We start from the raw sequence: 144179 nt of genomic DNA, 5'->3' as shown, positions 1-144179 counted from the left end.
TTTAATAGAATTATGGAAGTTGGACAAATGCCAGACGAATGGAGAAGCAGTATACTGGTACCTGTTTACAAAAACAAGGGAGATATACAACAATGTACAAACTACAGGGCTATAAAACTGCTTAGCCACACCATGAAAATATGGGAAAGAGTAATTGATAGACGGATACGTGAAGAGACCGAAATATCCGAGAATCAATTTGGCTTTATGCAGGGTAGATCAACAACAGATGCAATTTTCACTATAAGGCAGTTGATGGAAAAATACAGGAGTAAAGAAACAAACGCTCATATGGTATTCATTGATCTTGAGAAAGCATATGATAGAGTTCCTCGAGAGATTCTGTGGTGGGCACTCAATAAGAAAGGAGTCCCTGGTGAATATGTAAAGATTGTGAGGGATATGTATGAGGGAGTAACGACTAGTGTTAGGACAGGTGTGGGAGAGACTGATAAATTTCATGTGAAAGTAGGATTGCATCAAGGTTCTGTGCTTAGTCCGTATTTATTCTCATTAGTTTTGGACCAGATAACAGCGAAAATACAGGGTAACATTCCATGGTGCTTAATGTATGCTGATGATGTCGTGTTAGTAGGAAATAGTGAAAGAGACTTAGAACAAAAACTGGAACAGTGGTAACAAGCTCTGGAGGAAAAAGGTTTAAAACTTAGTAGGACAAAAACAGAGTATTTGGAATGTTCATTTAAAGATGGAGCTACTACAAATAAAATGGTATCTTTGGATGGTGAAATGATTGTAAAAAGCAATAGTTTTAAGTACCTAGGATCGGTATTACAGAGTAATGGAGAAATAGATGGAGATGCATGCAGTAGAATTAGGGCTGGATGGATGAAGTGGAAAGAAGCGAGTGGTGTCTTGTGTGACAGAAAAATTCCAATGAAGCTGAAGGGAAAATTCTATAAAACAGCCATAAGACCAGCTATGATGTACGGAACTGAATGTTGGGCAGTGAAAAAGAAAGAGGAACAGCGAATGCATGTGGCGGAAATGAGAATGCTTAGATGGATGAGTGGAGTGACAAAGAAGGATAAAATTAGAAATGAGTATATTAGGGGAAGTCTAGGTGTGGCACCAATTGATGCCAAAATGAGAGAGCATAGGTTAAGATGGTTTGGTCATGTTCAACGTCGAGACGTTAACCACCCAATACGAAGAATAGCTGAAGTGCAGATTCCTGGAAGGAGTAGGAGAGGAAGACCAAAGAAGACCTGGGGGGAGACGATAAGGCAGGACATGTTGGTAAAGGGGATTAACATTGATATGGCCCAAGATAGAATTGTGTGGAGAAATGCAATTAGGGAAGCCGACCCCGCATAGGGATAAGGCAAAGAGAATGATGATGAACAGTTATTTTATAGCATAACTTTTTTGTCTTGAATTTTTGAGCATTCTTGACAATAGATTATTAAATTATGAGGTATTCGAGTACTAAAAGTTACTCTTACTTTATGTTGGTAAAATACTTCGTTTTTTGTAGAAAAGTTCTTTCAATTTTTTTTCAAATTCCAAAAACGAAAAACTTTCAAATCGATTTTTCTAGAAAACGGTGTGTCCTACCGACTTAAAAGAAGAGTACCTTTTAGTACTAGAATACCTCACAATTTAATAATCCGGTGTCAAAAATGCATAAAAGTTAAGGACAAAAAAGTTATGCGATAAAATACCCGTTGCTCTACCCAAAGCGGACGCCTATGACCGGTACTAGAAATTTGCAATGGATGGAATCGATTCATCTCTGAAAAGTAAATAAGCATACCAATTTTCGTTTTTCTACATAAAAGCGTTCTAGAGGTATTTAAGAAAAACTAATTTCATGGCGCCATCTTCAAGGAGCTCTAGCTCCCTTAAGAAGCATTTTCGGACTAGGTGAATTGGGTTAAATTGTCTTAAAATTATCTGAGGAATCTCCTGTCTTCGTTTGTCGGTAGAGTTTCTGGACACCCTGTATATAGGGTGAGGCAGATAACTGGCCTATTAGAAATATCTCGAGAACTAAAGGCAACAGAATCATGAAAATTGGAATGAAGGGGTTTTGAAGGATGATCTATTAAATGAAAATATTTTTATCTCTTTGCAACTTCCGGTTATACCGGAAGTTGCTTATAACTTCGTTTTTTTAAATGGGACACCCTGTATATTTTTACCTTTTTGGATTCTCCTCAATATCTTCTTTCTTAAAATATGAGGTTTTGTAATATTATACAGGGTATTTTAAAAGATATTTACGTTTTTTTATTAATTTCGTAGCAATATTCACACCCTGTAGAATTTTAATAGTTTGGCATTAAAAACTCTGCTTACATTCAAGTGATTTTTAATATAGTCTACTATTGTTAATAATCAATAGTATAGCTAATTTTGAAATTTTAGTATACAGGGTTGGTCGAAACTCGGAATGAATATTTTCTGAGTTTGCTTAAATGGAACACCCTGTATTTTAGTATTGTAATGAAATGATATTTTATGGTACTTTTTTATTTTATAAGTATTCCCTATACCCTGTATTTTAGTATTGTAATGAAATGATATTTCATGGTACTTTTTTATTTTATAAGTATTCCCTATACCTAATTGCTTTAATTTGTGAGTTATTGGTGATTCAAACTAAACATTAATTGCAACAAAAAATACGTAAATTTTATTAGGTTGGCCGTGAAAAAATTCAATAACAAATAATTTTTCAGAAATAAATACATATTAATCCAAACTGATCCCTAAAATTACCAATAATGGTTTAGCTATCAAAATACCTACGTAGTTAAGATTGTTGGTGCGATTAACAATTAAGCACAAATTAAAGCAGTTAGGTATAGGGAATGCTTAAGAAATAAAAAAGTACCATAAAATATCATTTCATTACAATACTAAAATACAGGGTGTTCCGTTTAAGAAAACTCAGAAAATACTCATTCCTAGTTTCGACCAACCCTGTATACTAAAATTAAAAATTTAGCTATACTAATGATTCTTAACAATAGTAGACTATATTAAAAATCATTTGAACGTAAGTAGAGTTTTAGATGTCAAACTACTACAATTCTACAGGGTGTGAATTTTGCTACGAAATTAATAAATAAACGTAATTATCTTTTAAAATACCCTGTATAACACTACAAAACCTCATATTTTAAGAAAGAAGACATCGAAGAGAATCCAAAAATGTAAAAATATACAGGGTGTCCCATTAAAAAAAAACGAAGTTATATGCAACTTCCGGTATAACCGGAAGTAGCAAATAGATGAAAATATTTTCATTAAATAGATGACTCTTCAAAACCCCTTAATTAAAATTTTCATGATTCTGTTGCCTTTAGTTCTCGAGATATTTCTAATAGGCCCTTTATCTGCCTCACCCTGTATATTAAACTGAAAGATATTTAAATACTTTAAAACCACCTGGTTACGCCTATGGTAGCTCCTATAAAACAGTCAGTTGGTTCGTTTACAAAAAGGTTCTGTTGAACCTGAATGGTTCGTCTGAGTTGGAACTCAGATCGAATGACATTAAGCAAAGACGGATGACATCCGGTCTGTCTTCGATTGTTCTTGAACGAGGTCGGATTGCAAGGGGTGAAACTTTGCCAATCCCTTTCCATCGGCGAAAATAATACAGCCCAAGTTTATGGAAACATCGTCTCGAGGAGCTTGTGCCAGTGACGGATTTGGGGCTGTATATTTTGTTATGCCGATGGACATTTATTTGGTTACGGGACATAACCTCTTGTGACTTGTGAGGAAAGACACCGTGACAATTCTCTTGTGCCAACCTAACACCAACAGGTAAATATCTTTAAAGATATTATTTAGCGTCTCTTATTTCTACTGTCTCGTATAGTCCCTACTGACAGTTGTATTTTCTCTCCTTGGTAGGCCAATTTCGTGAGGACACACCTTGGAGACTAGTGGCTGTCCGTTGTCCAACGCCTAGTTAACCAGAATCACCACCACCGGAACACCCACCTGCAAGACCCGTAAGCAAAAAGAGGAGGTCAGTATTAACCGTATCACCTCTATTTTTATATATTCCATATACCCTATACTGTGTCTATACCTACCATTTTGTTCAGATCTAAGTCATTCCTGTTACCCTCATTGTACACCTGAATTTAGCGCTATACGAGGGTATTAACTTTAACAGAGTAATTACAGGGTAGTATATATTTATTGTACTTAGTTAACTCCACAGGTAGACTTGCAAGAGGTAGGTATTTGACACTTCATGGTGTTAATTAATTATTAACAATATCTGATTCTTGCTTAACGTAGGTACGTTTTATTCATCAGGGTGTAGTGAATATTTATATTTTCCATATTAAAGGTATTAAGTTGTATATGTAGGTGATATGCTTCTTTTCATGAGCATTTTTCAGTGCGTCACAAATGATAGAAAAAAAGGTAAGTCCGTGATAATATACATTTTAGTGACATGACATTTTAGTTAAATCTGAAAGTTGTCACATTTTATTTGCAATTTGGGGAAAAAAATAAATCAATTGTGTTTATTGCATTTATAAAATGGTATTTTCTTTGATTTGTATAGTCTTATAAATTGTTCAGAGTATATTCATAGATTATTCGCAAATTATTTTATTTTCTATTATGGCGCCATCTATTGACAACTAGAATAAATGTTATAAATATCATTGACGAAATGTAATCACCGACGTGCGTTTTTTTCTGTCACATACAATTTAATGCGTTAGAAAGAAATCGAAAAACTGTGACGCACTGAAAGATCCTTATGAGAAAAAGCATAAGTTAGGGCCTTTTTAAGACTTGACAGTACTTTACATTTTATAGTTAATAGTTTCAATAGTCAATACATTTTCCTTATATTTTGTTCCAATTCCCCTATTTTCTTTTATTTTATGTTTTTAGTTTATGTTTAAATAAATGTTGATAGCTATGGGTTGTTTTAATGCTCAGAAATAACCGGGTCACCTTCTGCTGAACTCACCAATAAATCCCTGAGATGAGTGTCATCATGAGAGATCCCAGTGTCATCTCTCGATCTTTATTTTGCCGTAACAAGCCTCGCAAATAGGGAACTTGTACATTTTTGTTTTGGCTCACTGCGACGTGTACTGCAAAATTCCACTTTAGCGACGCAATTTTTTCGAAAGCGTTTATTGTTTTTTGTGAGTGTTAATGTTACCGCTCCATAAGTGAGTACAGGCAACACACACTGGTCAAAGATTTTCCTTTTCAGGCATATGGCATATGGGTAAGTCCGATTTAAATATATAGTTTAGTTTACCAAACGCTGTCTAGGCTAATCCTATGCGACGTGAGGAGCTCGCACGTCTGGTTATCTCTTCCCAGCCGAATTTCATGTCCCAAGTACTTATAAGATGCAGTCTGCTCAATATCCACTCCATCAACAATATTACGATTTAGCAGCAGATTAGCCATTATTTGCGTATTATTAGCCATCCATATGATCGGCTATAACAGGGGTGGCCAAACTGTGGCTCGCGAACCACATGTGGCTCTTTGTAGGATTATTTGTGGCTCTCAATAAATGTGCCTGGATTACTTTTAATTTTTGTGTTAAATGTCTTAAATTACTCACAACAAATATAAAAGACTAAGTGTAACATCAGTACTTAGACAAGAAGACCCGTATCAACGTTGCTATTCAATTTGGCCTTAGAATATGTAATAATTAAAATATCATCTGAGCTGACAGGAGGATTTGCGAATCAATGATCAAAACTATTGTTGGCCTTTGCTGATGATCTAGGTGCAGTCGCTCATTCTACAAACGATGCAAGAGAGGTGTTTTTACAACTCAAGGAACAAACAGGTAGTCTGGGCCTTCGAATAAATGAAGAGAAACGAAATACATGCTAGTAACCCAAAATCACAGACCAAGAGTTAGGCAGAACATAACTATTAATGACCACAACTTCGAAGTAGAAAAAGAGTTTAAATATCTAAGGGCGGTAATCACAGATGACAACCACATATAAATAGAGGTCTCAGAAAGGATAGCTGCATGGAATAGACCATTATACTCCTTGTCATTATTGGCAGGAGAGTGGAGAAGGTGCCGCACAGCTGAATTGGTGACTGTGTATAATACTGCAAACATCGTCAGGCATATAAAAGCTATCCGGATAGGTCATCTGGTAGGTCAGAGGAAAATCAGAGGAACACAGAGTGTTACAGACAGTGTTTATTGATAGACCTGACGGTAGAAGATCACTTGTCTGTCCCAGATAAAGATGGAAGAATGATGAAGAATCGAAGTATCCTGACATATAAAGGCTGCTTGTAGGAAACAACAATGTGAACCATTTTATTTCACTTTAAAACTCTTGAAATCCAAACACTGAGAGACAAATTTAATACGTTTTTTACATTTTTAAATAATTGTTTAATTGCGGCTTGCGAAAAATTTCAAATTTTGAAAAATGGCTCGGGCTATCAATGAGCTTGGCCACCCCTGGGCTATAAGGACGATGTCATCTGCGAAGCTCAAATGAGTGAGCTTCTGTCCATTTATGATGATACCATATTCGTTCAGATCTGCCTTCTTAAAAGTGTGTTCTAAAGGGGTTGAGAATAGCTTTGGTGAGATGGTGTCTCCATGACGTACTCCTCGCTGTATACAGAATTTATTTGTTTGTTGTTCAGATAGTATTACGCTAGCCATTGCCTTTTGGTAGATAAGTTGATCATGTTAGTGTAGCGATGGTCTATTCGGCATTCTGTCAATGCTTTCAACATTTTCTGCTGGCTTACGGTATCGAATGTTTTCTCGTAGTCCACAAATATCAGTGCCCATGGTTTGTTGTATTCTGCAGACTTCTCTATCAGGTTTTTTATTACCAGTAAATGGTCGTTAGTGCTATATCCGGATCTAAATCCAGCTTGTTCTCTAGGCTGATAGAAGTCTAACTCCAGTCTTTTTTTGATAATTTTTGTGAAAAGTTTATACATGTGTGATAGCAAACTGATAGGGCGGTAGTTTTTTAGATCTGTTATGTCACTTTTCTTGTGTAATAAAACAATGACTGCATTGTTCCATTGAGAAGGGGTTTTTCCTTGGTAAATGCATTCGGTGAAAAGTTTGGCCAAAGCCTGGATAATTTTATTTCCACCTTGTTTGATTGCCTCGATCACTACTCCGTCATCGCCAGAGGATTTATTATTTTTCATTTCTGAAATTGTCTTTTTAACTTCGAATGGTGTTACTTCTGGCATCAATTCTGATCACTGGTGTGTGATTTTGGACGTATTAAGATTAAAACTAAGGTTTTTGATTAGTATATTGACTATATTACAGTCGAACCCGCTTATTAGAGTACTGGTTATAGGAATATCCCGGTTTATGGAATGTAAATTCGAGGTCCTGAAACGTTTCCATTTGCCCTTTAATAAATTTATCCGCTTATTGGAATATGATTTAGTAACATAATACCGCTTTTTAGAATAATTTTTTCAGGTCAACAAATAAATTTTTACGTACAATTTCCTAAAAATTTTAAATTTGCTTGATCTAATGGTTTGTCGGTAAGAGCTTCGAAAGCCTGCTGTTTTGTATATTATTACAGTTTGTCAGGTACCTAATAAACACTTTATTACTGTGTTATGAGTAAACGCTCCTTTCCCACAGAAAATTCAATCGTCTGCCGACAAGGTCATAAAATAATTTCATTTGTCTACAAATTTCTATAGGTACATTGCCACACACTTGGCTGTTTTTAGAAACAGCATTTTTCTATACGATTATTTATTACTAATAGTTGATCGTTTGCTCGGAAGCATTTTTTAAAACCCAATTCCAATTTATTGTCTAATCGTTTCGTAATTATTTTTGTAAATAGATTATAATTTTTATTGATATAAAAAGACCTAAAACCATATGCATATATACATATTGACATAGTATGTACTATTATAACGTATATTCGGTACACTTATTTCAGCTAGCCACCAATGATCGGTTATTAGAATATCCCGCTTATAAGAATATTTTTGCTTGGCACGAAGGCTATTCTAATAAACGGGTTCGACTGTATTATATAATCACTGTTTCGGTCGTAGATATTATAAATATGGTAGATTGATTGATTTACGAAATGAACTCAACAAGCAATCGGAAATGAATAAAAATGATATTTAAAATACTACTTACCAGTGGGTAACCTCACCAACAGGCTAAGCACCGCGGCTCTATTTCCGTAGCACGGTTCCAGAGCAATCGGACTGGGTGCGTCCCTCTTCTTGCGTTTGGCGTCGCCCACTACGCCATTGTTCTTAAAGTCTACGGTCTCTTTCAATTCTAGCTCTACGAGAACTTGGGAGAAGGGACGCGACGCCATCTGCTCCATCTCGACGAAGAGCCGCTGTCGACGGCGGTACATGTCGTACCGTTGCTTTATCTTCCATAGGATGGCCGCCACCAAAAGCAGCAGAAGGAAACATCTAAGGAATAGAAGGATTAATAGAGAAATCATCTCAACAAACTGATCGATGGTCCACGAGTTTATATAAGTGAAACTCGTGAACAATTTGTGATCCCATGTCTGCACCAGTGGAGCCCTATTTCCAGACAGATCATGAAATAGACTTTGAAAATTCCACACTTGGTTTCTTCAAATTAAAAATCATCAAGCCACTGACATGGACATCGACAAACGCCTCAATTGTTGCAAAAAAAACTTCGGCACCTGATTATAAGAAGATTGCTTCCAAGTCATATTCTTCTTCTTTTTAGCCTTCTAATATCGATTTTTGGACATGGGTCTTTCAAAACTCCTTTTTTTAATGGGATGGACTGTATTATGTCAATCAGCCAGTCACAACATGACTACTATATTAAGAAGAATATACATTTAAAAACCGTTAAGTCCATAAAATATCCATAACGAAGCAAAGTTAGTTCAGTTGAGATGTAATTAAAGTACTGAAAGTAAAAAGATGGTACTAAGCTGAGGTAAGCTAATTATAGCTTCCTTTCAACATTATAGGTGTGTTCAAAAACGATCTACAAAAATTTAACAACAATAACAATAAGATAAGAATAATAAACAAGACGGTGAGGTCCTCAAAGTTCCATAGCAAGTTTTTTCTTTGTAAAACTCCTTCTATCTATATCTATCCTGAGCAACTTACTTCCGATTTTTTCCAGCTATTTTTTTATTGTCATCTACCAATCTCAACTGGGGTTTCCTTCTTGATGGTCTACGTTTGTATGGCCTCCAATGTTGTATTGTGGCATTCCAAAGTTGGTCTTTGTTGTCTAGCAGTGTGGCCTGCGAAACTCCCTTTGAGTTTGGCAATTTTTTTGTGATATCCTCGATTTTTGTTTTTAATGTTACCCAGTCGCTCTTCTTTCTGTCTTACAGTCGTATACCTAAAATTGCCCTTTCTATTGCCTTTTCTGTTGTAGCTGGTTTATTGATATTTAAAATAAGAAAATCTACGGTTTCGATTTGATTTAAATCTGTCTCCCTCCATCCTCCGATAGTACTATTTCTAGGTCTACCTGTTGTCAAGGAGGTTCTGAGGAACACAAATTTACACCAACACGACCGTAGTTTCTCGATATAAATTAAAACTATTTATATCGAAGTATGGTTAGAACGCCCTCTAACGGGGAATAAGTGAAATGAATTTCGACTAGATTCAAGTTCTCTGTTTAACCCAGGTATGACAATACCAAAAGGAACCGCTAGGAAAATATTCCAATTTGCGGTTCAGAGAATCTGTATGAAACGAGTCTGTGTACTGGGTTAAACAGAGAACTTGAATCGAGTCGAAATTCATTTCACTTATTCCCCGTTAGAGGGCGTTCTAACCATACTTCGATATAAATAGTTTTAATTTCTAGTACACAGACTCGTTTCATACAGATTCTCTGAACCGCAAATTGGAATATTTTCCTAGCGGTGCCTTTTGGTATTGTCATACCTGGGTTAAACAGAGAACTTGAATCGAGTCGACATTCATTTCACTTATTCCCCGTTAGAGGGCGTTCTAACCATACTTCGGTATAAATAGTTTTAATTTATATCAAGAAACTACGGTTGTGTTGGTGTAAATTTGTCTTCCTCAAAGCCTCCTTGACAACAGGTAGACCTAGAAATAGTACTATCGGAGGATGGAGGGAGACAGATTTAAATCAAAACGAATCCGTATAGTCCTGTCGCCAGGGGGGGTACAACGGCCTCGTTAATTCAGATGGACTTACTCAAGTTTTTTTTATGTATTTTGACCCGTAGAACACGAATTTTTTGGGTAACAGTTGATCCGGATGTCGATAAGATTGTTATAGACCAAGAACTTGAGGAATCAAATAACAGCGATTTTTGGCAAAACAAAACAATATTTTGTATTTTTTGGGCCATTTTAAGTAAAAAATATTTCTACAAGTTTTTTCGTAGGATGCACAGTTTTCGAGATAAACGCGGTTGAACTTTAAAAAAATCGAAAAATTGCAATTTCTGAACCCGAATAACTTTTGATTAAAAAATAAAATAGCAAGTCTGCTTACCGCATTTGAAAGTTTAAGTCAAATTATATCGGTTTTGATTATTTGCATTGGTAAAAATTTATTTTTTTATTGTTTAACAAAGCTATAAACACGTAGGGTTTCCCGTGCTTTTACATGCGTTTTACCGCATGTAACGTAGAAATAGTCTTGATTGCACTAGTACCTATTCTACCTACTCGTTCGATTTTAAATGAGAAATCATAGAAACATCACTCACGCACTAGTTGTTTGTAGCTTTGTTTAACAATAACACAATAAATTTTTAGCAATGCAAATAATCAAAACCGACATAATTTGACTTGAACTTTCAAAGGCGCTAAGCAGAATTGCTATTTTATTTTTTAATCAAAAGTTATTCGGGTTTAAAAATTGCAGTTTTTCGATTTTTTGAAAGTTCAACCGCGTTTATCTCGAAAACTGTGCATCCTACTAAAAAACTTGTAGAAATATTTTTTGCTTAAAATGACCCAAAAAATACAAAATATTGTTTTGTTTTGCCAAAAATCGCTGTTATTTGATTCCTCAAGTTCTTGGTCTATAACAATCTTATCGACATCCGGATCAACTGTTACCCAAAAAATTCGTGTTCTACGGGTCAAAATACATAAAAAAAACTTGGGTAAGTCCATCTGAATTAACGAGGCCGTTGTACCCCCCCTGGCGACAGGACTAGTAGATTTTCTTATTTTACTAATGCCATACTCTGTATTTAGAGTACACAGACTCGTTTCATACAGATTCTTTGAACCGCAAATTGGAATATTTTCCCAGCGGTGCCTTTTGGTATTGTCATACCTGGGTTAAACAGAGAACTTGAATCGAGTCGAAATTCATTTCACTTATTGATATTTGCCTTGGTTGGGGTCCACACTTGACATCTACATTTCATGGTAGGAAGAATGTACTGGTAGAACACTTTGCTCCTCAAGTATTGAAGTATTTTTCGCTTATTAAATGTCTAACTCAGTTTTCAAAATCCAGCCTATGTCAATCTTCGTCTTCTAGTATTTCCGCACTGTGGTTATCTTTATGAAGTTCCACAATTTTGCCTAAGTAGATATATTTCTAGACTTGTTCTATCTCATTACCATTTATAGTTATTCGTCTGGGGTAGTCTGTATTTGTCAATGTTTTTGTTGTTGTCACATTAATTTTTAGGCCGATGTATTGGGAGCTGTCTGTGATATCGTACATCATGGTTTGTAGTGCCTGGGATGTGTTTCGCTATAATAAGATATCGTCAGCTAATCTGAGGTAGTTATAACTTGATGCCATGTGTAGACCAATTTGTAGTTTTGAGGACGTCTTCTAGGTATAGATTAAACAGCTTTGGCAATATTACGTCACCTTGTCTAACTCACCTCTTAATGGAAATAGAACTTGTATTTTCATCTAGTTGACTATCATAGTTACGGTTTCATATAAATTATGTATTAGTTTCCTATATCTCCAATCTATTCTATAATTATTAATAGCTTGTTCTATGGCCCACATCTCGATACTGTCAAATGCCTTTTCACAGTCTACATCTTTCCTATATATGTAATCGAGCAAAAAAAACTATTTATCTTTGATGGTGGAAATACTAATTTCAGGACCGTCTTATGCAGTTTTTATTATGTAGTTTTTAGTTTAAAATTTTGTTTACTCTTTTTTCATTGTACCCATTGTTTACTGCTATTTGCTTCCACTTGTAACAATTTTATTAGTAAGTTAGACGATGCATTGCGCTTTCGCTTTCTTCGACTGAAAATCATCCAAGAAGTCAGTGAGATTGAAAAACGTCCGGATTGTCCCAACAAAAGAAATGACAGCATCCGAGTACACGCAGATCCTTTCAAATCATCCTAAAGCTCGTCTGTTATTTCTGTCCGACTTCTTAGCGCCACACCACTATATTATAGACAATATTTATAAAAGTACTACTTTGTCAGAAAGAAAACCGTAGAGCTGAAACGGTTCAAAAGAACGCAATCAATTGTGATGTAAAAAAGAATTACATTGTATAATGTAATAGCCTTTGGCGGCGCGGTTTTTGGAGTTTATATACAATACGTGCTCATATCATTATCAGAAAGCGCAGGTGTAGGAGTGCGCACTCAGCAATATCTTTCCTGAGAACTGTAGAACGAAGTGAGTTTTGCTGACTTTGCAAACTAATTTTGGATGGTTCCCTACTATGTAGCTGGGGCTTAAAATATGTTTTGTTTTTACCTATTGGTTGATAAAAAGTGTAGGAAGCTTACGATATTTTTTTATTAGTCAATGATGAAATAAGGAAGGATTAAACTTTTTTCTTATTGGTTGATTTGATGACTAGGGTAGAATGAGAAATGTAGTGGGTTTTTGGAAGGAAGGTTTTGGTTTGGGAGACCGATTCAAGTTAGGTGAGAGCCGTCAAGAGTTGAAGTTCCTAGAGCCTTGGAGGGCCGCTAAAAGCGGTTCTCATTGAGTTTAAGTATAGTGAAGTTCTTGTTCAATTTGAATGCAGAAGTCTTTGTGTTAGTAGTCGAGTTAAGCGTTCTTCAACGGTCTGAATACTAGACCATCATGGTATAATCAAGTCGTGGACCACCGCGTTTTTCGCCGCTTTTAGGCAAACGCGATATTTCGTACCAGTCGGTATATCCAGAAGTTATTTAGAGGTTGTTTTGTTAGCAGTTTCTAACATTGCCGTAAAATCCTGAAACCTTTTTGCCTTTTTTTGATCCAGTTTAATATACTGAAGAAATAATAAGTTTCTTCAATATTTTGTTCGAGTAGTGCTAATTTGTTTTTGAGAAATACAATCAATGCTGAATTTTTCTATGAACTATGGAATTTTTTTATGAACTATGGGAAGTAACCTGATGTACTTTTATTGTATCAATTCATTTGTAAAATGACTATAGTGAGTGAATTTGTGTCTTGGACTTAGAACAATCAAGAAGATTTAGGACTGATAAACAAGGTATTATTTTTTCTATGTTCAAACTTTTTATTTTCTTTTTTTGGTAATAACGATCTCTATTTGTACACCGTAAGAGATCACAAATTTAATTTCTTTTTGTCTTAATAAATAATGTTTTATTTGCTAAACACAATCTTATTATTTCTCTTTTCCTTCTCTCTTGTTTCCAATCAAAATGATGGACTTGTCTCAAGTCCATCAAAAATTTAGCTGAGTAAAGTACAACAAGGTAAGTCACGCTATATTTGCTTTTACACCATATTTGCTTTCATATAAAAGTATTTATTCAGGGTGTCCAGAAACTCTACCGACAAACGAAGACAGGAGATTCCTCAGATAATTTTAAGACAATTTAACGCAATTCATCTAGTCCGAAAATGCTTCCTAAAGGAGCTAGAGCTATTTTAAGATGGCGTCTGGTAATTAGTTTTTCTTAAATATCCCCAGACCCCTTTTATTTAGAAAAACAGAAATTGGTACACATATTTATCTTCCAGAGATAAATCGATTCCATCCATTGCAAATTTCTAGTACCGCTCATAGGCATACGTTTTGGGCAGGGCAACAGTTATATTATCGCATAACTTTTTTGTTTTTAATTATTAAGCATTTTTTAGTCTGGATTATAAAAACGTAAGGTATTATAGTACTAAAAGTTACTCTTACTTTAAGTGGATAGGAGTCACCGTTTTCTAGAAAAATCGATTTGAAAATTTTTCGTTTTTTGGATATCAAAAAAAAATTTCAAAAAACGAAAACTGGTATGTTTATTTATATTTCAGAGATAAGTCGATTTCATTAATTGCGAATTTCTAGTACCGGTTATATGCGTCCGTTTTGGGTAGGTCAATGGTTATTTTATCGCATAACTTGTTTGTCTTTAATTGTTAAGAATTTTTGACACTAGATTACTAAATTATGAGGTATTCTAGTACTAAAAGTTACTCTTGCCTTAAGTTGGTAAAATACACCGTTTTTTTTTTATTATTTTTTCACCTGTCAAATTCTGACGTTTTTGCTTTTTCAGCCAATCACCACGCGTCGTTCTAGCCAATCATTGAGTGTAATACTGATAAAACAGCCTCTTCCTTGATAAAACAGTCTCTTCCCTGATAAAACTTAAGGTACCCTAAATTTCACATAATACGTACATACCTGTGTTTACTAACTTAATTTATGAACAGAATTTATGTATTAACAATATAATAAATAAATTGGTTCATTTTTAAATCATAAAATAATTTATCTATAACCTACTTAAGACATTGATCCTAGTTGTCTTAAAAATATTTCACAGATGCCCATATTTACTAATAATACATATTGGTTCACAAAATAATCTTTTCAAATACCACTCGTCCTCTAAATTTTGCTTGATAATTTTTTTCGTTCTTCTTTATTTAGGGTAAAATCACTCAAACAAACCGAAATGGATAAAATCACTCGTCCTTCGGACTCGTGATTTTATCATTCGGTTTGTTTTCGTAATTTTACCAAATAAAGAAGTTTTCGTGAAAACAAAAAAATTTATCGATAAAATTTAGAGGACTCGTGGTATTACCTTTGAAAATATTTTTCAATTTTTTTCGAATTCGGGAAACGAAAAATTTTCAAATCAATTTTTCTAGAAAACGGTGTGTCCTACCGACTTAAAGCAAGAGTACCTTTTAGTACTAGAATACCTCACAATTTAATAATCCAGTATCAAAAATGCTTAAAAGTTAAAGACAAAAAAGTTATGCGATAAAATAACCGTAGCCCCACCCAGAACGGACGCCTATGACTGGTACTAGAAATTCACAATCAATGGAATCGATTTATCTCTGGAACATAAATATGTGTACCAATTTTTGTTTAACTAGAGGCGTTCTGGAGGTATTTAAGATAAACTAATTACAAGACGCCATCTTCAAAGAGCTCTAGCTCCCGTAGGAAGCATTTTCGGACTAGGTGAATTAGGTTAAATTGTCTTAAAATTATCTGAGGAATCTCCTGTCTTCGTTTGTAGGTAGAGTTTCTGGACACCCTGTATATATATTTTATATTGACTATGTTTTTGTTGTTGTTTAATTTTTGATCTAGTTATCTTTCTTTTATTATCTATCTATCTATCTATCTATCTATCTATCTATCTATCTATCTATCTATCTATCTATCTATCTATCTATCCCCTGACTTAGTGATAAGTTATACAATTACGTGGCTAAAGGTTCTAGTTCTAAACCAAAGCCAGAATCAGAGAAAAAAAATCTTTCTTTTAATATTTCCATTTTTTGTATATTTTTGGTTCCCATAAGGTAACCAGTGGCGCCCAATATTTTATTACTTTTTATATGACATTATTACTTTGATTTTCCTATTATTTTTATTTCTAAGCTAATAAGAGTATATTAATAACATCCCTTAAAGAACCATCCCATATCTCTTCCGATTCTGAGCAACCGAGGACTTGTTCTCCAAATTGTGTAAGCACGTCACATCTTCTTATGACATATCAACATCTTGTCAAATTTTATTTTCCCTTCATGTTTCACTGGCATTTGACGTGTTAATGTTACAGGGCTACATTAGTTAAATGAAATGAGCACTAAGGCGACGGAGGTCCGAATACCAATTCCTGAGGATGACTCCAAAGAGGAAGTCGAAAGCTAAGCACGGTCCAAAACGAAAACAGTAAAGATATGAATTTATAATAATTAATAAATAATAATTGGTCCAAATTATACGAATTGTCTATTTAATAAGTAAGAGAGGACATCTAGTATCAAATTAGCTTTAGAAAGGAAACAATGGTATCAAAATTAAATAAATCTATACTTACGAAGAAAATGTGATGAAAAATTGTTGCAAGTTCAACTTCGGGTACTGACTAAACGAAATCTGTATCCATAGCGGCGTCTGGAAGTCGTAAACATAGACATAAAACGTCGTGACGTTGGCGCCGTTTTCCACTCCGAATTTGTACAGGGACTTCGAAAACTTCGACCTAAACGTCGTGCAATTGTGGTTCTCGAAGATGGCTTTTTCTTCCGAGTTCTCTGTTCTCACTGTTATGTTCATTTTGGCCATCACCGAACAGGTTATCAGAAAATCGGCGTCTATGTCCGGTTTGGCCGGAGAGTTCCTGAAGTTTATTTCCGTGTAGTGTCTGTCTTCTTTCTTGGATAGGTTGAAAGTGAATTGGTAGTCGATGGTTAAGTCATCTGAAATGTGGAATAAAATAAATTTTATGTAGAAAAACATGTGATAATTACAGACAAATTGTATAAGGTAATAATCAGTCCAATTATGTAACTTTTAACAAATCAAATAGAAATGACCAAGTCGAATCGTAATTACCCGAAATCGGAATGTTTGATATCTATCGCATAATTTGCGTTTTTGGATTGGCATTCTGTAACTCACATTAACTTCAGAAAGGTAAGAAATATATATATATACTGTAAAAATTTCAGAAAAAAAATATTAAAATGGAACAGAGTTGTAGCGAGTTAAACGCAAAAAAACGTGATAGGTATATATATTTTTATTTTTAGGGCAAAATTGCGATTTTGACAATGCTCCCCTACATAAAATTCAAAATAAATCTAATTTTCGTTTTCAGCTGCATCAAAAACATAAAGTAAGATCAAAATTAGCCATTCATCACACCGTGGACCGTGGTCAGTATCTTGAGAAATAAGCGTTTTTTGGGGTGTGCCGCTCGTCTATAAAGGTAAATAACTTTTTTATTATTGCATATTTTGGCTTAAAATTTTCGAAAAAACTTCTTCGTGAATTATATTTTATTGCTGTATTGGTTAAAATTATAAACTAAAAAGTTTGTCACTTAACTTTTTTAAGTAAACATGAAACTAAGGAAATCTGACGACAAAATGTTTAAAAATTAACAACTCCTGTTTTAATTTATTTAAACATTTCGGACAAATATCATTGTTATCTAAATACTTCAAAGATGACAGTAAAATTTTCAAAAGGAAATGTTTACAGCGACCAAAGATACAGCGAGGTAAATTTGAAAAATCATCAAAATTGATTTTTCGCATTTTTGAATATGTTCCACCAGTTCCTGATAAAAATAAACTTCATATTCAGATTTAGCGACTTCGAAAACATAAATAATGACCAAAATTGGTCATTCAGCTGAAAGTTGATTTTCGTGGTCGGTATAACGTGTCTAGGTGGACTTGTCTAGGTAAAAAACCCAACGAATTTTTACTTCCTACTAAAAATGTGTGTAGAGCTAAGATAACGAGAGGCAGCTTACGATTTCATATGTTTCAGAGGCCACCACCAACCGTTGACGTACGTTTCTTCAAACTTTAAAAAGGGGTAAACCCTGTAGTTAGCTGTGTACCTTCGATATAACAACGTGGAATGAAGTAAACACTTCTGTTGTATGTAGGCATATGAATTTATTAAATTCTTAAAATTTATCCACAAGGGAGTAGAAGTACAAAACGTTTTCGGTCAAACTGACCATCATCAGTGTAAACGTCCAGTGTACAAGTAATTGTAACTAGCCACTTCAATAGGTGTAAAAATCTCTAAATTACATTATTGTTACATTATACAGCGTGTCTACTTAAGTTGGAAACATATGGGAACTTTTTTGTTATTGATTTTACGAAAAAAAGTTATTCTTTATAAAAAGTTCTGCATGCTCTTAAACCTAAGATTCAATCACCAGATATCAAATTTTGTCAATATTATACGAGGTATGTCAAAAAATATAAACTTCGTTCAAGAGTAAAGTACCTTTATTTCTCTCAATATCGAAAATTATTATTATGAAAAGTTGTTTGGAAATAAAAACTAAGATCAAATATGCAATCACATGCTTCTAATTGGAAAAAAATATTTTCCAAATTTTTCTCAAATTTATTGATACTAACTTCGTTTTTATTTATTACACATACGATAACTCTTTTATTATTACTTTTACGAAAAAAAGGTATTCTTTATAAAAAGCTCTGTATGTCCTAAGACCGAAGATGCAACCATCAGATATCACATTTTATTAATTTTGTACGAGGTATGTCAAAAAATATGAATTTCACTCAAGAGTAAAGTACCTTTATTTTTTACAATATTGAAAAACGTTATTAAAAAAGTTGTTTGGAATTAAAAACTATGTTTCAATATGCAATTACATCCTTCTAATTGAAATATTGTGAAATATAAAGGTACTATAATCTTGAGAGAATTTCATATTTTTTGACACACCTCGTATAAAATTAATAAAAGTTGATATATCATGGTTGTGTCTTAGGTTTTAGACCATGCAAAGCTTTTTATGAAGAATAACTTTTTTTCGTAAAATGAATAATAAACGAGTTATCATATTTGTAATATTTAACAACGATGTTGGGTATCCATAAATTTGAGAAAAAATTTTTATTTCAATTAGAAGCATGTAATTGCATATTTGATATTAGTTTTTAATTCCAAACAACTTTTTATCATAAGAATTTTCGATATTGAGAGAAATAAAGGTACTTTACCCTTGACCGAAATTCATATTTTTTGACATACCTCGTATAATATTAAGAAAACTTGATATCTGATTATTGAATCTTAGGTTTTGGGACATGCAGAACTTTTTATAAAGAATAACTTTTTTTCGTAAAATTAATAATAAAAAAGTTTCCCATATGTTTCCAACTTAAGTAGACACGAAAATTCCTGGAAGATCCCTGCTCGAAAATTGCACAAAGTACTTGTGTTCTAGTGAGAGGTTAACGACCAACTCAGTACCTTGTGCAATTTTCGAGCAGGGATGAAATATATACACATGTGATCTTTAAAATCTTAAGACATCGACTTAATGTCGACTACTTTTTAATATATAATGTAACAATAATGTAATTTAGAGGTTTTTAGACCTATTGAAGTGGCTAGTCACAATTACTTGTACACTGGACGTTTACACTGATGATGGTCAGTTTGACCGAAAACGTTTTGTACTTCCACTCCCTTGTGGATAAATTTTAAGAATTTTAATAAATTTATATGCCTACATACAACAGAAGTGTGTACTTCATTCCACGTTGGTACGTTTCTTCCTTTTGGAGTTCTCAGAACAGTCGGTGGTGTACTCTGAGGACTCCAAAAGGAAGAAACGTACGTCAACGGTTGGTGGTGGCCTCTGAAACATATGAAATCTTAAGCTGTCTCTCATTACACTAAATAAAAGCACTAAAATAATACTCACAGTAGCAAGATTTGTTGTTCGGGTCCGGATGATAATGGTTCCCGATGTCGCACTTCTCGCACTGATCCCCGATGATCCCTTTGGTCGTACAGTAGCACTTCCCCGTCTCTCTGTGGCAATCGTCGGCTTGCTTGTTGCACTGGCAAGGCGAGCATTTTCCCCCGTTCACCGGGTTGCCCCAGTAGCCTTTGATGCAGTACTCGCAATGCTTGCCGGTGGTTAGATTGCTGCAGTTGAGGCAGCTACTGGTGTTCTCTTTGCAGCTGGCGTGGCCGTTGCACTGGCATTGCGGACAGTGGGTGAAGTGCCAGCGCTCCGGAGGACAGGTGGAAGATGGTAGAGATTGAGTGTGCAGAGTTGGACCTAAAATGTTATTAACGGGTTTTTAAGAGATTTATTTCAAAATGAAATTTATTACGAGATTAAATACTGCACAGTTTATTTATACAGTGTTTCGCATTTAAGATGAACACACCCCTATCGACACTCTCGACTGGTGATATCCCTGAAGTTAAAGTCCGAAGTCATAACCCTACCAAAAAACAACGTCCGAAAAACTGTAGCGGTTATAGAATGATAAGACTTATGAGCGACACTTTGAAAATTCTTCTGCATATCATCCACAGTAGAATCAGAGATAAATGTGAAGAAGACCAGGATGAAACACAATTTAGCTTCAGAAATGGACTGGGAACCCGGGACGCACTCTTTGCACTAAATGTATTATTGAAGACATGCCGAGATCAATGGAAAGACGTCTTTGCTGTATTTATTGACTATGAGAAGGCCTTTGATCGAGTACAATATCACAAATTAATTAAAATATTGAAGGATAAAGGAGTTGATAGTCAAGATGTACGAATCATAGAAAAATTATACTGGCGTCAAACAGCGACAGCTTGCATAAATGGAAAATCTACAGAAATATGTAAAATACAAAGAGGTGTCAGACAGGGTTGTATACTGTCCCCACTGTTATTCAATTTATATTCAGATAGAATATTTAAGGAATTCTGATAAATACAATCAGATATGCAGATGACATAAATATTTTAAGTGATGATATGAATGGATAACAATACTTTTTAAATGCCATTGACACAGTGGGAAGAGAGTGAGGCCTAAACATAAACTGTTCAAAAACAAAATACATGGTATTTAGCCGTTTGGCCCATTAAGATTCACGGTTATATGTTGATGGTAATATAATTCAAAGAGTACCCAGTTTTAAATCTCTTGGTTACCATATTACTGAACAACTAGATCCAGATAAAGAGATAAAATTGTAGAATAGAGATAGCCAGCATTATTCTGTAATGATAACTTGCAACTTCAACTTCGAAAACTCATGATTAAATGTTACATTTGGTCAGTCCTCTTATATGGTGTCGAAGCATGGACATTAAAAATATCCACCATTAATCGTTTGGAGGCCTTTGAAATATAGCTGCACAGACGTACACTGAAAATACCATGGATGGCTATGATGACAAATGTGGCAGTCCTTAAGCGAGCAAATGCTGCCCGCGAGCTGCTTGGTAACATCACATAATATAGAAAGATGGCCTATTTTGGACACGTAGTAAAGGAAGACCGATATATTATTCTTCAACGTATTATGATGGGTAAAATCAAAGGACGCAGAGGAATTGGTAGGAAGCAGGCATCTTGGTTGAAGAATATTAGGGAGTGGACGAGAATAAAGAAAGCAGAACAACTATTTAGAATAGCTCGAGACAGAGACAGTTTCACCATGTTAATCGCCAACGTCGAGGGGACTTAATAGGGCACATTAAGAAGAAGACATCCCTATATTTCGGCTATCAAAATAAATACAGATTTGAAATTTTGCACAGTCATACAGGTTGATGGTTCACATTTTTTAAGATAGTCAACTGAAATTTAAATTTTAAACGCGGCCTACTACGAATCCACAAACAGGCTGAATTTTCGATATTTTGCTTCGCGTTAGAGATATCGGAAAATTATTTGGAAAAGTTGTTCAAAATATTATTATAACCCCACATACCAAATTTCATGACAAAATTCGCACTTTTATTTTTTTCAGCATTTCTAGTCAAGATCCTAAAACATAAAATTATTGGCTCTCCTGAGATGCATCTCGAGACAGCTAATTGTAGGTTTTAGAATCCTGACTACAAATACTAAAAAGTACAATTATGTAGTACATTCTTTAAAGGTAAAATATTGCAAAACCTCTAAATTTTAAAGAACCGCTTGGATTGACATGAAATTTGGCATAAACATAGCTAACAAGTCAAAGAAAAAAAGTGATATTGTGCCGATGTGTGCTTTTGCCCTAGGGGTGACTTTCACCCCCTTTTGGGGGTGAAAAATATATGTTCGAAATAAGTCCGGAAATGGATAAAATGACTAATTCCAAGCAACTTTTATTCTATAAAGTTTTTTCGCCAAGTTAATACTTTTCGAGTTATTTGCTAGTGAATATGTTAATTTTTCTACAAAATAACCACGTTTTCAGACGGTTTTTCGCAAATAACTCAAAAAATAAGTATTTGGTCGAAAAAAAATTCATAACACGTAAAAAAGTGAAAAACATGGTGTATATATTAGGTCACTATACCTAGTAGAAGCAGAGTTATAGCTAATGAAAAATAGGTTCATATTCGTCAAATTCCAAATCAAATATTTTAACGTGCCATAACCAAAAAACGAAGCACTTTTTTGGGGAAAACTCATTTTAACTTTTTTAAAAGTGTTTAAAAAATGTTTATTTTTGTTTTTTAAAAAAGTTTTTTAGCATCAAAAGTAAACAAGTTACGCTCAAAATAAAGTTGGTCCCTTTTTTTGGTAAGAAATCGGGAAAATCGCCCCCTAATTAGCATTTCAAGTTTTTTACTCGCGTATGTATTGATCATATGATCTGTAAGTTTCATCATGTAAGTCCTTATTTTTTAAAGAGCTGTAGTTAAAAGGGCTTGAACGAGTCACTGACCACGAATGTATGCAAATTTAGAAACACCGAATCTTAACCAACTTTTGTCTTACAGAAAAAGAAAAAAATAAAAAATATTCAGAAAAGTAAAGCCGACTTTTTTATTGTATAAGATTTTTGGTATCTCTAACAATTTTTAAGTTATTTTGAAAAAAAAGCATTTTTTCAAAATTAAAATTTTTAAAAGTTTTACTTTAAAGCCAATTTTTTTCAAAAATAAGCACTTTGAATCGATGAAACTTACAGATCATATAAACACAACATAAGCAAAGTAACTTGTGAAGCGGTAACGATTAATTTCATTTAAGTTGCTGATTTGGGGGTGATCTTCCTGATTTTTTTTGCCAAAACAAAAGGGACCATCTTTATTTTGAGCGTAACTTGCTTACATTTGATGCTACAATTTTTTTTATAAAACAGAAATAAAGCTTTTTTTAAACACTTTGAAAAAGTTAATGTGTTTTCCCCAAGAATGCTTCATAATTTGGATATTTCACATTGAATTATTCTATTTGGAATTTTTCGAATATGAACCTATTTTTCATTAGCTATAACTCTGCTTTTGCTAGGTATAGAGACCTAATATATACACCGTTTTTTTTTCACTTTTTTATAGGCTATAGTTTTACTAAGAATAGTTACTTCGACAAAATGCTTACGTTTTGAGTTATTTGCGAAAAACCGTCTAAAAACGTGGTTATTTTGTTGAAAAATGAACATATTCACTTGCAAATAACTCGAAAAGTATTGATTTGGTGAAAAAACTCTATAGAACAAAAGTTGCTTAAAATTAGTCAGTTTATCCATTTCGGGACTTATCTTGGACATATATTTTTTCACTCCCGAGAGGGAAACTCACCCCTAGGGCAAAAGCACACATCAGCACCATTATCACTTTTTTTCTTTGACATGTTAGCTATGCGTATGTCAAAGGACATCGCACACATCTTATGGAAAATATAATGTCACTCAAATTCAATAAAATTTATACGATTAGATTCGTTTTAATATAACGATCAATTCTTATCATTGCGCCAACTCTTAATTATGATTAATTACGGCGCAAATTGCAATTAAAGTTTATCGAAATCACATTTTTGGAGTCCATAAAATGTTAGTTTACAATCATTATTGCTCTGAGTGCTATTCATAACAGCTTAAATCCCGCTGGGCCTAAGCGGATTAGTGAAACTAATCCGCTGATTTATGGAGTACCGGAAATCTGGGTATTTCAAAATATTTTTTCTCTCTCTAACTTATGTACCTACCCATTTGATTTCAGATTTATTTATATCAATTTCTGCTCTTATTTTTGAAAATAGAGAGTTGGCGCAATGATAAGATTTGATCGTTAATTTAAAACGAATCTATTGGTATAAATTTTATTGAATTTGAGTGACATTATATTTTCCATAAGATGTGTGCGATGTCCTTTCATGTCAATCCAAGCGGTTCTTTAAAATCTAGAGCAAAAACCGTGAAACAATGTACTGAATAGGTTACTATGACTATAAATAAACAACAAAATTCATAACTTACCGGTATATCCCCCAGGCATACACGTCCCGAGTCCCGTCCTGGATCCGTCGTCGCACCAACCACAAGCCGGGTCGTCCTGACATTTCGAACAAGTCTTATAAAACTCGCATTGCGAGTTCTCGTCACTTCCTCTCGATCTACACTTCGTGTGGACGGTCGTCCATTCCCGGCATTGTCCGTACGGGAAACTTGACGTGTAAGCGTTCTTATCGACACATCTCCCTTCGTTCTGACACCAAATACACTCTTCTTGGGTACAGTTGTAGCAAGCGTTGTATTCCGAACAGACGTTCTGACATTGGTTCTGCTCAGTTGCTTCGGCGGAACTAGTGCTGTTGGAGTAAGCATGCGGGACGCATTTTGCATGTTCAAAACGCCAGATGCACGAAGGCTGATACGTGCAAGCTTTGCAAGTGTGTAGCTGCTTGCAAATCGGAGCTGGATCAGGTGAAGGGCACATGGCTGATTTGACAATCGGTTGTAACTCTGAAGAGTTCGTACTCCCGTTGGTACTTCCCTTGGTGCACTTCTTACTTGACGGGATGCACGCAGAACCACACCACACGCAATCACTGGTAGTATGGACGCAACTCAAACAGTCGTTCATCTCCTCGCATTTTCTTTCTTTCCTGATCGTTATCGAAGTACCAGCAGATCTGTTGAGTTTCGGGCATTTGATTATGTGGCTCTCTTCTTTTTTGAGCACCAAATCTTTGGGCACCTGTCGAACCGGAGCGCAAGAACCGGATTTTGAATCCCAAACGCACTTTAACCCGGATTTGCTCTTTAGACACGAGGTTTCGTTGATGTATCTGCAATCCCCAGGAGTGTACCTCAACATATCTGATAACATTCGACCATCAAATCCTCCATAAATGTACAAAGATCCTTCGAAGACTACCGCGGAGTGTCCGAATCTTGCTAAATCGGTACGTAAATCATTTGGTACTTTCATGGTGTGCCAAGTGTCGCACAATACGTCATAAGCTAGCAATTCGCTACTGTAACATTTGGCACCAAAGCTGTGTGATGTATCGTTATGAGTATTTCCAGCAAAAACTAACATTAAACTATCGGAAACAAACGTGGCTGTATGGAGAAATCTCGCAGATGGAGCGTCTGCAAGAAGAGTCCATATCCTCTGGTTGGGCTCGTAGGAATAGAGACTCTTGCTTAAATATTGAGAAGACTCGCTTTCTGAGACAACACCGCCATATACGTAGATCTTTGCCGTCAAAGGATCCCAACTAGCTGTGTGTCCATAACCTCCTTTCACTGGGTAGCCCTGGGTGTTCACTATATGCCATTCTCTAGTACCGAAGTAGTACTCTTGGACAGTATTGAGGTACCCTAAACGTGGAGAATGACCGAATATCACTATCATTCTATCTACTTTTTTGTTATAGTTGTTTATCACTACAGTGGCCGTATGACCAGCGGATTTAAGAGGACCGCACATTATATAACTGTCATTACACGAATCAGCCTTAACTGTTATATTCTCCCAGGTTTTGGCACTAATATCGAAAGCCCATAGTTCGGATGTGGGACCTCTGTTGCCCTCTACTCCGCCATAAAGAAAAATTTTATCCCCGTAAAGGACGGTTGAGTGGCCATACCTAAGGGACGGGCTCTCTGCTATATGTAAGGTTTCCCAAACGTTACCTAAAAAACAACATCATTAACACGTTAAACTACTTCATAAATTTCAATTACACTTTGTCTGCAACTGGCACCTTGGCAACAAACAAAAAGACTTAAGCTTACCATTAAAGTCGTACACAGACAGCAAACTTCCCCTGTTGTAGCTTTCTCCAGCAATTATATACATAGAATCCCTCCAAACGGCAGCACCGTGAGAAGCAGACCCATTGGGAGTGAATGTCTGGACTGTGACGGTTTCCCAATAGCCTTCGCTGGCCAGCTGGCTGCAATCGTCTCCCTTGTAGTTGCCGATGCAGGCACATCCCTTTTCCGGTTCACAGATGCCCCTATCTTCGGAAGCTCCACAATTGTTGGGGCATTTTTCGAGATGACACGCGGCCCCGTCCCAATGGCCGTCACAAGTGCATTCTCCGTCTATGCAGATACCATGGTCCGAACAGTTGTATCCAGACACCTGTATAACATTAAGATACAATAAATATATGCCAAAGACAATCCAGATCGTAGAATGTTAGATACATTTTACATTAATCCTAATTTTTACTACCAAAACATTACTTATTGGGCCTTATTTTTGGGATATATAATAGGTGAAGAAAACTGGACATTTCTAGAATTGGAGTTAATTCCAGACTTAGCCAGACTCTTTGTTGATGATATAAGTCCTCATCTCGTGAATAGATCAATTTGGTTTCACCAACATGGAGCAACTCATAATCATAATCATAACATCTTATTAGGAAAATTAAATGCTTTTGGCTTCAGTCATCAATCCTTACAATGGTTCAATAGCTTTTTAAGAGACCGCACACAGCAGGTGAGAATAGGTTGTTTTAATTCAAATATAATTCATGTGACATCAGGAGTACCCCAAGGAGCTCACTGTTCACCTTTGTTATTTAATATATTTGTGAACGATATATCAGAATGTTTTATATATTGCGATTTCCTGATGTTTGCAGATGATTTGAAATTATTTAAATCGGTAGATTTAAATGTTGATGTAACATTAATTCAAGAAGATTTAGACCGGTTGAGTATTTGGCGTGAGAATAATATTTTGCATTTAAATGTTGTTAAATGCTGCTATATAAGCTTTTTTAGAGGTAATACAAATATGATACTTCTTACACAATTAACGAAAATGAATTGTCTTATGTTAAAACAATAAAAGACTTAGGAGTCACATTTGATGAGTAGTTGCGTTTTGTGCAACATATAAATAATGTAACAGTAAATGCAATAAAATCTTTGGGCTTTATCATTCGCAACTGTCTGAGACTATCTGTATGGGCTTTAAGAACGGTATATTATGCTTTGGTTGTATCTAAAGTGGAATATACATCTAATGTATGGTCTCCACAATACCAAGCTCATTCTACTACGTTGGAGAGATTGCAGAATAAATTTTTGAGATATTGTGCATACAAATTAAACATACGCATTACTAATCATGATTATACTTATATTTTAAAAACACTCAACATGAATTTATTAAAAACTCGACGAGATAACTCTGATTTGGTATTTGTGTTTAAATTAATAAATGTTTTAATGTGTTGTTCTGAACTTCTCCAATCTATTAATTTATATGTTCCCTCCAGAAGTCTCAGACATGTTGATTTGTTTTATATACCTTTTCATCGAATAAACTATGGTATGCATTCGCCCATTGAGCGAACACTAAAAATTATAAACGAGGATAACTTGGAAATGTTTGGTGTCTCCTTGGCTGCATTTAAGAATCGGATTAAAAGAGCTTGAAAGGTACTTTTTTGTTTATTTTAACTGATTTGTGTAATAGATGTAATATGTGTAATGGATAACTATTAATATTTCGTTTTTGTTTAATGTGTAATTAAGATTTATTTTACTCCAGTTTAGTAGAAATTACAGATATTGATTTTATACTGTATGTTTTGTAATGGGGGTAATCCCGTTTATAAATAAATAAATAAATAAATAAATAAACTCATGACCGTTGGACTGGTAGAAGAGGAGTTATCGAATGGCCCGCAAGACCCCGGATTTGACACCTTAAGATTATTTTTTATGGGGTTATATAAGAAGAAAAGTGTATGTAAATAGGCCACATACTATTCAAGAACTAAAAGACAGAATTACAGAAGAAGCACTAACTTCTGAGGAAACAATTAAAAAAGTTAATTATTTATATGGGAAATAAGCCACAATTAAAATGAAAAAAAATTTTTATTAACGTTTCGACGCCCAAATCGGGTGCCGTTGTCAAAATACAAAATATTACTAAATAAACAAAAATGTTGTTGCTAAGCAAAAAAATTCTTCTAATAATTTATTTAATCTGACTCAGCTATATTGTTGAGAATTTTACTGTCGTTGCATTTGGTTGTCTTTTTAAAGACAGATCACATGCTATAATTTTTTTGTGACGGATATTCTTGAGTTGGAGTTGATTTCATGTAATCGAATGAACTATCTTTTAGTAAGTCGTCCCAGGAACGCAACTCATAAATATTGGCAATATCATTTTAAAGTCTTCTACTTTAAAATGTATAAGATATGTCTAAATTGCCAATATAGCTGAGTCAGATTAAATAAATTATTAGAAGAATTTTTTTGCTTAGCAACAACATTTTTGTTTATTTAGTAATATTTTGTATTTTGACAACGGCACCCGATTTGGGCGTCGAAACGTTAATAAAATTATTTTTTTCATTTTAATTGTGGCTTATTTCCCATATAAATAATTAATCATAAAAATGCCACAAGGAAATAGCTTCAGAACAAAATTAAAAAAGTATTAGATAAATTTTCATTCAGAATGGATTTCCGTTTAATTACAAAATAAAAATGTTTTTCCTAATTTGTACATATTAATGGTCAATATTGGCAATTAAAAGATTACATCTTGCATCAGCAATAAAAAATGTAACAAAAGATTGTAAAATATATGGGTGGTCCCATTTAAAATACAAATATTATCTGTATATCTCAGAAGCTGTACATTTGACATTGTTGAAAATATAAAAAATTTAATAGCTGGTACATCTAATATCCATAACCAACATTTTGTTACTACATAAATATCATACACAACTGTATAAATGAAATCAGTGTACTCACTGTAGACGGACAAGAATTCAGCCTGTACGTGACATTAAACCCAGACATGTTGTAGGCATCGTCGCTAAAGAAGTGTATCAACGCAGCCCCCGATTCTGCTACCACCTCCGGTATCCTTCTAATACTATAGGACTCTTTGTACATGAGCCCGCTAAATACTGCTAGCAGAGGTGAATTTACGCTGTCGCCATCGTACACGTAGAGGTGGTCCCAGCCGCATTCGGTGGCGAATTCTTCAATGTGAAGAGTGATGGTCGAGTTGGGGGCATCTATCAGCCAGCTACATTTACTGGTGAGGGAGTAATTGCCTAAACCGTCGTGTATTGTACCTGTCGGTCCACTAAGTCTGAAAGGCATAAAAATCGTCAATGTAATTTATTATTTACATTATACTTTATTTTATAATAGGAGAGATTTAAAACTACCATTACACAAGTCAAAAAGTCTGACACCCAGAAAACATAATACTTTTCCACAGGTTTTTAGTCTGGTGAATACGAATTTGTGCTACAAATTGCAGAATTGGTTCTGATTTTTGAGATATCCTAACCTACAAGTGCAAAAATAGTTGTTTTTGGCATATATACGTATCACTATAATACCTAGACTGAGCGCTGTAAGCTAAAACTGTTCCCCAGTGTAACAGAGAGAAATGTTTGTAAACAGAGTAGGCATCTCTTTCTAATTGACAAATCGACTAAGGTTTAGACCAGGGGTGGGCAAAGTGCGGCCCTTTAGACATTTTTTTTCGGCCCGCGAAAAAAAGTGAATTATTTTCATTTAAAGATTTTTTTAATTATTGCTTAATAATTAAATATAGATAATACGGCTATTAACACTTTCGCAACGGGTGATTTTTGCGCAAATTTTCAAAATAACGCGGGCAATTATTTGGGTTTCCGGCACAGTTTTGTCGGCCCTCTCAATGAAATCCATGAAATTTCAACAAATGGAAACGATATTTTTGAAGTAGTCAGAAACTGTTTGGAAATTTTTAAACTAACTCGTAACCACCTAGTAAGTGTAACACCTGATGGAACACCAAAAAGAGGAGCAAATATTGTAAACTTAAAGATTACGTTCATGTACAATCTCCAGAACATGATTTATTATTTTGTCACTGCATAATCCATCAGCAGGTATTGTGCAAAAATGTTTTGCAAGTAGACATCGTCATTTCAATTATAGCTAATACTTTTGGTTTTATTCGTTCAAGAGAAATAAATCATCGTGCATTCATAGCATTTTTGGAAGAGTTATAGAAACAGAACATACTGATGTCTTATACCACAATCATATTTGATGGTTAAGTTTAGAAAAGGTTCTTAAAATCTGCTGTGAATTAGGGGAGGAAATTGCTTTATTTTTAGAAATGAAAAACTGGGACAAATTTGCCAAATTTATAAGTTTTGAACGCAAAATGAAACTTTTAAAATGAAACTCAAACTATTCATTGATCATACAAAAAAGCAAGAATTTGTTCAATTATTTCCCTCATTATAATCATTAAATAATGTACCATAAAATAGGTTTAAAATTTATGAAAAAAAATTGTTTCAAAGATTTTGAAGATATATTTTTCATTACCACTTCTAAGAAATCATTTTTCAGTTCAAATTGATTCGGTACCAGTCTACATTCAACCAGAAAATAAACCACAATTTAAGTTTGAAATTAAATTTATTTGACGTTTCTATTTCCACTTCAGAAATCGTTATAAAAATAAAAGCATACAAAACGATTCAAAAACATATTTAGGTGTTCATCACTTTACGATTTAACAGACAAAAAAGAAATTGAAAATAAAAGTTATCAAAACTTTAAACGCGTTTTCCTTAAAACTGCTTTTTTCAAAAGCGGTGGACATTGCAACTCAAAAGCTACTTGATAGATCCACCTGAATTTTTTTATAGATTTTTTAGACATTTCGTGAGATAATGCTGTCGAGATATTTTTTCTTTAACAATAATAGATAAGTTTGTTTTGCAAACCCCCTTTTTTACAAAACATTTTGTTATTTTGATTTGAGTGATTTTGAGTGATATCAAAAACTCAAAAATCATTAAAACTAAAAAAAGTTGACAGCGTTACCTCGATAAACTCATAAACTAATAAAATATTTTTGAATTTTTATTGATGTCTACTGCAAAATTCTTATTTTTTGGAGGTGTCGGTAAAAATTGGCCACTGTTAACTTACTTCTCAATATTTGGTCTTGAATTTTTTTTTTTGAATATTCTTTGAATTGTACCGAGTATGTTAAATATTATAATTTAATTAAAAAATAAAATAATTCTACCATAGTTTCAAACAAAATTCACAAAAATGTGCTTGAAATGTTGATTTTAAACCATATCCTCCCCCCCCCCCCACCCTTTAAACAAAATTAGTAAAGAGTTAAAAATTCGAACATGTAACAAATATTGCGACCCTCGGTAATAAACCAAAAACATTTTGTGGCCCTTATTAAAAAAAGAATGTGTGTGTACTTTGTACGCATGTAAGAAGTTATACTTCTATTATAATATAATTTCAACGAAATAAATATACCTACTTAACAGTTACAATACAAAAAATTAACAATAATTACCAAAAATGAACCAAAACTTAACAATGCCAAATATTAAAAAAAAAAAAAAAGAAAAAAATATGAATCGTCCGGGATTTGAACCCGCAATCTCGCGAATTTTTGATCTCTGGTCCAATGCTCTACCAACAAGGCCATCAAGCCGCATGCTAGTTACCTTTCAGATATACATAATTATACATCACGGTTTCAAGTGAAATATAAAAATAGATGTTTTATTATTTTACGCCCAAGGAAGACAAATCCAAAGACACAAAATTATAATAAAAAACCTTTTAAACCACCTTTTTCAAATTGCGCAAGTTGTATTATTAATATTAATGTTAATAAATGAAATATAAATATTTTGACGTTTCACAATTTGACAATTCACTTTTAACTGCAGTGCCTTAAAAATTTTAAAGCACTAGTGCCTTAACGTAGCATTTTTAACGCTCCTATGGAGTCCTAAAAATTGCATTTTTAACACGTTTGTAGAAAAATATATTTAAAAACACTAATATATTCTTTCCGCACCTTTTCTGGACTGATACATACATAAATTAAAACATTTTGAAGTATAACTTCAAAAATATAATATGAAAACTATTTAAAAAGGCAGTATAACTATTAACTAACCTTTGTTGTTTCTCTTTCCACAAATTTTTAAACGCAACAACCATACATAACCAACCCGTCAACCGTCCAAACCACAGCTGCGCTACAGCTGCCATATTGGATAATTTTTGACTTGTCATTTGAACATCCAATCAGAACAAAGTGATAATGCGCATGCGCCGGGATCGTAGGTTTTAACATATAAAAATTCACCCTCATATAGCGCGTAAAGAAGTATAACTTCAAAAAAGTTTGCCCACCCCTGGTTTAGACAGTTTTAGATTGGAGCACACTGTCTAGGTATTAGTCTTTTTTTTTTTTTTTTTTCTTCTTGTGCCGTCTTCTAACGAAGGTTGGCGATCACTTCTTTGAACACTTCTCTATCTTTTGCAACGTGAAATATATGTTCAACACTGAGGTTAGTCCAATTTCTGATATTCCTCAACCAAGACTTCTTCTTTCATCCCAAGCCTTTTCCCCCCCTACTTTTCCTTGCATGATGACGTGTCGCAGAGAGTATTTATCATTACGAAGTATGTCGCCCAGATACGATGTTTTTCTTATTTCTATTGTGTTCATCAGCTTTCTGCCATGTCCAATTTGTCTTAACACTTCTTCATTTGAGACTTTTGCAGTACAAGGAATTTTCAGAATACACCTGTACCTATAGCCACATTTCGAATGTCTCCAATTTTTTTACATATTGGACTTTTTAGTCCAAACTTACCCCATATAGTAGTTACGACCAAATATAACAATTGACGAACCTCAATCTGATGGCCATACTAAATTTCTTATTTGTAAACATTGACTTGTATTTTATAAAACCTTTTCAAGCTATTTCTATTCTGGCCTTTATCTCCTCATCTTGATCTACTTAATTGTGAGTTTATAATTGCTCTGAGGTATTTATACTTGTCAACCCTCTCCTGCGGTTTACCCTCCAATGTCAGATGTATGTTGTCAACAGGGATTTTTGAGATCACTATGTATTTGGTTTTGGTTTTATTTATATTTAACACAATTACTGTATGCGATTTTAGATTTTCTGTAATACTTATACAATCATATGAAGAGTACAGGGGAAAAACAAGGAATGCCACTTTTTCATGAATTTTGGCTTTTCTCGCCATGTGGTAGGCAAAACTGAGTACTATCGACTGGACTATCGATTCAGAACAATAACTAGAAAGATCAGTCTATATAAATTTTTTAAGAATTTGTATCCAGGCGAAGGATCAGGACTGTCCGCACGCCACTGGACAAAAATAAGGAATGTTAGCATTTTTTTGGTGCATTATTAAATTAATACCTTAATGTAGATTAATATTATATTAAGATTATAGACCAATAATTGCTAGAATTCTGCTAAGAATCTCCTAAGTAGTTTTTAGATATCATAAGAATTAAACCTTTATTGGTGTATCTCAATCAGTGGCGTGCGGTGACATTTTCGGAAGAGGAAGCGATTCAATAAGGGTTTAACAAATATTTTCTTACGAGGGTCGAGATCAAAACATATACCTACTTAATAGGTGTATACCTTATGTATTACCTGTTAACTTATATCGACTAAAAACAAGAACTACAAAAAATTAGGTATAGTGTTTAACCCAGTCTGAGAGACATGCACACGCTTTGAGAATGAGATTTGGGTGATACAAATTCATTGAAGCAAGGTCTTATAAGCGGGCGTCACTCCATCCCGCCCCAATGCTTCATACTATCCACTTCCCCTCCGATAGCACTCTGATGCGCTATATGGGCTCTCTATCAGCAAAGTGCTTATTATGTGGGAGTCCTGGATACAAGGACTCACAAACGAAATCCTACCCCGATCAATGCAGGTTAGTGACTCTAGTGACTTAGTATATCGTATCTCTAGTGACTTATCATCGATCTGTACTGCTTGCTCAGGGTCGAGTCCCTGCTCCAGGCTTGGTTTCTTTAAACTTAAAAAGAAGAGTTCTATTCAAAATTGTTTTTATATTCCGATTTCGAATCACCTTCCATAACACACAACTTTCAACAATATGACACTTATTTACTTATACTTGAGTCCTATTCTCTTATCAACCAATGCAAATTTTTTGTCGATAAAATCGTCGTAAAATTTTGGATTTTCTGATAATTGTTTAATAAATGCACTCTTTTTCAATGGATAATAGGGCTAACTTGGAAAGTCTGTCTTCACTTGTAAAATTTATTGTAAAACTTTTGATGCGTTTTAATACTGAAAAACTTCGTTCAACTGATGCACATGTAGCTGGGATAGTTAGTACCTACCACTTAATTCACACAACTTGCCCACTTCACACAGAGACTGATTTAAACCAGTAGTATTCAAAAAATTCAACCGATTCCTAAGTATTTCTTTATCACTAATTTCAGATGTTTTATAAATGACATTTAACTGAGAATGCAAAGCTAGATTATCAAAAAAATCATAATTTAATCGTACTGAATTAAATAGGTACATACCTCTGTGGGAGATTTTAATGAATTATAATTAGACATATTAAAATTACATAATTCTTCATATTTTATTTCTTTAAAATTTTCAAAGTGATAATTCATTTGTTGTAGAATATTATCAAAAATTTCGATGTATAATCGTCGATAGGTCTCTCTTTCGCCGACAATATCAATCATCATTATTTTTCTTTTAGCTTCGAAGCCCATATTTTCAGCTTTATCCCAAATATTTTTAAACAGCTCATTTTTTTTTAATCATCATAAGTCATCAAATTGTCTTATACAAAATGCAATCTCACTTGACTTCGTCTGTAAAATGTCGTAGGTACTATAAAATATCAGTAAAAGGAAAAATCTCAAAATGTCAAATAAAATATTAGTAAAAATATTAAGCAAAAAATCGAAATCGAGCCATTTGTACCTAAATACCTACCCCTTATAGCAGCAGTAACAGACTCCGCATCTCGTTTTCGAATCGGAAGCGGTCGGACGAGCGCTTCCAGGCGTATCAAAATTCGCGTGAAAGGAACATGACTAGCGAGTGAGGTTATTAAACCCTGACCAATTTTTGAACGGGACAAATGCATGACAAGCAGCGATTTTGAGATGCGCTTCCGTCAGGACCGGACTGAATCGTTGAATTGTGTGCTTATTTGAGACCGTTCGTATGCGATCAAATTTTAATAATGTTTCAATGCCTATTAGTTACATAATAGATTACTTAGATTAGGGAAACATTGTTGATAATTAAATACTAATTAATAATATATGTATTTTCTTATATGGAAGTATAGGGAAGCGGTGCTTCCCCCGCTTCCATCGACCGCACGCCTCTGATCTCAATATGTATAAAATGTGACATTCCTTGTTTTTCCCCAGTACCCTTCATATGGTTTGTAGGTTTTTTAAAACGACTAAACTTGTTAATGCAATATCTCAGGGGAAAACGAAGACATCTGTGCAAACTCCAAGTCACTTAAAAGACTGAAACTCATACTTTAAGATAGTTAAAATAGTTTCTTCGAAAAAAATTAGCTTCCCCAAGAAGCAATATTAAAAAAAAACTTGAGAGTAACATCTCATTCCCCTGTAGAAGTAAAAATACAAAAACTATCTTTAAAAAAGGTATGTCTTATAAATAAGATATACTTGTTAACACAATTACAACTATTTATTACTATTTATGCTGTAAAGATATAGACTGAAAATAAAATCCCTTACAAAATAACTGATTTAAAATATTATCTAATATGATACAAATATTTGAACAAGAAATGTATTGAATTAGTTTTTGATACAGAAGTATAATAAAATTCAATTGTTATGTACAAAGTATAAAAAATATGGATTTAATTATTTTTTATTGTTTAGATTTTCAACGAAAACTTTTCGTTTATAAATTTGCAAAAGTCTGTGTGTTATTGCGTCGCCGCTCCTGCAATACTTAGAGCAGATGTATCGATGGATTCTTATGTAGTTTTGTCTTCTGAATCCAAATCTGAAAACGGCATTTCGATATCTCAAACCGTCTTCGAGATAATCGACCTCAAAATCTAAAATGTGACGTCACAATCCGGTTATCTCCTATCAGGCACTAAACGTCAGCTGAAATCTTTGATTAGGAAGTAGGCTACTTTTTTAATCTAAATTTGTTAAGCAAAGCAAATGTTATTATTTATATTTGAGTTTGAAACTTCGTTAATGTCAAACTAAATTTTAAATTATTTAGCTATTAATAAAATATAAATGACATTTTATACTGAATTTAATTATTATAATAATATGTGTAATAAATGTGTAAAAATACAATTTGAGTATATTTTGAAAGCAATAATACATATTATACTATATTAATAATGAATCAGTACAAACGATTATATTTAAATTTGGTAAATTCTCCACTTGACCAGCGACCAGCGCACACAACTCAAAACACAAGTAAGCAAATACGGTTGCGTGAAGCGTGGCGCAAAGCCGTGTAATTTACGAGACTCGCTAGGTCTGTAGATCCAAGTAAAGTTCATCAGTAAAAAGTATCTTTATCATGTATGTATTATTTATTTTACAATATTGGAAAATTGTTATTTAAAATGTAGTTTGGAATAAAAAAGTATGTTCTGATATATGAAATTACATCCTTCTAATAAAAAAAAATATTTGACGAATTTTCTCAAATTATGGATACCAACATCATTTTCACTTATAACTCTTGTATTTTTAATTTGACGAAGAAAAGTTATTCTTCATAAAAATCTCTTCTTGGTCTAAGATTTATGATACAACCATCATGAATCAAATTTTATTAATTTTATACGAGGTATGTAAAAAAATATGAATTTCGAGTAAAGTATCTTTATAGTTCACAACATTTAAATTAGAATGATGTACTTGCACATTAAAACATAATTTTTAATTCTAAACAGTTTTTCGTAATAGCAATTTTCTATATTATGAATTTAAATAGGTATATAAACAAAGTTTTCGTTATGATAATGCTCGCAATTTCAGCTTGTTTTAAATAAAATGAATAGAATAGAATAGAATAGAATAATTTTTATTTGCATAAAATTTTTACATATTTGAGCAAATAACGTCAAGTATGATGTGAAATGAAATGAACCCTCTAATTGAAATTTATTCAAAGATTTCATACACAAATTGTAAAAAAATAACTACAGAAAAAGTTACATTTCTTTTTAATGACTTTTATTGAACCAACAAACAATATTACAATATTTGATAACAACTTTAACTGAATGGCAGAACTATTTAAGAACTCAATAACTACCGAACTAAGTTCTTCTTCTTTTGGCAATATAACCCTGGATGGGTCTTTGGGTATAATCCCGCCGTTAATTCCAGACATATTGGCAAAACGAGGCTCTAGAAAAACCTTTCAAGGTCCAGAACCTTTCTCTAGCATCACTAAAGATGATATGAATAATGAGGTTCAGAAAGTGTAGAAATGGCTGCAAAGGAATCATCAAAAGAAATTGAGATAAAAAAAGCACTTGAATAATTTGATGAACCTCAATGAACAAGAGATCAAAACGGTCACCGAAATGATGACTGGACATTGCCATTTAAAAAGCCTCCTATAAAAACTAGGTAAGGTGCCCTAGCTAGGGTGCAGAAATTGTAAAATAGAAGAGGAGACAGCCATATACATATTATGCCATTGCAATGTGCTAAGCGTAAGGCAGGAATTCACTGGTCAACTGAGGTTTGAACCAAAAGAGATCCTAAAACTACCAATAAGAAAACTGTTAGCTGTTGAGGCCACAGAACTTATTAATATAAGAGTTTCAGGGAAAAACCAAGGTGTGGTACAAAGGCCTTACAACCAGGTTTGATCGAAGTGAAGATCGGTGGGATATGTGCATTTTATCAATGAAATTCAATATTTTTAAAACATTCTTCTGTTAAAAATTAGTATTTTTGCACCTACTCGATCAACAAGACAAACCCAAACTTTTCACATAAGCTTCCATAGATATAACTATACTTACAACAATTTTTTACCACAAACACTTAGACTTGCGAATTCTCTAAATGACTTAAATATATTCTGCAATTCCTTGGATAGATTTAAAAACCATTTGTTGAACATACAATGTTAACGATATAATTCTATCAGCAATTTTTAATCTCAAGCTTTGTTTGTTTTTTTATATCATAATGTTCTTTTTTTTTCCTTTAACTTATTAGCTTTGTTATCCAATAGATATTGTAATATTTGTTCTTTGTGTTGACACTGTTTATGTTTTTGCTTCTGTCTTTGTAATATTTTTATTTGTAATAATATTTTCTGAATTGAGCTTGCCCGTAAATAAATAAATAAATAAATAAATTCCAGAAGCCGCTACAGATAAAATGTTTTAACAACCCATTAATCATTCAGAATTAGCTGACGGATATTAATACAGTTAAAATAATTAAGATGATAATGATTTAATGAGTGAAATTTAAAGTTTTTTCTACTTTAATGACAAAAAAAAACAAGCTCATTATCAGAACCCAATTAAAAATTATGTTGCACATCATATTTGAAACATTAGGCATTTGGTTGAAAAATCTCATTTTTGTTGGCAAAAAATATATTAATTTGTCTGGACTAAATTACAGTTCTGTTTATCTTAAAAGGGATATGTTACTATCAACATTCACAGTGTTGCCAAACTGAATTTTGTTAAAAATGTATAAACATTTTCAATTTCTTTGCAACACGAAAATGCAGCAGCTACATAATACTCTGGTTAAATCGGAGAGTGCAGGAAGAGTCTATACCGGCTTTGGTCTATACTTTGGGCCTTTCCGAATTGCAAAGAAAGAAATGTCATGGATGAACTAGAGCCATCTACCAAAAATCAAAATAAGTTATAAATCGAAGTAGCACAGAAAATGACAATAAATATCGTCTCCATACCACCAGATCAGTGTTGCCAATCGGCGGATAATTATCTGATTTGCGTACCTTTTTGAGAGTTGTCGTATCTTCTTCGTATCTTTAAATAAATCGGATATTTGCGGATATTTTTCAGTGTATCTACCATCGACTAAAACTTTTTCATCCATATATTCCCAACACCAACAACACATTAATTTTGTTTGGTTGCACCCAAATTTTTATAAATAGCCTATACTGAATTAATGTTAGTGACATCCGATACTTTCATCTTTTGACAAAAGGGACATGTGCCGATTCTTTTGTTTAGAATTTAAATGCACAAGTGCATCCACTTAAGGCATACTAATCCAATTCAAATTTCAAAAACCGTCTGCCGTCCGATGTTATTTATGAGTTTTTAGTTTTTAGTCTTTAAACTTTGAAAGCTAATTCACGCACGATTTAGTTTTATTTTTATTTTATGTAGTGCAGTGCTTAAGTAAACGTTTCTAGATTTCTCAGACATGAGATGTAGTTAAATCTAGTTCTTTTTGTAAAGTTCTATCAAATCTAATATCTTAAACAAAACCATTTCATCAAAACATGTTATACTTACCTAATTATTTATATTTATGATTTTTTTGAGGAATGTTATGGTACTATGCAGAAAAGAACTTTTCGGCACAGAAACGTCACTTTTCTGCACACTACTGTCAGTTATTCTGTGAGAAAATATTAAGTTTGTTAACATAAAATTGTGCAGAAAAATGCATTTGGAATAGTGGTTGTAGAAAAATCTACTTATTTGAAACTAGTAATATCTAGATATCTACTAATTAACTCAAAAATCCTTCAAATTTTTTGCCTATAAAAATTATTTAGTCGGGCATTAACGTTGATCGCACCACAGGTATTATGGATAATAACTTTGATACCTTAATAACTACAAGACTGTCAAATACATTTCTATTGTTTTAGTTGTAATAAATCTTTAGTTGTTAAAAGAGCGTAGGCTCAAAATTTCGGACCAATAATCTTTAAACGTATTCATTTTTTCGAATCCTGAGAAAACTAATAAATATTTTGGAAAAATTTGAACGCAGAATGAAAGATTGCATTATTACCGAGGGCTGAAAGTCCTTAGAATAAACAAAATGTTTCTTTTGAATGAGATATTTGAAATTAAAAGTCACACTTAATATTCTTTTTTTCTTTTACCCCTGTCACATATTAGAATAAAAATTATAAAAGTCTTCAGGGACCTTCGGCTCTCGGTAATAATGTAATCTTTCATTCTGCGTTTAAATTTTTAAATAATACTTATTAGCTTTCTCAGGACTCGAAAAAAAATAATGCATTTTAAAAGTATTCACCAGAAATTTTGCGCCTATGCTATTAATGTAGCTGTACTTAGCTTAGTTTATTTTGTATTGATTTATTAATTATTTATTTTTCCAGTACCTAGTTTTAGGTAGTAATTACGTTTTAATAAAATAATATTTAAAAGTGTTTTTTTTTACTGAAATAATTATAATAAATTAATATAACGATCCAAATAATGAAATATTTAGATTTATTTATTTATTTAGAATTTAACACTTACGATAATACAAAATACGAATAATATAATAATAGTAAGTAAATAGTATTTACATACATGAATTAGGTAATAATCAGCTAGGATACGAGATTTTCATCTATAAACGAAAATTTTTAAACTGTGAAATAGAGAATCCAGTAGATTAAAGGGCCGGTTGTTCGAACGCTAATCAGAAATGGAATCAACTGATCATTATCAAATATTTAATTACTGTCAATGTCAACTTTGATTGGGTTGCTGAAAACATAATTGATTACAATAATTATGGGATTAATTGATTAATTAATCAATTATTTTAATAATTGTTACGTTAATTGATAATTAATAATTAATTAATCAATCAATTATGTTAATTATCATAATGATAATTGATTACAATCAACTGATTGGCGTATGAACAACGGATTTTGTTATTTGATGGTTGTTAAGGGGACTAAAAGAATAACATTGGCAACATTGATTTTAATAACAGAATAATTTTTGACCTAGCGTACTTTTTCGTGACAAATCGGATATTTTTCGAGTGATCATCGGATAATCTAGAGAAATGCAATTGGCAACACTGCACCAGATTGACAACAGGTGGAATACTTTCTTTGGTTACACCTTCTGAGATTTTCAAAATTTATAAATCAAACAGGATGCCGAGGAAAGGAACCAAAGAAAGTATTCCACCTGTTGTCAATCTGGTGGTATGGAGACTATATTTATTGTCGCTTTCTGTGCTACTTCGATTGATAACTTATTTTGAATTTTGTTATTTTGAGTGTAAATTTTCCCAGCGATTTCCGAGGGTACAATACCAGAGACTAATTAGTCTTACTTGTGTTAACACATTCACTGACGACCATACCACTGTGGCATTCTCGGCTCTGTATACCCTGGGCCACATGGGCAGGATGGCCCTAGCTTTTCTGGGGTGCTTTAAACTGTATATTGTCATCCAATGTATGCAAAATGTAATGTACAACATCTTCACGTCTGGTCCCCAATAAAAATTTTTATATGGGTTCCCATGTGTGCCGACCAAACCATAGTGGCCTGATCTTCAGGTTTGTGGACAACGATGTTTTTAAGTAGTCAGCACCTGCGGTTCTCTTCAAATTTTACACCGCCAATGAAAGGGTTAAGAAGAAAAAGAAGATACTTTGTCATATTTGTTATTTAAACCTAAAATATTTGAAAGAAACAATTAATCAATTTTAAAGTTAAAATCAATTTTATTTAATGAGTATAGTAGAGAAGAGAAGAGTAAATTTTTATTTGCATAAATTTTTTAACATACCTAATTGAGCAAATAATGTCACATTATTAAGTAATCATAGATTAATCACATATTAAAAAAATATATAATTATCATAGATTAAAATATATTAACAGCCCAAATTAAACATGCTGATCAAGGCTGATAGGCAGATCACAGTAGGTAGGGCTCAATGTTAACCAGGTTAACCAATGTTAACATGAGTGACAATTACAGTACTGTAAGAGCAATAAAATGAAGCTCGAATAATGGGTCCTACACTGAGTACAGTAGTATATTTACAGCGCTGTCTGGCTATCCACTATACTCACTGTAGGACCCATTTTTCAATCTTCATTTTAATCCTCTTATAGTACTGTAATTGTCGCTCGTCTGGCCGTAGGGTTATAGTTTATTTCCTGTTGAATGTCAAATTGTAGACTGTTGTAAAATTTAACACATGCATACAAAGGATTTCTCTCTGTTAGAGACAATCTGTGAAGTGGGAAATTCAAATTAATTCATATTCTTTTATTCATGATTTATAAGCAGGTGATAAAACAAAGTAAAGTTTTTAAAGAGCAACATAATAAATTCATACATACATAGCTGAGAAAATGAATATATTAAGTGATTTGAATCAGCCTCTACAGGATTCTTTGGCCTTTATCCTAATATCACCCGCACTACCTTTTTTGGACTATGAAGACAGTTGAGCTAGTTGATTATTACTTATCACATAACAGAATAAAAGTTTGCATAATATACTGATAGTAAGATTCCCTGGTCTAGATAACTTTTCAAGACTCTCGATGGGCTCCGATCAGTTCAGGTTCTGGTGAATTTGAAGACAGACCAAGAAACCTAACTGATCTAGTAGGTTCTGTGTTTAGTTATAGAGGATTGACTGTATCTGGGCTATAATGCCAAGGTGGTTACAGTTGATGTTTATAAATAAAGTACAGTTATTGTGTGGCATTGAAATAAGTGGGCCACTTAAAAATGTAAATTTTCACCACTTTTGTCTGAAGTAGATAAATAGATAAGTAGAAGAAAAACCTCTTTACCTGACTTTTCCTCCGCAAAACTGGCACTCGGGTCCCTGCCACCCATCGCTGCAGACACAAGTGTTGTTTGTGCAAATACCATTGCCACTACAGCTAGGATTGCTACACTTCGCATATACATTAGAAACTAAAGACAAAACACCAACAATCACCAAACAACATAGTATAGCCCTTCTGGCGTAATATTTTCGTCGATATTTGGATTTAAATAAAAATAAAAACATTTGCAAAATTTCTATCATGTTTCTTTCATTCTCATACGTCACGAAGAAAAACTTTAAATTCACATTTTCGAATTGTTAGAAAAAAATAGTCTTGAATAATAACATTATACAACTAATGGAATGATATTACTGTGAAATAATTAATCGAAAATTGATAAATACGGTAAAAAACAGTTTGCACTTTGATGTTAAGTGTATTTCATTATTTTGACATTAATGGCAGTAGATGGGAAATGTCACTGCGAATGTCAAAACTGACAAAGGGAAATCAATGTTCTGTGGCACTGTGCTCAAAAATAAAATTTTGAAAAAATACCTTCAGTTTTAAATTAGATAACTAATTTTAAAGTTTGTTTTCTTTATCGTGTCATAAGTAAATTTATACTATTGAAAAAATGTTTGTAAAACCTCTTAAAAGATATATTTACTCAACTGTTAAAAGTTTAATAAGCTTAAAATTAGTTTTATTTATCGTTATTGAGGATACTTCACAAATTGCTTGTTTGATTGATGGTCTCAAGGTAATTAGCTAGTATTTTATAGTAAATTTAGTCATTTCCATATTAATGACAAAAGAGACATTTTACTCATCCACAAGATAGACTACCAGTCATACATAATCATAGGTAAATAAAGGATGTCCAGAGTAGGGGACTGCATTTAGATTTTCACTTCGGAAAAAATCAAACAAGATAACACTTTTCGTAATTTCATTAAGAAATGTTTAATAAACAACATATCAAAAAGTTCTACTCGAGAAGTGGGTGCTTCATTTTTTATTAAACAAATGAACAGCGAAGTTAGATGTTTTTTTAAATAACTCCGAAAATATAATTTTTAGAAAAAAACTGACTTGCCCATTGAAAAATTCAGAAAATTTTACAAAAAAAACCTTCGATAAAGATTTCTCTAAAATTAAATCTCTAGATTCTGTAATTTTTTATTTATAACGCTAAAGTCACCCTTCTCACACACATTGGCGCACTGTAAACTAGAGTTGGAAGAAGTGCACGGTTGAGTTTTTTTAATGTAATTCTTTAACTAATGGATCAAAAGAAATTTTACAAATTGGACATGAAAGAAGATGAAATAAGCTATCTTATGGTTGTAATAAAAAGAAATAAAATGTATGGACATAAGTACGGTATGGGCGGAAAGTGAGCCTTACATGAATTTTGTTTAAAAATGATTTAAAAATGTGTAACTAATACAATTTTACTTATAAAACTCTCAAATTCGCCCAACTTACCTCTCAGTAATCTTACTAAACGATATTTTATTCAAAAAAAAAATCTCAAAAATTTAATTCAAATAATACGATGTCTCAAAAAATGTAATTTTTGAAAACTTCGTAGTTTTACAGAATTTCCACCACTTTAAGACGGTATAACTCAAGTTTGAATAAATCTAATACAATTTTTTTGCTGTATTTTTAAAGCTTGGGATGTAATCTTTAAAAAACACTAAATTATTTTAGTTTAAACATGAAATAAACAATTTCTTTTTGAGAAAAGTAAGAAAGATAACAAAAATGTAATACAAAAACCGAAAATGACCAGCTGAAAAAATGTATATACAGAGTGATCAAAATTTTTTTCTTTAAAACCTACCTAAAATACATTTAATAATAAGCTTCAACAATAATAAATGTTCAACAAAAAAAATTTTTTAACTCTTATACAGTATATCTGCGTAACTTGGAACCTATTGATAACTTTTTTAATATCAGTTTTACGAAAAAAAGTTATTCTTTATAAAATACTCTGCATCGTATATAACATAAGATGCAACCATCAAATATCAAATTTCGTTAATTTTGTACGAGGTATGTCAAAAAATATGAATTTCACTCAAGAGTAAAGTACCCTTATATTTCACAATATCGAAAATTTTTATAAAGAGAAGTTGTTTGGAATTAAAAACTATGTTCCAATATGTAATTATATCCTTCTAATCGAAAATTTGTTTTTTTAATATTCTTTCTAATACATTTTAATTTTTAATAGGATTGTGAAAATTATTTGTTTATCTTTTTTTTTAAGAATGAAATTCCATATTTGTTTGATTGGATTCTACTTGTTTTTCAATTAAATATCCGCCACTTTGGATCCGCCATTTTGAAATTTAAATTTTTAATCTTTAATTCAGATTCAACAACCTCTTAAAAATAAAGACAATAAATGTTTTAGAAAAATGTTCTTTTTTATGTTCTTTTTAGAAAATCCGCATTTTGGATCCGCCATTTTATAGTTTATAATGTTAACATTTAAGTTAGGTTTATCAAAGCTCTCAAAAATAAATATATTATGTAGAAATAAATACATTTTGTAAAGAAATTATGATTTTACAACTATCTTTTAAGTTATTCGCCATTTTGGATCGGCCATTTTATAATTTAAATTATCAAAATTTGATTCAGGTTCAGCAACCTCTCAAAAATATCCACATATATGTAAACAAACACGTTTTATAAAAAAAAATTCGGATTTTACAACTACTTTTTAAGGATTTTTAGGAAAAAATCCGCCATTTTGAATCCGCCATTTTGAATTTGCAAATTGTAATGTTAGATTCGGATTCAGCATAATCAAAACTTAAATAAAAACATTTTTTATCAAAATAAAATGTTGAATTCACCCATATTCTTAACATTATTTATACAAAACAATTGTTATTGTTTAAACAATTAATAAACAATTAGCGGCGAAATTTGTGAGTAGAACTTTTTACTTTAACATATGTATAAACTAACAAAAAAAGTTTTAGAAAAATGAGGGGTGTAAAATCAAAGTCGACAATCTCCCATTTCCATAATTTTGGGAAACCGCGAAAAACTGTAGAAACTAGCAAAATTAAATTAACGCAATAAAACTAATAAGAATCATATAAAATTTGGTTTGTGATCGGATGTCCAGAAGGAGGAGATTAAGAAATTATTTATTTTCCTTTTTTTAAATATTTTTGTTTGGAGATTGCCGCTTTTGTTTGCAACGCTAGTAGATTGACTGATATGAAAATGATCTATAAGGATATTACCAGTTTTGAAACTAATTAAACATCATTGTGCCGGTTACTTAGTGAAGAAAAATATATTTTGATATTCAACAATAATGTAAAAGCAATTTAAATGCATATCACGTAAAAATATATCCGGAAGTTCGGGTATAATATATTCACAGGTTTTGACAGAGTTCACGACATTCACAGTTGATCACGTGCAAGCGCAACGTGGTTCTTATTGGCCCGCAGCGGAGATTGCCGTGTTTGGTACGCACTCAACTATGGATATTGCTGCTTTTGATCCTAACATGAATTTTTCACTGCGATTTGTATACAGTTAAGACCGCTTTTGGTTTTTACAAATAGTTTTATCTAACAGATAATAAAAAAACGCAACAAATGGCATCCCTAACCCAAAACATGAAAAAGTGGAGATTGCCGCCTTTGATTTTACACCCCTCAAATATAACCTTGTTTGATTTTTTCCGAAACATTGTATCTTTTCGTTCTAATTGCACTCCCCTAGAGACTCTCTTGACAAACAAAGACAGGAGATTCCTCAGATAATTTTAAGACAATTTAACCCAAATCACCTAGTCCGAAAATTATTCCTAAGAAAGGTAGTAGTCGAGGAAATGAAGCATTTTGGCTCGCAATTTTTTCGTCCAGCATGGATTTACTTGACATTTTCACAGAAGGTACGGAATAGTCCAAGGATCATTTTCTGTATCATACCGCTGTACGCTAAAACCTTGGGGGTGGTTGCCACCCCATCTCGGAGGTGGGAATTTTTTAATAAATTGTAACCATGCAAATCGATGTAAAAAGTAATTCTAAGAAAAAAATATTTTTTACATTTTCTTCGTAAAACTAATATTTTTCGAGTTATTCGCGCTTGAAAGTAACAGTTTTTCGACGAAAAAATCGACTCCTTTAGAGGGTTTTCTAAGAATACCTGGAAAAATATGCATTTAATCAAAAAAACTGTTGCTATCAAAATTGTATCTCTTAGTAACACAAATCAACTTATTTTTCTATAATATCTGTAAGACCAATACAAAGCGAGTTACGGTACGTTATAACTTAGTTTTTTTCAAAATCCACAAGGAAAAGAAAAAGTTTTCCTGTAGTTGGCTGTATACCATCAATCACAAAATTGGAAAGAAATCCTTTGTAAAAGGTATAAATTTTTTTTATTAAAAATCCCTTAAAAGGGCTACATCACAACAAAACGTTTTCGATTTTTATAAAAAATCATCATCAGTGTTCGATAAACTGGATGCTAGCTGAGCCACAAAAGAAAAATATCTGGGTAAAAACCCTTTACATAAAATATAGATGCCTTAAAAGTGCATACTTCAATAAAAAGGCCTGTGATGGTCACATGGCAAACAGGATAATGCCCTAAGGTAAGGTATACAGGTTTCCCAACACGTGGGATCCAAATTGAGTTGATCACATTTCAATGACTTAATGGCAACTCTTTATGTAAAGGGTTTTTACCCAGATATTTTTCTTTTGTGGCTCAGCTAGCATCCAGTTTATCGAACACTGATGATGATTTTTTATAAAAATCGAAAACGTTTTGTTGTGATGTAGCCCTTTTAAGGGATTTTTAATAAAAAAATTTTATACCTTTTACAAAGGATTTCTTTCCAATTTAGTTTTTTTCGTCAAATGTATAATTTGAAATATTCAAAGCCAAATACCGGGAAAACTTTGCATTTTTTGAGGAAAATCTAAAAAATCTTTTTTTAAGCATACAATTATATCTTTCAAAAAATAATAATAAAAAGTTTCTAGCATGAAAATTTAGCGACTTATGATCAAAAAAAGGTCGGTACCTGCTTTTCTCTACGAAAAAATCAGTGAAAACAACCCCCTAACAACCCTCCTAATTAAAAATTAACCTTAATCTTTCTGCAATTCCTTGTATATTTGTATTACCAATACATCCAAGAAGTTTGACCTATTTAAAAGACCTAATTTTAGAAAAATTAGAGTTTAAATAAAAATTGATTTTTTGCAATTTCGTATTTTTCACTGTTTACTTCAAAATATATCCGAAAATACTGAAGTTACGAAAAAAATGATAGACTACTAAATTGCAGCTTTTTTAATAACTAAAATTCGCTTGTTAATAGATATTCATCACAGTGAACAGTTAGCGAGATACAGCTGTTTAAAACCTCTATTTACGAGCAAACACCCCCTTATTCGAGCTCTTTAAACCCACCGCAATTAAAAACTAAGGGATCTTATGGAATTTAATTTAAAAAGTCTTATAGCTCTTCAAAAATCCTACAAAGTCATTTTTGAAAAAACTTTTTATCGCCAAAAATGAAGGAGCTATGTTTATGAAACGATTTTTTTTTTCGAAAAATTCGAATAGTCCGCTTATGGAGCATTTTAAATGTATGTATAATAAATATTTACCACAGAACCGGTTCGTATACTGGAAGATGACTAAAAAACTATTTGTATTTGTATTTGTGCATATTTGTAAATTCGTATTTTTCTGTAAATAAATGTTTTTGTAATTCTTTAATTCAACTTTTTTTTCTATATAGATCAAATAAATTATCTACTTATAAAAATTTTAATGTTATTAAGGGTGGTTTTTAAGGGTTTAAATATTATGATATTATATCCTAAAGCATAAAGCAATCACTATTTAACCAATCAACACCAAATTTTACCCACATTAAAGTTTACAATGGTTTTATATATTTTTGACAATAAGGGGTAGTTTACACCCCTAAAAATAATCAAAGCCCTTGAGCATGATATAGAATATAAAGTACAGGGTGAGATAATCCTAATCCTAAATTTTTATGTAAATCGATGCAAGCCGAAATTATTCGTTTAGAATAAGTAAATTTTTTTTATATAGCTCCAACAAGGGTGGTTTTAAGGGTTGAAATATTATGGTAGTATATTTTAAAGCATCAAGCAATCATTATGTAACTAATAAGAACCAAATGTTGACAATATTAAAGTTTAAAATGATATTTTATAATTTTTTACAATTAGGGGTAGTTTTCACCCTTAAAAAAAGAAAAGCGTACAACGGCTCAATATAGAAAATGAACTAAAGGGTGAAATGAGCCTAATCCCAAATTTTAGTACAAATCGATGCTGGACGAAAAAATTGCGAGGTTTTACCATTTTTTCAGCTTCATTTCCTCGACTATAGAGCTCTTTGAACGCTTCTATTTAGAAAAATGAAAACTTCTTTTTCTTCTTTTGTATAGAGACATGACTCTGTCTGTTCCTTCAATGTGCCTCTAGTAAGTTGTCGTTCCATCGCTTTCGTGGTCTTCCCACTGATCGTCTTTCTATTGGGGAACCGTATCTCGCTGTCCTTACTACTCTATTTGTTGTCATTGGGTTTATGTGGTCGTTCCATTCTACTCTTCTGTTTTTTATCAGGTTATATAATGTTGTCTACTTTGCATCTCCTTCGAATATCTGCACTTCTATGGTTTGTTTTTTAACCAAGAGGAGTGATTCAAATTTACCGCGCTGTATTGCTTGTTTGTAATTGGTCCAACCGCAGGCAAGTTTATCTACTCCACTGTTATAAAATTTTGACACTAATGACATTTATCAAATTTTGACACTAGTGACATTTCATAGGTTAATTAAGTTATATCGGCGATTTTTGTGTTTTCTGTGTTATTTCTTTAATTTTTAGATTGTTAGTCTGCTTTTATATAAAAAGCAGTTGTTTTTGGAACTCTTTAGCGACGTATTAATTTAATATAATACGTATTTATGGATTACCGTTGAGGGCCGACTAGATCAACCAAAAAAGAAGGTGTATTTGGCTATTATTCTAGTGACTTTCTTGGGTGTGAATCTGTCTTTTTAGTTTACTCCTCCTGGTTAAAAAATAAACTATAGCTCTATCCCATAGTGCCTTACCGTCGAGTTCATCATCTCTGCTGTTTCTAGCAACCTTTTTGTCATTATTTTATCAAGTCGTGTTTCTGCGGCGTATGTTATTATTGGTCTGATGACTATTTTGTAAATTCTGCCGTTCATTTCTTTTCCGATGTTTTTATTTCTTCATATTGTTTCATTCAAGCAACCTGCGGCTCTTTGCTTTCTAACGAATATATTAACTTGGTGCAGCATACGTTGAAAATCATCTTCACTTTGGGAGATTAGTATTACGTCATCTGCATGCAGGATATTTTAAGTTGTTTTACTCCAATTTAATGTATGTATGTAATGTATAATTTTTTAGTTCTTACTTTTTTTATTTATTATTTCATACATTATCAGGTTGAACAATAGAGGACTCAGGGAATCTCACTGTCTTATCCCATTGTCAGCTTCAATTGGGTCAGTTAGCTTTTTCTACTTTTACTCTTATTGTTCTGGTAGATATTTTTGATCGTTTTAATTATTCATACATGTATTCTCTTGCGTACAATAAATGGATAGGTTGTTTTATTTGACCCTGTCAAATGCCTCCTAAAGGTCCACGAAACATAAATATGCTGGTTTGTTGTATTCCAATGACTTCTCTTGTACCTGCCTCATTATGAATAAATCGTCAGTGCTTGATCTTCCCGACCTAAAACCTTGTTGTTCTTCTGCTAATATAATTTTATTCAGGGTGTTTGTTATCACTTTGGTTGTTAATTTTAATGATGTATTTAGTTTTTTCCTCTGTAATTCTCCGGGTCCGATTTGTCTCCTCTTTTGAAGAGGGATATTAGGATGCTTGATCTCCATTCTTGTGGTATTCTGTTTTGGTCTACTATTTTTTGGATTAGTTTTAATAGTTGTTTTGTCAGACCTTGTCCTCCGTACTTGATAAGTTCATGCGATATTTTGTCGTCTCCTGGTGATTTTCTATTTTTTAATTTCCCTAATGCTTCCTTTACCTCTGCTCCTTCAATGTTTATTTATTCGTTTGTTGCAGTGGTGGCTGTCCAGAGGAGGCAAGGGAGGCTTAGCCTCCCCATAAATTTTTTACACACGCTACACTGTTTTGTTTACTTTGCTTCGCATTAGAGATATCGCAAAAAGTTATTTGAACAAGTTGTTCCAAATAATATTCTAACCCCACATACCAAATTTCAGCACAAAATTCGCACTTTTAGTTTTTCATTATTTGTAGTCGGGATCCTAAAATCGCAGAGGAGGCTGCTGGCCGGAAAATCTCACTTGCTAATGCTCAGCGTAGCCCAGCAGCGTTTAAATGGTTTAAGGAGGAGACCCGGTCTCCTTAGAGCTGCACATCGCTTAACGCAGACGCTGCCCGGAGATCGGGCAATTGAGATTTTTCGGCCAGCAGCCTCCTCTGCGGATTTTAGGATCCTGACTACAAATAATGAAAAAACTAAAAGTGCGAATTTTGTGGTGAAATTTGGTATGTGGGATTAGAATAATATTTGGAACAACTTGTTTAAATAACTTTTTCCGACATCTGTAATGCAAAGCAAAATATCGGTAATTTACCGTGTTTTTGCATTCGCAGAGTAAGCCGCTTTTAGAATTAAAAAAAAATTCAGTTGAGTATCTTAAACAATGTAAACCTTTAAACCTTCAACCTGTATGGACTGCAAAACTTCAAATCTGTATTTATTTTGATATGCATATCTACTTACAGAGATAGAATTGTTAACAAATAAACGACACAAACTTTGGTAATACACTTTTACAATTATACTAACTATTTTTAAAATGATATGATATTATGAACTAATTATGAATTATGATGATATTATAAAATGTACATAAAAAATGGTCAAAAAAATGGGGCCTTAAATTAGATTTTTTTGGCGGATTTTTTTTGTAGTACAAATTTGTCTAGATAATTTACAGTTAGGTATAGCATAGCCTCCCCTATTGAAAAAATCACGAGCCGCCACTGGCTTGTTGTCACTTCAGGTGTTGATATTTCATTATTGTCACCATTAGGAAATAGAGATCTAAAGTAGTCCGCCCATGTTTCCTTTTGAATGTGTTTCGTTTTTATTAGTTCGTTCATCTTTTTCTTTGTCCTCTCTGATCATTATGTCTGTTCAACTTCATGTTCATATTCATCATCATCAATCAGCTCTGATTTGTCCATAGTTGAACACCTATCGTCTTTCATTTCATGTCATTTCATTCTCGCAACATTTTAAAAGTATTTTTTTTTTGTTAATTTTGAATGAATTAAAAATTATTGATACCAAAAATTTCAGAGAATAAAAAAATATAGGTTTTACTTTTATGAATGTTTTGGAATTTTGTTTTTCTGTACCTAAGACAAAAATTTATAAAGATATGACTGTTCAAAAATTGTATACACTCGTGATTAATGACTCGTTCAAGCCCTTTCAATTATAACCCTTTCAAAAATAAGCAGTTGTTTAAAACTCAGAGGTTTTGCAATATTTTGCCGTGAGTGAATGGACTATTTATGTTTATTAAAAAATTAATTTTTATCACTTATTACAATTATTAATTTTAGTTTTCTTATTAACGGACAAAATGTTCTAGAAAAAAGACTATTGAACTTGTTCTACTTTCAGGTGTCTAACGATGCCAGTTTTGGTTTCGTCACAAGTAAATTTACATATCACTTTCTTTCTAATAAATTAATAAACCTCTAATCGTTCTTTTAATAGTTGTAGAAAGCATTGGGCAAATATTTCGTAGAAAAGATGTTGACATAGAACCACACTGAGAATTATTTATATTATATAGGTACAGTAGAACCACGCAAATCCGAACCCCGCTAAACCGAAAGTTCGGCAAATCCGAACCAATGGAAAGTGAAAAAAGTTCAAAAAATACAAGACAAAAATTAAAAACATGTTTATTATACAAAGTAAACCCAGAAAATAGAACAACGTAGGATTAATAGGACTTTGACATTAAAAATTTCTTAAAAATAAATACGTAGGTACTTTAATATTATGTAGTGCTTATAAAGGTTAAACATAAACTTACTTCGATTCTTTCGTAGTCAACGTGTGTCCAAAAATATTACCCACACTCTTGCGAGAAAGTTTGGCCACTCAAAATCAACGACAATGAAAGTTTTTTAATTACTAGTTAGGCTAGCTTTCGGATAATCCGAATTTTTCGGAATCCGAACAGGCTGTCCCCACAATTAGTTCGGATTTTCGGGGTTGTACTGTACATAGTAGCAATTTATATTAATTTTAAATATTGGCTATATCATTTTTAAATTAATCTACTTTAAATTATATAATAAATGTCTGAATTGTCAATATGAATGAGTCAGATAAAATTAAATTATTAGAAGTTTTTTTTACCAAGCAACAAAAACAAAATTTGTTTAATTTATTAATATTTGGTATTTCGATAACGATTTTTGAAGTGGACATCGAAACGTCAAAGTAAAACCTAATTTCAAACTGAAATTGTTGTTTATTCCCAACTAAAATAGTAAATTACATAATATGCAACAAGAAAATAGCTTCAGAATAATATTTTATTTAGATTTATATACAGGATGTGGCATTAATACGAAGAAGTTCTTACACATTTGTTGTAAGAGACACAAAAATTTTTTTAAAGTATTTAGCAAATTTTTACATTTTTTAACTCTCCTCGATATTATCGTATTTTAAATATAAAGTTTTGCAATATTATACGAGGTAATTTAAAAGGTAATTACGTTTCTTATTAATTTCTTGTCAATATTAACACCTTGTAGAATTGTAGAGATATGACATCAAAAAATATATTCCTATTCAAACGGTTTTTAATATAGGTTTTCTTAAATGGAACACCCTGTATAGACTTTCCTTAAATGGAACACCCTGTATTTGAGTTTTGTAATGAAATGCTATTTCATGGTACTTTATTATTTCTTAAGCATTCCCTATCCCTAATTACATTTTTTATGAGTAATTCGTGATTCCTTGAGCCAAACATTATTACAATAACAATTAGATGAAATTCTATTAGGTTGGTCATAAAAACAGAAAATACTCATTCCAAGTTTCGACCAACCACCAACCCTGTATACCAAAATTATATATTTCGATATGTAAATAATTTTGGATTTGAAGTCTAATTCCTCTTCTTCAGTTGCAAAAGCACTAATTGATGTTAGCGATCACATTTTCCAGTAACTTTCTGTTTCTTGCAATATGTATCAGAGATTGTATGTCCTTAAATCCTGTCCATTGCCTTATGTTTCGGAGCCAGGACAAAAATCGGAGCCAAACTGGTTTTTTCTTTGCGCATAATGTGACCTAGATACGCCGTTTCCATTTTCTTGATGGTTTTGAAAAGTTGGCGTTCTTGGTTGATTCTTTTAAGGACATCTACATTTGTGACTTTTGCCGTCCATGGCATCTTTAGGATACGGCGATAAAGCCACGTTTCGAAAGCTTCTAACCTGTTTATATCCATCGTTTTGAGTTTTCAGAGTTTTCAAAATACTAGTTCACGAAAACGATGTCAAAAAGAGATGGAGAAAGTACTTTGACAGCTTATTAAAAAAAGAATTTGACAGACAGCTTGTAGAGTCAACGGAGACAGTAGCAGCAATGGTCACCAAAATAACAAACGAGGAAGTGGCTCAAGCGCTTCAAAAAATAAAGAAAGGAAAAGAGGTAGGACCAGATGATATTCCTGGGGAAGTATGGAGAGCATTGGGAGAGACAGGAACAAGGTGGCTAGCAGGTTGATTTAATAGAATTATGGAAGTTGGACAAATGCCAGACGAATGGAGAAGCATTATACTAGTAGGTACCTGTCTACAAAACAAGGGAGATATACAGCAATGTACAAACTACAGGGCTATAAAACTGCTTAGCCACACCATGAAAATATAGTAAAGAGTAATTGATAGACGGATACGTGAAGAGACCGAAATATCCGAGAATTAGTTTGGCTTTATGCAGGGCAGATCAACAACAGATGCAATTTTCATTATAAGGCAGTTGACGAAAAGATACAGGAGTAAAGATACAAACGCTCATATGGTATTCATTGATCTTGAGAAAGCATATGATAGAGTTCCTCGAGAGATTCTGTGGTGGGCACTCAATAAGAAAGAAGTCCCTGGTGAATATGTAAAGATTGTGAGGGATATGTAGGTATGAGGGAGTAACGACTAGTGTTAGGACAGGTGTGGAAGAGACTGATAAATTTCATGTGAAAGTAGGATTGCACCAAGGCTCGGTGCTTAGTTCGTATTTATTCTCATTTATTTTGGACCAGATAACAGCGAAACTACAGGGTAACATTCCATGGTGCTTAATGTATGCTGATGATGTCGTGTTAGTAGGAAATAGTGAAAGAGACTTAGAACAAAAACTGGAACAGTGGAGACAAGCTCTGGAGGAAAAAGGTTAAAAACTTAGTAGGACAAAGACAGAGTATTTGCAATGTTCATTTAAAGATGGAGTTACTACAAATAACATTGTATCTTTGGATGGTGAACTGATTGTAAAAAGTAATAGTTTTAAGTACCTGGGATCGGTATTACAGAGTAATGGAGAAATAGGTGGAGATGCATGCAGTAGAATTAGGGCTGGATGGATGAAGTGGAAGGAAGCGAGTGGTGTGCTGTGTGACAGGAAAATTCCAATGAAGTTGAAGGGAAAATTCTATAAAACAGCCATAAGACCGGCTATGATGTACGGAACTGAATGTTGGGCAGTGAAAAAGAAAGAGGAACAGCGAATACATGTGGCGGAAATGAGAATGCTTAGATGAATGAGTGGAGTGGCAAAAAAGGATAAAATTAAAAATGAGTGTATTATGGGAAGTCTAGGTGTAGCACCAATTGATGAACGTCGAGACGCTAATCACCCAATACGAAGAATTGCTGAAGTGCAGATTCCTAGAAGGAGTAGGAGAGGAAGACCAAAGAAGACCTGGGGGGAGACGATAAGGCAGGACATGTTGGTAAAGGGGATTAATATTGATATGACTCAAGATAGAAATTTATGGAGAAATGCAATTAGCGAAGCCGACCCCTCATAGGGATAAGATAAAGAGAATGATGATGATGATGAGTGTCCAGCCCTCTACGCCATATAGCAGCGCCGACCACACGTAGCACTTAGTAAACCTTAATCTCAGTTGAGGATCGAACTCTGAACAGGTCAGTACCTTCCTGAATTTTACGAAAGCTTGTCGAGCTGGCTCAATGCGACATTTTCCTCCCCTGTCCGATGCCCAGTCTTCAAAAAGCCACGTTCTCAGGTATTTAAATTTGCTCACTCTTTCAATGGACTTGGTATTCAGTGTTATGGTGGAGTTTTCAAATGCATCCAAGGTTCTGGAGATGATCATGAATTTGGTCTTTTTGGTATTAATCTCTAATCCCATTCGCTTACTGTATTCTCCGATTATAGTGACAAGTTGTTGAAGATCGGCTATGTTGTCACAAATTAAGACATTCACTTTGATTTTTTCACACTTTTAAGTCTAATTACTTAGAATAAACTAAAAATCGTTTGAATATAAATACAGCTTTTGGTGCCAAATCTCTACAATTCTCCAGGATGTTAATTTTGCTACGAAATTAATAAAAACATATACTAAATTTACAATCAAGATGCAGTAGAAATAAACAAACCAAGACAAGTTACATGCTACTAGGAGCACTCCCAAATCATGATTTACAATGTAAATACATTGTAGATCCCAAATATGATTTACACAGTTTATACATCCTAAATCATGATTCGGGAGTGCTGCTAGTAGCATTTAAGTGTCTTGGTTTGTTTATTTCTACTGCATCTTGATTGTAAATTTAGTATAATTATCTTTTAAACTACCACGTATAACATTATAAAGCCTTATAATAAAAAAACGTGAACATCTAGACAAGTTCAAAAATGTAAAAATGTACAGGGTGATCCATTAAAAAAAAGATCACCCTGTCAAAATGGGTGGCCCTGTAAATTTGAAAATATTTTTAAAATATCGGTTCTATCCATGCCCCAACATTTGCCTAATCAATTTTTTTTTTGATCTCTTACGACAAATGAGTAATTGGGCTTCATTGCACTCAAAATGAAGACACTATTCAAATAGGTGCAACAAATATCCAAAGAAATATAATCAAATCCTTAATGCAGACCATTACCTTGAATAAAATTTATAAATGTATTTAAGTACCAATGTGACGCAGGTTCTTTGTGCCGCTGAAATATCGATCTAGATTAATCCTGCGGTGTTAATGCACTCTCTAAATGAATTTGGTCAGCAGGCTGCAGAATCCGACGGCAACAGAATGAATTTTGCAAGCAAGAAGTACCGGTAGAGAGAGGTGGTACCTTAGAATTGCAGTAGTACCTGTAGTAGTCACACCACATTAACGTGTGCCACTAAACGTGAGCGAGGTGATTTAAATATTTCAGTACGATCTCTCGATGATTTACGACAAGAATTGTGTTTGTTCTTCGATGTGAATAAAATATTTTTTCTTGAGGTGGTTCTTAATTACAGTGTGTGAGATTTTGGAAACACAACCATAAAAAGATAAGGTAAAGTAAATAACAATATCTCGTTAATATTTTATTTAAATAATCATTAAAGTATTCAATTTGAATCCTGCGGAAGCTATTTTTAACTATTTTGTAAGTAGTTCCTGTATTTGAGAGAAAAATCTACGTTTGTTATTGAATATATATGTATATATACTAAGGATTTCCACAGTTTTCACTGTCTTCCTTCACTCAACCATTCTCTTCAGTTCTTTCTGTTTTGCCAGTCCCCTTCCTGCAGATGTCTTCTTTCCAATGCTTCGTCCACTTCATCTCTGAAAGATCTTCGGGGTCTGCCTCTCTTGCTTCTTCCTATCGGGCTCCACTCTGTTATTCTGTTTTTGTCTGCTCTTCTGACATCTCGGTACCAAGTTAATCTCTTTTGTTCTATGTACCTATTCTATCACCTTATCACCTATCTAATAGACTACACTAGTAATTGAGTTAATTCTCATTATTTTCTTAATCTCTATGTTATTTAGGGGAGAGTTGGACAAAACCGGGTACCACTCCAAAAACCGTCTTTATCTTTTGCTATGTGAGAGTAGCAAATGTTTGCTGCAGATTGAAATATTCTCAAATGACTTAAGTTTGATATGCCAATGCCAATTTTTAAGGATATTTTTAGATTTTTAATTTTTTTTATTTTTATGAAAATATTGCAAAATACCCGGTTTTGTCCAACCGGTATGAAAAAACCGGGTAGTAAATTAATTACCATGTAAAAATACTAATGAGAAGAAAATAAAATATTTATTAAAAGTATATGAACAAAAATTGAAAATATATGAACAGAAGTCACAAATAAAAATTTTATTTACATCATCATAGGCACTACAGGCGTCATAAGCCCATTTGGTGCAAGACACACATTTTATCCAGCCTTCCTTTGCATTATAATTTGAAAATATGTAATTGTAATATAGACACACATCGTGATTATTAGCTTCTTCCTCCAAACTCTCCAAAATTTTGTTTTTGGTGCAGCCCTTTTTACCACGTTTTTTCTTTTTTTTTTGTCCAGTTCATTTAGATTTAATTTGTTTACGACTGGAGATTTTTTTTATTTTTCCTACTATCTTTCTTACTAGCTTCTTCAACAGAAGAGACCACACGTTGTAGTTAACTAAAAGCAAAAAACCACTGCAGTAACTGGAAGTAACAAGAGGTCTGATAAAATCGGGTACCCGGTTTTGTCGATTTTCGGACTACCCGGTTTTGTCCAACTCGTAAACAAGACATTAAATGTTATTTAAATTTTTAAATTATGATATAATATTCAAAATTTTTGGCCAAATTAAAGGTAATATACTAGGTTACATGTATTAAATTTTGAAATGGCCATTAGTTATTCATTAGAGGAGAAAACAGCTATCAACTTACCTTAAAAATCGAGTTTCCTGCATCAAAAAACAGGTGAGGTCTTACTGCTCCGGCACAGATTAATCAAATGAGGTAGAAATGAATACACACGACTGTTGGTGGTAAAGAGACATTAATTTTAACATTGTCTAATAGATAGCAGCAGACAGTTAGAAGAATTAAGGGGTACCCGGTTTTATCAACCTACCCGGTTTTGTCCAACTCTCCCCTACTCTATCTCTTCTTGTTACTATGCAGATTTTCCTTAGGAATTCCATCTATGTTGCTCTTATTTTATTTTTGGTTTTCTTTATTATTATTGTCCAATTTTCTTAACCATAAGTGGGGATATTTCTTGTCATGGTGTTATATATTCTTCTTTTTGTTTTTATACTGATATTCTAATCCCACAATACCGAGTTCAATTTCATATGCAGTCTCTTCTTTGTCCTAGTCGATTTTTTATGTCTTCTTCAGTTGTTCCTTTGTTTGATATTAGGAAACCTAAATACTTGTACTTGTCTGTTCCTTTGATTTCTTTACCTTCATCTATTTACAGCTGTTTGGTTTCTGTATTTTCCGTTCTTGAGTATTCAGTTTTCTTTAGGTTTAATTCCATCCCATTCTGTGTATAGGTATTCCTGTTCCAGTTTTCTCATAAAACTGAGGTCATCGTCGTCTTGTGCGATCACTATTTTGTCGCCAGCAAAACTTAGTTTGTATAGGTATCTATTCCTTCACACTTTATTTTCCATGGTTTCAGGATATTTTCCAGGAATATTTTGAACAGGGTAGGGGATGTGGAGCATACCTGTAGTAGTCCCTTTGTCGTTTTGAATGGACTGCATATTCTATTACCCGTTTTGATAGCTAATTTTCCATTGTTGTTGAGTGCTTTTACTGCTTTTATTAATATTCGTGGAACTTCGCTGTCTTCCATTGCTTTCCATAGCTTGGTTCTAGGTATTGAGTCATAGGCCTTCTTAAGATCTACAAAAGCCAGATGGACGGATCTATTTTTGGCTATTCTTTTTTCTATTAGTTGTTCGACCGTGTAAATGTTAGATGGGTTGAATGTTAGAACTGTAAAAGATATTTACAAAAACACTATTTCGGGAATTTTTAAGCCTGAATGTGTTAGTATTTTGTTTTATTTACATTAACACACCCGCTGGGGCTGTATATTTTACATAATTAAAAAGATCCCTATCCTGGAAGTCCGATTTTCTTAATACTTCTTCATTTCTGACTCTGCCCGTCCATGATATTCTAAGCATTCGACAAAGGCACCACATTTCAAAGACTTCAAGTTTGATAATGGAGCTGGCCTTTAACGTCCAATCTTCCATTCCGTACAAAAGAACACATTCCAAACCTAACACCACTTTAGCATCTTGTATCGGAGGTTAAAATCCAACTTGTTAGGAAGCCCCAAAAAAGCTTGTAATATGATGTATTCTATTTTCACCCAAATTTTTACATTTTTTGGTATTTTAATTATAGTAGGGGAGGAAAGTATGCTAAATGTGTAGTCACTCGAGCGCTTTGGGGACCTATTGGGTAGTGAAGAGTAGGTTCTAAAACCAAAAAAAGTTAAGTAAAGTTTTCCATTTTAGTGGGGACTTTCCATTTTTAATTTAATTTTCCATTTCCAACAATCGTTTTTTCCGATTATAGCGCCATTTATGCATAATTCGAGAAAATGTTTCAAATAAAATTGACTTATTTCTGACCCCACCTCCGTGGGGGGTCGTATTTGGTGCCATTCGATAGATTTTTCAAATATATTGAATACGTGTATTTTTCAGTTTTTCGATCTGATGTTCATTTCGCGGAATATCGCGGGATTCGTATTTAAAATTTAAAATTAACCCACCACCCCTCTCCGTGGGGAGTCGTGTTTGATATCATTCGATAGATTTTTGAGAAATATTGAGCACGAATTTTTTAGTTTGTAGATCTATCGAACATTTCGCGAAATATTCGCTTTTTTCTTGTGAAACTTTGTGACACCCATTTCCTTACCCCCAAATCGTCAGATTTTTGAAGTGTCGAAGTGTCTCGAAATCTGACGATTTCGAGATTTTCTAAGGATACATTTTCTTTTTCGACCCCACTTAACGAACTCCCCTGTGTTTAGATCCAATATATGGTAGTGGTACATCTACAGGGTACCAGGTTTCTCCCTATATGATAATCTGACGCACTCGAGTTACTGCAAAAATCCCCGCTTGGGCTCCCCTACCATTATAACAATGGCAGAACATTTACATTTTCTGCCAGTGTTATAATTAAATCAACAAAAATATTTTATTAGTATTTTTAAAAATATTTAATCAATTCTCCTAATTGTTACTGAGTTATTTACAGTGCATTTGTTGCTACAATTTGCATTTTGTTTATGATTAATAGTCGATAATGATATTGATTAATGAATCATATCGTTACATAAACATCTAAACAATGCTACTCTAAACATCGTCAACAAAACATTTAAACGGAAAAGATAACAGAAAAATATTACTAAAAAGTACAATACGGGAAGCTTTTCTCTAAGAAATCATAAAAAATAGGTATAATAAAAAAATCTGTGCCAGTCTACATGTTGTGAATGTTTACAAAACAACGTGCAATGTAAACAAATATTGTTTTAAACAAATTTTATTGAAAAATCCTTTATAAAAAGTATAAAATTTATTAAAATCCTTTAAATCACTGAACGTTTTGCATATATAAAATATCATCATCACTGGTTGATTACATGCTGAGCCACCAAAAAATTCCAGGGTATTAACCCTTCAAATGGTATAAAAATGGCTTAAATTAACATTCTTACTTAAAATTCAAAACGATGTTAATAGTGTAGGAAACAGAGGTTGAGCTTCGCAAAATTGACACAAGTCCGGTTTTATTTTTTTTCTGGTATATCAAGGGGTGCTTATTATGAGACTAACTTTTTCTTAAAAAATTTCGCCCCGGAACCCCCTTTTCATCCCTTTAAAGGGGGAATTTGTGGTTTTTGCGAAACGTAGCCCTTCTTGTACGTATTGCAAAAAATTTACATAATAGTAAAATAAAGAGGACTATATTTCCTACTATTTATTTCCCAACAGCTAATGTCTATCATCCACCATTTAGCAGGGGTGGCGCCCCAAAGTTGACAAATTTTTAAAAAAGATGTAACTGTAATGAAAATTAAAAAGAAACCCTGGGGAAATTAATCACAAATATGTGGCTGATTTTTGGTGTAGGTTTCATTTAAGGGTAATTGCCCATTTTTTAATTACAGGGTGTTACGTTTAAAAAAAAAACACTTTTTGTACCATCTGAATCGCCTATGCTAGAGTAAAAAAACTTTTAGTGATTATCCATGTACTGATGAGATTTTGTTATTTACAAATTTCTAGAAGGACCACCCCAAAAAAAAGGAGAATTAGTAAAGAAAGTGATTTTCTTGGCATCCTTCACACACCATGCCCTTTATTAAAATGCTTGATATATCATTTTGTGCACGTTCTTATTACCTATGCATGGATACCAAAAGCGATTTCTTGATACAACCCCTGTAGCCAAAAAAAAATAAATAGGTGGGGTTGAAAAAATATATTTTTTCGCTTTTTGACCCACATGGACATATGCTACATCAATAGGGATTTTCATAAATATATATGAATATTGCAACATCCCTGCGGAAACAACCCCTATCCTTAAAAAAACTGCAAAAACTACCCCTATCCCTTGGAGAGCATGTTTTAGGATTTTCTCATTACTTATCCATATTTTTAAAACAAAACTTATACAGAATTAAAGACCAGTCTTTTCTCTACAAATAAGGTTCTATGCATTTTTTTCGTATAACCAACTTTACGGCACAGTGGCGCCGTAAACCTCAGAAATGCTTTGGCGGGCTCCAGATTTTGTTTTTTTTTTTCGTCACCTATTTATTTTATTGATAACGTACTTATGGAAAATAAAGGAACACGCTGTCTGCTACACATTATGACCTACGCATATTTTATTTTCTTTGCACCCTAAAGCCACAGTGGTTGCCCAAAATAAATTTTTGATTATTTTCTTTATTAATTCTTCTTTTCTTGGGTGGTTCCGGGGAAAATGTGGGGGTGCATTATACAAATTTGAAAATAACACTATTAGTACATGGATAATCGCTGAAAGTTTTTTTTTTATTTTAGCATAGGCGGTTCAGATGGTATAAAAAGGGATTTTTTTAAAATGTAACACCCTGTAATTAAAAAATTTGCAATTGTCCTTAAATGAAACCTATACCAAAAAATCAACCACTTATTGTGATTCTTCGCCGCAGGGTTTCTTCTTAATTTTCATTACAGTTAGGAAAAAATATAATTTTTTAAAAACATCTTTTTTTAAAATCTGTCAATTTTGGGGCGCCACCCCCGCTAAACGGTTGGTGATAGACATATGCTGTCGGGAAATAAATAGTAGGAAATAGAGTCCTCTTCATTTTACTATTAAGTAAATTTTTTGCAAAAAGTACAGGAAGGGCTACGTTTCGCAAAAACCACAAATTACCCCTTTTAAAGGGATGAAAAGGGGAGTTCCGGGACGAAATTAAAAAAAAAGTGAGTTTCATAATAAGCACCTCTTGGTATACCAGCAAGAAAAGCTCTGTTTCTTACACTAATGATTCTGGAGATTGTTAGGTAGTTATGGGCAGTCGTACATAATAAGTTCTGAATATTGTACTTCACAAAGAAAATGTATTTGTAATCAGTAATTTCAAAAGTCCCTTATATGTAATATAAAATTTTAAATAAATATGCGTTTAAAATAAAATTTTCGAATATCTTTCGGCCATACTGAATCCGTCATTTTGTTAAAAAAAAAGTAATGTTAGATTTGTAATCAGCGACCTTAAACTACAAAATTTGAAAAAAAAATTTGCGTTTTGATAGATATTTTCAATTTCTTTCCGCCACGTTCGATCCTCCATTTTTTTTTTGAAGAAAAAATAATGTCAGATTAGCAATCAGCGATGCCAAAAACCCTTAAGAACGAAAGTAATTCCAAAATGTATAAACAATATACGCTTTTATAGGTTCATGACCACGTTTTGGGCATTTGAAATCACAGTACGTTGGGTAAAAACGAAAATCTAGAACTTACGCAATTTAAAATTATATTGTATACAGTAATACCCCGAACTTACGCGATAGGTGGGACCGAGCGATAATCGCGATAAGTCGAATTCGCGTAAGTCGGGGTATAATTTCGTATATATGTATGTTTTGATGATATTATTACTCTTTCAAGTCTTAGATATAAAACAAAAAATGCCTTTATAAAAGTAACAAATACCCACTCCATTAGACAAAACTGTAGATTATAAGAAATACCTAATACAAAATAAAATCGCTGATTCCGTGTGAAAAGTCCAAACATAATCAAGTATATTCAAATGAAATAATTATTTTGTATTTTGACAACGACACCCGACTTGGGCGTCGAAACGTTAATAAAATCATTTTTAGGTAAAATTGTGGCTTATTTCCCAGTTGAATATACTTGATTATAAAAATGCCACAAGAAAATAGCTTCAGAACAACATTAAGTCCAAACATGTATAATACATTGGATTAGCAATAGTGTGTGGGTGGTAATTCTATCTCGTCTTAACTAAACGATTGTGTGGCGCTTAAATAATGAATCGACCAGATTTTAAAATCGCATATCAAATAAAAAATCGACAAGATTTTAAAATCGCGTAACCCTGGGTTCGCGTAAGTCGGGGTAGCGTAAGTCGAGGTATTACTGTATTAAATTAATGAGATTAAAAAACACAATCATATAAATAAGCAAAAAATAGAAATAAAGCTTCTCGTTGCACTAAAAAACCGATTATTTTAATTTGATTTATCTCTATTCTATACATTTCTTGACTTTTACTGACATATTTTCTTTATATATCTAATGTGATCTTCTCGACCATAATACAATCATATATTAGCAGTAAAACCTTATACATATACATACCGCAAATAAACAAATGACGTATATCACGGACATAATTGCGACATGCAACTCATAAAATATCAATTTTTGCTATTTCATGACTCATTACAATTAACAGAAAAAGTTACAAACCTTCATGAATATAGTATGAAAAACGAAAATATTTTATATTGTAAATAATGATATGTTTTGGATTACTTAGAAGAAAATGCTAGGGGACTCGATCATCTTTTGTCTAAATTTGAAAAAAAATGATAGCACGTTAACATTAACGATATTTCCTAATAATCAAATCAATTTGGCAACGATTTCATCAAATCCTTTGGAAATCCATAGAAACTATTAATTTCAATGTAATTTTTTGGGTCAATCCTAAAAACGTTTATTGAATGAATACTGATAAACAACTCATTTAATTATATACAATTTCTAACAAAGAGATATTCCCAAACAAATAGTTTCATGATGTTTTTCAAGGTGATTCTTTTGGTAATTGGTTGTGCAATCAATATTCAATCATGCGTTGTGGTATCGCTGGTTAATTACTAATTAGATATAGTTTTTATTTACATAAAGGTTATACACGTTGCAGTATAAATATCGTATAGTTTACGCTTCAGCTAGGTCACTGTGGCCTTTTTAATTCTGATGGGCCAACATAAGTTTTTTTGTGTATTTTTGGCTGCTCCTTACAAATTTCGAGGGTGGACAAACAATAATTTAATTCAAAAATGAATAACCATTTTTAATTTCGTTGCAACACGAAACTACAGCCGCATTATATTTCAGTTCAATCAGAGAGTGCAGCAAGCACCCCTACCGGTTTCGAAACTTATTAGTCTCTCATCAGGAGGCACATATGCTGCTCTCTCTGACTCAACTAGGACAAACCCCGGCGTGCAGTCACGGATTGCAAAGAACGAAATGGCAGTGATGCCGTAGCGGCAACTGCTAGCAATAGACTGTTTTCAATCTCATAGCACATAAAATAACATTAAAAATATTACTCTACATCCCACCAGATTGAAAACAATGGGAACCTTCTCTGGTTACACCTCCGAGGCATCTAAAATTTGCAAGCCATAACGGATGCTGAGACTAAAGAAGATGAGGGAATTTTACAATTTATAATTCACGCCCCATCTGCTCAGCGCGGTAAAGTTCTAACGATAATGGTTCCCTTTGTACTCCAATCAGAGTAAACATGTAAATCAAAAATGAATAACCATTTTCAATTTCGTTGCAACACGAAACTACAGCCTCATTATATTCCAGATCAATCAGAATATGCAGCAATTTTTGATTTACATGTTTACTCTGATTGGAGTACGAAGGGAACCATTCTCGTTGGAACTTTACCGCGCTGAGCAGATATGACGTGATTTATAAATTGTAAAATTCTCTCATCTTCTTTAGTCTCATCATCCGTTATGGCTTGCAAATTTTAGAAGCCTCGGAGGTGTAACCAGAGAAGGTTCCAATTGTTTTCAATCTGGTGGGATGTAGAGTAATATTTTTAATGTTATTTTATGTGCTATGAGATTGAAAACTTAGTCTTTTGATAGTAGTTGCCGCTAGAGTATCCCTGCCAGTTCGTTCGTTGCAATCCGTAACTGCACGCCGGGGTTTGTCCTGGTTGGGCCAGAGAGAGCAGCATATGTGTCTCCTGATGAGAGACTAATAAGTTTCGAAACCGGTAGGGGTGCTTGCTGCACTCTCTGATTGAACTGGAATATAATGCGGCTGTAGTTTCGTGTTCCAACGAAATTGAAAATGGTTATTCATTGTTAATAATTTAATTGTTTATAAATTGATTATTAGGTCCTAGCTCGTAAACTAAAAGAAATACATTTTTTCCATTTTTAGTGCAAAGTGGTTGCAAAATAATTATTTTTCGAAGCTTTTTCAACCCTTTGACGCATGAAAATGAGTTTTACAAAGTCTCATGTTAGAGCTTAATTTATAGAATTTCAAATAAAATTTGTTAGATTACTTTATCTTTATTTTTATTAAAGTTATACCCGTTTTCAGTTGTACTTTTATTAAAAAAAATTATAAATAAATTTGTTTACAAGGATTTTAAGCAAATTTGAGCAAAAAACAATTATACTTTAATTAACATTAACGATAGAAGAACATTTTGAGCATATAGGGGAGGAGTGCATATAGATTTTCACTTCGGAAAAAATCAAACAAGATAGAACTTTTTGTAATTTCATTAAGAAATGTTTAATAAACAACATATCAAAAAGTTCTACTCGAGAAGTGGGTGCTTCATTTTTTATTAAACAAATGATCTGCGAAATTAGATGTGTTTTTAAATAAATCCAAAAATATAAATTTTAGAAAAAAACTGACTTCTCCATTGAAAAATTCAGAAAATTTTACAAAAAAACCTTTTATAAAAATTTTTCTAAAGTTAAATCTGTAGCTTCCATAATTTTTTATTTATAACGCTAAAGTCTCCCTTCTCACAAACATTGGTGCACTGTAAACTTAGCGTACGGCGAAGTTCACGGTTGAGTTATCTTAATGTAATTCTTTAACTAATGGATCAAATAAAACTTTACAAGATGGACATGAAAGAATAATAATTAAGCTATCTTATGGTTATAATAAAAAAAATAAAATGTATGGGCATAAGTACGGTGTGGGCGGAAAGTGAGACTTACTGTGAGTGAGGCTAATTTTGTTTAAAAAATGATTTAAAAATGTGTAACTAACACAAATTTTCTTATAAGACTTTCAATTTTGCACAACTTACCTTTCAAACAACTTTCTAAACGAGGTTTCATTAAAAAAAATGTCAAAAACTTAATTCAAATGATACGACGACGCCTCAAAACATGTTATTTTTGAAAACTTCGTAGTTTTATAGAATTACCACCACTCAAAGACGGTATTACTCAAGTTTGAACAGATTACTGGTACTTTAAACGGTATTACTTAAGTTTTATAGATGCTTTTTTAAATATTTGGATGTAATCCAAAGTTTAAATATTTATGAGTTGCGTTCCTGGGACGACTTTACTGAAAGGTAGTTCATTCGATTACATGAAATCAACTGCAACTCAAGAATATCCGTCACAAAAAAAATCATAGCGTGTGATCTGTCTTTAAAAAGACAACCACGTGCAACGGTGACAGTAAACAACGAGGTTTTTTCCAGGTTTTCCCTCGTGATTTACTATGGAATCTCTAACGCGAGAATTTTACTATCACCGTTGCATGTGGTTGTCTTTTTAAAGACAGATCACATGCTATGATTTTTTTTGTGACGGATATTCTTGAGTTGGGGTTGATTTCATGTAATCGAATGAACCATCTTTCAGTAAAGTCGTCCAAGGAACGCAACTCATAAATATTGGCAATATCATTTTAACGTCTTCTACTTTAAAATTTATAATATATGTCTTATAATATATTGCCGATATAAGTGAGTCAGATTAAATAAAGTATTATAAGAATTTGTTACTAAGCAACAACATTTTTGTTTAATAGTAATATTTTTTGTATTTTGACAACGGCATCCGATTTGGACGTCGAAACGTTAATAAAATCATTTTTTAGTAAAATTGTGGCTTATTCCCTATTAAAAATAGTTAATTTCAAGGATTTGTTCTCCAAAAATTTGTATTAGATTTGTTCAGCAGTTTTTTATTTATTGGCGTATCACTTGGCCTAACAGACATGCTAGAGAGCTATACCGTATTCCACGAACATACGCCTGTTTTGGATTACTTCAACAACGAATATTTTACTGTGCAAAATAAGAATAACGAAAGTAAATTGCAAATTACATTGTTGTTTATTGGAATAATTATTAGCGCCATTTACTTTCGTACTTCTTCTGTTGCATAGTAAAATATTCGTTGTCGAAGTAATCCAAAACAGGCGTATGTTAGTGGAATGGCCCATAGCAGATTTTTTCGTGTTTCGCATCCACAGAAGTATATCATAAAAATAATTCGACACAGTGTTTCTGGAGATTTCATTAAAGATCGTATAAATTCTAAATTAAATGGTTTTTTATTACCCTTATTATGATAAAAACTTCACACACTTGATATTTGTAAAAAAAAATTAATTCAAGTAAACACCTTAATTAAATCATAAAACCCATTGTTTCGGTGTCATGTTAATTATTATTAGCAAAGGTTGTTCAATACAAGTAAATTTAACAATGTGATATAAAATATAAACCAACGATAATTTAAATTTTTGTGCTAAAGTAATAATCGACCTCATAACAGGAAAAAGTTGCCCAGAATAGCAGTAGCTATTAAGCTATCTAATGTATTCAATGCATCGATTAGACTTAGTACTTCCCAAGATTCTGGAAGGTAGCGGAAATAACTATCATAGCAAAACCTGGAAAACCATCATACGGGGTAACATTATATCAGCCAATATCGTTGCTGCCAGTGATTTCAAAATTATTTGAAAAACTCTTATTAAAAAGACTAAAACCTGTACCTAATAGAACAAAAATGTATGATCCCTCTACATCAATTTGAGTTTAGAAATAATCACGCAACATTAGACTAGGTCCACAGAATCACTGATCAAATAGAAAACGTACGAGAGGAAAAAAAGTATGTTCGGGAGTTTTTCTGGACGTTGCCCAGGCTTTTGATAAAGTCTGGCATGATGGGCTAGAATACAAACTGAATCTAATTTACCTAAAGAACATAGCCAATTACTAAAATCGTATATTAGTGAAAGATTGTTTAAAATAAAATATGAAGACGCTTACTCTGAATTAAGAACAATTGGTGCTGGAGTACCCCAAGGTAGTGTTTTAGGTCCATTACTTTATCTGCTGTACACCTACGATATACCAGTATTAGATACTACCACCACTGCTACGTTTGCTGATGATACAAAATATATTAGCAGTTGATGATGATGGAATTGAAGCAAAAGTAAAATTGCAAGATACTCAATGAGGTTAATGCATGGACCAAGAAATAGCGTATTAAACTCAATGAGACTAAATCAGTATTACATGTAGAATTCACCAACAAAAAAATAAATAAAACACCAATATTTGGGACAATGGAAATTAGTGGCACAGAACCGACAAACATGGATACCCCAGACTGTGGGTGAAAAAACGTGATATAATTCAGGAATTTTTGAAACCTATCAGGTGTTGTAAAGTACGATGCCAGGAATAACTTATACTAAAATGTAACCAAAAATGTTGTGCGGTTTTTTATTTATGACGATTTTCATTTCTTAAATTTGCAATTTTTAAAGATTTTTAATTTTGTAGCTTAGAATTTTCATTTTAGAGAAAAACTTTTAAATAGAAAATTGTAGTAAATTTAAAAATCTACAATTTGAGCTAGTGCATGTTTAATTTCGTTAATACGTTATATAAAACAGCCTGAGAATGGTCCAAAATGGCCGTTTTTTGCAATTGCCTTATTTATTGTAAAACTAACTTTTATGTATTTTTTAAGGCTTTAAAATGAAGATCTTTCAATACTAAACATAAAAAAAAATTGTAGTGCCCGATTCGTGAACTTGTTGCTTAGATATTATAATTTGTTTATCTCAAGTGGTCAAATGTCCAAGGCTATAACTTTTTGAAAAACAAAATCGTACATAGTTAATCCAAGATCTACTCTCCTTCTAAAGACTTATATTATCATATTCTGATGTAAATAAATGCGTATAACATTTTCAACCTCTTCTTTTGGGTTTGAAAATAAGGGGGCAAATTTCGTTATAAACAATTAGAACTGAAGCCGCCCCTGTACAGCCTATGAGTTTATAACTTGCAGGTTATTATTGCTGAAGACAAAATAAAGATTCAAAACGAAATAAAAATGTTCTACGACTAACAGAAGCCGAGATAATTGTTTTTGTTTTCTTAAATCGTAGTGACTTTATTTATAACAATTAAGAAATTATTTCACAGTCATTGACTAAAGGAAGGCTTATATTATCTTAAAGTAAAAATTATTTTAACCAAAAATTACTTAATAATTAAAAATTATTTGTAAATTGTAGTGGAGATTTCTTTTTCGTTACGAATGTGATTTGTTGTGTCGGTTGCCCTTAGCAACGGCTAGCAATTTATAATACATTGAATCACGGTTTTTGCTTTAAATTTTAAACACCGCTTGGATTGACATGAAATTAGGCAAACACATAGATAACATGTTAAGGAATAAAAATGATATTGGGCCTCTGTGTGCTTTTGTCCTGGGGGTGAGTTTCACCCCTTATAATGGGTGAAAAAATATATGTTCAAAATATGTTTGGAAATGGATAAAATGTCTAATTCTATGTACCTTTTGTTCTATAGCATTGTTTCACCAAGTTAATACCTTTCGAGTTAGTTTCGAGTAAATACCTTCATTTTTCAACAACAGAAACACGTTTTTAGGCGCTTTTTGACAAATAACTCAAAAAGTAAGTACTTTATTAAAAAAAAAGAGTTTTAACAAAAATAGAGCAATTTAAAAATTGAAAAAAATTATGTATGTATGAAATCTCTACACCCACTAGAAACGAAGTTCTAGCTAATGAAAAATAGGTTCATATCCGTCAAATTTCAAAACTAAATTATTTCAACGTGAAATATCCAAAAAATCATGCACTTTTTGGAGAAAAATCATTACAACTTTTTTAAAGTGTTTAAAAAATATGTATATCTGTTTTTAAAAAAAGTTTATAGCATCAAAAGTAAGCAAGTTACGCTGAAAATAAAGTTGATCTCTTTTTAAAGTCCCCCTAATTAGTATCAAAAATGAAATTAATTTATTTTACTTCACTGTTGTTTTATTCGTGTATGTGTCGTTTATGTCTGTAAGTTTCATCGGTTCAAAGTGCTTATTTTTGAAGGGGTGTAGTTAAAAGGATTTGAACTAGTCAATAATCACGATCAACTTTATTTTCAGCGTAACTTGCTTACTTTTGATGCTATAAAGTTTGTTTAAGAACAGATATACATGTTTTTTTACTTTGCTTTTTTATACTTTAAAAATTGACGATACTGGAGGGCAGCACATACTATACTATTCTGGAGTTCAGATAGGACAAAGGGCAAAAGAAGGCGTGGGAATAGTTGTAACGAAAGAAATGATTAGAAGAATAACCAAATTCAAAGCAGTATCATCAAGAACCATATACATAAAAATAGAGTTAGAAGAAGAAGAATGTCACATAATACAGGTATATGCACCGGTAGAAGGAACAGAGCAGGAAAAAATAGAACTATTCTATGATGAGATACAGAAACTTATTGATGAGATACAAGAGGAAAGCAAAAACATCATTTTACTAGGAGACTGGAATGCACGAATAGGAAATGATGAAAATATGGCATTAGGCTGCTTGGGAAGGTATGGAGAAGAGACGATAAATAGAAATGGTAGAAGAATGATAAGTTTCTGCCAAATAAATGACTTGTTAATAGGTAATTCTTTCTGGTATCAACCGGGAAACGAAAAATATACATACGTAGCAGAAGAAAGAAATGCGAGAAGCATAATTGACTACATAGTATATCCTCGAGACGCAGAACTAACGATACAGAATATAAAAACAGAGAACGAAGCCGAACTCGGTACCCAACACAGACTAGTGACAGCAGAGATAAACATGAAACTAATGGAAATAATAGAGAGTCCTCAATATACAAGAATAGCAATATATAAGATGAAAAATATGGAAATGAGGAAGTTATACCAAAGAGAGACAGATAAAATACTGGAACAGTATGAAAACAATGAGGAAATATGGAATATGGAAGAGAGATGGAAAAAATTGAGAGACACGTTATGGAACACTGCGAAACAAGTATGTGGAATAAGAAAGAATGGTAAGAATAATAAAAAAACTGGATGGTGGAATAAGGAAATAAAGCAAGCTGTAAAAAGGAAGAAAGAAATGTGGAAGCGATACATAAACACAAATGAAGAGCAAGACAGAGACGAATACAGAAGACAGAGAAATATAGTGAAAGAACTAGTAAAAGATGCGAAGAAGAAGAGCTGGAAGGAATTCGGTGAAGAATTGAACGAAGGTTTTGGGAATAACAATAAACAGTTTTGGAATAAAATAAGAAGCATGAAAGGAACAAAAAGGAAACAAATAAGAGGAATTAGAAATGAGCGAAATGAATTGAAAACAAACATACAAGACATACTAACCATATGGAATAAGCACTATAAAGAAAAATTCGAGGCAAGTAACCAACAAGATGAGGAGAGAGGACAGCAGGCAAGAGAAGTGGATAGAGACAATCGAGTAGACGGAATTCATATCAAAGATATTGAAGAAGGATTGGCAAGAATAAAGATTGGAAAAGCGGGAGGTGCCGATGACATAGATCCGGAGATGATGAAGTACGTGGGAGAACGAGGCAATCTTTGGCTGCTGGAAATAATGAGGGAAGCATGGAGAACAGAAAAGATACCGGAAGACTGGGAAGAAAATTTATTGATACCAATACACAAGAAAGGAGATGAAGCGGAATGTGATAACTATAGGGCTATATGCTTATCATCAGTGGCATATAAAGTCTACACCGGGATAATAGAAAGGAAGCTCAGGAAAGAACTGGAAGGAAAACTAGAAGAAGAACAAGCGGCTTTTAGGAAGGAAAGAGGAACAACAGATAATATATACATACTGAGAAATATAATTGAAAGGAAAAACGGAATAGGAGAAGACTTATATATTACGTTTATAGATATTAAAGCTGCTTTTGATTCTATAAATAGAGAAGTAATATGGTCAGTAATGGAAGATCTGCAAATCCCGCAAAAGATAGTAAGCGTGGTAAAAAGTACGTATAGAAACGTACTTGCTAAAGTACAAATAAATGGAAACAGATCGCCAAAAATAAACCTAAGGAGAGGAATAAAACAGGGGGACAGTCTCAGCCCAGTTTTGTTTATATTAATAATGGATAGAGTAATGAAGAGCGCTAAAAGAAGGTCAAGGCAATTACAGTCAATAATAGGGTACAGGAATTTAGTACCAGTGAGAATGGAGGGATTACTATATGCAGATGACTTAGTAATAATAGCAGACAACAAAGAGAAAATGCAAAATCTAATCAATATATCGGTGGAGGAAATAGAAAATTTGAAAATGGAGGTAAATGTAAAGAAAACGAAGACCCTGATAGTAACCCAAAAGAAAAGGGAAGAAATAAACCAAACGATATTTAGGTGCAAAAACGAAATAATAGAAACAGTCTCGACGTTTGAATACCTTGGAGTAATAATATCAGAGGATGGAAAGATAGATCAAGAAATCTCATACAGAGCGAAAAAAGCAAATAAGATCGACTATGCACTAAATAAAACAATATTTGGAAAGGAAGAAATAGATAAAGAAATAAAACTGAAGGTATACAACGCAATCTCTGTGCCAACTTTAATATATGCAAGTGAGACATGGGTAAACAATGCAAAAATAGACAGTACAATAAACGCAGCGGAGATGAAGCAGCTAAGAAAAATAGCAGGAAAAACGAAATTAGACAGAATAAGAAATGAAGATATTAGACAAAGACTGAAACAGGAATCGATAATAACCAAGATACAAAAAAGAAAATTAAAATGGTATGGACACATTAACAGAGTGGACCAGGGAAGACTACCAAAGCAGGTGATGGAATCGAAAAGATATGGTAAAAGAAGGAAAGGGAGGCCAAGGAAGAGATGGATCGATCAGATTATAGAAATTGGACAGGAAAAAGGAAAAACACATCAACAAATGAAAGAGTTAGCAAAGGACCGCAAGAAATGGAAGAGACGGATAGAAGATGAATAAAACCTCCGACGCCCCTAAGGAGCATAAGGAGTTTCGAGAAAGAAGGAGAAGGAGATACTTTTAAAAAGTTGTAATGATTTTTCTCTAAAAAAAGCATGATTTTTGGTTATTTCACGTTGAAATAATTCACTTTGAAATTTAACAGATATGAACCTATTTTTCATTAGCTAGAACTTTGTTTCTACTGGGTCTAGAGATTTCATGGAGACATCATTTTTTTCAATTTTTAATTTGCTATATTTTTGTTAAAATTCTTTTTTTCAGTAAAATACTTACTTTTTGACTTATTTGTCAAAAACCGCCTAACACGTGTTTTTTTTGTTGAAAAATGAAGATATTTATTCGAAAATAACTCGAAAGGTATTAACTTGGTGAAAAAATGCTATAGAACAAAAGGTGCTTAGAATTAGACGTTTTATCCATTTCTGAACTTATTTTGAACATATATTTTTTCACCCCTTATAAGGGGTGAAACTCACCCCCAGGACAAAAGCACACAAAGGCCCAATATAATTTTTATTCTTTAACATATTATCTATGTGTTTGCCAAATTTTATGTCAATCCAAGCGGTGCTTTAAAATTTAAAGAAAACACCGTGATTCAATTTTGCTATCCGTTGCTAAGGGCAACCGACACAATAAATCACATTCGTAACGAAAAATAAATCTCCACTACACTTTAAAAATCATTTTTAATGATTAAATGTAATTTTCGGTTAAAATAATTTTTATTTTAAGATACTATAAATCTTTCTTTAGTCAATGACTGTGAAATAATGTCTTAATTATTGTTATAAATAAAGTCACTACGATTTAAGAAAACAAAAACAATTATCTCGGCTTCAGTTAGTCGTAGAAAATTTTTATTTCATTTTGAATCTTTATTTTGTATTCAGCAACAATAACCTGCAAGTTAGAAACTCATAGGATGTACAGGGGCGGCTTCAGTTCTAATTGTTTATAACGAAATTTGCCCCCTTATTTTGAAACCCGAAATAAGAGGTTGAAAAATGTTATACGCATTTATTTACATCAGAATATGAAAATATAAGTCTTTAGAAGGAGAGTGGATCTTAGATTAACTATGTACGATTTTTTTTTAAGTTATAGCCTTGGACATTTGACCTCTGGGGATAAACAAATTATAATATCTAAGCAACAAGTTCACGAATCGGGCACTACAATTTTTTTTTATGTTTAGTATTGAAAGATCTTTATTTTAAAGCCTTAAAAAATACATAAAAGTTATTTTTACAGTAAATAAGGCAATTGCAAAAAACAGCCATTTTGGACATTTCTCAGGTTGTTTTTCAATAACGTATTAACGAAATGAAACATGCCATAGCTTGAATTGTAGGTTTTTAATTTACTGCAATTTTCTATTTAAAAGTTTTTCTCTAAAATGAATATCCTAAGCTGCAAAATTAAAAATCTTTAAAAATTGCAAATTTAACAAATGAATATCGTCATAAATAAAAACCCTCACAACATTTTTGATTACATTTTAGTATAAGTTATTCCTGGCATCGCCCTTTACAACACCTGATAGGTTTCAAAAATTCCTGAATTATATCCTGAAATCGACCTATTTTTCACCCACAGCTTGGACTAGGAAGGCAATAGTAAACGCGGCAAAGACTCATGAAGAGTTGTAGCGCCGTTGATGATGATGATAGTGACAAAAAACAAAGTTAAACATTTATGACTGACAAAAATGTTTGTTTTTGCCATTATCTCGGTCAATTGTTTATATATTTTAATTTAGAAACTCGCAAATTAAAGAACTGTTCAAGATCTACAACTTTTATTGGAACAATTCTTCTCTAAAATGTATAAGAAACGATTTATAAACAAATAAAATGTTTTTTTTTTCACTTTTTATGATTGTTTAAAAAAAACAAAAGCAAAATCAGCTCAAGGATTTGTCACCAACTACCCTCATATACAGTTGAGTCCGCGAGTCTTTACCCGTGCGTCATCATTTAAAGCGTACGAAATAAGTCGGAAATCTATTTCACGCAACAACAACTGACAGAAAGTGGCTACTGTTCCGATTACGGGTTTTATTATAAAATTTGACGTTATCAAATAATATATTATAGAATGTCAAATGTAAGTTTTGCTTCAAAATTTTTGTGCAGAATTACAGCTACATTTGAAGTAGCTTAATAAATTCTTATATTATTATTGATTTATAAATAAATAAACAATTTATAAAAAAATTCAGTAACATATTTTATTTTTGTTATTTTATTCACTTTGACGGAAATCTAAACACAATCATTTCTTTACTGTGTGAATGACGTTAGCTTTGTATGTTTAATATTAATTGGCAAAATATAATTATTTACCTTAAAATTTCAAAGCCCAATATAAAATTAGTTGTGAAAACAACTGTATGTGTAATATAAAGAAACTTCAAAATGTGTCTGATTGACAGCCACAAAAGTAAACAAAGCAGAAACGTCAAACAAATTGTGCTTAAAATATGAAAACATACCGAATCGTCTTTTTGTGTACCTATCTCTTTTCAATGCACTGAGTCTAGATGGTTTATAAAAATAACATGTGTTTTTACTTAATAACAAACGGCAGCTGGTTTGTCATGAGTTTCATGCGTGGAAGAGAATGATGCTAGATAAAAAGTATGTGTTTTATCTCTTCAGGTATTAATGACGCACGGGTAAAGACTCGCGGACTCAACTATATCTTTTAGAACCTTCAAAAACCAGTATAAGATTCAGTTGTTTTTTGTTTTCTTTGCTGGCTTAATTTTCGCATGTCTGTTCGGCTAAATAATTAGATGTTGAACTCGAAGGGAGGAAAAAACTTGAAGATAAATATCCGGTATAAACCTGCCCAGAAATTTATGTCAAACTTAAAAGTGGTTCATTAATTTCTTTAAACGGGTTTATAATATACGATTGTTGGATTATAGGACAAGTTGATTTAAATATTTTGTTTCGTCTTATTGTCTTTTATTGTAACGTGTCTTCAATGCTAACTCGTTCAGGAATTGGCTAACGTATTTTCGTTTAAATTATTCAAATAAAATCTTGTTTACCTACATCCAAACGATAAAATACCAGAAATTTTTAAGGGGTACAATTTCAAATGATCATATTAAAATGATAATATAGAAATAGACCAAGCAATATTACCAACGACATAAACAATATGTCTTGAAAATTAAATCTATTTGTCATATTAAAAAAAAATTAATAGCTTGATGTACATTAAATTAATTGACAAAAAAAGAAGAATGTATGTAGAAGACAGAAATAAAAGTTTACTGCACAAATAAACATTGTTTTTGGCTTAAATTCAATGTTGAAACTGCCAAGAGGCAGATGGGTGGCAGCTTGAACATTGAATTTAAGTGAAATAATTACACTTTTATAAAAAAGAACTTTTTATAATACAACCTTTTTATTATTTATAGGAAAGAATATAAAATAATTTAACGATAAACGATTTAACGATAAAATGCTTAAAATGCCAAAAATTACACTCTAATAAAAATAGTTATTTATGAGACAGTTCGTGAAGTATTCGATATTTAGAGCACGAGCCACAACGGAGCGAGTGCTATAAATCGCGTAAGTTCGCAAAAAGTACTTTACGCACAGTTTCATACAATATTTTATCTATGATAAACAAATATAACAACTGTAATTCTTCGTCACTGGAATTCATTTCTATTCTACAATTTTTAGAACTTTGACATTTAAAAATCCTAACTACTTTCAAACCACAAAACTGTCAAAAATTTTGTTGTAAGTCATTGCTGATATTGTCATCACCATGACAACGCGAAAGTTAAGGATATTTGATTATATGAAAGTGTGCCAAAAAACCCATTGAAAGTGTACGAAAAAGTAAATCCCATTTAAAATACATTGTTACTTTACGCACACTTTAAACTCTTCACGCACTGCTATCTATAATGACAGTTTTCACAAACTAAAAACTTATACATAATATGACATAGAGTAAATATAAAGTACTTTTTAAAGTAACTCTCTATGTCGTATTATGTATAAGTTTTTAGTTTGTGAAAACTGTCATTATAGATTGCAGTGAGTGAAAGATTTAAAGTGTGCGTGAAGTAACAATGTGTTTTAAATGGGATTTACTTTTTCGCACTGTTTTTAACTTTCGAGTTGTCATGGTGACAATCCTTAACTTTCGCGTTGTCATGGTGATGACAATATGAGCAATGAATTACAACAAAAGTTTTAACAGTTTTGTGGTTTGACAGTAGTTAGAATTTTTAAATGTCAAAGTTCTAAAAATTGTAGAATAGAAACGAATTCCATTGACGAAGAGTTGCAGCTTTTTTTATTTGTTTATCGTAGATAAAATATTGTATGAAACTGTGCGTGAAGTACTTTTTGCGAACTTACGCAATTTATAGCACTCGCTACGTTGTCGCTCGTGCTCTAAAAATTGCGTGCGTTCGCAAAAAGCATACTTCACGAACTGTGTCATAAATAAATATTTTATAATATCAAGGTTTTGTTATTGTACATGTACATATGTAGGACACAACATGACAAAATATGAATTTTTATTGGATGTATTAACTGTTATTTATAATAATTATGATTCTAAAAATTACACTAGTATAAAATAATATTTTTTATCATACCACGGTTGTCTAAAATGGTATATATAATTTTAAGTATATAAACTTTTAATTATTTATTAAAACAATTTAAAAAAAGATACGCAACAGCCGGGTTCCAACTGGGGACCTTTCGATGTGCAGTCTAATGCCACTGAGGCACCATCAATTTGTAGATATCGATTTATTAACGTACTTTAAAATATCATTGCATTCGTCACATTTTTAAAATAGTTTGAAATTAAAAAAAAAAGTCGATTTATCCATACAGTGTGATTGGTCAGTGGGGTAAAGCTTTGTAGATCCGTTATAAGTAATAGATAGTAATAAAAGTTAATAACAAAAATTGTAGCCAACTTTGATTAGAGATTGATAATCAGTAATCGTAAATTGTAAGTTTTAGACAATTATTCAGCCATGGCTTACTTAAAATTTGGAAAGGTTTAGACCCGTAATTATTAATAATTTTGCTCTGAAAAATGAAAATATCTCGAAAACTAATAAATTTACACATAGTATAGTTATACGAGGAATGTTATACGAGTACAAAAATTATAGTATAGTAATGGTACTTTTCGATAAAGATATAAAATACAGGGTAATCTATTTAATATTACTGAGAAAATAATGTACTTGCGTTTTGACTCACCCTGTATTCAATATAAAGAAAATTAGCAAAACAAACATTTACGAAAATTTTGACAATGAATAAAAAACTATGACGTCAATAAACCATTGAAATTGTGCTTGCTTTTATTTATACATGTAGTTAAACTTGTTACGATTTTCATAGAAAATTGGTTATAACTTTGTAAATACCCCGTATAATATACCAAACCTTTATATTTTTGTAATCGAAAAGTTACAAAGATTTCGAATATAAAATAAAATACAGGGTGTTCTGTTTAAAAAAACATAAGTTTGGTCTGCCACTATGTTATCGAACACCCTGTAACATTCTAACTAATTTTGTAATATAAAGCTCAAAGTACGGAGCTTCACCCCACTATATAATTAATCATCCTGTATAATAGCAGTTAAATATTGCATTGTTAGCTAGTTCTAAGCTATCCTGAAAATTTCAGGTGTCTAGGTAGCCTAGAACTATTTTTAAAATGGATTACAAATTTGCGGAGTCCGTGACACCAACCAAGCCAAGTATATAAAAACATTTTAAAATAATATTTATTTGTTCAATAAACATTTATTTCTGATTTCTGACAGCAGTAGAATGTATTTTGAATTAAATAAATTACATACATTCTTCTTTTTGTGCCAATTAATTTAATTCAAAAAAATTATTTTGGACTCCCTGTATAAATAATTATCTTAATGTTTATATTACTGAATAGAGAATTTATTAACCTTTCAAATGAGCTAGCACACGACCCCTATTCTCATTTAAAAAATAGTCGATTACGTCATCACGCCCAGATGAATAACGTCACTAGTGTGATATATATGTCAAAAAATCATAATTTAAAAATCGAATAACTTTTGTATTTTACATTTTTTTCTAATTCTGTAAATAAAGCAGTTTACAAGGGGGTCAAAATATAGTGAATAACCCTGTACAGTGTCTGCCTAGAGAAAAATATTTCGAAAGATATTTATAGACCATGACGCCTCTGTAAAAATATTAGTACATTTGGACGTTGAGAGGTGACTCAAATTTTTTTGCAGAAATTGCTTGAAAATAACTCAAATAATAATATTTGACCCTCTCAAAAAGGTCCGGAACATTGTTTAAATAATCAAAATGTCAAAAAATGAAGGAAAAATTCGATTTTTTTCTTCGTTTTTTGATTATAATTTAAGAGTATTCATTTCCGAGAAAAGTTGTATTGACATAAAAGTTGTATAATTAAATTTCCTACAATATAGAGTTGGTTAAAAATTTAAAAAATAGTCACCCTTGTTGCAAAATAGCAATAATTGGGAAAAAACTATACAAAAACAAGTATTCGCATTTTACGTTTTTCAACCATTTATGCTAAACTTAGGACCTTCAAATTTCACCCAGAAAAACTATATGATACAGTTAAACAATACTGTAAATTTCATTAAGATCGGTTTAACAGATTTTGCAAAATAAATTTTGCAATCCAGCTTTCGCAAAAAAATTCATTTTTTCAAACTGTTACAGGACTGAAAATAAAGCAGATAGCAAGTTGAATTTTTTTTGCTTATAGAAGTGTACCGTACCTTTCATTTTCAATTTACAAAACTAAAATCGATTAACCACCACGGTGTCAGGAATTTTTTTAAAATAAACATTAATTATTGGTGTTGAACGCAGGACACCGAATAGTTTGCTCTGATTGGGCATTCCAATGACCTTTGATAATTATTAATACATTTTAATTTTTATTACATTTCGATATAAATAAATAAACTTGTTTATTGCAAAATAAAAACCCATACTCTATCCTTTGAAATAACACTTTTTTTAGCAAAAACTTTCTTTGTTCATATATTTTAACTTGAGAATAAAAGTTTAATATTTTTAAACATATACAATTGTTTAAACAATATTTCACAAACAATAATAAAATTAGTTTGATTTTTGTGGAATTAAAATATTAAAATACAACAAAATATAGAGTAAGAAAATAATATATTAGATGAAGATTGGTAGAAATTTTGGTGGAAATCAACTTAATGTGAATCGAACACCGCTGTCCTGCGCGTAGCACCAATAATTAATGTTTATTTAAAAAAATTCCTGACGCCGTGGTAGTTATTCGATTTTAATTTTGCAAATTGAAAATGAAAGGTACAGTTCACTTCTATAAGCAAAAAAAATTTCAACTTGCTATCTGCTTTATTTTTAGTCCTGTAACATTTTGAAAAAATGAATTGTTTTTGCGAAAGCTGGATTGCAAAATTTATTTTGCAAAATCTGTTAAACCGATCTTAATGAAATTTACAGTATTGTTTTACTGTATAATAAAGTTTTTCTGGGTGAAATATGAAGGTCATAAGTGTAGCATAAATGGTTGAAAAACGTAAAATGCGAATACTTGTTTTTGTATGGTTTTTTTCGCAATTATTGCTATTTTGCAACAAGGATGACTATTTTTTAACTATTAACTAATTTTATATTGTAGGAAATTTAATTACGCAACTTTTATGTCAGTACATCTTTTCTGGGAAATGAATACTTTTAAAGTTATAATCAAAAAACGAAGAAAAAAATCGAATTTTTCCTTCATTTTTTGACATTTTAATTATTTAAACAATGTTCCGGACCTTTTTGAGAGGGAGGATATCTCAAATATTATTATTTGAGTTATTTTCAAGCCATTTCTGCAAAAAAATTTGAGTCACCTCTCAACGTCCATCTTAAAACAGATGGGCCCTGGACTATTATTCTATTTAGCGTTTCTATGAGTGTAATAGATAAAATTGAGACATACCTACTAAATTAAGAGCAAAAACAGATCTTCTTCTTGTTTAGCCTATCCGTGACGAATGTTGGAGATCATCATGACAATCTTCATCTTATCTGCAGCATCGCAGAAAAACTGCACAGATGTTGTGTTGAACCAGGTTCTGCGGTTCTTTAACAAGGATGGCCTTCTTTTTCCTGGACCTCGCTCTCCAAATATTTTTCCTTGCAGGATAGTTTGTAGGAGAGCATATCTAGATTTATTTCGCAGAACCTTTCAGAAATATTGTAGCTTTCGAGATTTGATGTTGTTCAGTACCTCACACTCACAGTTCTTCTTCATTCTTCTAAGGACCTCCTAAGTTGTCAGAAAACTTAAGTATTCTATTAGTTCTACATCATCTGGACGATCTCAGAGTGGTTGGGGGTAGTTACCCCCTACGATAGGGGTTGATGAAGTAAACACTTCTTCTTCTTCTTATGCAATCCACTAATGGATGTTCGCGATCACGTTTGACCATTTTTCTCTATCCCTTGCAGTATGTATTAGGTCTCCTATGTTTTTTAGTCCTGTCCATTGTTTGACATTACGGAGCCATGACATTTTCTTCCTGCCCACTCCCCTTCTTCCTTCGATCTTTCCTTCAATTAAGGTTTGCAGAAATTGATATCTTTCATTTCTAATTATGTGTCCCAGGTATGCCGTTTTTCTCTGTTTAATTGTGCACATCAGTTGTCGTTCTGTACCAATTCTTCTCAGGATTTCTTCATTTGTTATTCTTGTGGTCCAGGGAAATTTAAGGATTCGTCGATAGATCCACATCTCAAATGCCTCTAGCTTATTCATTGTGTTTATTTTTAAAGTCCAACCTTCCGTGCCATATAGGAGCACCGACCATATATAGCATTTTGTGAATCTTAATCTTAGGTTTAGGTCAAAGTTAGAGTTCGTAAAGACGTTTCTGAATTTCATGAATGCACTTCTGGCTCTTTCTATCCGACATTTAATTTCTATATCCGACATCCAGTCTTCACATAGCCAGGTTCCCAGGTACTTAAACTTTCTTACGCGCTGTACATCTTGGTTGTTATATGCTAGTCTTGCATTTTGATGTTGACATAATTGACGGCTGATTATAAGGCACTTCGTCTTTTTTATGTTGATGCTAAGTCCCATGTTCTCGCTATGCTCTCCAATTTTATTTAGAAGGTTTTGGAGGTCTTCTATATTGTCTGCTATTAAGACCGAATCATCCGCATATCGTATATTATTGACCCAGGTACCATTCACTTTGATGCCGCTTTCGCATTCCTCAAGAGCTTCCTGGAAGATACTTTCTGAATATAGATTGAACAGTAGTGGGGAGAGAATGCATCCATGTCTTACACCTCTGAGAATTTTTTGAGCTTGCGTTGTTTCATTATCCACCTTGACGACAGCTGTTTGATTCCAGTAAAAAGCCTCTTGCAACGAATGTCTTTTTGATCTATGTCGAGTTGTTTTAGTATATGTACGAGTTTATGATGTTGTACTCGATCGAAGGCTTTTTCATAATCTATAGAGCATTACATCTTTCCTTTGATCGTAGCAGTTCTGAGCTAGCACTTGGGTTGCATAGTGCTTCCCTGGTACCCAGACCTTTTCGAAATCCAAATTGTGAGCAACCAATAACCTTATCGCATTTTGTGGAGATTCTGTAGTGAAGAACTTTGAGGAACATTTTTAAAGAATGGCTCATCAGACTTATCAGTCGGTGCTCTTGACACTAGTAAACACTACTCACAGTATATTAATTTATTATCAACTCGGAGTACGACTGTAAAGAGTTGGTGTGCTAATGTACGTTCACCCTCTGGTGTATCTCAATTATCAATGATGATTGATCACGCAATGAAATCAGAAGTTCGAATGCCTCCCGATGTTTTCTGTGTATATAAATAAAAGAGAAAGTGTTGATATTATTTATGCTGAGTCGGCTTTGGCCATGAATTATGAATATGTAATATTGAATCGCTGACACCGCAGGATTGACAACTGGTACACTTGTGTGGAGTAATCTGGATCACGTAATATGTATAATAAACAAACGTGTGTTTGTTTACTAAGGACATTTAAATTTTAAAAGAGTGTGTCTTGCTCTTAATTGGATGCTTAATAATGGATGCTGTGAATCCCAATACAATTCTACGATATAACCACATCGCAAATGTTTCCATTATTCTGCATATATATATATATATATATATATATATATATATATATATATATATATATATATATCTTTGAATATAGACATATTCAAAGTTCACGATTAAAACCATGAAAAAGGAGAGACCCTATAGAAGATTATTACTCTACCTCTTACACGGTCAGCTAGTAATTTTTCCACCACTTTCTCCATTCTATTTACCATTTTTTGTTGTCTTTATGAATGTTCCATTCGTTTTTTAATTTAGTGTTCGCTCGTTCATACCCTGTACATTACATTTTCTTCTGATCTCGTCACTCCTTATTCGGTGTTTCGGCGTGTTTCCTGTAATTCCTCAATTCCATCAATGAAAAGGATTTCTGTTGTTTATAGCCCTCTATGCTTTTTGGTTATATCGGGTCTTGTTACTGGTGCATTCGCCATTATTAGTATTATACTGACCTTACAGATTCTTGATTTCATCTTACAGTTAATGCGTCTGCCATAATACTGCCATAAAGCGATATAAACGCATCCTGATAATCTATTCGCTCTATATCTCTATAGCCAAAATCAAATAATAATGCTATTATATGCTGATGATTTGGTCATTATTTGTGACTCGGAAGTTGAACTCGGTAAAAATTTAAGTTATCTAGAAAAACACAGTGACAAAAACCAGCTAACTGTAAATGTTGGCAAAACCAAAATTCTTCCATTTGCCCGAAGCGGTCAATTGGCAATAAAGGCGTTCAGTTCCTATATAAGAACGAAAAAATAGAAGTTGTTAACAAATTTGTATATCTTGGAGCCACCCTAACCACAACATCACTTTTTAATGCAATGGCCGATACAACAGTGGAAAGAGCAAAACACGCAATTGGTAACGTGATAGGTTTAATGGCTAAAACCAAAATGAATTCTTGGACATCTCACATCTCGTGTGCAACTTTTCGATTCGCTAGCTCAAAGCCTTGTTATGAACTGTGTGCCCGTTTGGGGAATGAGATATGCTGATCAGTTAGAAAGAATACTCAGTTAGTGATAGCGAGTAACTTTTGTTTAAATTTGTTAATAATTACTTATGTTCTAGACTAGTTGTTAGTTATATTCTGTACTTACTAAACTAATTGTTATAAAACTGTAGTTTTTAAAAACAATAAATGTCTATCTATCTATCTATCTATCTATCTATCTATCTATCTATCTATCTATCTATCTATCTATCTATCTATCTATCTATCTATCTATCTATCTATCTATCTATCTATCTATCTATCTATCTATCTATCTATCTATCTATCTATCTATCTATCTATCTATCTATCTATCTATCTATCTATCTATCTATCTAATCTATTCGCTTTTTGTACTTACTATTTTTTCACCGTCTCGAGAGCTGGACAGAGCAATCCCTAGGTATTTTATTTCCATTATTTTTTCAATATACTCCATCGTTTTCCAGTTTACATCTTATTGGTCCTTTACTAATTACTATTCTAGTTTTTTGAGTTGATGTCGTCATGGTAAATTCTTTTGCTCTCTTTTTGTCATTATTGTCCATTCTGAGCCTCTTCCTTTATTAACGCTCTTTATGACTTCATGGTGATTAGATTTAATAGCATAGAGCTTAGTAAATCTCCCTGTCTCATTCCATTGCCTGTATCTATAGGTTTCATAAGTTGTCCATCTATTCTGACTTCCATCCTGTTTTAATAGACATAAAAATAGAAGCTATTTTTAGTGAATTTATTTTATTATAATTGTTTGGTTTATTAAACAACCTAATAAACGCAACAAATTACTTGTTTTATCGGCTAACATGAAGATATAATCTATTTTTCAATGAACTCTTTACTCTAATGTTTTCCTATAATACAAAAATGCAATTACCAATAACCTTGTTTTGTGGCAATCTACGTGTACCACTTCCACAATTGCTCACCATATAAAGCGTATAGGTACTTATATCTGTATTCAACACATACCAATATTACAAAAATTTATACTAAAATCACAATAAAGATGCACTGTACCCTGTTTTTAAACTAGGAGGAGTAAGCGTTTAAATTAGAATTGGCATTAGAATAATCAAAAATGGATAAATAATTTCAATACTAGACTTGTCTCCACAAGTTGATTTTCGAGACCCAAAAAATCAACTTGTTTGTTAAAAAGTTGATATGTGCAATTTAAAAAATGCTGTTGTTACCGTTATATTAAATATAATATAAAATGTTTACATAAAATTTTTATGTATTTTGTAAAGGCTAATTTTTTTCGTTTAGCAATATGTATAAATGTGCAATGTGTAATTTCATATTTTCAATTTGTGCAATAAGAAATGTCCTCAAAATTGCTACTGAAAAATTTATTTAGTTTAATTAATTTATTTATTATTTAAGTTTTTTCGTTAATACCTTTGCAAGGAATAGATATTTTAATGTAGGTAATGTTACAGTATAATAATTTGTCTATTTCAGGAGTTTCCTGTAGTCAGCGGTGATTCCCAATGTTTCGTTTAAGGCAGAAAAAACATTAGAGTGGAGATGGCTCAATTAATTATCAAAAGTAAGTATTATAGTATTCTTTTTCTCATAGGCATCTTTCAGTGCGTCACAGTTTTTCGATTACTTTCTAACGCATTAAATTGTATGTATGTGACAGAAAAAAAGGCACGTCCGTGATTACAGACATTTATAACATTTATTCTAGTTGTCGATAAATGGCGCTATAATCGAAACAATTATTTACGAATTATATAATATATCTACGAATATAATCTGTACAATTTATAAGACTATACAAATCAAAGAAAATAGCGTTTTATAAATGCAATAAATACAATTGATTTGTTTTTATGCCAAATTGCAAATAAAATTTGACAACTGTCAGATTTAACTAAAATGTCATGTTAGAATAAATGTTGTCCAGAAAGCCACTGCGCATCCGCTAGGAAAAATATTCCGATTCGGATTTTTTGCACAATTTTACTCAAAAAGGACCCCTTTTAATAAATTTGCATGTTGCCAGGACCAAAAGTGGGTAAAAATTTTTTTCAAACGTTTTTTTTTTTGTTTTTCTCCTAAAATAATTTTTTTTGCATCTAACAAAGTTTTTTTAAGTTTTTTGGATCATTTCAAATAGAAAAGGTCTTTAGTGACTTTTCTCTAAAGTTGATAGTTTTTGACATATAAGCCATTAAAAATTTAAAAATTGCGAAATCGGCCATTTTTAACCTTCAGAAACTATGTTAAAAACTGAAAATTTCGATGTTGCCAAGGTCAGAAGATATTCTTTGAACAACGATTGATGAAATCCCGAAGAGTTTTTTGCAATACAATATCGAAAACCCCTTTGTTTTTTAATTGCCAATCAAGCGGGCGCTTTTGCATGCATGTATATGTAACATGCGTAATAATATGTGCGGAAAAATATTTCGATTCAATTTTTTTTTCAGAATCTTGCTTAAAAATATCCCCTCTTAACAAATTTGTATGTTGCCAGGATCAAAAAGTCAAAATTTTTTTAAACGTTTGTTTTTTGTTTTTTCCTAAAACTAATTTTTTTGCATCGGACAAATTTGTTTAGGTTTTTTGGACATTCCAAATAGAAAATATCTTAAGTGACTTTTCTGTAAATGTGATAGTATTCGAGATATAAGCGATTGAAAATTTAAAAATTGCAAAATCGGCAATTTTTAACCGTCAAAAACTATGTGAAACACCAAAAATTTCAATGATACCAAGGTACGTAGATATTCTAAGAATATCGATTGATGAAAACCCGAAGAGCTTTTTGCAATACAATATCGAAGACACCTTGTATTTGAATTGAAAACACGTTGTTGAATTGGGAAAGTGTGCTCTTTTATACAGGGTGTCCAGAAACTCTACCGACAAACGAAGACAGGAGATTCCTCAGATAATTTTAAGACAATTTAACCCAATTCACCTAGTCCGAAAATGCTTCCTAAGGGAGCTAGAGCTCTTTGAAGATGGCGTTATGTAATTAGTTTTTCTTAAATACTTCCAGAACGCTTCTATTTAGAAAAACGAAAATTAGTATGCGTATTTACTTTCCAAAAATGAATCGATTCAATCCATTGCGAATTTGTAGTACCGGTCATAGGCGTCCGTTTTGCGTAGGGCAATGGTTATTTTATCGCCTAACTTTTTTGTATTTAATTTTTAAGCATTTTTGACTCTGAATTATTAAATTGTGAGATATTCTAGTACTATAAGGTACTCTTATTTTAAGTCGATAGGATACACCGTTTTCTAGAAAAATCGATTTGAAAATTTTTCGTTCTTTGAATTAAAAAAAAGATTAAAAAAAAATATTTAGAAAGATGAAAGCTTGTACATTTATTTATATTCCAGAGATTGGAATATTCGATTTCATTAATGGCGAATTTCTAAAAACGGTCATAGGCGTCCGTTTTGGGTAGGTCAACAGTTATTTTATAGTATAACTTTATTGTCTTTAATTTTTAAGTATTTTTGACACTAGATTATTCAATTGTGAGATATTCGAGTACTAAAAGTTACTCTTGCTTTAAGTTGGTAAAATACATCGTCTTTTTTTTAAATTTTTTTTCAATTTTTTTTTCAAATTCCCAAAACTAAATACTTTCAAATCGACTTTTCTAGAAAACGGTGTGTCCTACCGACTTAAAATAAGAGTACCTTTTAGTACTAGAATACCTCACAATTTAATAATCCAGTATCAAAAATGCTTAAAAGTTGAAGACAAAAAAGTTATGCGATAAAATAACCGTTGCCCTACCTAGTTAAAGTGCTTGACACACTTTCAAACGAATTTCATCCAGAACGGGGTGTCAGACAGGGATGTATACTATTGCCACAATTATTCAATATATATGGAGAGCATATTATGAGAAGAAAGAACACTTGAAGGATGGGAAAAGGCATCTCAATAAATGGTCATAAAATAAACAACCTACGTTTCGCAGATGACACTTGCAAATAGTCAAGCAGAGCTGATTGATCTTATACGACTCGTTGAAAACGAAAGTCAAATATTTGGTCTGCAATTAAACATATCAAAGACAAAGATCATGATAGTGGATAGACTACAATTGATCGGTTTGAGGTTGTGAACTCATACTTATATCTGGGATCATTAATCACAAACACAGGGTCACTACAGGAGGAAATAAAATGTAGATGTGATCTAGCAAAAGTCGCCACAGCAAAAATGACCACAATATGGAAGGACTGTCAAATTTCAAGAGCGTTAAAGATGAGGTTGATCAACTGCTTAATATTCCCAATACTGACTTACGGATGTGAATCTTGGACCCTGAGAAATTCGGAAAGAAGAAAGATAGACGCCACTGAAATGTTCTGTTGGAGACGAATGCTACGAATTCCTTGGACCGACCATAGAACAAACAATTCGATTTTAAGAGAGCTTAAAGTTAGCCAACGGCTCTCCAGTAAAGTCTATCTCCAACAATTAAAATACTTTGGACATGTTATGAGAGCTAACACAGAAAACATGGAAAGACTCATTATACAAGGAAAGGTGGAAGGCCGAAGATCACAAGGAAGATCCCCAACAAGATGGATCGATCAGATTACAGGAATATGCAAAAGACCTATGCATGAATTAAAAGAAATGACCAGAGACAGAGATCTTTGGAGACGGACAATACACGACATCACGTCGACCACTACATTCCCTCCGGGGCGTCAGGATTGAAGAGAGAGAGCTCTACCCAAAACGGACGCCTATGACCGGTACTAGAAATTCGCAATGGATGTAATCAATTCATTTCTGGAAAGTAAATATGCATACCAATTTTCGTTTTTCTAGATAGAAGCGTTCTGGAGGTATTTAAGAAAAACTAATTACATGGCGCCATCTTCAAAGAGCTCTAGCTCCCTTAGGAAGCATTTTCGGACTAGGTGAATTGGGTTAAATTGTCTTAAAATTATGTGAAGAATCTCCTGTCTTCGTTTGTCGGTAGAGTTTCTGGACACCCTGTATAATCGAAATTAATAATATTTCATGATGACTACACCACTAAACAATATGAAAACAATTGGTTGAAGTTAATTGATATTAAAGCATTATTGTGGTGTTTTCTGGAAACCACTTATCTCATATAAAAAGATTAATGATGTATTTATTTTTTCTTTACATATTTGCTATTTTTGTTGTCATTAGCGAGACAAAGTGAATAAGGTTATGGGGAATTTTATACAGTGATGAGCGCGCTAATAACCGGCAAAATAGCTCAAAAGATGGAAAACATAATACATTGCGAAACAAAAAGAGATGAAACTAGTGGAGGTGGAAATTATCGTTATAAACGTATAAATTAACATTACATTACATAGTTTCCCACCTTTAGCCGTATCAGATGAGTATGACAACTGTCACTGTGACAGTAGAATTTCACAAAATACTCCTGTCACGGACATCTAAAGGTGGGAAACTATGTAATGTAATGTTAATTAATACGTTTATAACGATTATTTTTTAATTATTTTAACTTCCAATCGTATAGTAATATTTTTGATCGCGTGTTTAATTCTCTCCAATCAGATTAATATTTCATCGGTAATTTTCTACTGTAGAAAATTACAGTGAGAATTTTTTTAAGTAGATTGTTTCTGTTTAATGGCAACCTAGTCTAGTAAAATAAAATTACACTGCATGTAAATCAAAATGTAAATTCGTACAGGTTGAAACAAATTTTATATCAAAGTTTAGGTGGGTACAAAAGATATTTTCAAGAAAGTATCCAAATCATACAAGGGGATCATTGTTTAAATAATTAAAAAGGGGTCATTTTTGCAAAAAAATTACTTTTTTAACTGCTGAGGTCATTCAATTACCAACGAAGGTCTATAGGATTTTTTTCTGCAAAGTTGAAGAGTAAATATTTCTCATAAGACTTACTAAATTAAATTTGACCCCCTATTTATTTAAATAATTATATATAAAACTTTAAAAACAAATTTGCAAAAAATTATTTTTAGCGTTTTAAATAAGCACTATAAAATATCTTGTTTTACAGACAAAGTTGCGCTATGTTACCAGTATCAAGCAAAAAAAATTGGTCGAAAAATATTTAATAGCTTTTGAGTTATTAAATTTGTTTATTAAATGTTACTATATTTTCAATTGCAAAAACGCGGTTGTTGCCAAAGAAATATTCACCTGTATTAAATCTTATTATTTTTATTTTTATGTATATTTTCGATAAATGTATTGATAAATTTTAATTTCAATTAAACTGCCCCCTAAAATTGCATTTAAAAATAATTCAAATTTGTTTATAATTTGTTGTTTTAATAACGTCGCGGTGCGACGATAATTGGGTTCCTGGGAATTTTTCACTAATTAACAAATTTTTTTGTCTTTTTTTCCTCTTCTTTTTTTTTTCTTGGCATTGTATTACTACTATTGGCCCTTTTTGGGTTAAGTTTTATTAAGAATGTCGAATCTCTACGTTGTAGATTCTAGACCTAAAAATATCAAGATTGGTCTAAAATCACTTAAATAAAATGTGGCTACTTACTGAGTTACAGGGTGTTATATTTAAAAATTTAAAAATTATTTTCACCAAGTACTTTCAAACTATTTCACGTACCTATCCTTATCATACTTTACAGAAAGTGTGGGTACTATACAGTCTAATAAATTGTGATAAATAAAAGTTTCTAGCTACTACCAGAGGCGTACGACAGGGGCCAGTTAATGGTTGACCCTTCCCAAATGCTACGCCACTGAGGGAATTACTATTTTAGCGAAATTTTTCGATTCTCCAATACTTTCTATGTAAATAATATACTCTTTACTGGTAATGATTAAGTCATTAGTTTTCGAGATATTGGACGTTAAAAATGAAACGGCATAGTTATTTTGATTCATTCATTTTAAACTTCCAATATCTCTCAAACTGATGACTTTATCAATACCAATAAAGTTATTTACATACAAAGTATTGGAGAATCGAAAAATTTCGCTACAATAGTAATTCACTCAGTGGCGTAGAATTTGGGAAGGGTCAATCATTCACTATCCCCTGTCGTACGTCTCTGGCACTAGCTAGAAACGTTTATTAATCACAATTTAATAGGGTGTATAATAGCCACACTTTCTGCCAAGTATGATAAGGATACGTCAAATAGTTTTAAAGTACTTGGTAACAATAATTTTTAAATTTTTAAATAAAACTCCCTGTAACTCAGTCAGTAGCCACATTTTATTTAAAAGATTTTAGTTAAATCTTAATATTTTTAGGTCTAGAATCTACAACTCAGAGATTCGACATTCTTAATAAAATTAACCCTAAAGGGGCCCGTAGTAATATAACTCCAAGAAGAAAAAGAAGAAGAAAAAACGCCAAAAAAATTTTGTTAATTAGTAAAAAAATCCCAGGAACCCAATGATCGAAACGGCATTTCAAAATACTTAATCCCCGCGACGTTATTAAAAAAACAAATTATAAACAAATTTGAATAGTTTTCAAATGCCATTTTAGGGGGTAGTTTAACTGAAATTTGAATTTATCAATACATTTATCGAAAATATACATAAATATAAAAATATTGAGATCTTAAGCAGGTGAATATTTCTTTGGCAACAACCGCGTTTTTGCAATTGAAAATATAGTAACATTTAATAAACAAATTCAATATCTCAAAAACTATTAAATATTTTTCGACCAATTTTTTTTGATTGATACTGGTAACATAGCGCAACTTAGTCTGTAAAACAAGATATTTTATAGTGCTTATTTAAAACGCTAAAAATAATTTTTTGCAAATTTGTTTTTAAAGTTTTATATATAATTATTTAAATAAATAGGGGGTCAAATTTAATTTAGTAAGTCTTATGAGAAATATTTACTCTTCAACTTTGCAGAAAAAAATCCTATAGACCTTCGTTGGTAATTGAATGACCTCAGCAGTTAAAAAAGTAATTTTTTTGCAAAAATGACCCCTTTTTAATTATTTAAACAATGATCCCCTTGTATGATTTGGATACTTTCTTGAAAATATCTTTTGTACCCACCTAAACTTTGATATAAAATTTGTTTTAACCTGTACGAATTTACATATTGACTTTTTTTTATTTTATTAGGCTAACCAGTTTCCTAGTTTTGACAACTGTCACATTTAAGAAAATATTCATAATATACTTTTATAGTCAACTATTTTTAATGGGAATAAGCCACAATTTTACCAAAAAATGATTTTATTAACGTTTCGAAGCCCAAATAGGGTTTCGTTTTCAAAATACAAAATACTACAAAAATAAACAAAAATGTTGTTGCCAAGTAAAAAAATTTTCTAATAATTTATTTAATCTGACTCATTTATATTAGCAATTCAGACGTATATTATACATTTTAAAGTAGAAGACTTTAAAATGATATCGCCAATATTTATGAGTTGCGTTCCTGGGACGACTTACTAAAAGATAGTTCATTCGATTACATGAAATCAATCCAAAATCAAGAATATCCGTCACAAAAAAAAAATCATAGCATATGATCTGTCTTTAAAAAGACAACCAAATGCAACGATGACAGTAAAATTCTCGCGTTAGAGATTCCATAGTAAATCACGAGGGAAAACCAGGAAAAAACCTCGTGATAATATCCCGACATCGTAAGTATTTGGTCTTACATTTAATTTACTTTCAAAAAACTAATACCAAATTCTGACTTTAATATATTTAAATTATAAATAATATTAATAATATATAGATATACAATAAGTAATACTAAAATATAAAATTTGTACTCACTCGATATGTTATTGACTTACTAATCGTGGAATTTTCTTTCTATTTAAATAAAATTGTGGCTTATTCCCAATAAAAATAATTGACTATAAAAATGCCACAAGGAAATAGCTTCAGAACAAAATATACTTTTAGTTCTGCATCTAATGTCAAATTTTTACGAGGAGAACCCAAATAGGCAAATTTAAGCGCTCCATTTACTTCGGTAAGATTATTTCAGGAATAAAACTGTATTTATAAATAAATTAACTAATATTTTTTTAATATCTTCATGTAAATATTTGCTAAACTGTGTTTTTCCCTTTGACAAGTTGAAAAATGTTGTGTCACATTAATTGGGATGAATGTGACTGGTTTTGTATAAAGACTTGACTTTTATATGTAACTCTTAAAAAATAATCTTACGAATATCACACGACAGTAAGAATAAATAAGAAAATAATGCTTCATTTTTTCTCAAACTTGTTGTCATTGGGCAATAGCCACTCGAGTCCTGCGGGCCCTCGTTTCTAAAATTCAAAATCATGCCATTCTATAGTCTGTACATTTACCACACTCTTCTGTTTGTCAAAGAAAATTTCAATCAATTTGAAACTAATGCTCATCGACATGATTACCATACAAGAAATTCTAATAAGCTCCGAATACCCCAGTTTAAAACGTCAAGATTAGAAAATAGTTTTAAATTTATGGGAATGAAATTGTACAATAAACTTCCCGATGAAATGCAGGAGATTGCTAGTTTTAACAGTTACAAAAATAAAATCAAAAATTTATTATAAGCCAAAGGAGTTAGGTACCTATATAAAATTTTGTAGCTGAACCATGTTAGCTTGTAACAGTTATATTACTGTTCTACAATGTAAAATCATGTATATGACCTGTCCTATACATTTGTAAAAATGTCTTGAAAGGATCAATAAATATTTCTTTTCTTTTCTTCTTTTCTTACTGCCAGACAACAAATTTTCGAAAAGCTGTCGCATTATTGTCAATTTATTCTCACTCACTTGTGATATTATACCCGATAATTTCCACCTCCACTAGTTTCATCTCTTTTTGTTTCGCAATGTATTATATTTTCTATCTTTTGAGCTATTCTGCCGGTAATATTAGCGTGCTCATCACTGTATACAGTGATGAGCGCACTAATAATCGGAAAAATAGCGCAAAAGATGAAAAACATAATACATTGCGAAACAAAAAGAGATGAAACTAGTGGAGGTGGAAATGATCTTTATAAACGTACAAATTAACATTACATTACATAGTTTCCCACCTTTAGATGTCCGTGACAGGAGTACTTTATAATATTCTACTGTCACAGCGACCGTTGTCATACTCCTCTAATACGTCTAAAGGTGGGAAACTATGTAATGTAATGTTAATTTAGACGTTTACAACGATCATTTTCATCTCCACTAGTTTCATCTGTTTTTGTTTCGCAGTGTATTATGTTTTCCATCTTTTGCGCTATTTTGTCGGTTAATTAGCGCGCTCATCACTGTATAACATTTTATCTCTTTTATTATTTCCTCCAAGCATCTCTGTTCCTTGTAACTCAATGTATTTTTCTCTTTTCAGAATGTATACCAGTGCGAGCTATAATATGGATACTGTGCTTCACCTGCACATTATTCCTTTACATGTTAAGAATAAATTTGTCCATTATAATTCTGGCTATGGTACAGCCCATGACCAAAGGCAACACTACTTTTGTACCGGAATGTAAACTACTTAGGCAATCTACACACAACGAGAGTATCGTAGCTGAAGCTCTTCATTCTGACCCACCAGATGTAAGTATATATGATTTCTACATCATCATCATCAATTAGTCTATATTTGTCCACTGCTGAACGTAAGCCTCCCGAAAAATGTCCACCTCTCTCTATCTTAAGCTTCCTGCATTTAATTTGTGAGGGTAAAATAAAAGGTAAAAGAGATGTAGGAAGCAGACCTTCTGGTTACGAAATCTAAGGGAATGGTTTAGTCTGAGCCCTAACCGACTATTTAGAGCTCTGTAAGTAAAATAAGAATTGTCATAAACCAAATAAATTGTCATAAACCCAATAAACCTAAATACTTTAATATTTACACATGATATGGAAATTCTTCATCTCATTTATAAACATGTTAAATTATGTAAATACAAGTTGTAAACGTAATATGTAATAAATAGGCATAATTTGTTAATGTGGTTTGAAAAAATAAAAAAAAATAAAAAAAAATAATAATATTAAGAAAAACACAAAATAAAATAATAACAAAAAAAATAAACAAAAAAAAGAAAAAAAGGAACAAAAATAAAAAAGAATAGAAAAAAAAAGAAGTAAAAAAAACTGTTTCGCACAAATTAAAATATATATTAAAAAAACACAGTAAAAAAACAAAAAAAAAAATACACAATGTTCCAATGTATCTATAAAAATAAAATTGTAGAATGTACTTATGTTATAAGAAAATGACTATGAATCTGCAATCAATCAGAAACAAGTCTGGCTAATTGGCTCTGCCAAAGCCATTTTTCAAAAAAAAAAAAAAAAGAATTGTCATGTTGATATCCAACCTTGGATAGAAGTTTGAACCTTAAGAATAATTTATTTTATTTTATTTCAGTATGGTACTAAATTTGAATGGAGCACAGAACTGCAAGGATTGATTCTGGGATCTTACTTCTGGGGATTCACCATTTCCGCAATTCCTGGGGGAGTTTTAGCAGAACGATTTGGTCCGTCCAAATGTATCACCATCTCTTTCCTAGTGTGTGGATTTTTGACCTTATTAGGACCATGGGCTGCAGGTTGGGATGCCTGGGTTTTAATAGCATCCAGATTTTTGATAGGATTGTTTGGGGTAAGTCAACTGTTTAGTCATCAACTTTAAAATGTATAATATATGTCAATATGAATCAGTCAGATGAAAATAAATTATTAGAAGAATTTTTTTACCATAAACAACAAAAACAACAATTAAAGAAGAAATAAAGAAGATTGCCAAGGGTCACGAAAAACGACTCCACAACCATACAAACAGGGAAGTGTTAGAACTTTTAGATAATCAAAACCTAGTCCGCAGGCTCAAACGCACCAAACCTTTTGAACTTGTGTGATAGTGATAAATCTATAAAAATGTCAGTGTCAGTTTAAATTCGGACAGTGAACCTAGCCACAACAGTGATGTGTGCAACAATAATTATTAAATTCTAAGGTGAACCGTTGGGAATACCTAGGACAGTACAGTAGTAGATTAAGTTAAATGTAAAATGCTGGTTAGTCTTAAGATTAGGTGCATTGCTTATTTAATAAGTAAAAAAAAAATAAAAAAAAATAAACAACAAAAAAAAAATTTATTTAATTTATTAATTTATTTTGAGAACGATTTTCGAAGTAGAAATCGAATCATCAAAATAAACTTGTTTTAAAATAAAATTTTGGCTTACTCCCAAAAAAATAGTAAATTGTATTAATATGCCATAAGAAAGTGGTTTCAGAATAGACGAAGCTACGAAGCACTAAAAAGCCCAAAACCTAGGAATTTTGTGCAGTAAGATAAATCGTCATGCAACTTTTTGCATTCGATTAGAGAGAATGTCAGGCAACTTTGTGAACTAAATTCATCTAGGGCAAAAATTGTTGTGCATAAGAAATTGCATTTTAAAAGTGCATCCCGAAGAGGTGAAAATGAAAAAATTTAGAACTCGGGAAATATTGATGGAAATTAGTTGAATTTTTATACTCGGGGGTTTTGGGGATCGCTGAGCACGAATTTCATATCGGCGATGGTCTCCAAGGTACCTGGTGCCCCGGTGGAACTCGTCGCCTAGCGTTTTATGTTATGATCATTAAAAATCAGTCAATATCCATTACTATTGGGGTTTTTGGGGTCGCCGGCCACGAATTTAATGTTGGCGATGGTCTCCAAGATACCTGGTGCACAGGATGGAACTCGTCGCCTGGATATTATGTTATAATTATTCCAAATCATTTAAAACCACTACGCGGGGGGTTTTGGGGGTCGCTGAGCACGAATTTCATGACGGCGATGGTCTCTTGTTCACCTGGTGCCCTTCACCTGGTGCCCAGAGTGGAACTCGTCGCCTGGTGTTTTATGTTATAATCATTCAAAATCAGTCAATAACCATTACTCTGAGGATTTTGGGGTAGCTGAACAAGAATTTCATGTGTTCGATGGTCTCCAAGGTACCTGGTGCCCAGGGTGGAACTCGTCGTCTGGAGTTTTATGTTATAATTATTACAACATTTAAAACCATTACGCGGAGGGTTTTGGGGGTCGCTGAGCACGAATTTCATGACGGCGATGGTCTCCAGGGCACCATGTTCCTCGGAGACCATCGCCGTCATGAAATTCGTGCTTAGCAACCCCCAAAGCCCCCCGAGTAATGGATATTAACTGATTTTGAATGATTATAACATAAAACTCCAGACGAGTTCCATCCTGGGCACCATGTACTTTGGGGACCATCGCCGACATGAAATTCGTGCTCAGCGACCCCTAAAACCTTCAGAGGAATAGTTATTGACTGATTTTGAATGATTATAACATAAAACTCCAGACTGCGATTTCCACCCTGGGCACCAGGTACCTTGGAGACCATCGTCAACATTAAATTCGTGGCAGGCGACCCCAAAAACCCCCCGAGTAATGGATATTGACTGATTTTTATGATTATAACATAAAACTCTAGGCGACGAGTTCCGCCGTGGGTAGCAGGTACCTTGGAGACCATATGACAGCCCTGGGCACTAAGGCTATCTGCTCCCGGTGAGGGTGGTTATCCCTTATCCGAGGGGTGGAATAATTGATACGCTTTTACTTGTTGAGTTGTTTTATTTACACTCGCATGAGCATAAGCTGGTAGCACCGCGCCCAAAGAACGTCTCGTGTAGAAAGAGACACTATCTTTAATGTGGAAATATTACGTCTGATCAAAATAGAATGACGAATGTCTCATATAATAATAAGAATTCCCTTGTTATAGTTTTGCTGTTTATATATTTAGAAATGCCTATTCAGCATCGACCATGAAAAGTGTTTATAATTGACTCTGCAATTATTAGTGAATCGTGATCTAGGATAACAATATTTATATAATCGAATGAAGGTTGTAATATTGTTATGATGACATTTAAATAACTGAAAGTAATTATCGTAGATAATTACAGGGTGTTTTTAAGATATATCTACTGAGTACAGATGAATTCTTGTACACCTTCCCTTTTTAGGAATTTTCCGACTACGGGGAGGGAAATTTGCAAGTCGTGCTACCAACCCATACTGTGTTGTAATCAATACAAAAAATTTATTTTATATACAAACTTCCTAAGCCTACGCAAATACATAAATAATATAAAATGTTCGTTTAACAACATTGTTTCGTAACACTTGTCACTCACTGTGTTTTCGGATTGTAAGCATATAATCTATTCTTATGTATTTCCTTGATTTTATTGTTTTCTATTCTGATTTTACAATTAACGTTATTTACTTCTGTTATCGTGAAAGGACCTACATAAAGACTATCAAACTTACCATTCTCTTCCCTTTTTACAAGGACTAGGTCTCCTATTTTAAAGTGTTGTGATGTTGTTTTGGGCTTATTTTCTTCTTGCCGCTCTTTTTTGTCTTCCTTGCTTTCATTGCTTCTAGTGAATTGACCTATCGTATCTATGTATTCTGTGTCCTCTGGTTTCGAAGAAGTGTCCGATATCACGTCTTCTTTGACATGTGTTCTATTCGGTTTGTTAATTTGACATTTATGGCATTGTTTAACGTATTTTCTTACGTCTTTTTCCAAATTTTTCCATCTAAATCTTGCTTTTAGCTTCGTTATTAGTCTATTTTTCTTTAAGTGTCCTCCGAACATCGGGTGATTATGGTACTCTTCTATTAATCTGTGTTTTTCTTTGTCATCTTTTATTGTTTCTGGTACTTCACATATGTATATTTCTATATTCTTCAATTTTTTATTTCCTTCTTTAATAAATTCATCAATTGTGCACATTTTAAAAATAATATCATTTACGTATATTTTTACTTTACGTACTGCATTCTCTACCGCCAGCTTATCAAGCTGTACCAACGCTTGGTTTAAATCGAAATGATTCAATCCTGTGGCTATGCTTTTGCTGCATTTTATTTTGTTTTTGGCCCTAATGCTCAGTCTTGGTGAGATTAGTTCTGCTCCAAAGGACAAAATTGGTAGTCTATGCGCCTCTAAATTATTTAGTACCTTCCTTACTGTCTGTTTGGTGGCTTCTGGCTGTAGTGCGAGTTCACTTTCAGCCTTTGTTTGTCTTGCTTTTTTCTCCTTTTCTTTTGCTTGAGCTCTTGTTATAGCTAGTATATGGGCGTTGTCTATGTATAGGTTTTTTAGTTGATGCAATGTTATTCTTGAAAGGCTGTCTGCGTAGTTACTTTTCCCTGTTATATACTCTATTTCGAAGTCATATTCTTCTAGGTCTAATCTGATCCTCGTGAGTTTTGAGGTTGGTTCTTTCATTGCAAATAGGTGTGTCAAAGGTTTATGGTCTGTTTTTACTTTGAATGTTGGTGCTCCATATAGATAACATTTAAAATAATTAATTCCCCAATGAATCGCTAGTAATTCCTTAACGATTATAGGTTTATTACATTCTCCTTTACTAAAACTTCTTGATGCATATGCTATAGGTAGGTCAATTCCGTTGTAATCTTGACTTAGGATTGCTGAACAACTCTCATTGGATGCGTCTGTTGTTAAGATAAACTGTTTGTTGAAATCGGGATATTTTAAAATTGGTGGTTTCGTCAGAGATGCTTTAAGCTTTTTGAATGCTTTTTCACACTCCTCGGTCCACGAAAATTCTACTCCTTTCCTCGATAATTTGTTGAGTGATCTGCATATTTCCGCAAAATTTTTAATAAAACGTCTGTAATAGTTGCAAAATGCTACAAATCTCTTTGTTTCTTCCGCTGTCTGAGGTGTCGGATATTGTTCAATTACTGCATACTTCGCTTTGTCTGGTGATACTCCCTCTTGAGAAAGATCATGTCCTAAATATGTTACTTCCCTTCTAAAGAATTGACATTTTCCTGGGTTAAGTTTCAAATTGAATTTTCGACATGTCTCGAATGTCTTTTTCAGGTTGTCTAAGTGATGTTTTTCGGATATTCCAATTACTACGATATCGTCCATGTAAAGAAATGCTTTGTCTGGTGTTAATCCTGAAAATGCTATTGACATCATTCTTGAAAAGCTATTTGGGCTTACATTTAATCCAAAAGGTAATCTGGTAAATTGAAATGCTCCATTTTCTGTGCTGACCGATGTGTATTTTCTCGATGATTTTTCTAATGGTATCTGGTGAAAGCCTGACATTAAGTCTATAACTGAAAACCATTTTGCTCTTCCTAGTTGATCTAATATCGAATCTATTCTTGGTAATGGAAATTTGTCTGTAACTATCTTCTTGTTCAGTTGTCTAAAATCTATGCATAATCTCTATGCTTTTCCTCCATCTATAGCTTTTTTCGGTACAAGTACTACTGGGCTGTTGTACTCGGATGTAGATGGTTCTATGATTCCTTGGTCTCTTAGGTTTTGTACTTGTCGATTTAATTCCTCTGTTTGCGCATGAGGTGTCCTATAATTCTTGATATATACCGGAGTTTGGTCTTTAACTCTTAGTTTTTGTTCGTAGAAATTGTTACAGGTTAACATATCATGCCTTAGGGCGAATATGTCCGAATATTCCTCGCATAACGATACTAAGTTGTCTCGTATGTATTCTGGTATGTCTAATTTCAGTGATTCTCGTAATTCTTTTTTTCTGTCCTTGCTGTCGTTGACTAGCCTATATATATTGAATAGTTTAATATCCAACGTCCTGATTGTGCTTGCGTCTACATTTACTGTTTCGTACGTTGTGTTCAAAATTTTGATGTATGGATTATTACTTGAAATAATTGCTCTTGCTATGAATATTCCTGGTTGTATTTCTTGCTGTTCCACTATCCTGTCTTTCTTTAACGTTTGAAAAAATTTTACGATTCTGTAAATTTCACATCTAGGCGGTATTATTATGGTGTCATTGTCTATATTATCCAGAATTTTCGTACTAATGTAACAATCGTTGTCCTCTTTAATGTGCATTTTAAGGTTTGCGTAATCTAGTATACATTGAAAGTTAGAAATAAAGTCTCTCCCAATGATTCCGTCTGTTGGAATTGGAAAGTTAGGTTCTACCAATTGAAAGATGTGTTCGAATCGAGTTCCTTTTACTTCGAGTGTTGTCTCAACTTCTCCCATTGTTTGCAACTCTCCTTTAGTGACTCCTTTTATTTTCGCCTTTGTGTTTGGTTTCACCTGTTCCTTCATAAAATCTTGTGAACATTTTAGTATTGAAATATCAGCTCCTGTGTCTATGATAAAAGTGCTTGTGTTTTCAAGAATTCCTGTTTTCATTCGTACAAAGTTCGTTAGGTTTAGGTCGAAGTTGTAAATGTTATATTTTATTTCTGCCTGTGTGCTTCCAACTTCTTGTTCATTCAAAACCCCAACTGCTGGTTTTCTTGCTCTTCTTGACTGTCCTCTATTTCTAGTAACCTTACGTTCCTGTTACGTCCGCCTCTCTGGTTTCCTCTGTATGTTTGATTGTTAAATTGTCTGTATCCTCTGTTCGAATAATTTCGTTGATTGTCCGTTGCTTCTCCTTCGTTCCGTTGTCCGAAGTTATTTCTTCTTCCTCTGTCATATTTGTTATGGTATCCTCTTCTGTATTGCTGCTGTCCTCTCCTATTCTCGTAGTTTGTCCTATAATTTAAGACTCTTCCTTGTGCATTTTCTTCAGTCGTATCGATCGACAAAAATTTAGATACTACTTCCTGCGGTGATGTAAAGTTGCCTGCTTCCAGTATTAGCTTAGCTTTCTCTGCATTAGCGTTTCGTTTCATTGTTGTTACTACTGCTTCCGTCGTATATTTCTTTGCTAAGTCAAGTGGCATTCCTTCCGCTATGTATGCTACTTTTAATTGTTCTGCTAACTCTTCCACTTCAGATGCGTACACTGCTGCATCTCTATGCCCTTGCCTTTTTTTTGGCTAATTTGGCTATTAAATTCTTCGGATTATCACCTTTTAATTCTTTCTTTAGTGCTTCAGCTATCCGTGGAATCGTATCTTCTGTGGTTATTAGGTTCCTAGCCTTATTGGTGAGTCGCGTTTTTATTAGCGTTACAGCTGTGTCTTCATGACCTTCTGCCAATTTTCCAAGTAGTTCTAATGCGTCTAAAAATGGTTGTAATTTCCCTGCGCTTCCATCGAACTCGTTGGGCAATATCTTGCTTGCGATATTCAAAAATTCATTGATTGTCAAAGCCATGTTTAATATTGTTATATCTTGTTTTATGTCACCTTTTTCCTCTTTTATTTCGTCGTTAATTATTTCTTCTTCTCCTTCCTCGTCACTTTTTCCTTCTTCTATTTCCTCATCGCTTTGTTCCTCTTCAATTTCCTGGTCGATTGGTTGACGTATTGAACTTGGAACCACTGTTCTCACATTTACTGCTTGAAATGATCGTATAACTTTGTCTCTGATTTTCCCAAAATATTTGTTGCACGATTCCCTTTGTTTGTCCGAAAGTGCTTCCCAGTTTTTCCTAGTCAATTGTGTGAACTTGTTATAAGCTTTAATTAGCTGTGTCGTTACTTCTTCCTTTATGTCCTTAGATTTCGGAACTTTTTTCTTTAAGACTCTTCTGCTTTGCCTGTCTATTTCTTGTGCAATTTCCTCAACTATTTTGACAAAATCTTCCCAAGTAACTTTGTTGCTACTCATTTATACATAATTTTTTTTTCAGCTTCTGCACTTCTTAGCGAAAATATAAATTCGATAGTCTTACGGTGTATATAGATATGTAGTATATAGATATATAGTAAAAAATATGGAGATAAAATAATACGTCAATATACGGTAAAAATATGTAAAAATTGCAGTGGTAATAAAAAATTCAAAAATAAATAACGTTATATTAACCCTTGTAAATAAGTAGTTAGAATAATAATTTAAATGTATTATGCATATAGCGTATATTTGTTATATCGTATATTTATTTTGATAGGTATATTTACGATAGTAAATATTAAAATCATAAAAATTGCAAAAATGTACTAAAAATCAGTAGTCAAATAATAAATGAATAAAAGTCAGCAAGGATAAAGTATACGTTGATAAATATGTAAAAATCATATAAAATTGTATCATTGCGTCCTATAATAACTTAATATGAGGGTAAAAAAAATCTTTGTATATTGATAAATATTGGTAATAGAATAGAATAATTAAGTAAAAATAGGTAAACTTGAAACATATATTAATGTAATTAAGGTAGCACATAATGTTTATACTTTATACTTTATATTAATCAGGAAATACCATAAAAATAGCTAATATGGACTTACCACTATTACACGTCTTTGTTCGTATCACAAGTCCTCGCTGCACGTTCCATAGCATTGTCCATTTTCCATTGTCCCACGATGTTCCATCTCTATACTATTCCCTTTTCAGCTCCGCGTCGGCCTGATGTCTCCATCCATTTTACATAACCACACTGTTGTCTAAGGTGGTCTAGGTGCCTGAACATTGACGTGTTTCTTCATACCTGTCCTGTTCACCAGTCCTGAGTTCTTCCCTGGTTCTGGATCGCCATATGACAGCCCTGGGCACTAAGGCTATCTGCTCCTGGTGAGGGTGGTTATCCCTTATCCGAGGGGTGGAATAATTGATACGCTTTTACTTGTTGAGTTGTTTTATTTACACTCGCATGAGCATAAGCTGGTAGCACCGCACCCAAAGAACGTCTCGTGTAGAAAGAGACACTATCTTTAATGTGGAAATATTACGTCTGATCAAAATAGAATGACGAATGTCTCATATAATAATAAGAATTCCCTTGTTATAGTTTTGCTGTTTATATATTTAGAAATGCCTATTCAGCATCGACCATGAAAAGTGTTTATAATTGACTCTGCAATTATTAGTGAATCGTGATCTAGGATAACAATATTTATATAATCGAATGAAGGTTGTAATATTGTTATGATGACATTTAAATAACTGAAAGTAATTATCGTAGATAATTACAGGGTGTTTTTAAGATATATCTACTGAGTACAGATGAATTCTTGTACAACCATCGCCGATATGAAATTCGTGCTTAGCGATCCCCAAAACCCGAGATTATAAAAATTCAACTCATTTCCATCAATATTTTCCGAGTTCTAAATTTTTCATTTTCACCTCTTCGGGATGCACTTTTAAAATGCATTTTATTATGCACAAAAATTTTTACCCTAGATGAATTTAGTTCACAAAGTTGCCTGACACTCTCTCTAATCGAATGCAAAAAGTTGCATGACGATTTATCTTACTGCACAAAATTCCTAGGTTTAATGCTTCGTTGCTTCGTCTAGAACAATGCGTAGGTAATATGTAACGTAGGATTTTACATTGTAGATAAGCAATGATATTATCATACCCGCACCGTTCCAGCACGTATAGTAGCGTTTCGTTTCAGAAAAATACGGTTTTTAATGGTTTTAAATATGAACAATTCATACTATCCTCAGAACGGATCGTATCAGACATCTCTTTGTAAAATCTGGTTTTTCGGAGACTACGCTACGTGCTGGAACGATGCAAGCATGATATAATATGTAAAATCCTTAATGCAATGATTATAATATATCCATCAGGACCTGAGGTCTTTCATGGCTTTGCCGTTTTGATAGCCTTTGTAACTTTGTAACTATTAATTGTATTGTTTCTCTATCTATCTATAAGCGAGGTTCCTACAGGTTTCTGCTGCTTCTCGCATTTCGACCGTCATCGTTTTCTGACCATCCATTCGTCTTCTTCTCTATCTCTCATGATGTGTCGTACATTTTCTTCCCAAGCAACTGAAGGCCTTCCCCTTTTTTGTTGTGGTATGTAATTTAAAGCTTTTTTGACCTATCTATCTTCATCCATTCGTTTCACGTGACCATACGTTGGCTTTAGTTTCACTAGTTGGCTCGTTTTAATTCTATCTACACTGGAATATAGAGTATGTGTCCTCCTTCTAATATCTTCATTCCTGATGTGATCTTTTTTGGATATACCACATGCTCTCCTTAGATAATCCATTTCCACTACTTCTATTCTTTTTCTATCTTTTTTCGTGATTTACCAAACTTCTGCCCCATAAGTCATAATAGGCTCTACCAAGGTACGATAGATTGTCAATTTGATGTTTTTTATGTTTTTTATGTTGAAGTTCCTCGAGGTTAGGTTTCTTATCATTTGGTTATTGATGTTTGTCCAGATCCAGGCTATTTAAAACTGCACTGATTTTACTACATAAGATTTTACTGGCATAATGAATGATTTTGCATTCCAGGTTAAAATTCTTAATTTGTCATTCTTGTTTTGTTCCACTTTCGGATGGTTATCAGCGTGTAACGTGGGGATTCTTAGCTTCCATGACCATTTAAGGTCTGTCACTAACTAGGGGTTTTTGGTTTTTGTATAACTTCTCACTGAAGTATATTATCTTGAGGGTTTAGTGTGTTGGGTTTTCCTTAAGTTTTCAGTAACAATTAACAATAACTTTAATAATTATTATTAAAGTTATGCATACTCCATGTCTATCTTTAAAAGAAATAACCAATAAATTTTATTGACTTATGATGATTTCAAGGTTTAGATGCCACATTTAATGTTAAAATTTAATAATATTTTACATCATATAATATATTAAACAATACCAGAAATGGAAGTAATTAATTGTGTTATAATACAAGCACGTAAAATAACAGTGATAAAAAATATAATTAATGTCCTAATGGTATATTATTTGACAAATAATGACATGATTTCGAAGTCAGTTAAATATGATATAATGCACTAGGGCGTTATTAAAATAACGCCATTGGCATTAAATTTAAATAGCTAGTTAAAGACTGTCAAGTTGACAAATAAAACCTAAGTAAAACTATGGTTACCACAATTACGTTACGATTATTGCTGCTAAATGTACTTATTTGAAAACTAATTAATTCAAAATTCATTCAAATTTTTTGCATATAAAGAAGAATTTAGTCGGACATTAAACGTTGATGGCACCACGGGTATAACCTCAAGCGATATTATCCTTATAATACCCTTAGTAATTAATATTTTAATATAGTACCTAATTAATATTTTAACGGAGAGTAAACCATTTAATAAAATGGCACTTCAAGGTGATGAATATCATTAGATGATTAAATTATATAGTATGTTTTTCTTCATGTTAGTTATTCAAATCAAATTCAATTGTTAGTACTGTCATGAATTTATTAACAGTTTTATGGATTGTGAAGTTTTTTTTTTCTTTGGAGTTGTATGACTACGGGCCCTTCAAGGCTCATTCGCCGATTCACCAATTTTTATCATTTATTTTACAATATATTTTCCTATACTTATCTACTTAACATTTTCTATCCTACTTATTCTACATACTTTATAAGGAATGACCACTGGTCAGTGGGAATACCACATCAGGCAAAAACACAGGTTTACTTATATATTATAATAGGTTTTAATTTCGGTCTTTACGTGTGATTGTGAAGTTGTTTGTAGAGATTTCAATATAGGTACCTACCTACCTTATATTATAATGAAATTAAAACTCAAACAACACACTTTTAAATCTGAGTTGATATAGTTTTCTCCATGAAGATATTAGAGAGTAAAATCTCGAATAACAAAAGTACTTTGTACAAGAAATAACCGAGAGACTTAACTAGAGGAATATATCATTGTGCACTTCAGTTTCAGTTGTATCAGTTTTTTTTTAACATTTTATTTGCAAGAAAAGTAGAAATCCAATGCCATTGACGATAAAGTAAAGCGTAATGCGGAGGAGCATCGCATGATCTTCATCATACTGTTGATCTTTTTCAATAAATATCAGTTAAGGCAGAATTAATCACATCTTTCAATAATAGTTTAGTCGCAACATAGGGGGTCCCGTGATCACTTTTAGTTCGTCGCGATTTGATGGTGGTATTATAAGTTTTTTGGGTCGCTGAATCCAATGGAAGTGTCCTGGAAGCCCAAATATGATGCGTATAATTGTTATTACCAAATGATACTAAAATTAGGTGTTTTTCAGGAATTATTAGAAGCCCTGTAAATAAATTGATAGTGTTCAGGTCTTCTCTGTTGTAATTTTGGTCGCTCGATCGAATGCGACTAGTCGCGATTACTCAAAATATGTCCTTATTTTGTTAATAACAAAATGTTTATTCGCCGAAAAGCTCGAAATGCATTATCTACAGCAAGTTTGCAGTCTTTTTCATAGTTTTTTATACGCCATATCGATTGTCACTAGTCGCTATAGCTTAAACCACGTTCCAACTTTGTTATTAATAAATTTATTCACGGTTTTTCCACTAAATTTTAAAAAACCACTTGGAATGACATGAAATTTGGCATGCACGTAGCTAATATGTCACACAAAACAAGTAATATTGTGCCGATGTGTGCGTTTATCCTGGGGTGAGTTTCACCCCGTTTCGGGGGTGAAAAAAGAAACCTTTAAAATAAGTGCGGAATTGGATAAACTGATTAATTCTAAGCAATTTTGTTCTATAGAGTTATTTCACTAAGTCAATACTTTTCGAGTTATTTGCGAGTGAATAATATGTTCATTTTTCAAAAAAAAAACAAATGACACGAAAAGTATTAAAAAACTGTATAGAACAAAAGTTGCTTAGAATTAATCAGTTTATCCAATTCCGGACTTATTTTAAAGGTTCCTTTTTTCACTTTCGTGTAACTCACCCCCAGGGTAAAAGCACACATAGGCACAATATTACTTGTTTTGTTTGACATATTAGCTACGAGCATGCCAAATTTCATGTCATTCCAAGTGTTTTTTTTAATTTAGAGCAAGAACCGTGAGTAAACGTACTATAAACCGTTATCTTTGCAACAATTTATTAATAACAAAGTCGAAACGTGGTTTAAGCTATCACGACTAGTGGCAATCGATTTAGCGTATAAAAATACTATGAAAAAGACTACAAACTTGCTGTAGTTAGCGCATTTCGAGCTTTTCGGCGAATAAACAATTATTTTGTTACTAACAAAATAAGAACATATTTTGAGTAATCGCGACTAGTCGCATTCGATTCAGCCACCAAAAATACACCAGAGAAGACCTTAACACTATCAATTTATTCACAGGGCTTCTAATAATTCCTGAAAAACACCTAATTTTACCATAATTTGTTAATAACAATTAACCGCACCATATTTGGGCTTCCAGACCACTTCCATTGGATTCAGCGACCCAAAAAACCTATAATACCACCATCAAATCGCGGTGAGCTAAAAGTGCCCACGGGACACCCTATGTTGCGACTAGACTATAATTGAAAATACACTCTAGTCAAACTGTCAGGTAAAAAAATGATCCCACCAGTCGATCACCAAAGATACCAGCCCATACATTTAATGTTTGCGATTGCTGTGTACCCTGGAAAATCCTGGAGTTTAATTAGACCAATAACTGCATTTTTGAAGATTTTCAAACTATTTATAAAAAAGGTGCATTAATCTATTAAAACGAAACTGTGGATAGGTCACTGTTCGTTCACTGATTATTTAACTACAGGCCCTTCAGTTTCTTGATTTTTATTATCTACTTTCCCAGATTCCTGAAATGTATTTATCAACTCCAAGACATACTTCATACTGTCATATTTATCTTGAGGTACCTACCTAATTTATTAAATTGCTAAACTGTCATATTGGCACATTGGTTGCTTATCAAATACATTCTAGAGTGGAATAAACTATGGTAATAAATCTTAAAGGACTACAAATTAATGCTTACAATTGATATTCATAATAGTCGAGAAAATGAAGCATTTTGGCTCGCAATTATTTCGTCCAGCATGGATTTACTTGAAATTTTCACAGAAGGTAGGGAATAGCCCAAGGATCATTTTCTATATCATGCCGCTGTACGATAAAACCTTAGTGGTGGTTGCCACCCCATCTCGGGGGCGGGAATTTTTTATTACATTTTAACCATATAAATCGATGTTAAAAGTAATTCTAAGAAAAAAATGTTTTTTACATTTTCTTCGTAAAACTAATATTTTTCGAGATATTCGCGCTTGAAAGTAACAGTTTTTCGATGAAAAAATCGACTTTTTTAGAGGGTTTTTTGAGAATACCTCGAAAAATATGCATTTAATAAAAAAAACTGTAGATATCAAAATTGTATCTTTTAGTAACTGAAACCAAATTCTTTTTCTGTAATATCTTTAAGACCAATACAAACCGAGATACGGCATGTTAAAAGTTAGCTTTTTTCGTCAAATGTAAATCGTCAGTTAGCTTTTTTCATTTTTCAAAGAAAACTTAAATAATAGTTTTTCAAGTATACAGCTAGGCCTCTCAAAAAATAATAATAAAAAGTTTTTAGCCTTAAAATTAAGCGACTTATGATCAAAAAAAGGTCGGTACCTGCTTTTCTCTATGAAAAAATCAGTGAAAACAACCCCCTAACTACCCTCCTAATTAAAAATTTGTCTTCACCTTTCTGTAATTCCTTTTATGTTAATATTATATCAATACACCCAAGAAGTTTGACCTATTTAAAAGCCTAATTTTAGAAAAATTGGAGTTTAAAGGAAAATATTTTTTTTGGAATTTCCCATTCTTCACCTTTTACTTCAAAATATCTCCGAAAATACTGGAGATACGAAAAAAATGACGGACTACTAAATTGTATCTTTTTTAACAACTAAAATTAAATTCTGCATAGATTTTCATTACAGTGAACATTTAGCGAGATATAGCTGTTTAAAACCTCTATTTACGAGCAAACACCCCCTTATTCGAGCCATTTTAACCCACCCTAATTAAAAACTAAGAAATCTTACGGAAGTCTTATAACTCTTTAACAATTCTACAACAAAGTTGTTTTTGAAAAACCTTTTATCGCCAAAAGTAAAGGAGCTATGTTTATAAAACGAATTTTTTTTTCGAAAAATTCGGATAGTCCGCTTATGGATAATTCTCAATGTATGTATAATACCACAGAACCGGTTCGTATACCGGAAGATGACTAAAAAACTATTTGTATTTGTATTTGTACATATTTGTAAATTCGTATTTTTGTGTAAATAAATGTTTTTGTAATTCTTTAATTCTACTTTTTTTTGTGTATAGATCTATTAAAATATCTACTTATAAAAACTGTAATGTTATTAAGGGTGGTTTTTAAGGGTTGAAATATTATGATATTATATCCTAAAGTATAAAACAATCATTATTTTAACCAATAAAAACCAAATTTTACACATATTAAAGTTTACAATGTTTTATATAATTTTTGATAATAAGGGGTAGTTTACACCCCTAAAAATAATCAACGCCTTTAATCATGATATAGAATGTGAAATACAGGGTGAGATGATCCTAATTCCACATTTTTATGTAAATCGATGCAAGCCGAGATTATTCTTTTAGGATAAGTAAATTTTTTATATATAGCTACTACAAGGGTGGTTTTAAGGGTTGAAATATTATGATAGTATATCTTAAAGCATAAAACAATCATTATGTAACTAATAGGAACCAAATGTTGACAATATTAAAGTGTAAAATGTTATTTTATAATTTTTTGCAATTAGGGGTAGTTTTCACCCTTAAAAAAACAAAAGCGTACAACGGCTTAATATAGAAAATGAACTAGAGGGTGTAATGAGCCTAATCCCAAATTTTTGTACAAATCGATGCGGACGAAAAAATTGCGAGGTTTTGCCATTTTTTCAGCTTCATTTCCTCGACTATAAGAGAATCCCTTAATTTCATATTCTATATGTATTTATATCATATAATTTACTTTGTGTGACAAATATGATAAAAAATAATGGATGGGCGAAGAAAGATATTAAAATCTAAACCATTGACGTACTAAATCAACAGAATACTAAAATAACAGAAAGTACCGGCAAAATGTGTTTCCCTTTAATCAAAAATTGACCTGTCGCTGATTTTTCAGAAATCTTGTAATTCCTGATAATGCAACTGTTTCATTTTCATCTGGCCATCCTGTATACCTATATATTCAACTTTAGAAAAAGGAAAACTAGAAGATAAAACTACACAATAGAAAGAGGAACGCAATAACTCAAGACTCCATAATATAACTTGTATTTTGTATTTTTAGGGCGTCGTTTTTCCAAGTCTTCACTGTTTGATTGCCCGCTGGGCGCCGCCCGATGAAAAGGGCAAATTTATAGGATCCCTTTTGGGCGGTTCACTAGGAACTGTGATAACCTGGCCCCTCTTAGGGGCCATTATCGAAAAATTCGGATGGTCGTGGGCCTTTATCGGATGCGGAGTATTTGTCATTTGTTGGACTGGTTTGTGGTATCTTTTCGTCGCAGATTCGCCAGAGCAGCACCCACGAATCTCCGAAGATGAGAAGAATTATATAGTGCAGAGTTTGTCAGGAAGAATATCTAAAGTTAAGGTAAGTCTTGTAAAAACAAAGTATTTAAATTACTTACTTAAGCCATCATCTTATACCTTACAGTGTAGAGGTAAATGGAGAAATCAGACGTCTCCATGCCTTTCGGTCAGTAGCTAGTCTCTCTAATTCCGTCCACCCAATGTTTCTTTTTAAGCAAGCCTTTCCGATATTGACGTTCCATGTTCTTGCTGGCCTGCCTCGTCGTTTGTTGTCGGATGCAGCTTTCCATACTCTACAGTTCTACCTTCACTCATTCTCGCCATATGTCCGAACCACGATAACTGTTTCGTTTCAAGTCTGTCTAAGGTCATTCCGATACCACACCTTTCACGTATTACTTCGTTTCTTACCCGATCACGTCTGGTCACCCCAGTTCAGCCTTCAGTAATCCAACTTTGGACATAGGCCTCCCCCAATTCAATCCAGTGTTGTCTATTTTGCGCCACCTGTTTCCAGTTGTGTCCTCTAAACTTCTTTATGTCATCGGCCCATCTCATTTGTGTCCTTCCTCTACTTCTTCTTCCTAACCACGGTCTCCATTGTTGTATTTCGTGATTCCATCTTTTATCCTTCAGTCGGGCATTGTGTCCTGCGAAGCTCCATTTTAATTTGGCAGCATGTTCTCCTGCATCTTTTACTTTGGTTTTGCTTCTAATCCATGTATTTGTTTTTTTGTCTATGAGCCTCACCCCGAGCATTGATCTTTCCATCGCTCTCTGTGCCTTTACTATTTTATCCATATTGGCCCTGGTGAGTGTCCACGTCGGTGAACCATACGTAAGTATAGGGAGGATACACTGATCATAAACTCTGGTTCTCAAATATTGTTCTATTTTAGTGTTTTTCAAGATCCAACTCAGTTTTCCAAATCCTGCCCACGCTAACCTTATTCTTCTAGTAATTTCAGCAGTTTGATTTTCTTTGTTAGCTTTCATTATCTGTCCCAGGTAGATGTATTCGCTTACTGTTTCTAAATATATGTCATTCAACGTTATTTTTGTAATGTTCGGTGTATTCGTCATTACTTTTGTTTTTTCCAAGTTCATCTTAAGACCTACTTTTTCCGAAGCTTGAAATAGTTGCGTCATCATGGTCTGTAATTCTTCGAAACTTGTAGCAAATATTAAAATGTCGTCAGAATATCTTAAATGACTCAGTTTTCTTCCATTAACATTTATTCCTTTATCTACCCAGTTAATGTCTTTGAACACGTCTTCAAGTCCCAGTGTGAACAGCTTTGGTGAAATAACGTCTCCCTGGTGAACTCCTCTGTTGCTTGGTATAGCTTTGGTTTCCTCATCTATTTGTATTTTCATTGTAGCTTTCTTATAAATATTATGTAGAGCATTATGTATCAAGAATCTATCCTGCAGTTGTTTATAGCTCTCTCTATAGCCCAAAGTTCCATGGAGTCGAATGCCTTTTCATAATCAACGAAGCCAATGTATAAGTTCAAGTGATATTCATTGGCTTTCTCTATTAGCGTTCTGACTGTAAGAAGATGATCTGCTGTACTGTAACCCTTTCGGAATCCTGCCTACTCTACCGGTTGATAGCTATCAAGCTTCGACGATAGCCTATTAGTTATTACTCTCATAAACAGTTTGTACATTTGGGACAACAGGGAAATTGGCCTATAGTTCTTCAAATCTCCCCTGTCTCCTTTTTTGAAGAGAATTATTGTCAAACTTTCTTTCCAATCATCTGGGACTTCTGCTTTATGAAGGTATTCGTTGAAAAGATTTTTAGACCCCAGTTACCGATTGTAAATATCGCATTTTGCATGCTTGAATTTTACTAGGAATTTTGTCTTTCACTGTCCACGTTTCACTATCGTAGAGTAGCACCGGCTCGTATATAGTTTTAAATACTTTCATTACCCCCCTCTGTGGCTCAGTGGTAACAGCGCCTAACTTTGGATCGAAAGGTCCGAATGGTCGTGAGTTCGAATCTCACCAGGGTCAGAAATGTTTCGTTTATTATAAATTAATAAATGAAAACAGTTTCTGTCCTTGTGGGATCGGTACTCACCGGAGGGACCGCAGACGTTCGGATACAATTAACGTCTCTTTGCAAAGTAACAAGACACTTACTCAACACACACACTACACATTACTCCCCTGAGTTAGTGATAAGTTATAGTTTAAAAAATCATTATGAAATTGACTGGCCAGTTGGTTGTAAAAACCAGTGCCAATAAAACACAAAACACACACAAATACTTTCATTTTTGTTTTCAAGCTTACTTCCTTCTTCCAAATAAAACTTTCATTTAGTGCAAAGTAGGGAAGAGTTGGATAAAACGGGATAGTCGGATAAAACGGGATACCGAGCCTAGAGACCCAACTAGTGCTGCTATCAATCGGACAACGACTAAAACATTCTCATGACTCAGTCGTCATTTTAACATTCTCAGTTCGTTTTACCTCGATGCCATTATTTGATGAAAATTTGTTGTGTTTAGAATTGTTTGACTCTATTTTTTTGGTACTTTTTACTTTTAAGTGCGTTGTTTTCTACATTATATTGCCTACATATCTAAACATATAATTCCGGTGACTATTACATTTAATTAAGCACTCATTAATGAATATTCTCATGTGTAGTCTATCTAATTTTTACTTTCACGTTTAGGCAGGAGCCATATTTTTGTTTTGAAAAATGTCTGAGTTGGACAAAACGGGACACTTATAAGTTGGATAAAATGGGATACAGTTTTTATGTCCCGTTTTATCCACCTATTTATTTGTTGGCCTATTAATTTTTTAAATAGCGATAAAGCGTGTTCTCATACTTCAGAAAAGAACAACATATTTTTATGTGACTTTTGTTCTGATATACGTACCTAGTCCTAAGTAAAAGGTCTAAATTCCCATTTTGCAATAAAACATAAAAATGCCTTTTTTAAGTTTCTGACTACTGAAAATATTGTTTTTTCAAAGGTAAATTTTGCTTTGCAGTCTTATATCTAGTTAAATATACTTTTTAGACTATTTTATGCAAAAAAATTAAATATTGTGAACCTATCCCATTTTATCCAACCGTGGTAAGCTAAAACGAGATGTGCAGGACTTTAATAAATATATGTTGTTACTATTTTCCAGTCATTAAAAATAGCTAGAAATGTGTTTTTTGTGTGCTTTAATAAATGTTCTACCTATAAAAAATAATAATATGATCATTTCTTTAACATTTTTTCGGTAATAAAAATAAACAAGAATGGTATCCCGTTTTGTCCAACTCTCCCCTACACTCATTACCCTGCACTTTGTCGCACTCATTACCCTGCTATTTATTTCTGGTTCTAAATTTCCTTGTCCATTTATTGTTGATTCTAGATGATTGAAGTCCTCTACTTGTGTAATGGTTTCATTATATTTTCTTGAGTTTTCGATATTACTAAAGCTTTTGTTTTTTCAATATTTATTTTCATCCCGAATTTATTAAAAGCTTCATTCCAAACATTGACATCCACTTGCAAGTATTTTTCGGATTTTGCCACAATTACCAGATCATCGGCATATATCAACACTGACACGTTTACTTGTTGAAGTTTATACACCCCAACCCTATTTCTGTTTACCTTACCCCTGCATTCTTTTGCGGTTTCGTATTTAAATTAATTTAATCTAAATCTTTTGCGACAAACTGTACTTCACATCCACATCATCAATCCATCTTCTTCGTGGTCGTCCTCTACTTCTTGTGCCCTTTGAACATGTTAAATTCTTAGTGTATTCGTGATCTGACGTCCTAGCAATATGTCCAGCCCATCTAAGTATCTGCACTTTAACGAATTTCACAATATCCGCTATTAATATCGAAGGAAAATATATCTCTTTTTCACTGTACCTTGGTTCTAAATATATTTAGTATTGTACCCCTCAGAGAATTAACCACTTTCTCAACATGTAGTGGAGATTAAAGTAAATTTCCACCAGTAAGTTTTAAGTTGAGATAAGCTAAGAGTAGAATATATATATATATATATATATATATATATATATATATATATATATATATATATATATATATATATATATATATAACAGGTATATAATATTTGCTGAACAGTTAGGAAACAAGGCTGAAATATTGGGGTAGCAGCAATCTCAAAGAAAACTCTTTATAATAGTTCCAAGCTTTCGAAAATGTTTATTTTCATCATCAGGGAAACTACAATCATAAATAGACAGTATTTAACAAATAGGCTAACTGAAATCAATAATAATTGCTATCTTTGTGTAACCAAAAATCCAGAACACCATAGTTTCCTCTCACTAAACCAGGTGTCGAGGATCCCCAAAAACACAAAAACAACAAAAAATTGTTTTGAGAAATGCAGAGTCAATACTTTCACTAAAAACACTGCACATCACAAAACAATCTTACTAAAGAGTTACTTATATGTTTGTACTTACATTATTTGAGGATGTTGAGCCTAGTTGTTAAACACTGACATATAAAACGAAATTTTGTCCTGGTACAAATCGTATATAAAAATTAAAATTAAAAACTATATATAAAAAATTGCTCTAAAAATCGAGTATAAATTGAAAAATGGTAAAATATTTTAAAAAATGATGTATGTCAAATGGCATTTTTGAAAATGTCTAACAAATGTTATATCGATTTTTATTAAATTTTGTTTGAATTCATACGGAAACGTCACTACCACTGAACCAATTATAATTATTTAATAAATGTTTTTTAAATTTTGAAATAGGAAAATTCCGAAATGAGAATAAAACAGTTTTAATCAATGCAAAGTTTTTTTAAAAGTAGATGTCTTTTTTATTATGTGATTTATATTGAAAAAATCTATAAATTATATATTAAATGAAAGAAGAATTTGAATTATTAAATTTAAATTGGTTATTTTTATCTAAGGTGAGTAAATAAGAATAAATTTCACTGAGATGTCTTACATCTGATTTTTTGTTTATTGAATTTTCTTCTTGAAAGATAAAAGCCATTTCCAAAAAGAGTCTTTTGTTATATGAGTTCTCAGAAGCTAGTACTTTAGTATATTGATAATCCATTGTATGACCCTCTTTGGAAACGTGTTCTGCTAAAGCACAACGTTCAGGATGTAGTCTAGAATCACTTTTATGTGATATTATTCGAGATGATAAAGTTCTCGAGGTGATACCTATATAGTTCATATTACAACTATGACAAGGTATACTATAAACTACATTGGAACAAGATAATGCAGGAGTTTTATCTTTCAGTCTAGTAAAAATTGAGTTTATAGATAATGTGATACTATTAGCTATTTTTATGCCACTAATTTGATTAAAGATTCTGCATAGCTTTGGTGTGATGTTTTTAATGTAAGGGAGTGAAAAATATTTAAAGTTAATGGGTTCCTGGTTTTCTGTAACATTAGGAAGATTATTTAAATTTTGGTTGTTAATACTATTATTATTTGTGTATGAGATGTCAGATGTGTTAAAAAGTAATTTCTTTATAAGGGTTTTTGGATAGGAATTGTCAGTGAATATATTAAATAATATTTTTAGATTTGTATTATGAAATGAGCTGTCTGATATTTTTAAAACCCTTGATTTCATTTGTTTTATTAAATTAACTTTTTGAGAAAATTTATGGTATGACCAATAATTCATATACCTACCTGAGCTTATTGGTTTTTGGTACCAGTCAATCATTAAGGTGTTTGTAGTAGTATTACGAATAAATTTAGTATCTAAGAAGGGTAGAGTACCATTTTCATCTTCTCTTTCTAAGGTAAATTGAATGTAAGGATCATAACTGTTAAAGATGAATAAGATTTCATCCCAGGCATTGGAAGGTAGGCTAAGTATTATGTCATCAACATATTTCTTAATAAAACAAAGGTCAAAAGGTAGTACTGGTATTACTACGTCTAACAAATCGTCCATCACATAACATGCAATAATAGGTGAAATTGTCGCTCCCATAGGAGTACCAAATTTTTGTGAATAATATTGATTATTAAAAGAAAAATATGTGTTATTAAATAAAAAGCTAATTAAATTTAAGAAGGTGTCTTTCTCAATGTTACAGAAGTTACGAATAGAAGACCATTTTTTATTAATAGCTCTTAGAGCTGCATCTAAGTAAACATTACTAAAAAGGGACACGACATCTAAGCTTGCAATAACATAATTAGGTGGAAGTTTAAATTTATTGAATTTGTTAGTAACTTCAAAAGAATCTTTTACGTAGTAATCATTATTAGTGTCATAAGCTTTAGTCAATATATCAGTTAAAAAAGAAGCCAAAAACTGTGTAGGAGCATTAATACAAGCTACTATAGGACGTACTGATAGTGTAGGTTTATGTATTTTAGGGAGAGCATAAAATTTTGGTGAAATACCACTATAACACATAAGTTTCTTTTTTGTATTAGGATCTATTTGGTTTGTATCTACTAGTGATTTTATTAATTTATTACATTTCTGTTGAATAGAAGAAGTTGGGTCCTTTGGTAAAATAGAATAGGCCTCTCTATTATTTAGTATATTTGAAGATAATTCTAAATATTGTTCTTTATATAAAATTACTGTTACATTACCTTTATCAGATTTTGTAACAACAATATTAGGATTATTTTTTAGAAAAGATTTAGTTTTAACTAGTAGTTTATGGTAAAAGACAGATGTGTTACTTTGGTACCTCCCATAATTGTGAATTTGATTAGTAATAATATTTGTAGATTTAGCTATCAGTACATTCCTTACAAGTGTATCAGATATAGACGAGGTTATGTTGTCGATACAAGATAACATATTTTTAATAGGAATGTGTATTCCTAGTATAGGTTCAATACTAAATTTGGGGCCAAGAGCCAAAAAACGAAAAATATCATCTGGTATCACAACCTCTGTTAGATTTTTTATCCAGTTTGGTTTAATATTTAACAAAATATCAACATTATCTTTATACAGCTTATCAAATTTCTTTAAGTTATTATTCTTAATTATGTGAAATTTACGGTTATATACTCGTTGTTGTTTTGATTGGAAATTTAAAAAAATTAATTCTGATGTTAAGTTAATAATGTCTATTTTAAATTTTGTTAAATCTGATTCTAATTTATTAATAAGTTTATGGTTAGATGTAATTTCAATATTTAGAACTTTAGATCCCATTTTATCACATAATCTTATAGATTCTTCAGTGTAGGTATTTTGTCTATGGATCAGTGATAGGATCGGTTTCGTACTATGTATAATGTGTGGTGGAAGTGTGCCCGTTTTTCGGCATTTTAAAAGGAAACATCTTCTGTTGTATTCATTTGCCAATTTCATTTTACTCTTTGACCAAGACTTCAATTTCTGGACTGCAATGTCACCAAATTCAATACCGATGTTCTGGTAAAACCCCATTGTCTCTGTAGTTAACAGGTATATAATATTTGCTGAACAGTTAGGAAACAAGGCTGAAATATTGGGGTAGCAGCAATCTCAAAGAAAACTCTTTATAATAGTTCCAAGCTTTCGAAAATGTTTATTTTCATCATCAGGGAAACTACAATCATAAATAGACAGTATTTAACAAATAGGCTAACTGAAATCAATAATAATTGCTATCTTTGTGTTACCAAAAATCCAGAACACCATAGTTTCCTCTCACTAAACCAGGTGTCGAGGAAATTTATTTAAAATTTATTAAAAATTTCCTCGAAACCTGGTTTAGTGAGAGGAAACTATGTTGTTCTGGATTTTTGGTAACACAAAGATAGCAATTATTATTGATTTCAGTTAGCCTATTTGTTAAATACTGTCTATTTATGATTGTAGTTTCCCTGATGATGAAAATAAACATTTTCGAAAGCTTGGAACTATTATAAAGAGTTTTCTTTGAGATTGCTGCTACCCCAATATTTCAGCCTTGTTTGCTAACTTTTCAGCAAATATTATATACCTGTTAACTACAGAGACAATGGGGTTTTACCAGAACATCGGTATTGAATTTGGTGACATTGCAGTCCAGAAATTGAAGTCTTGGTCAAAGAGTAAAATGAAATTGGCAAATGAATACAACAGAAGATGTTTCCTTTTAAAATGCCGAAAAACGGGCACACTTCCACCACACATTATACATAGTACGAAACCGATCCTATCACTGATCCATAGACAAAATACCTACACTGAAGAATCTATAAGATTATGTGATAAAATGGGATCTAAAGTTCTAAATATTGAAATTACATCTAACCATAAACTTATTAATAAATTAGAATCAGATTTAACAAAATTTAAAATAGACATTATTAACTTAACATCAGAATTAATTTTTTTAAATTTCCAATCAAAACAACAACGAGTATATAACCGTAAATTTCACATAATTAAGAATAATAACTTAAAGAAATTTGATAAGCTGTATAAAGATAATGTTGATATTTTGTTAAATATTAAACCAAACTGGATAAAAAATCTAACAGAGGTTGTGATACCAGATGATATTTTTCGTTTTTTGGCTCTTGGCCCCAAATTTAGTATTGAACCTATACTAGGAATACACATTCCTATTAAAAATATGTTATCTTGTATCGACAACATAACCTCGTCTATATCTGATACACTTGTAAGGAATGTACTGATAGCTAAATCTACAAATATTATTACTAATCAAATTCACAATTATGGGAGGTACCAAAGTAACACATCTGTCTTTTACCATAAACTACTAGTTAAAACTAAATCTTTTCTAAAAAATAATCCTAATATTGTTGTTACAAAATCTGATAAAGGTAATGTAACAGTAATTTTATATAAAGAACAATATTTAGAATTATCTTCAAATATACTAAATAATAGAGAGGCCTATTCTATTTTACCAAAGGACCCAACTTCTTCTATTCAACAGAAATGTAATAAATTAATAAAATCACTAGTAGATACAAACCAAATAGATCCTAATACAAAAAAGAAACTTATGTGTTATAGTGGTATTTCACCAAAATTTTATGCTCTCCCTAAAATACATAAACCTACACTATCAGTACGTCCTATAGTAGCTTGTATTAATGCTCCTACACAGTTTTTGGCTTCTTTTTTAACTGATATATTGACTAAAGCTTATGACACTAATAATGATTACTACGTAAAAGATTCTTTTGAAGTTACTAACAAATTCAATAAATTTAAACTTCCACCTAATTATGTTATTGCAAGCTTAGATGTCGTGTCCCTTTTTAGTAATGTTTACTTAGATGCAGCTCTAAGAGCTATTAATAAAAAATGGTCTTCTATTCGTAACTTCTGTAACATTGAGAAAGACACCTTCTTAAATTTAATTAGCTTTTTATTTAATAACACATATTTTTCTTTTAATAATCAATATTATTCACAAAAATTTGGTACTCCTATGGGAGCGACAATTTCACCTATTATTGCATGTTATGTGATGGACGATTTGTTAGACGTAGTAATACCAGTACTACCTTTTGACCTTTGTTTTATTAAGAAATATGTTGATGACATAATACTTAGCCTACCTTCCATTGCCTTGGATGAAATCTTATTCATCTTCAACAGTTATGATCCTTACATTCAATTTACCTTAGAAAGAGAAGATGAAAATGGTACTCTACCCTTCTTAGATACTAAATTTATTCGTAATACTACTACAAACACCTTAATGATTGACTGGTACCAAAAACCAATAAGCTCAGGTAGGTATATGAATTATTGGTCATACCATAAATTTTCTCAAAAAGTTAATTTAATAAAACAAATGAAATCAAGGGTTTTAAAAATATCAGACAGCTCATTTCATAATACAAATCTAAAAATATTATTTAATATATTCACTGACAATTCCTATCCAAAAACCCTTATAAAGAAATTACTTTTTAACACATCTGACATCTCATACACAAATAATAATAGTATTAACAACCAAAATTTAAATAATCTTCCTAATGTTACAGAAAACCAGGAACCCATTAACTTTAAATATTTTTCACTCCCTTACATTAAAAACATCACACCAAAGCTATGCAGAATCTTTAATCAAATTAGTGGCATAAAAATAGCTAATAGTATCACATTATCTATAAACTCAATTTTTACTAGACTGAAAGATAAAACTCCTGCATTATCTTGTTCCAATGTAGTTTATAGTATACCTTGTCATAGTTGTAATATGAACTATATAGGTATCACCTCGAGAACTTTATCATCTCGAATAATATCACATAAAAGTGATTCTAGACTACATCCTGAACGTTGTGCTTTAGCAGAACACGTTTCCAAAGAGGGTCATACAATGGATTATCAATATACTAAAGTACTAGCTTCTGAGAACTCATATAACAAAAGACTCTTTTTGGAAATGGCTTTTATCTTTCAAGAAGAAAATTCAATAAACAAAAAATCAGATGTAAGACATCTCAGTGAAATTTATTCTTATTTACTCACCTTAGATAAAAATAACCAATTTAAATTTAATAATTCAAATTCTTCTTTCATTTAATATATAATTTATAGATTTTTTCAATATAAATCACATAATAAAAAAGACATCTACTTTTAAAAAAACTTTGCATTGATTAAAACTGTTTTATTCTCATTTCGGAATTTTCCTATTTCAAAATTTAAAAAACATTTATTAAATAATTATAATTGGTTCAGTGGTAGTGACGTTTCCGTATGAATTCAAACAAAATTTAATAAAAATCGATATAACATTTGTTAGACATTTTCAAAAATGCCATTTGACATACATCATTTTTTAAAATATTTTACCATTTTTCAATTTATACTCGATTTTTAGAACAATTTTTTATATATAGTTTTTAATTTTAATTTTTATATACGATTTGTACCAGGACAAAATTTCGTTTTATATGTCAGTGTTTAACAACTAGGCTCAACATCCTCAAATAATGTAAGTACAAACATATAAGTAACTCTTTAGTAAGATTGTTTTGTGATGTGCAGTGTTTTTAGTGAAAGTATTGACTATGCATTTCTCAAAACAATTTTTTGTTGTTTTTGTGTTTTTGGGGATCCTCGACACCTGGTTTAGTGAGAGGAAACTATGGTGTTCTGGATTTTTGGTAACACAAAGATAGCAATTATTATTGATTTCAGTTAGCCTATTTGTTAAATACTGTCTATTTATGATTGTAGTTTCCCTGATGATGAAAATAAACATTTTCGAAAGCTTGGAACTATTATAAAGAGTTTTCTTTGAGATTGCTGCTACCCCAATATTTCAGCCTTGTTTTATATATATATATATATATATATATATATATATATATATATATATATATATATATATATATATATATATATATATATATATATATAATCCTAAACCCATTTACCCTAAGGTGTCGGGTGTAATGTCTTTAGTTAGTTGCATGCACAACTTTTCTCCATTGCTTCTTATTCTTTGCTTGGTTTCTTGCTTGTTCTTTGCTGATTCCTCGTGTTTCTAGGATTGAGGTTACATTATCATCCCATGTCTTCATTGGCCTGCCCCTTGGTCTCTTGGTTTGTCTTCTGGCTTCCCATACTTTTTTAACTGGTCTTTCTTGGTTCATTCTAACCATGTGTCCATACCATCTCAATTGGGCCTCTTCAATTTTTTTTATAATTGGTTGGACCTTAAGATGTTCTCTGACTGCCTCATTTCTAATCCTGTCTAACCTGGTTATACCCATTATTCTTCTAAGAAATTTCATTTCTATGCTCTGTATTTTCGATTTTAACTTATCAGTAAGCGTCCAACTTTCACTACCAAAAGTTAAAATCGGCACAAACACCGTCTTGTATATGGACACTTTGGCTTTTTGGGATACTTCTTTTTTTGACAGAAACGTACTTTTGATTGCGTGGTACATCCGAGCAGCACTTTCTATTCTGGAACTTATTTCAGTTTCTTCAGTTCCTCTGCTCTCTATTTGTACTCCCAAGTATTTGTAAGTATCGACCTGTTCAAGTGTATTTCCGTTAATTGTTATCTTCGTTTGTTTTCTACTTTTTCCACATACCATTACTTTCGTCTTCTCATTATTGATTCTCAGATTTCGTTTAATTAGTGCAGCGTTCCATACTTGTAAATTTCGATTGAGTGCTTCTTCATTTTTCCCAAATATCACTAGATCGTCTGCGTATGCACACTCTGAGATCCACACTGCTTCTAAATTTCTATGTCCGGCATATAACTTTACCGTTTCTGCTCTAGTTTCTTTAATTATGTCATCCAAGACAATGTTAAACAGTATGGGGCCTAGGACTCCTCCTTGACGTAGACCTTCATTTACTATGAACTCTTCGGATTCCATATTATCGGTTCTGATTCTGTTCCTTGTATGTCTATATATACTCATAATGGCTTGCCTGAGTTTGATTTTCACACCTTTCTTTTTTAAACATATGTCAATCACCTTCCTTGGAGTACTATCAAATGCCTTTTCTAAGTCTATAAAGGCTTGGTATAACTCGGTGCTTGAGTTCCGTGCATTTTGTATTAATTTCTTGATAGTAAAAATGTGATCTTGGATGCTTCTGCCTTTTCTAAATCCACTCTGTGATTGTTCCATTTTAGAATCAACTTCTTGTAAAAGACGTTTTTCTAGTATTCTCTCATATACTTTGGATGGGATGCTCAGTAGTGTTATTCCTCTGTAGTTGCTACATTCGCGTCTGTCACCTTTTTTGAAAATGGGTAGAATAACTCCCACTTCCCAATCTTTTGGTATTTGGCTCTCACTCCATGCCCTATTACACACTTTTGTTAGCAGTTCAATGCCCTTGTCGCCCATGTTTTTAAGCATTTCCGCTGTGATTTTATCAAATCCAGCCGCTTTACCTTTCTTAAGCTTTTGTATGATTTCCTTTATTTCCGCTATAGTTATTTCGTCTTGAATTTGGTCTTCCTGCTCTACCTCTTCTGGTTCTTCTGTGATAATGTCTACATCGTTTTGGATATTCAGTAGATCCTCGAAATATTGCTTCCATCTCTCTAGGATGTGGTCATTGTCATGAAGTAAGTGTCCTTCTTTGTCCCTTATTTGCTTTGGTGTTTGTGGAGCCTTTTCGATTCTTAAATTCTTCAGGGTTTTAAAGAATAATTTTTCGTTAGAGTGGTAGTCTTCTTCCATCTTGTTTCCGAATTCTTCCCAACTTTTCCGTTTCGCTGCTAGTACCATATCTTTGACTTTGATTCTTTGCAGTTTGTATATCTGGTAGTTGTCTGCGGTTTCGTTCCTTAAATAATTTTTCCAAGCTATCTTCTTAGACTTCACTTCTGCTTTTATTTCATTGTTCCACCAGTTTGTACACTTTTTGCTTCTGTTATTTCTTGTTATCCCGCATACTTGTTTACCACCGTTTAGGAGTGCTTCTTTCAGTATTTGCCAAGTTTGGTCTAAGTCACCGTCATGTTCAGCGTGCTCTGTTAGGTAGTTATTAACGTAGTTTTTAAACTTGTTTGCTGTCTCCTTGTCTGCTAGCTTATGTGACCTGATTACTTCTATAGTAGGTGTATCATGAGCTTTACTTGTTTTCTTGGTGTCTTTCGTTATTAATTAAGAGTAGAATATAATAAGAAAAACAAGGCTTAGAAGAGATTAGATTATAATTTGACTTTATGTCGAAATTATGGTAAATTTTGACAGATGTAATACAGATGACAGGTAATATAATGATAATACAGATATAATATACTATTCCAAAACCTTCAGCTTGCCATACAGTTCTATTCATATCTACATATTGTGGCGATATGGCCAATATTCTGACATTCTGAATATTCTTTTTGTATTTATCAGCGGCTAATAATATTACACAATAACAAACAGTTTCATGCTTTTCAGTATCTTTTAGTATACTTTTCAGAGTATAATGGGACAAAGACTCTATAATAGATTACCAACGCATATAAAATTGTGTAAGAGCCTGACAAGCTTTAAACTAAATTTAAAGGAATTTCTGATGACACACATTTTTTATTCGGTTGAAGAATTTCTTCAATTTTAAATGTATTTTCATTGTTAGTTTGTGTAGTGAAATTGTTTATTTGTTTGTTATATTTACTTGTGACTAATTCTATACAGACTCTGTCTGTCTAAAAGAAAATAAAGTATTTATTTATTTATTATTATTTATTTATCTTAATGTACCTAAGATCGCTATTTTATTTTAAATACTAAAGGTGAAGACCGGTAAATTATATAGAAAAATGTTTACTATTTGAAGATAAATTCACGTGTAGGTGATAATTACTTATTCACGATTTCATAAGTACTTATTAAAAGTAACACAGATTAATATAAATATGCACCTTAGCGTATCCTGTTTCGTTTCCTATGTTGAATCGCATATAATTATCACAAACTGTGTGTTTCTTAGTTATTAGGTATGAATGCATGAAATCGTTACCTTCTACAGATTCTGGTCGCAGTTCCGCAACTATCTGTAGACCAGGTCAAGTAACGACTTTAGTCATTGACAATACTGATTTAAATAGTTTTGTAAAAATAACTTCGAATACTTAACATATACTCAACAAGACAACTTATCTGGTTCGGACATATACAAAGAATGGATGAACAACGAACACCAAAAGAAATACTAAAATGGCAACCAGAAGGAAAGAGAAAACGAGGTAGACCGAGAAAAAGTTGAAGCGAAGGAATAGACAAAGAGCTGAGAGAAAGGAAGATAAAAGAGGACCTATGTAACAACCGGACGAAGTGGCGATTGGAGTCGGTAAACGGCGGAGAATGTTATAAAGCGACATGTAGTAGTAGTAGTACTTCGAATACTTGACTGATACTACACTTCAACTTCAAATTATAATGTAGCATTGTCGCCGATCAATGTATTTCTTTTTTCGTAACGAGCAAAAAAAACACAACAGTTGTCACTGTTTTTGTGAATGAGTATTTATTGTAATTCCATTTTACATAAGTACATAATTTCGGTTAACATTGTAGAAATATATACTGGAATTATTCACAGTTGCAAAGTTGATTAGGAGACCTGTCAAATAAGGCGTTCTGTAGCGTCGGTTTGTATTTAAAGAAACTGTCGATTACGTCATCACGCCCAGATGGATGACGTCACTAGTATACCATATATGCCACAATATCATAATTTAAAAATAAAATCGACCTGTTTCTGGATTTTTCCTTAAAGTCGCCGGTTTACGAAATAACGAATTTATTCCTTTCATTTGCACCATACTGTCGGTGGAAAATAGTGTCGCGCACGCTTGATTAGCAATTAAAAAACAAAGGAGTTTTGAATATTCTATTGCAAAAAACTCTTCGTGATTTCATCAATCGATGTTTAAAGAATATCTACCTACCTTGGCAACATTCAAATTTTTAATTTTTCAAATAGTTTTTGAGGATTAAAAATGGCCAATTTCGCAATTTATCAATTTTTAATCGCTTATATGTCAAAAACTATCAACTTTATAGGTCTGGATCCCGCGTATGAAAAAAAAGTTGATTAATAGCAAGCTGAAAATTTGTTTATAGCTTAAGGGTGTCTAGTCGGACAAACTTTGATATATGGGAACACTGGAACAGGGACAGTTTTAATTGAGGAACAGGTTAAAAATTTGGAACGGTCAGACCACGAAAACGGCACATGTATTTTGTCCGACAGAACAGACTTAAACTCTCCGAACAGAGATTAAACTCTCATGCAAAAATCAGACTGCTATTTATCACCAAATGGGCGTTTTAATGAGTGGAACATGTAGAATATGTCAAATGACAGGAATTATGACAGGTGATAAATAGCAGTCTGATTTTTGCATGAGAGTTTAATATCTGTTCGGAGAGTTTAATTCTATTCTGTCGGACAAAATAAATGTGCCGTTTTCGTGGTCTGACCGTTCCAAATTTTTAACCTGTTCCACAATTAAAACTGCCCCTGTTCCAGTGTTCCCATATATCAAAGTTTATCCGACTAGACACCATTAAGCTATTAAAAAAATTTCAGCTTGCTATTAATCAACTTTTTTTTCATACGCGGGATCCAGACCTATTAGAGAAATGTCACTAAAGACCTTTTATGTTTGGAATGATCCAAAAAACCTAAAAAAAACTTTGTTCCATGCAAAAAAAATAATTTTAGGAAAAAAACGAAAAAAAAAACGTTTAAAAAATTTTTGACCCACTTTTGGTCCTGGCAACATGCAAATTTGTTAAAAGGGTTCCTTTTTGAGTAAGATTGTGCAAAAAATCCGAATCAGAATATTTTTACTAGCGGATGCGCAGTGGCTTTCTGGACTATGGCGTTATTTAATTATGTGATATATTATACGTTGCACCTCTCATTTTAAAAATTAATTACTCAGTCATTTGATAACCGATTTTAAAAACTTTATATCGCTGGATAGGTGAATGACCGTTCTTTCAATTTACAAAAAATATACTGGGTATCCCACTAAAAAAAAGTCAACAAAATTTTTTTCAAAAATCCGCCATTTTTTTTTTTCGTAATTGAAAGCGATATAAAAAACTCGATCCATTCAGACAAAACTTTTACTAAAATAAAACATTTCAGCGAAAACCGCATATTTCTATCTTGAGCCGTTTAGAAGTTATAGGCAGTTAAAATGGGGGAAAATATAAGTGGATACCCGGTATATTGTATAGACGTGTTTTAAGATTTTTTTTAAAGTCCTCTGAGATGATTCTGAAATAATGAATGTATTCCATAGATTTGCATCATACTGTATACCTAATATAATTTTATAAGCTGTTGCTTTATTTTAGAGACTTCCACCGTATAAAGATATTTTCCTTACGATTCCATTTTGGGCGTTATTGATTTTACATTTCGGTAACCTGTGGGGTCTATTTTTCCTGATGACGGCAGGACCCAATTTCCTTTCGTCGGTGCTGGGATTCACATTAGGACACACTGGCATTTTAGCAGCGTTGCCATATTTAGTTAGGTTGATACTAGGAATAATATTTGGACAGATCGGTGACTATATCATGAAAAAGGATCTGATGAGGAAGACTATGATAAGGAAGAGTTTCGTGATATTTTGTAAGTATGCTTATTATTAAGTTTTTTCTTCTTATTTAAGTGCCCTGTCGTTAGCTATTGACATGGCAATTCTGATCTTGCTTGCGGCATTTCTGAATAGTTCGCCTGATGTGAACCTGAACCACTTCCGCAGATTTTGGAGCCACGAGTGTCTTCTCCTGCCTAGTCCTCGCTTACTGTCTATTTTCCCCTGGACAATGAATTTTAGTAGACGGTACTTATCGTATCTCAATATGTGGTCTAGATCAGTGTGGTCCAACCTTTTAGACGTTGCGGGTCGTATTAAATTTGAAATTATTATGAAGGGCCAGAGAACTCGACTCGTTCAAAAAAAGTTTATTTTAAAAAATAATATAAACGAAATATTATTTACAAGGATTTTATTATGGTGTACAATTTACATGTTATGTTTAAAATTTAACATAAAATAAAAAATCAATGGGATATTTGAGGCAAGGGTTTATCCTCTACTAACTTTTGCACATCTATATATATGCTAGTCGTAGTGAGTCTAATAGAATCGTTTTCCATGCGATTACGTGTTTTAGATTTAATATGCTTCAAAGCAGAAAATGTACTTTCACATATATACGTACATACAAACATTGAATATAGTTTCAACGCAAAGTTACGAAGTTTAGGAAAACGATCCTTGGAGACTAACTTCCAAAAGGTACTAATGTCTTCATTTTTCTTTGCTTGAAAAAACGAATCGGACTGTAGTTCGCACAGCTCTAATTGGTATTCTGCTGATTGGTTCTGGATGTTGACTCCCATTGGATTGTTAAAAAGCTCAAGATCGGGTTTTAGTGCATCAAATTTCGAAAACCTTTCATCGAATTTCGAAACACGCGGGAAAATGTGTGAAGTCGTTTATTTTCATGCAGTTCTCGAAAAAATCAAGTTTTTTGCGAAATGTCTCAATTTTACCAACCAACTGTGATACTGTCTTATTTTTCCCCTGGAGTTGTAGGTTTAATGTGTTCAAGTGAGAGGTAATGTCTGTTAGAAATGCCAGTTCATGAAGAAATGTTTTATTCTTAAGTTTTGTTATAAATGCGTCCGTGTTAATAACAATTTCCGTTTCAAAAAACAGTAAGATCTCTTTCCTTAAAGAAAAAAATTTCTAAGGCATTTACCTGCACTTAACCAGCGTATCTCTGAATGTAGGGGGACGTCCTTATATTCAGTATTTAATTCCTCCAAGAAAGAGATGCATTTTCGGTGTCGCTGAGCTCTGTTTCCTCCTCTTAAGCTGTTTACTATCTGCACTAGTTTTCATAGTATCGTTGATTTTAATTATCTTTCCGCAGAGAGCCTCTTGATGGATAATGCAATGAAACATAACACAGTTAACACCATTTTCCCGCAAAAGTCCAGCCAATCCCGTTATGCGTCCTGTCATTGCTTTTGCTCCGTCGGTGCAAACGCAAGAGCACTTTTGAAAATCGCCTATATTTTTCACAGCGTCACTAACTGCTTCAAATATATTTATACCTTTGGTCCGTCTTCCATGTGGTGCAGTTTTAGAAGTTCCTTAGTTACACAAAAATCTTCACTGATGCATCTAACAAAAATTAATAGCTGATTTTTGTCAGTAATATCAACAGATTCGTCCAGGCTAAGGAGTAGTACAAACAATCACGAACTATGTCGACCATTTTTTTTAAATACATGAGTATTCAGCTCATCAACTCCAAAGGATCGCGCCATTTTAACGACACACCGCTTGATCATTTCTCCATCTCTAAATGCTTTTTTACTTTTGACAAGCTCTAAACATACTTCATATTATGCTGCTAAGCTTGATGATTGAACAGCTGTCGGTTTTGTAAATAGATTTTTGTTTATTCAATTTAGCTTCAAGTTCTTTTACAAGAGTATTGCGAGCTTCACCTTGATATTTGTCGTATTTTGTTTTGTGCTGGGTTTCATAATGCCTATTAATATTGTATTATTTTGATACCGCCAGTACTTGACAACAAATAATGCACTGAGGTTTGCCTTTTAATTCGATGAAGGAATATTGATTTTCCCATTTTCCTTGGAACGTACGATTCTCTTCGAAAATTTTGCGTTTTTTGGCACTACTCATTCTGAATTTAACATTCAATTTATTCGCCAATGTTAATTCAACACGACACGTGCAGCTGACTGAAGCTAACTGCCCGCTCATCGGGAGTGGGTGTTCAAGGTTAACTACTTTCTTAAGATTACGGAAAGTTAGACAGGGTTGGAACAGCTAAAAGTTATCAATGGCAATATTTTTGAAATGATTTTGCGGGGGCCGCAGTTTAACGAGAATCGGGCCGCATGCGGCCCGCGTGCCAGTTTTTTTGTTTAATTGTGCTCACGATTTCGTTCTCTTTTCCGATTCTGTGGATTACCTCAATGTTGGTGGCATGTTCGGTCCAGGATATACGAAGAATGCGTCGATATATCCACATTTCGAATGCTTCTAGATTTTTCGTGAGCGTCTCCGTCAGCGTCCAGGCCTCCACATCATATAATAAGATCGGAAAAATATAGTATTTAACTAGACGTATTTTTAGGGAAAGAGATAAATCTTTTCTTATGAGGAGCTTTTTCATATTGTTAAATGCTGCTCTAGCTCGTTTTTTTCAGTTCTTAAAATCTACATACATATTCAGTGGTGTATATAAAAAAGACAGTGATGGAAAAAATTACGTAATGGATCCCTTAAAAAACACTAACACTGCACTGCACTGGGTACATGTAGAAAAAATCGAATTAAATTGTTTTTAAAATATGAAGTGGTTGAATGCTCGAATATATGAATTTTACGGAAATAAAAGGCAGATATCGAGCACTGAGTTTTATTAAATCTTGCCCAAGTATACTTTCGCTCCTAGAGCATCTTCAGGGGTATCTGAAATAAGTCAAGATAAAACGCCATTGTTAAACGAGAAAAAGTGGAAAATTTTGACAAAAAACTCGAAGATGATGTGTATAAAAAAGTTCAATATCGTTTTAGACTTACTTCGTCAAAAAAGGAAGGTATCCTCGAATGTCATTAACATTTGTCTGAGTGGTGGCAACTTAAATTACCACATAACAAATACTTACCATACACTAGACGAAGGACAAACAGATAAATTTGATTGTCGGTACTTGGGTACTTCTACACTTTGAAGATGGAAGTCACAACTGACGGATGACAAAACTAAATTGTTTTTATCCTTATACCTACTGTTTATGTTTATTCTTGAAAAAAAAAATCAACTACAGTTAAGTAAATATGTATTGTATATTTTGCAGCTCACTTACTTCCAGGAGTCTTCTTATTCATACAAACTTTAACAGGATGTGACGTCACGTGGGCTATTGTCTTGATATCTCTTTCATTGGGAATGAACGGGGCTTCCACATTGACGAATTTGCAGAATTCTCAAGATCTATCTCCCAATTTCGCTGGAACGCTTTATGGTATCATCAACAGCGTAGGAAGTACAACAGGGTTCATAAATCCCGCCATCGTGGGATACATTACAGCTCAACACGTATGTATAATATGCTAAAATTTATTGTTTATATCGTCGCTCTAATACTATAACTTGATAACTCGAAATTAGTATTTCTGAGATAAACGGGTTTAAAGATTTTAAAGATATTTGTGCTGCTACCATGAATTTGGTAAATATGGAATTCGCCCTGAAGTTCTAGAATACTGTTCCTTAACTTTTTGGCTACTGATCTATTTAAGAGTAAGATGCAAATTTGTTTTCCAATATGGAAAATAACATGAAAAAGTACAGTTATCAACTTTTAGCACTACCATAATGTTAACATTTTGGTAATGTTGCATGTCGTGCCAAGTTGCATCTAAGTGAACTTTTTAAGAAAACTAATATTTTAAGCATTATTTTGGTAAAAATTAGCCCTCCGCCATGGAGATTGCCAGATCTGCTAACAATTCTCGAATTTTTGCATTAACATGAACCGAATCATGAGATAGCAATTACGTGATAGGCTCAATGGTTTCAGACAAACCCGTGCTACAACTAGATACTAGAGTTAGCTAGTTGTAGCATTCAGTGTATGTCGCATTCACGATTATTTCGATTAAACAATAACTTGATAACTCATCTTGTCAAGTTTTACTACTGAATATTAGCAACTTTCGTTAAGCATAAATAAATACTTAACCCGTTTGGAGCGAGTTATCAAGTTTTTACACAATATGGAGGCAAATAAAATATATCTTGTAAACTAGTTATCTCAAAAACGTCAATTTTGGAGTTATCAAGTTATAGTACTAAGGCGACGATATTATTGTTGGAACGATGACGAATCCGTTATTTAATTCTTCCTTTTTTGTTGTCTGTCATTCAATTTCTTTCCTCTTTATTTTATTGTGTCTTTTATTATTTAGCCATACGGCTCACACTCCCTCTAAGGGGAAAATTCACTCATTCCAGATACCTATGGTATCAGAAGGATTGAGCTCTGGTGTGAGTCTTTCCATGTTTTCGAGCCCTAAGTGACTTAAGTCGCTCCCAAAAATTTTCGTACGCATCTGGTCTTATAGACATATTCATTAAGACCCAGCTGTTTTGTGTGATCTAAGAGACTCTTCGGAATGACTCCAGTAGTAGACAGAATAATAGGTATTGTCTGGGTACTCTGCATTCTCCATTGTCTTCGTATTTGAATTTCCAGATCTTTGTACTTGGCGATCTTTTCAGTAAATTTAACACGTAGATTATTGTTGTTCGGTATCGCCACACCAATTAGTGTTGTTTATCTTGTTAATTTATTAACTAGTACGACATCTGGTCTGTGCCACTGTTTGATCTGTGAGTACAGTGTGGTCCCAGTATAGCTTGTAGTTGTCATTCTCAAGCATACTCTCAGGCAGTGCCGGATTAAGGGGGGGGGCTATTTAACTATTAGCCCCGGAGGTAAATTTTGAGAGGCGGTACGTCGCTCCCATCACGTTTAAATTCTTTATGTGGATATTTCAATTATATAACATATATTATAACGTCGGTATTAGTGAATATTTATTCGAATGACTTGGATACATCTCTAGCAAGTGAGTGTATTCAATTAAAACATTTTATAATGTCACTATAGGCCAAGTTGAGTATAAAAATCCAACAACTCACAGTGCTACTTTTGTGATGGAGCTTTTGCATAAAAATAATATAATTGCAATCTTCCCAAACGTAGAAATAGCACTAAGAATCTTCTTATCGTTGATGGTTACTAACGCAACTGGTGAAAGATTATTTTCCACTTTAAAATGGGTCAAAAATTATATTTGAGAAACGTGAAACCCCTGTGAGTTTGTGTCTTTGTGGCTTTTTTGTATATTTGTAATAAATTACCTAATAATATTAAAATAGTTTTAATGAATTGTTAACCTAAGACGCATCTATACCTACTGGAGAGTGGCGGTATAGTATGACTTAGCCCCCGGCGGTCCATCAACTAAATCCGGCACTGCTCTCAGGAACGTATTGATAATACGGGCTTTATAGATATCTCTTGATGAAGCATTTTTCCTACTGAGTCATGCCGTTCCTTGTATTCAGTTGCAGCAAATACGTGGCAGTAAGCCCCCTGTAAGATGTTGGCTGGTTTCTTGGGCTTGACATCCATATCGGCATTTGTCGTTTTGGACCTGAGAGTCTTTGACGATATATTTCAGTTAATTTTTGGTTGGTATAACCTTATCCTGAATGGCTAGTAATGAACCTTCTGTTTCAGGGAACATCTTTCCTGATGTCAACCAATAGTTCGACGTTGTATTGTCGACATAGTCTTGGCTGACCTCATTGGGATGTCGCCCGTGCAGAGGCTTACCCATCCAGGTGCTCATTTTTTCGTCCTTAGCAAGGTGGCTTATGCGCATTTCTGGTTCCTTCAGTTTGATCGGTGTATATTATTATAGGGCTGTCAATGAGGGTATGTGGCTCCGAATTCCATCCTACTATATCGATTTACGTGATATTTTCACAGTAAGTAGGGAATAGCCCAAGAAACAAAGTCTACCATATGCCGATGTGTGCTTTTGTCTTGGGGGCGGTTCCCACCCCTTCTCGGGGGTGGAAAATTGTTTGCTTAAATAATTACGGAAGTTGCTAGAGAACCTAATATTAAGCAAAAACTGTTCTATAATTTTTTTTCGAAAACTCAATACTTTTTGAGTTATTCCTGGTTGAAAATTGGCCATTTTCATTGAAACATAACACCTTTTCAAACGGTTTTTTGAGAATACCTTAAAAACTATGCATCTAACTAAAAAACCATATAAAACATTTTTGTAGCTTATAAACTAACAAAGAGATTATTTCCTTTATGAATCTTCTACTTATAACACAAAAAGAGATATGGTAAGTGAAAAAACTTGTTTTCTTGGTGCATGCTCAAATCAGTGTATTTAACTTGAAATAACAGAGAAACGGTCGATTTTAGGTGTATAATGCTATCAATAACTTTTGTTGTGCTTGAAAAGACCTTTAAAATAAGCAATATTAAATGTCGACTACATTCAAACTATGCGAGATAAACTGTAAAAAATTTGATGACTAACGTATTTTAAGAAAAAAATAAGAAGTATATTTAATCCCTCATCCACAAGAATTTAAATGCATCGTTTTCCTTCTACAATACATTTTACTATAGTGTTCTTTTTATAATCAAGTATATTCAAATGGGAATGTTTTTTTTTTATTAAAAAAATGTTCTTTTTATGTTCAAAAAGTTGGGCGGGTTTAAAATGAATGGTTTTTGAAAAAAAATAAGATCAAATTATTGAGCGCATTTTTAAATTTTCTTAAAAATCTTCCTATTTCTCCATGTAACTCGAAAATGATAAGAGATGCCATACAAAAATGTAGGTTTCTTCTAGATAAACATTTTGATTTTATTTTTTATAACAGTATCTCTTATCATTTTCAAGTTACATTGAGAAAAAGGAAGATTTTTAAGAAAATTTAAATATGCGCTCTATAATTTGTTCTTATTTTTTTCAAAAACCATTCATTTTAAACCCGCTCAACTTTTTGAACATAAAAATAACACTGTAGTCAAATGTATTGTAGAAGGAAAACGATGCATTTAAATTCTTGTGAATGAGGGGTTAAATATACTTCTCAATTTTTTTCTTAAAATTCGTTAGTCATCAATTTTTTACAGCATATCTCGGTTAGTTTGAATGTAATCGACATTTAATATTGCTTATTTGAAAGGACTTTTCAAGCACAATAAAAGGTACACCAGGTAATTATACACCCAAAATCGACCGTGTCTCTGTTATTTCAAGTTGAATACACTGATTTGAGCATGCACCAAAAAAACAAACTCTTTTTACCTACCATATCTCTTTTTGTGTTATAACTAGAAGATTGAAGAAGGAACGAATCTCTTTGTTTTTTTATGAGCTATAAAAATGTTTTATATAATTTTTTTAGTTAAATGCATTGTTTTTAAGGTATTCGCAAAAAACCGTTTGAAAAGTTGTTATATTTCAATTAAAATGGCTAATTTTCAACCACGAATAACTCAAAAAGTATTGAGTTTTCGAAAAAAAAAATATAGAACAGTTTTTGCTTAGAATTAGGTTATCTAGCAACTTCCGTAGTTGTCTATCTAAAAAAATTTCCACCCCCGAGAAGGGGTGGGAACCGCCCCCAAGATAAAAGCACACATCGGCATAGGGTAGACTTTGAATAAGGAGATATTTTCAGGCTATTCCTAAAATTTCATTAAAATCCATGCAGTAGGATAGAATTCGGAGGTAATAACCTGTTCTTGCTCTCATTGACTGCCCTATTATTGTGTCGAACGAAAATTATTATTATTATTATATATTTTTAGAATGGCTTGGACGAGTGGCACACGGTCTTCTACATCGGATCCTCGGTTTACATTGCTTGTGGACTGATCTTCTGCGTATTTGGTACTGGAGAAACTCAAGTTTGGAACGAAGTGGAGGAAAAGAAGACCACTGACGGAATAGAAAATACAGCATTTGAAGACGTAGACATAACGAAGAACGGTATTGAAAATACAAAAGTGTAACGAATAAGCAATTTTAGTTCTATTGTTATTAGTACATTGTACAGTTATTTATATATTTTTATTGACTCATTCTAATAAAAGAACTAGTTGAGTATTTTGTCTCGTTAATCATCACCATTCTCTTTGGCTTTATTCATATGCGGGATCGACATCCCTATATTACTCCATTTTCTATCTTGGGATATACCAATATCAATCCTCTTTACCGACATGTCCTGTCTAAGCGTCTTCCTCTTCAACTCATCCTAGGAACCCGAATCATGATCTACAATGTATACACTTTGTAAATCGTGATTTGGAATTTACAATATATATATATGTTACAGTTCAAGTTGATTATCCAGTTGGAGTTGACTCCAACTAGTTGGAGTCGACTCTAACGGCTGGTTTCAGTAAAAGTTGATTATAAATATAAAATGAAGATTTATATTCAACATTTACTAGTAAAAGTAGACTCCAACTAGGAAAAGTATACTCTTCCCAATGCCATTTAGTAAAAGTTGATTCTGATTCACACAAACAGCCGATTCTAGAAATTAAATGTTACTGAATATGTTCAAATTAGTCTAGGCTGTATCGTCGCCCCCGTTAGGTAAATTATTCCAGTTATATTTTTTTGCACAAACTTACTAAAAAAGAAGTCTTCTTCGACCAAATAATGAATCCACAGGGTGTCAGATGGTACTGTGGTCGAAAAATTGTTTAAACAATTTTTTTAAACAAACTCACAAAAAAAAATTATTTAGGACAATTTTCTTTACATCATTTGGGTCATTTGCAAAATACGGAAATGACCATTTTTAAGGCTTAATAACTCAGTTAAAAATTATTATTATGAAAGTCCGAAAGTCACCAAATAAAATTTTAACGACCCCCCTACAAGATACTGAAGAAATTTTTGTTATTATTTTATTACTAAGCGGCTATTTTTAATTATTAACAATGAGCGCTAGGAGCGTATTGACGCAGCTATCAATGTGAGTGCGAGTGAGATGCACCATTGCACCATTTTGACATTTAAAAATTCAATCTTCTGTCAAACCACAAAACTGTCAAAACTTTTTTTGTAATTTATAGCTCACATGTCATCACCATGACAAGTCGAAAGTTCTTCTTTTTGTGGTGCTTTCTCCCTTAGTGGAGGTTAGCGACTACACTGGCAAATCTGTCTCTGTCCAATGTGGCTTTAAACAAAGATGTTGAATCAAGGCCGGTCCAGTTCCTGATATTTCTAAACCATGAAATCTGGCGCCTACCGGGACCCCGTTTCCCTTCACTCTTACCCTGGATGATCAGTGCGTGAGGCGGTACTTTTCGTTTCTCATTATGTGTCCCAGGTAGCTAACTTTTCTGACTTTAATGATTTTTAGCAGTTCCCTATCTGTACCTATTCTCCTCAGAACATATTCTTTGGTGGTGTGGGTTGTCCAAGGTATTTTCAAGTCTCTTCTATAAAGCCAGAGATCAAAGGCGTCCAACTTGTTCATCAGTGTTTTGTTGTGTCCAGGCCTTCGTTCCATACAAAAGTATTGACCACACATAGCAATGCAGAAAATGACATCTAAGGCTGATATTAATGCTACTGTTACAAAATAAGCTTTTCATTTTGATAAACCCCTGTCGGGCTACCTCTATTCTCGCTCTTGACTTCTTGTTTTTAATCAAGTTGGTTGTTGAACCAGCAACCAAGATATTTGTACTGGCTTAAGTCTTCAAGCTGTTGGTGTTTCACATATTTATTGGAAGAGGTAAATTTTTGTTCCTTGATATTCTTATAACTTTGGTTTTCGCAGTATTGATCTTCATCCCCATTTTTTCATAACTCTCAGTAACTCTATCCAACAGTATCTGCAGACTATGGTCCGAATCAGTCATTAATACTGTGTCATCTGCATAGCGGATGTTATTTACTCTCTGAACGTTTATCCTGATTCCTTCTGAAGGGTGCGATAAAGAGTTCGCAAATATTACCTCAGAGTAGACGTTAAAAGTATGGGTGATAGCACACAACCCTGTCTAACATCTCGTTGTATTTCAATTGGCCTTGACGTATTACCATTGGTCTTTATGATTGCTGTCTGATTCCAATAAATAGCCTCTATAATTTTAGAATTTCTTCTGTCGACTCCGATGTCATTCAATCTTTCTATCAAGGTCTTGTGCTTCCCCTATCGAACGCTTTCTCAAAATCTATGAAACATAAAAAGGTCTGCTTGCTGATCTTTGTATCTTTGTGCCAGAGTTTGAAGACAGAATGTTGCTTCTCGTGTCCCAATACCTTTTCTGAAGCCAAATTGTTCTTGACCGGTGACCTCATCACATTTTTTATAATATATTCTGTTCTGTATGATACGCAAGAAAAGCTTCAGAATGTTATTAAATAGACTTATAAGGCGGAAGTCCTGGCATAATTTGGCGTTCTTCTTTTTAGGCAGTGGTATGAAGACTGATTCAAGCCATATTTTAGGGATAATCCCTATATTGTAAACATTATTAAATAGTCCAAGAAGAAGGTCTAAGTTTTCCTCGTTGATTAACTTCAATAGCTCAGCTGGTATTTCATCTTTTCCTACAGATTTGGTGTTTTTTAGTTGACGTAGAGCATATTCCAGTTCGGACTTTAGTATTGGAAGACCTTCGTCGTTTTCGGTATTTAATGTAGGAGGTTCTCTGATGTCATAGAAGAGTTCCTTTATATAGTCTTCCCACATGTTTATTTGTTCTTCAGGGCTTGAAATCAGTTTGCCTTCTGCGTTGATTAGATTATTTGGTCCTTGTGAGTATGTAGTGCCTGTGAATTCCTTGAGTTTCTTATACAGATGGAAGTCATCATGTTTTTTATATAAGTTTTCGATTTCTTCACATTGTTCTGTTATCTATTTTTCTTTTGCAATTTATATTTTTTGTTTAATGGTTCTATTTAATGGTTTGTACATTGCTTTGAGATGTTTGCATTTTCTTCTTTCATCCATTAAATCCAATATTTCCTCTGTCATCCATCTTTGCTTCCGTGGTCGCTGTTTTGTGAGCATTTCAGTTGCCGTTGTAAGGGCGTGTCCGATTTCCTCCCGAAGGCGAAAGTTAAGGATGTTTAATTATATGAAAGTGTGCTAAAAAACAGTGCGAAAAAGTAAAACCCATTTAAAATACATTGTTACTTCAGAAACACTTTAAACTCTTCATGTACTGCTATCTATATTTACAATTTTCACACAATAAAACCTTTACATTTTTACATAATATGAGATAGAGTAGATAAAAATTATTTTTGTGAATTTGGTTAACAAACATTGGTTAAACAATTTTTCGACCGCGGTACCGCGTGACACCCTGTGTATTTGTTATAAGGATTGTTATACGGATGTATTTCTTTGAGTAAGTTTGTGCAAAAAATCGAATCAGAATAATTTACCTAAGGGGGGCGACGTTACAGACTATACTAATAAGTAGTTGAAACGGTCAAAACAAACAAACGCACACTCATCAAAAATGCACTTGAGATTCTCGTATTATCAACATTTACTGAATCGATCCAGGAAGAGTCAACTCCAACTAGTAAAAGTTGATTTAAATTTTTAAAATCAACTTTTACTGCTCGTTTCAGTTGGAGTTGACTCCAACTAGTTGGAGTCAACTCTAACTGAGAATCAACTTGAACTGTAACATATACACTGTAAATTATGATTTGGGAGTCCTCGTAACATTCAACGTGTCTTAGTTTGTTTATTTCTAGTGCATCTTTATTGTGATAGTAGTGTTGGTTCGTACAATTCAAGATTGCTTGCTAAACTCGTTTTACCTGATTCTGTAGGGTTTTTTATTGTTCTGGTATTAGTTATTGGGTTTTTAATGAATGCTTCTCACGTTGAGAGTATCTAAAGCTTTTTCCAGAAAGGAAAAACTAACGATTAATCAATTACGAAACGTTCATAAAATAATTTTATTTGTGTATTTCTGGGTTCCATGACATCTTGTAACGCGACAGTTTGAAACCCCAAATGGTAACGGACAATTCGTAACGCCGCGCGTCAATTCGTAACGCCAACATTTAATTTTTTTAGTTAATTTATTATTACTGAATTTATACAAAAAAAAAGGATTTTGCATTTCCTATAGTAAAAGTAATGGTACTTATTTTAAGACCATTTCTTTTTAAATACAATTTACACATATTTTTGCATATATATTCTTTTTAATATGACAACTAAAGCATTCCTTTAATTATTTACTTTGAATAATCACGTTAAAGTTGTAACACTAATACCCGATTTCACCAACGATACCTAAATATTTAAGAATTACCTAAGTGGGTTTAGGTACTTCCTAACTCTAAAACGGATTTCACCATACGATAAGAATTGCCTAAACCACTTAAGCATTACCTTACGTTAGGATACGGATTTCGATCTCCCTAAACTTTAGGTATTACTTATCGTTGACAGTCGGGTTATATTTTTACAATTTTGACTAATGTACTTGTGACGTTTGTCAATAATTTGCTTTTACTTTAATTTTTCTGTTATTCTGTAATATTAGGTATATTATTAGTTGTAATTTTGTATTTTCTTTTATATTAATAATATACCTGTAGAAAATCCTTTGGAGTTTTTTACAGGTCTGTTGACAAAATTATGTAGTCTACCTACTACCTAACAAACTAGTGTTGTGTTTCAAAAACCCATTCATGATATAACTAAAAGTGTGTCATTAAAAAATTAATAATAAAAAGCAATTTTCAACATGTTATATATTTTAAAATTATTTCAATAATGACAATTCAACTAACTTCAATTTTTCGTCCTATGTGAAATTTACAACTCTTTTCTTTTCCTCCATTTCACTGTACATATACAAACAACATACAAGACTGTATTTATTATATACAAACTTAATGCACAAATAACTAACTACTAAATAAAATAACTATAACAGTACAAAACTGAATAAAACCAAATTGGCAAACAAACAATAATGACAAATAATCAAAAAAGTATGAAAATGTCATCTTATTCTTCTTTTTATTTATCAAAAATAGTTCAAACGTACCCTAGGTAATACCTAAGAAAGCATTTCCTAGATAAGCAGTCCTTTTAGTTGTGAAATGCGATTGTTCCTAAGTATTGACTTAAGAAGTTCCTAACGATAAGAATTACTTAATAAGGCAACTGTTTAGGTATTGTTGGTGAATTCGGGCATAAGTCTGAAAAATAGTTAAACAAACAAAAATAGTTTTATAATAATGTATTTACTACAATTAAATTAATCATAGGGTATTACATTAATAGTAATTTTACCCGTCGCCATGCGACGGGCGACGGGGCATGCAATCAATTGCCATATACAGTCAATCCACCAAATTTTTTAAAAATTATAGAATCATCAAACTTTGAAAATAATTAAGAATTACATTTTTAAAATAATAAAAGCCTTGCATGTAAACCAAATAACTATAAAGTTACATACTGCTTTAAATTATTTTTCTTAAAGTACCTAACCAATATTTTTGTCAATTTTGCGAAAGATTTAATTAAGTACCTACTGATGAAGTAGTAAATACAAAAGAAATATATTTCTACCAACGTTAGTTATTAATAATACCTTTCATCAAACGATACTCAAATATTATTTTTAAACACCTTATTTATTTTATATACTAATGAAACTTAATATCAAATAATATTTATGTTTCATTAATAATTTAAAATATTTCAATATACTCCTAACGCCATCT

The 144179-nt window shown here is 32.5% G+C and overlaps 3 protein-coding genes across 3 annotated transcripts in view; 1 reads left to right on the top strand and 2 right to left on the bottom strand.

Moving 5' to 3' along the window:
* Positions 1–43358, bottom strand: part of LOC126881731 (attractin-like) — a 55065-nt gene extending 11707 nt beyond the window's left edge. The window contains exons 1-7 of the mRNA XM_050646193.1: positions 42932–43358; positions 28976–29321; positions 25973–26324; positions 24206–25870; positions 19690–20052; positions 16297–16678; positions 8165–8454 (exon numbers count right to left, since the gene is read on the bottom strand). Coding sequence (XP_050502150.1) covers positions 8165–8454; positions 16297–16678; positions 19690–20052; positions 24206–25870; positions 25973–26324; positions 28976–29321; positions 42932–43173 — 3640 coding nt within the window. The 5' untranslated portion in view covers positions 43174–43358. The remainder of the gene's footprint in view (positions 1–8164; positions 8455–16296; positions 16679–19689; positions 20053–24205; positions 25871–25972; positions 26325–28975; positions 29322–42931) is intronic.
* Positions 43359–57435: 14077 nt separating this feature from the next.
* Positions 57436–138542, top strand: LOC126881732 (sialin-like). The gene is made up of 8 exons (XM_050646194.1): positions 57436–57641; positions 87486–87573; positions 96376–96590; positions 97411–97647; positions 113067–113372; positions 130120–130399; positions 133679–133920; positions 138245–138542. Exons 2-8 carry the CDS (start codon positions 87552–87554, stop codon positions 138446–138448), a joined length of 1506 nt encoding a protein of 501 aa, XP_050502151.1. The 5' UTR covers positions 57436–57641; positions 87486–87551; the 3' UTR covers positions 138449–138542.
* Positions 138543–142374: 3832 nt separating this feature from the next.
* Positions 142375–144179, bottom strand: part of LOC126882758 (putative tRNA pseudouridine synthase Pus10) — a 28267-nt gene continuing 26462 nt past the window's right edge. The window contains exon 4 of the mRNA XM_050647752.1: positions 142375–144179. This exon is cut by the window's right edge and continues 5345 nt beyond it. The gene's annotated coding sequence lies outside the window, so the exon portion shown is untranslated.

The sequence above is a fragment of the Diabrotica virgifera genome, chromosome 3 (assembly GCF_917563875.1).
Source record: "Diabrotica virgifera virgifera chromosome 3, PGI_DIABVI_V3a".
NCBI classification, from domain to species: Eukaryota; Metazoa; Arthropoda; class Insecta; order Coleoptera; family Chrysomelidae; genus Diabrotica; species Diabrotica virgifera.
This window is presented reverse-complemented; position numbering and strand designations above follow the sequence as displayed.

What these genes read in the sequence shown, in the direction of transcription:
- LOC126881732 (XM_050646194.1), top strand. Translation starts at nt 87,552, where the DNA reads ATGGCTCAATTAATTATCAAAA. An exon ending in GGCTCAATTAATTATCAAAA is followed by an intron (nt 87,574 to 96,375) that starts GTAAGTATTATA and finishes TTCTCTTTTCAG; the next exon opens with AATGTATACCAGTGCGAGCT. An exon ending in GAAGAGTTTCGTGATATTTT is followed by an intron (nt 130,400 to 133,678) that starts GTAAGTATGCTT and finishes TATATTTTGCAG; the next exon opens with CTCACTTACTTCCAGGAGTC.